A 144,179-nucleotide genomic window follows, 5' to 3' on the forward strand; every position below is an offset into this window, starting at 1 on the left:
CTGGTGGCCATCTTGGATAATGGATCGGCTACAAAGTAACAACACTTGGTCAGCATCTCACAAAGAACATTCATGCCATGTTTGGTTTCATTCCATTCAGTAGTTGTCTTAAAGAAGATATTTGTATGTATTTCCCATAGGATCCCATGTTAAACTCATTCCCGGCTGGTGGACATCTTGGATAATGGATCAGATACAAAGTAACAACACTTGGTCAGCATCCCATAAGGAACATTCATGCTATGTTTGGTTTCATTTCATTCAGGAGCCTGTAATTTAATTGTTGACTTTTGTTTTTGTATAACATTTTTGTTTTGTACATAAATCTTGCTTTTAGTTTCTCATTTGAATTGTTTTACATTTGTTATTTCAACTTTTATAGCTGACTATACAGTATGGGTTTTGTTGAAGGTGAAGAGTGACCTAAAGTTGTTACGTTCTCCATCATTTAGTAACTGATAGAGAGTTGTCTCATAGACAATCATAAGACATGTTCTATCTTTATAACAGCAGAGATGTGCAGATGGTATGAATCACTTTTTTGGAATGTCAAATACATGTATATCAACAGGGTGCAATTTCACGTAGGTAATATAACAAGGAAATTTTTACAGCTTGTATGTCTGAGATATATGTAAATGGGTTTTGAATGAGGAAGTTTTTTAAACCACAGTCAAGTTGGTCACATTCGTGTTTAATATTGCTAATTCTTCATGCACCTGCTAAAGCTAGGTTCCTGTTACACAATGGTTGTCAGTAGTTGCTGTGTATAATACACTGAACATTTGTTTTTGTTTATCTTTTTAAGCATCAGGCTGCTTGTTTTCTCTTTTCAATGGTTTCAGGTTTTCCTTTTGACCCTTTTATTGCTAAGCCTTACACTAGTTTATATATATACTGTACCATGTAGTTGAAGGTGGATAAGATATCTGCAAAAATATATTGGTTTACAGTATTTTGTTACATGGCTCTGAATTAAACATGTCAGACGAAAAGATAAAGAAATACATAATATTGATATATTTCAATAAATTTATAAATTATGTAGTTGTATGGCAATATCTTCAGGTCAATTAATTATGAAATGAAGGTCATAGTGTCAGATTTGGAATATACAAAACATACAGTTTAAAATATGGCTATTACACAACACATGTTACTGAAATACATGATCATAAAATTAAATAAAAGTCATTTAACAATAAATAAATGGTTAACAGCAGAATAGCAGAATTTTTAATATAAATCTGCTATTAGTTTTTAAACATAAATAAATATGTTTAAACTAATAGCAGAATTATATTAAATATTCTAATTCTGTTAACAAATCAGTGGTACATTGTTTACATATATAGTACCACTTTTGAACACTGAAAAATTTGCAGACAGAAAAACATTTCTTAACTTTGAACACTGTCATGGGTACAATTTATGTTCGTTATTTATCTTTGAACATTTTCACAGGTATAGTTTTGCTTCATATTTAATTTTTTAATATTGCCAGCTGCAGAAAGCCTATGGTGTAGTGGTTAGTGCATTGGACTACTAACACAAAGGTTTCTGGTTTGATTCACATTCCGGGATGAAAATTTCAGGGACTGAATTTTCGGCTATCCCTTGACACCATTTACAAGTGTGGTCTTGAGGAAAACGATGATAATTCGTAGGAAAAGGATGATAAATGGCTGACCCGTGTTAAGAGAGAGCCATATCTCTTGCATATTAGACACCATATCCATCAATTAAATTAAGAAGTTTTTATGGTCTTATGTCCCACTGGGGATGACGTTAGCAGCTTAAGTACATATTCTATCCTTGTATATTGCTGTATGTACCATTTGGAGGTCAGTAAAGTTTTGGTACACCTCTAATCATTGAACATTAGAATGTACCATTTGGAGGTCAGTAAAGTTTTGGTAAACATCTCTACATGTACCATTTGGAGTTATTTACAAGATTTGGTACATATTTTATCCTTGGACATGGCCGTATGTACCATTTGGAGGTCGGTAAAGTTTTGGTACATATCTTATCATTCAACAGTGCAGTATGTACCATTTTGAGATCGGTAAAGTTTTGGTACACATCTTATCCTTGAACATTGCCGTATATACCATTTGGAGGTCGGTAAAGTTTTGGTACACATCTTATCCTTGAACATTGCCGTATATACCATTTGGAGGTCGGTAAAGTTTTGGTACACATCTTATCCTTGAACATTGCTGTATATACCATTTGGAGGTAGGTAAAGTTTTGGTACACATGTTATCCTTGAACATTGCCGTATGTACCATTTGGTGGTCGGTAAAGTTTTGGTACATAAAGTAACTGGAAACTGTTAAAGGCATATTTTCTGCATCCAATGTTTTTTAATGTATTTTCTCTTCTGACTCCCTCGCTGAAAAAATAAATATCTCTCAAATTATATTATCTAATTTAAGTTTTCAATTTTCCAAATATTAAGTCTGATAGCTGTAGTCACTTTAATAATTTTAAAACTATGGAAACACATCTAAACAAAAATCTGTCAATATCAGAAGTAAATGCCATTTGTACAGAAACTTCTTAAAAAAAATCATATATTATTTTACAAATTCATTTTTTTACAGATTTTTTTTTATAAATTAATGACTTGGCCATAGTGGTAACTTTTAATTTATATAATATTCAGATCTAACTTCTGAAGCAATTAAAGACATGAGAAAAGACCTGGGATGTTAGCATACAAAACCAACTACTTAATCCACCATTTCCTGCATAAGAAAATGCCAGTACCAAATCAGGAACGAACATGGGATGTTAACTCATGTTCTTATCGTATATAAATCTACCTTCTAAAGCAATCTAAGGCCTGAGTGAATACATGGGATGTTAACTCATGTTCTTATATCATATAAATCTACCTTCTGAAGCAATCTAAGGCCTGTGTGAACACATGGGATGTTAACTCATGTTCTTATAGCATATAAACCTTCTGAAGCAATCTAAGGCCTGAGTGAACACATGGGATGTTAACTCATGTTCTTATAGCATACAAACCTTCTGAAGCAATCTAAGGCCTGAGTGAACACATGGGATGTTAACTCATGTTCTTATAGCATATAAACCTTCTGAAAAAATCTAAGGCCTTAGTGAAAACATATGGGATGTTAACTTATGTTCTTATAGTACACAAACCTTCTGAAACAATCTAAGGCCTTAGTGAAAACATAATACATGGATGATGGAACGCTAACTCATGTTCTTACAGCATACAAACCTCCTGAAGCATTCTAATGCCTGAGTAAACACATGGGATGTTAACTTATGTTCTTATAAACCTACCTTCTGAAGCAATCTAAGGCCTGAGTGAACACATGACACATGAGACACTAACTCATGTTCTTACAGCATATAAACCTACCTTCTGAAGCAATCTTAGACCTGAGACACATAACACACGTTAACTCATGTTCTTATAGCATATAAACCTACCTTCTGAAGCTATCTACAGCCTGAGTAAATACATAAAACATGGGACGCTAACTCATGTTCTTATAGCATATAAACATACCTTCTGAAGCAATCTTAGGCCTGAGTGAACACACGGGATGTTAACTCATGTTCTTATAGTATTTAAATCTACATTCTGAAGCAATATGAGGCCTGAGTAAACATATAAGATGATAACTCATGTTTTTATAGCATACAAACCTTCTGAAGCAATCTCAGGCCTGAGTGAACAAGATGATAACTCATGTTTTTATAAACCTACCTTCTGAAGCAATCTAAGGCCTAAGTGAACACATAAGATGATAACTCATGTTTTTATAAACCTACCTTCTGAAGCAATCTAAGGCCTGAGTGAACATATGGGATGATAACTCATGTTTTTATAAACCTACCTTCTGAAGCAATCTAAGGCCTGAGTGAACACGTGGGATGCTAAATCATGTTCCTGTTGTAGTATATACACCTGTTCTAGTGTGATGGACATAGCTGTTCTATCTTTAGCACTTTTACAACTTGTAAATCTTATACCCTGTAACTTTCTTGTCAACTGAAAATAAGAAGGGAAAAAAAATAAGCAATTACTAATAATATTCTAGGCTTAGATGTCCTGAGCAGTATAAGTTAGAACAGCTTGTTTACACAAAAAATGAACTGTAACTTCTCTTGAACTGAATTTTGATGTGCGTATTGCTATGCATTTACTTTTCTACATTGGCTAGAGGTATAGGGGAGGGTTGAGATCTCATAAACATGTTTACCCTGCTGCAATTTTGTGCCTGTCCCAAGTCAGGACCCACTGGCCTTTGTTAGTCTTGTATGATTTTTAATGTTAGTTTCTTGTGTATAATTTGGAGTTTAGTATGACGTCCATTGACACTGTACTAGTATACATATTTTTAAGGGGCCAGCTGAAGGACACCTGAGGGTGTGGGAGTTTCTTGCTACATTGAAGACCCATTAGTGGCCTTTGGCTGTTGTCTGCTCTATAGTCGGGTTGTTGTTGACACATTCCCCATTTCCTTTCTCAATTTTATTTTTATGTAATTTTACCTGGATTTCATCTTTTCGAATCTTTTGAGGGGATCGGGGTATGCCGTTAATTTTAAAGTCATTAAAGTCATATGAAACTTCAAACTTAAAAACATAAACTGTTATCACAGAGATATGTATCACCTTTTGGTAATTTTGATTATGCAAATGTTGAAATCAAAATAACAATGCTTTAACATATTACACAAGTTATGCAAATATTCAAAGTCAATGAACCATCACTGAGTTACATGGCGAAACAATCGCCATGTAAATGAGATGTTCCAAAGCTAATACAACTGCATAGCAAATACCATTGACTTATCATAATTCGCTTCCAAACCTAAATACAAATATTAACTTGTAAACTATGTAAAAGTATCAGAGTCAATGAACCATGAAGAGGGGATGGGGTAATATAATCTCCATGAAAACAAAACTTGCAAATGTTGTATAAGCATTGGCATATCTCATTTCCATGGACATTAATTTGGCTCTGCCCCCTTAGTCAAGGTCAATTGACTTTGATTTTTTTTTCTTCTATGTTATCATGTTTTAGTTTGTGATTAGGTCAGTTTAAGGGAAACCATTAGAGGTAGGTCAATGATATTTGGTATGCAGTTGTATAAGCATTGGAATTTCATAATCCATTGAGATAATTTGGCCTCGCCTTCTTAGTCATTGTCTATTGACTTTGAAAGTTATCAAGTATTAGTTTGTGATACGGTCATTTCAAGGGGAACCATTAGTGGTAGGCCAATGTTAATTGATATTCAGTTGTATAAGCATTGGAACATCTCATTTCCATGGAGAATATTTGGCTACGCCCCTCAGACACAGTCTAATGACTTTGAAATTTACCTTAGTTTATATGTATTAGTTTGTGATTAGATCATTTTAAGATGAACTGCTAATGTTAAGTCAATCAACTGCAAACTTAATATCATTGACCTACCACTTGTAGTTCCCCATAAACTGACCTAATCACAAACTAATACATGTAAAATAAGCAAAAGTTTGGAAGTCAATAGACCATGACTGAGGGGGCAGGGCCAAATAATCTCCAAGGAAATGACATGTACCAATGCTTATACAACTGCAAACCAAATATGATTGACCTACCACTTCACCATAAACTAGACCTAATCACAAACTAATACATTTCTGCCACCGCCGCCGCAGGAAACAGCATACTTATGTCTCGCTTTTTGACTCTGTCAAGGCGAGACAAAAAAGTTGCATATGCTATACTTGAATGACTTAGTATCTACTGTAAAACATGTGTACATAAATTTTCTTGTAAAGGAAATCATTTATATTATCAAAATCTTAATAAACGTACTGCTTTTGAATTATTGTTTCAAGTATACTAATTCACAGATATGTTTTGGTATGCAGTGACCTTAACTAGAATAAATATATAAAAAAAATGTGCATACAGACTTAGTACTGTATAGATTGCACTTTGTAAATACAGCTCTTTCTCAAAACACGCCTCTTTTGGGGAAATCTTGAATATTCATAAAAAATTAATTTTGTTTACATACTGGTTCCCAGTTATGCTCTCTGTGTTCCATCTCACAGAGACATAACTTGGGAATGTTACCAGTAAATATACATGTTCATATTGTTAACATTGAAATCTGTGGTAACCTTTCATTCGAGGTAGGGGTAGTAAAGAAAATTAGTGTTAGTGTAAACTCTGAGAAGTTCAGGGCATATAAACGTTGAAAATATGCCGCACAGCCCTATATTTTGACCTTTGAAAAAAATTGTGGTGCATATGAACTTTCAATTTTAGGATAAGATTTTTTTCAAAACTTAATATTAAAAGTGGTACAGTTTTAGCCGTAAAAGGAGTTCCTATGTGAAATTGCAGTCAATATTTACAGAAATGCAATTAACCTATACAGAATGAAAAAAGGGAACATTCAGAATTTAACCAAATTTGTTTTTTTTTTTTCACAGATTTAAAAGAAATTAACTCAAATATGAAGTTTTATAAATATTTAATGAAGATTGATAGAATCCTGGGCCTTAAATATGATGACTCAGCATAAATTCACAGTTTACAGTATGCATAGTTTACTTAAACTCCTGAATACAAAATTAATTCATAATATTTGCATAATTGTAAGTTTAATTAAGACCTGCTTATTTTTACTCTTCACAGTCATTGAAACTCATAGATCCTTCCTGAATATTATTTATGGGGTATTTGTGTCCTTTCGATAACCCAAAAAAGTAAGCCACAACACCTAAATTTGCTTTTTTGTCACCATGGCATAATAAATACAAGCTAGAAAAACAAAAATATCTCAAAAAAACTTACAATAGTGTGTTCTATCCTGAATATGTACTAAATATTCCAAATTGCTAGAAACAGCAGAATGATTTAGGAAATTTGCGGCCCCAGGGGCAAAAAACATAGAAAATTGCCTACCCCTGGGTCATAAAACAAATAATTTAACTTGTAAATGTTATGATTTTATGATTTTAAATTTCTTGATATAGAAAACAATATCTATGCTTGGAAGTTATGCAAAAATCAGATGTTAGCAGTCATCTCTACAACATTTTAAGTGAATTTATATCTCAGACTGGTATCTGCATGCATACATACAACTATTGCAAATATGGCTTTGTTTGAACACTTCTAGTATATATATTAGCTAAATTGTGTCAGATATATGGTTACAAATGATACTGATGTGACAAGAATTCTAAATTGACCATTTGAGACAGAAAATGTGTACTTTAATTGACAAATAGGCATACAGTAAGATGTGGACTGGAGACAGAGGCTGGATTGGATACCTATTTATAGTATTATGATATGCTTTCAATATGTTATCAAAACAGTTTTAAACAGGTTGTAGGCATTTTTTTATCAGAAAATATGCAAAAAGGGTAAGCTGGCAAAAATTAAAGTCTTGTTTTCAAATTCTTTAAAAAATTGAAACAGGGGAGGGGTATAAAATGTACAGTAAAGAAAAAATTAGAGTTTACACAATTCTGATAAATGAGTATTAATGTGAAAAAAACTTATTTTAGAGAGTTTTTCTATTAGAATAAATGTTTGTATATGTGCATGTATTGGTTCATTAATTTCAATAGCATTTGATTTACAAGAAACTCTTTTCATATGACTTTAAGTATAACATATCATTTCATAAGGTCTGGTGACTAACATATACAGACTTGTATAACAAGCACCTGTTGTATGTGTTAATACAAGTCAATATTTAAACTTAACTGACGCAAGGTTTTTAAACCCTTGATTTTACACTCAACCCATTTGTCATATTTGATAGCCTAGCGTCATGACGATCATATATGTCTATGTCTTCTTATTAGCACCTCAAATAATTTAAATACTAATTATGTGTCATGATATTAGCAGTTCATGTTATATCCATGTAGGGAACAACTTCAGGATAATAATATCATTTATCACTACTAAAGCCATATATGTACTTTTTGCAAGAAATCTTCAAGACAACTACAGTTCTTACTTCAGACCCATCATTATAAAGATTCCAAAAGCAAATCAAGACTTAAAAACAAAGTTTCACTACATCCGCATGTCTTGTTATTATTAACGAGCAAAAAGTCAGAATAAATACAATCTCTGAACATTTTCACATGTGTCTTGTTGGCATGATTTATCTTTAAAGTCACTATAAATCCATAAGGCAATGCCATTTGAATCACCCTCCTTAAATAAAGTCATTATTATTAATTATCATCAATATAAGGTCTTTCCACTTTTCTGTGTAAAGACCTTTAAATTTTGTTCAGTTTATTTTTTTTCTTTTTTATCTTGTGGCATACATAGGTTTTACAAGATTAGACAAATTAATGCAATGACCAATTTCTCCTGTTCACTCACAGGCTAAAGATCCCAAAGTTTATAGAACCTAATGTGATTTGAATGTTCACATGTTTCTGTGCAGTATTGCATTGAATGACATGCTCACATCAGTTAAAACCAGTTGCTCTGCAGGGTGCAGCTTTATACAACTGCAGAGTTGGAACCCTGAATAGTAAGGGCAAGTATGGACACAACATTCAAGCTTGATACAGATCTGAATTTGGATTGTGATTAAATAGTTGACACAACATAAGTTTCTGACACAGAATGAATGTGGTCTAAGAACTTAAACTTAAAAACTTAAAAATTCTAAATTGGACATTTACCTGTTATGGTCTTATATCCAAAATCTAAATACATGGTTAGATTCGGCATATCAAAGAACCCCAAGAATTAAATTTTTGATGAAATCAAATAAAGTTCAATTTGGACCCTTTAGACCTCAATGTGGACCAATTTGATAACCAGGCCCAAATATCAAAAATCTAAATACATGGTTAGATTCAGCATATATCAAAGAACCCCATATATTCAATTTTTGTTGAAATCAAACAAAGTTTAATTTTGGACCCCGATTTGACCAACTTGAAAATTGGGCCTATAATAAAAAATCTAAATACATGTTTAGATTCAGCATATCAAAGAACTCCAAGGATTCAATTTTTGTTGATATCAAACAATGTTTAATTTTGGACCACCATTTGGACCAACTTGAAAACTGGCCCATATGCAAAAATCTTCATACATGTTTAGGTTTAGCATATCAAAGAACCTCAAGGATTCAATTTTTGTTGAAATCAAACAAAGTTTAATTTTCGACCCTGATTTGGACCATCTTGAAAACTGGTCCCATAATCAAAAATCTAAGTACATGTTTAGATTCAGCATATCAAAGAACCCCAAGAATTCAATTTTTTTTTCTTGAGAATTCAATTTTTGTTAAAATCAAACTAAGTTTAATGTTGGACCCTTTGGACCTTAATGTAGACCAATTTGAAAACGGGACCAAAAATTAAGAATCTACAAGCACAGTTAGATTCGGCATATCAAAAAACCCCAATTATTCAATTTTTAATGAAAAATTTAATTTTGGACCCTTTGGGCCCCTAATTCCTAAACTGTTGGGACCAAAACTCCCAAAATCAATCCAAACCTTTCTTTTATGCTCACAAACCTTGTGTTTAAATTTCATAGATTTCTATTTCCTTATACGAAAGTCATGGTGCAAAAACCAAGAAAAATGCTTATTTGGACCCCTTTTTGGCCCTTTTCTTCTAAACTGTTGGGACCACAACTCCCAAACTCAATCCCAACCTTCCTTTTATGGTCACAAAACTTGTGTTTAAATTTCATAGATTTCTATTTACTTATACTTAAGTTATTGTGTGAAAACCAAGAAAAATTCTTATTTGGGCCCTTTTTTGGCCTTTAATTCCTAAACTGTAGAGACCAAAATTCCCAAAATCAATCCCAACCTTCTTTTTGTGTTCATAAACCTTTGTGTTTAAATTTCATAGATTTGTATTAACTTATACTAAAGTTATTGTGCAAAAACCCAGAAACATGCTCATTTGGGCCCTTTTTTGGCCACTGTTGAGACCAAAACTCACAAAATCAATCCCATCCTTCCTTTTGTGGTCATAAAGCTTGTGTTTAAAATTCATAGATTTCTATTTACTTAAACCAAAGTTATAGTGTGAAAACCAATGTGTCTTCGGACGTTGATGACGCCAACGCCATCGTCATACCAATATACGACCTCAAAATTTTTTTGCGGTCGTATAAAAATCAATTAACTTGTTTCAGAATAGTAATTCAAGTCTGCTGGAAGTTTTAGAAGAAATATCAATCATGAACCAACTTTTTACTTTCTAATCCTAGATCTGTGTTAGAAGATAACAACAACGGCATCAATAGGCAATTTGATGGTCGCAAATTAAGTTTACTGGAGACATGTTAGCGGAGACAGTAAAAAAGTATTTGCGACCATCAAATCACCAATTGATGCATTCGGAGCTTAAAATACAATATTGTTATCTCCATTCTGATGAAACTGACAGAAAACAACGTTAAATCCTATATTTAAAATCTGTCATACATTGTCTGCACTTGCGAGTAAATTTTCATAGCATCAATTGTGAATTGAAAATTTGTGAGGATATCCAATCAAAATGAATGTTACAAATGATGTTGCATTAGAATTAAGATTCATTAACAAATCTTCAATAGGTCTGTAAGAGTTTAAAAATAAAAATTATTCAATAATGAGTTCTTTTAAAGTTGAATAATAATGTTTGTTTAATAAATTTATAGATTCTGTTTATTCTATATAACATTTATTAAAATATGTATAATCTAGAACTATTTCTGGCATACATACATGACCCTAGCTATTAATTATTTGTTTATATGTCAATATTTTAACAGCTATAAACCATGCAGACACACCTTCCTTTCCAAATGGCATGTGTAATAAATTAGCATGTTCAATCCTATTAATTAGGCAAGGTGGTGACATGGTCTATAAGTTAAGATATGACATCCTTGCACGTAGCATATGTATAACATAATGGCAAATATATGTCAACTTAAAGTCTTTTATACTGTAATAAATCAATATAATAATAAAATATGCATCCGCACATCCTCCCCCTGAGAATATTGAGACATCAAAAGCAGTCTTAAAAATAAACAACCCAGCCAATGAAATCTCGATCTCAATTGTTACATGTAACATCATATTTATCAATTTTACTGTATACAGTTTTCTCTACCCATCAAATGTTTTCAAAATAATATCTTAAAGCTCTAAAAATAAAAGATTTGTATCCATGAGACACAGATGCTCCCGGTTGTATTCTACAATTTATCCATTTATAAACGGACATATCTCAAGAACATTGAAAGTGATATCACCAAAATTCCATCTTGATCTGTATTTGGTGGTAATAAGCATTGTGTTTAAGTTTCAAAACATATATATGGTTGTAGAAAATTAAAGTAAGTGTGTGGAATCTGTAATATCAGCAAATTTTTCATTTATAGAAAAACCTTATGCAACAACAGTAAAAGTGATGGCTCCCAAATTCAAACTTGAAATGTATATGGTGGTAATCAGACCTGTGCATAAGTTTCAAAACAACTGGTTGAGGCAAAGTAAAGTTGGAGTTTATAAACATATAAAGGGACAGCACTATGAAATTAAGGTCAGGGATATTCAACCTTGATTTGTGTTTGTTGGTAGTGAGCATTGTGTATAAGCTTCATAAAAGTTGACTGAGGCAAACTAGAAAACAAGAATGTGTCTAAAGTACACGGATGCCCCACTCGCACTATCCTTTTCCATGTTCCATGGACCGTGAATTAGGTAATTATCTAATTTGGCATTAAAATTAGAAAGATTATACTATAGGGAATATATGTACTAAGTTTCAAGTTGATTGGACTTCAATTTCATCAAAAACTACCTTGACCAAAAACTTTTAACCTTAAACTCCCACTTTCATTTTCTATGTTCAGTGGACCGTGAAATTGGGGTCAAAAGTCTAATTTGGCTTTTAAATTCAAAAGATCATATCATAAGCAACAAGTGTACTATGTTTCAAGTTGATTGGACTTCAGCTTCATCAAAAACTACCTTGACCAAAAACTTTAACCTGAATGGACGCACAGACGGACAACTGACAAATGGACGAATGAACGGAAGCACAGAAGCACAGACCAGAAAACATAATGCACCTCTACTATCGTAGGTGGGGCATAAAAAGCATCATTGTAGGGCGATTAATCCATATCCTTTTTTTTTGGATGTTCACAGGTTAAGATCTCAAGATTTGTTTGTAAATGTAAGATTTTTCTTCTCTGTTACAGTTTTTAATATATAAGACAAGAGTGCACACGCTGAAATGTCTCGCCTTCTATACTAATCATTGATATTATGTTGATAGTCCTAAGTATAAAGCTAAGCTTTAATACAACTGTCACATAAACTTAACATTAACCAAGATAACTAAACAAAGACCAAGGAACCTTGAAAATGAGGTCAAGGTCAGATGAACCATGCCCGGCAGACATGTACAGCTAACAATGCTTCTATACAACATATATAGTTGACTTATTACTTATAGTTTAAGAAAAATAGACCAAAACACAAAAACTTAACACTGTGCAATGAACCGTGAAAATGAGGTCACGGTCAAATAAAACTTGCGCGACTGACCTAAAGATCATAAAATATTTCCATACACCAAATATAGATGACCTATGGCATATAGTATTAGATAAAAAGACCAAAACTCAAAAACTTAACTTTGACCACTGAACCATGAAAATGAGGTCAAGGTCACATGACATCTGCCCGCTAGATAGGTACACCTTACAATCATTCCATACAACAAATATAGTAGACCTATTGCATATAGTATGAGAAAAACAGACCAAAACACAAAAATTTAACTATAACCACTGAACCATAAAAATGAGGTCAAGGTCAGATGACACCTGCCAGTTGGACATGTACACCTTACAGTCCTTCCATACACCGAATATACTAGCCCTATTGCTTGTAGTATCTGAGATATGGACTTGACCACCAAAACTTAACCTTGTTCACTGATCCATGAAATGAGGTCGAGGTCAAGTGAAAACTGTCTGACAGACATGAGGACCTTTCAAGGTACGCACATATCAAATATAGTTATCCTATTACTTATAATAAGAGAGAATTCAACATTACAAAAAATCTGAACTTCTTTTTCAAGTGGTCACTGAACCATGAAAATGAGGTCAAGGACATTGGACATGTGACTGACGGAAACTTCGTAACATGAGGCATCTATATACAAAGTATGAAGCATCCAGGTCTTCCACCTTCTAAAATATAAAGCTTTTAAGAAGTTAGCTAACACCGCCGCCGCCGCCGTAGCCGCCGCCGAATCACTATCCCTATGTCGAGCTTTCTGCAACAAAAGTTGCAGGCTCGACAAAAATTGTCTTGTTAAAATATTGTGTTAAAATGTTCAGTTGTGACAAATGCCATTTTGGTTATAGTTGACAAACTATATTTTGAACACACTTAGCATCATTCATGTAAATTTGGTTTAAATTGGTTCAATAGTTCCACAGGGTATCTTAGCAACAAAATGGCAATATGAGGTTTAATTTAGATGTAAGTTAAGGGCAATAACTCAAATAAACATCCAAAACATATCTTAATAACATTAATGCACAATTTTAATTGCTCTAATTTTTCTGTACCATATTGTCTTTTTGCTTAAGTTTTGAGATATGAGAAAAGATAAAAGTAGAAATTGGTAACAATTATTATTAGAATGCATAACTTCTTTTAGTCATGACATGGCTGCATTTCTGTTGGTTTATTCAAATCTCTTGTCCGACTGATCATATTTGCTGTATAGCTTTCTGCAGATCTATCGTAATAGTTTTCATGACAATAAATCATGGGCAAAAACTCTATAAGACGGGTGTATGTACCTTTTAATTTAAGTCACAATAAAAAAATCAATGAGAAACGGAAAATAAAAGTGATTCTGCAAGTTTCTGCTTACTAATGATACCCATGGCGCAACTGGATAATTTTAATAGTGTAAAATATGTAAGTGTTTGTTAAACAGGAAGTTGTTGAGTGATGAATCTGAAAATGAATCAAATTGTAAAGCTGACTTATATAAACCCTACAACCAAATTCCAGATATACTTATGATGGAAGTTGTTGAGTGATGAATCTGAAAATGAATCAATTGTAAAGCTGACTTATATAAACCCTACAACCAAATTCCAGATATACTTATGATGCATTTCCTAACAAAGATGGGAAGAAAAATATTCAATGGACAGATGGATAGACATACGGACAGAGGAAAACAGTATATCACAACTTTTTTTAGAGCAGGATATAATTATTTATAACAATACATGATAATAATATAACAAGAAACATGATGAAAAGATAAATCTGATTAACATGAACCCTGGAAGTGATCTATAAGGGTAAACACTTCTGACATTTGATCATTAAGGCGTTTCACCTGCTGTGTATTAAAATAATATAAATATTGTGACATATAGACTTTGAATTACGTCAATGGAATCATGAATTGGAGATAAAGTTTGTACTGATGCTGAAACCTTTAACATTTAATTCAGTTGTTATATAACTAACATTTTATTGTCAAGGTATTTCATGGTAATTAACACTTAATTTATTAAATTGTTTCATAACCAACATTTTTTTTGTAAATAAATACCACAAGAGCGAGAACCTGCCATGTGCCAAAATTAAAAATAAAACAAGAATGTGTACATAGTACACCGATGCCACACTCACACTATCATTTTACATGTTCAGTGGACCGTGAAATTTGGGTCAATACTTTAATTTGGCATTAAAATTAGAAAGATCATATAATAGGGAACATGTGTTCCAAGTTTCAAGTTGATTGGACTTCAACTTCATCAAAAACTACCTTGACCAAAAAACTTTAAACAAAACTTTATCCTGAGCTTCACACAATCTTTTTCTTTGTTCAGAGGACCGTGAAATTGGGATCAAAACTTTAATTTATCATCAAAATTAGAAAGATCATATCATGGGGAACATGTGTACTAAGTTTCAAGTTGATTGGACTTCAACTTCATCAAAAACTACCTTGACCAAAAACTTCAACCTGAAGCGGGATGAACAGACACACGAACGAACGAACGGACAGACGAATGAAGGCACAGACCAGAAAACATAATGCCCCTTTACTATCGTAGGTGGGGCATAATAACATGATTACATTTCGGGAAAGTAAACTATTTTCAGAGTATTGGTTTGAAAACACAATTGTCTACCAATTTAGTCCCCTTACTTAATATTTCATTCATAAAATATCAAGAAATAAATTAGGAAAGTATATGAAAAAAATTGGCAAGTTATACTCTGTTCACACTAGGGACAAAATTTGTAAAAATCTTTTTCAGATAGAGCAGGTGCGATTTTTCCGATGTAGTCGATATAGTTTCGCTTTGTGCCCTTTGAACTTAAGGACAATAAACTATGACAACAGAATACGCATGTTCGAAAATCCTTTCTGTGATTGGACAAAATGCTGTTATGGTGGGTGATTTGGTTGTGTTGGAAAAAACGTCTCGTTAATTATATCGTGATGGAAAGCAAGTGAAAAACTATAAGTATTTGAACTAGATCTTACAAAGATTTATATTTTTATTAAAATAATTGTTTCTCCAATAGCTCTTTCCATCCATGACAGTTGTTTATTCGGGACAATTATATAATTTTTAATGTAAACTTTGTTGTACGAACGTACATGACTTTTAGAACGCACCTACGCATGTGACAGGGGCGTAGCTGCCATTAGGCACTTTAGGCACGTGCCTACACATAATTTTTTCACAAATATTTTTTTTTGTAAAAAAAATAATAAACAACGTTATCTGTAGATAAATTCCAGTGAAGTTGTCAAAACTCTTTAATTATCGAATGTCAGGTGTACACTAGTCTCTCGTCCTTAGTGAATGGAATATTGGATAGAATTGAATGTTTTTTTATATGATTTTACCTTATATAGAAACTATAAACTAGAACTTTGGTACTGATCATTTCACTTCTATCAACAAAAACTTGAATGAACCAAAACTTAGACACATGAGTTTTTTAATTAGTTGTTGTTAGTTTTCAACTAGCTTTCCACTTTGTCTTCACCCGACCTACAATCAAACCTTTGCCAATGTTGGTCGTCCTGTTTTGCTCAGCACTTTGCAGGATGTATAAATACGCAGTCACGTCTGGTCAGAATGGGGACATTAAATCCGATGCCTAGTTGTAGAGAGAATGCCACTCTTTGAGGAGTTATTAGTTCGTCTACTGAAAGACAAAATTTCTGCTCCTATCCAAGTTATCAATCATTTTCCAATGCATGCCATTTTCAAATTTCCAGACCTTCGTTCTGTACGGCACCTATTACAGGACCTAGCTCCCTGTTGCATTTATTGTAAAAAAAATTGTCCTGAATTTGCATAAATATTTGACACTGGATGTTTAGAAATCAATCAATCAACTAGCTTGCAGTAATTTGAGTACTCTCAGATCTGCGTGTAATGACCAAAATTATTCAAATTTCTAAGCAGTTAGGGATTTTACAGTAGAGGATGTAAAGACATATAAATTTCTTGCATTTTGTTATGATAGACTGTATGCACAGAACAGAACTTTTGGAGTAGGCATCGACTATGTGTGTATGTGTTAGAGTGGCTTGGGTGAAGGTTTAAGAATTAAAAGATTGATGGTTTTTGTCTAGCCAAAAGTATAGTTTGATTATTTAGCAATATCAGTGTTTACGACGTGCCTATTTTTTTTAATGAAGGATCGTCAATATGTACTATAAATTAAGTTAAACGTATATATCAGTCAGAACGGAATAGATATGAAAATAACAAACAGGGTGTAAGCTTAATTAAAGGGATACGCTGATCTATGCTGGGCAATGCATATTGTGAAATATATTTTTTTTATATTTCAGATTGTACTGCATTATTTAATTCACCAGTCAGATGTTACAGTAAATTATTCATAATTCTTCGAACTTTTCATCATGTATATTATAATTTTCATGATTAAATAACCAGTAAATTTAATATTTTTGGACATAAAATTTTGCAGCTAAAACGCTAAAAACCGTTTTCCGTGAACCCTGCTACGATTCTTCTGCCGATTGGTGCCTACAGTTGACTGAATACCTAGCTACGCCCTTGTGTGAGATTTCCGCGGGGTTTTGGTGAATGTAAACAGAAAGATAAGAGGACCAAGAATACTGAACACAAACAGAGAAAATGTTATTTAAATGGTAAATCACTTATTTAAATATAATCGGAATATTCACAAAACAATTTGTAACGTTCTTTTGTTGGTAATTCATTGATTTTTAGATAGTTAGAGCATTGTTGTTCACAAGATGAAGGTAGTGAACGGGCGTTGCCACCAAGGACAAATTGTGTCAAACTATGCAGGTTTTCAGTGCATTGCAATCGCCTTCTTGTAGTAACATTCAGATGGAGATTTAATTAAAGAGGACCTGAATCATTAAGTCATTGTGCTTCTGAAGGTTATCGAAATGATAGTTTTAAACATATACTCAAATTTAAATACGTCGGATATCTTTTTTAAAGATAGTTCTTGTTTAAATTTGGATTTATTGTCTAACAGAAATGCACTTCTAAATTAAAGTGTTCTCTGTCCTACTCGTTTCTTCATCTTTTTGGAATAACAAACCGTACATTGGTGCTTGCTTTTACTAAAAGAAATAACCTTAAAATTGTAGTCAAATCAGTAATTGTATTAAGTCTGTTAAGTGCAAATGTTCATGCCTCTATGCAATGAATTCACACTGTGACATACCAGTATACAATTTTAATCAGTCATATATAATTCAAGAACAAGAATTTTGAACTTTGTGGAGTATATACCAATGGGTTTGTGGTAAAATTCCAACAAGAATTCTTAAGCTCATAAATTAAAGTAGCACATAAAAAACTCAATAATCACTTCTAATCACATCAAAACCTGCACACAATTTAGATGAAGAACAAGAATGTGTCCATAGGCATAGTACATGGATGCCCCACTCGCACTATCATTTTCAATGTTCAGTGGACCTTGAAATTGGGGGCAAAGCTCTTATTTGGCTTTAAAATTAGAAAGATCATATCATAGGGAACATGTATTCTAAGATTTTGATTATACTTCAACGTCATCAACAAGAGTGCACACACTGAAATGTCATGCCTTTTTTACTAATCATTGATATTATTATGTTGAAAGTCCTAAATATAAAGCTTCATAACAACTGTCACATAAACTTAACATTAACAAAGAAAACTAAACCAATGAACCATGAAAATGAGGTCAAGGTCAGATGAACCATGCCAGACAGGCATTAACAGCTAACAATTCTTCCATACAACAAATATAGTTGACCTATTGCTTATAGTTTAAGAAAAACAGACCAAAACACAAAAACTTAACACTGAGCAATGATCCATGAAAATGAGATCAGGGTTAAAAAAAAAAACCTGTGCCACTGACATATCGATCATAAAATATTTCCATATACCAAATAAAGGTGACCTATTGCATATAGTATTAGAAAAAAAGACCAAAACTCAACTTTGACCACTGAACCATGAAAATGAGGTCAATGTCAGTTGAAACCTGCCAACTAGACATGTACACCTTACAATCATTTCATACACCAAATATAGTAGACCTATTGCATACAGTATAAGAAAAACAGACCAAAACACAAAAACTAAACTATAACCACTGAACCATGAAAATGAGGTCACGGTCAGATGACACCTGCCAGTTGGACATGTATATCTTACAGTGCTTCCATACACCAAATATACTAGACCTATTGCTTATAGTATCTGAGATATAGACGTGACCACCAAAACTTAACCTTGTTCACTGATCCATGAAATGAGGTCGATGACAAGTGAAAACTGTCTGATGGGCATGAGGACCTTGAAAGGTACGCACATACCACGTATAGTTATCCTATTACTTATAATAAGAGAGAATTTAACGTTACAAAAAATCTCAACTTTTTTTCAAGTATTCCCTGAACCATGAAAATGAGGTCAAGGACATTGGACATGTGACTGAGGGAAACTTTGTATCCGGAGGCATCCATATACAAAGTATGAAGCATCCAGGTCTTCCACCTTCTAAGATCTAAAGCTTTTAGGAAGTTAGGTAACGCTGCCGCCGCCGGATAACTATCCCTATGTGGAGCTTTCTGTGACAAAAGCGGCAGGCTCGACAAAAACTACCGTGACCAAAATCTTGAAGCAGCACAGATGGAGGAACAATTGTATGGATGGATGAATTGGATGCAGACAAGAAAACATAATGCCCCTAGGTGAGCCATTAAAATATCAGTAAGACCCAGTAGGCCTAGTTGGCTGATTGTACTGTTTATATGAGCCATAATATAGAAATCCTTTATCAGTTAAGGAAATTGCTTGTCATGTTTGGGGATTTTTGTCAGATTTTCAGAATCCTCTGGTTTTATTCATTTGAATGCTTTAAAAACAATTTGCCCATTGACCCCCATTCTTCTTTTTATAAATCTTTTACATGTATAATGATAAAACCATCTGTAAAAGTCTTATAGAACTTAAACGTGTCAATGATAAGCTATGAAAAGTCAAAAGAGAATATTTTCCTGCCAAAATTTCAATGGCTAATATCTCAAAAACAAGCAAATTGACTAATAGATTTTTTTTTTGTTTAATTCCTTTATAAATCCCCTATTTGAGGGCCTCAGGGAAGATTAGTTATTCTAACTAACTGTGTTTACCCTCTTTAAATAAAGAATTTATTAATATCATTATTATTATTATTATTATCAATATAAACTACTGTTTTGAAAAGTTAATTATTTTGAAACTGAGAAGCAAACTCCCTTAAGTTTAGTTTTTTTTAAATACTTTAAAAATTCTTTGAATTCAAATGTTTAAGGATTACAAGTTCTCCATTAACACAGTAACAAGTCATAATAAAAAATGTCCCCATCTAAAACCTCAATTGTCTTTTTATCATTATTCTAGGACATATAATACATTGACTTCATGTTTAATACCACCAGTTAGCTAAATCAAATTTTCTTTTGTCAGGAAACCATTTGTTCCAAACATATTCCCATCTAAATTATTTTGTGAAAAAAACCAAATTAAAACTGGTATTAAAATAAGTCAATGGAAATACCTCCTTTTGACAAATAAATTGATTAGCTTAAAATTCTTATAAGCATTATTGATGCACAAGAATGCATACCTCTGAAGCCAGTTTTAAAACCTCGGTATTTTTACTTTTCTTTGCCATCACTTGATACTGTAATCTTTGCATTAAATCTCCAACTGTACCTAGGCCTGTTTTACCATTATCTGGAGAAAAAATAAAATTACTAGTGCATAATGCCATTAAGACTCTAAGAGAGTTTGACAGAAAATCAGTCACTTGTTTAGGTGAACATAAAGTCTTTTCTATATCTTATATTATGCTTTGGAAAAAACATATATCAATAGTTATCAAAGGTACCAGGATTATAATTTGGTACGCCAGATGCGCGTTAACTAGATGCTCCTAAGAGCCTGAACCCCTTACCTACCAAATCTTATTTCTGAAGAGGTTGTTTACTTAGTCCCCTCACGCAAGCCTCCTCTCAACATTTCACCTCACAGTTGAGAAAATTGTTGGGAAAACTGGTCAATCAGAATTAGAGATTGTATCTAAGGGCACTAAAAGTTTTTTGTTTGATCAGAAACCATTGTGATGACCATTTTTACACAATCTACAATTTTCATTCCTACAAAGTTTAGTTAAAATTAGCTAGGCATATTCTGACAGGATGATGTAAGAGAGGTTTGGAATAATTCCAATCTCAACCTCTGTAACCCAACTCATTGTGCTAGCAGAAACATAACCCACAAATAATTAGCTTGGTTTAAAATTTGAAAATTGAAAGGACTTGATTGGAGAAATATGATATCACACTTGATGCAGTGTTAGATTATATGAATATTTATATGTATATATATCTATTTGTCCTATATCACTAAACTTTGTTTAACAATATATACCTGGGTCTCCTATTTTAACCTGATATTTCTCTATATATCTGTACAATATCCCATAATTATCAAAGTTTATCTTCTCTTGTAATGATGTGTCACCAAATCTAAAAACATAAAAAATCATTCTGAAATAATGTACAAAAATCCTTCATTCAACTGCTTTGAACAATGTTAGGTAAACAGTAAGATAGTTCATGAAGAAAATGCAATGCAACAGTTTAAACAAGTTCGTTCATAGCAATGTGATACTCAGTACAGCAATTATTTACAGTCTTTTTTTTGAAAGAGGGCACCAACTTTTAAGTTCTCTCAAAATGACTGAAATAAGGTGAAAAAATTCCTGATACTTGGCAGCATCAGAGATAAGTCTATTGTTGGATAACTTTATCAGCTTTCTCTGAATATTAAATCAGCATCCTCAAGCAAGAAAAAAAAAGTGTGGAAAACTGATATGCCAGACTGACTGACCATTGGACAGACGGACCCAAATGCAAACTAAAGTCCCCTTCGACTTCATTGGTAAGAGACTGATTAAGCATCGACGATGAACGCAATAACTCTGCTAGGTTGATAAAACAAACCACAACTATTTCATTGTATAATTTGCCCATCTATTAACTGTTATATATCATACAAATTACTCTGTTTTCAGCTTATATAAGGTTGTCAATTGGGTTCTTTAAATTACGTGTGAAGGTAAATTTGAGAGATATATCAGTATTAGCACATAATTACTTCATAACAATGGATTGCATAACATCAATCTAAAAATAGCAGATATGTTATTCTAATCTACAATGAACTACTAGCTCACATTTCATTTGGTGTTTCATAACAATGGATTGCATAACATCAATCTAAAAATAGCAGATATGTTATTCTAATCTACAATGAACTACTAGCCCTCATTAATTTGGTGGTTATTGTCCATTTGACTTCCATGTATTTGCAGAAAAGAATTCTTAAAAGTTCATTTGTATTAATTTATATTTTATTCCTTGATGAATGTTAATATATGATACATACGAACTCTGACTATTAATTCCATAATTTTTGGTCAATAATTAAAAAAGTTTCCCATTAGGTCTAAATGTTAATTTTATTTTTTGGATTGTTGATTACCTGCTGGAGTAAGTATAAGTAGTGTAACAGCCTTCTAAACAAAACAAAAACAACATGCATGTGCTTTTAATGTTTGTTTATTTGTATCATGTGACTATACTGATTTGAATATTAAAAGGACATCAATGAAAATGGTCATCACTTTATAGTTTTGATTATTGATTTCATATTATTATATAAGTTAACTTACTATACACAAGCTTGTCATGCTTTTAGCATGGGGAGACTCCGAGTTATATAATAATACAAAGAGGTTCTGAAAAGTTTGTTAAAAAAAACCAGACTAAAGTTAAAGTCATAAGAAACCTCAAATCAAAAAAAATAATGCATAGGTTTTTTTATAACTCAATGGATAGTTTTCATTATAAAAGTTATGTACATATACTTTTTTCTGAAGAAAATTCTTTAATTTATTCATATTTAGAAGAAGTTTACTTTATTTTAATTGTTTTCTTCCAGGAAGCAATTCTCCCAACATATTTTCCGTATGCAAAGTGACCTCAGTGTGACCCATCCCGTAAAAATCCGGTGATCACAATACGCATGGATGTCCTTAAAATAAACTATTATCTAAATTTACATGTTAAACACGTGCTCAATTTCCATGTTTTGTGTTGATTTTTTGTCGATTGTTGAAAATAGTTCACCTATATCTATAGTCTACTGTTTACAGTATATTTTCTGTACCTCGCCATGCAATGCATTTTTAAGACATATAAGCTTTTTAATATAAATAGACTATTTTTAATTATTGATTATATACACATATTCAATGACTCCCATCCTATGAAAAATAGTTCACAAAGATTGACTAGTCTCCGTACTGTGTGTATTGCAAGAACATCAAGTAACATAATGGTAAATGTACATAGTAACATGTCAACTCTTTTGATGACCATGCTTTTTCTTCATACCTGCCAACTGTCACTATTTCACTCATGGAGGCTCCCAAACGGAAATTTTGTAAGAGCAATTTTGTCCACTATTCAAAGAAAACAATTAAGTTAACAATGGCTATGAGCTTGTTAAAGAAAGAAGAGACCAAAAAAACACATTAGAATATATTTGAAGGCCCCCTTGAAGGTTTTGTAGGACTATAAGAACTATCTTTCACGTAATGGGCATTTTGAAAAGTTGGCAGGTATGTTTTTAACTCCAAGCAAAACTATTTTTCAGTATAAACATGATAAAGTAATCTACCGGTATGAATGAAAAAGGAGTTTTTAATTAAGGAAACAATGACATCTGGTGGCCGGCATAATAGCTGTCTCATTAGCATTTTAACCACTTCCCATATTTGCAATTAAGAGAATAGAAGAAAATTATTCAACGCAAAAACAAAACTTACTCGTAAATATGAAATTCTCTTTACGGTATGAGTTTTTCTCATTGTTTGAGAATGTACAGTAGTACCTGTAACTGCTTATACCCATTTCTTATTCACTTTAGTTTGATAAACTCACTAAATATCATGTATATACATTGTACCACATCTCTTTATTTTTATATGCATTACAATAACACGAACAATTGTAAATCAAATCTATATATCAAAGCAAAATGAATTGCACCACTTTCATTTATGCATCCTTTGGCAAAATACAAGTTCTAAAATGACACAATATATATTTATTTTACTCTTAAAAGGTATAAAAAATGCACAGCTGTGTCATGATTTGCAAAATCTGTGCTGAAAACATAGGCATTAATGGTGTTTGAGTAATTCCATCTGTGAAGCTCAACATTAGCTCGACAGTTGGTGGTGGACAGTTATAAATCCTTTCTGCAGGATGAATGACTTTTCAGGAAAACCAATTTCGCAAATCAAAACTTTCCTCTAGATTTCTCCTACAATATTCATCCAGTTTAGTTCTTTTGGTTTAATGGGACACCGTCCTGATTTTTAATTTTGCAAACCATTCAGTCTCTTGCTTGCAAATGGTGCATGTAAATAGGCTGGGAATGGCAGTAGACAAGTCTCTTTAAGGTGGGTTTGTGCCCTGAAAAAAGTTTTATAACATTTAATAGCTTTTTTGAAACTTGTGAAAGACTTGTGCAACACACATACCTATATAAGAATCTGGGTCCGTTCACCCCATTCATGTTCCCCCTAGTACCTGTTCGCCCCGATGTCATTGAACAATTAACAATCCTAAACTAGAGGCTTTAAAGAGCCTGTGTCGCTCACCTTGGTCTATGTGAATATTAGGTCTATGTGAATATTAAACAAAGGACACAGATGAATTCATAACAAAATTGTGTTTTGGTGATGGTGATGTGTTTGTAGATCTAACTTTACTAAACATTCTTGCTGCTTACAATTATCTCAATCTATAATGAACTTGGACCAGTAGTTTCAGCGGAAATTGTTAGTGAAAATCTACAAATTTTATGAAAATTGTTAAAAATTGAGTATGAAGGGCAATAAATCCTTAGGGGGTCAATTGACCATTTTTGTCATGTTGACTTATTTTTTGGTCTTATTTTGCTGTACGTTATTGCTGTTTACAGTTTATCTCTATCTATAATAATATTCAAGATAATAACAAAATACAGCAAAATTTCCTAAAAATTACCAATTCAGGGGCAGCAACCTAACAACCGGTTATACGATTCATCTGAAAATTCCAGGGCAGATAGATGTTTACCTGATCAACAATTTCACTTCATGTCAGATTTGCTCTAAATACTTTGGTTTTTGATTTATAAGCCAAAAACTGTATTTTACCCCAATGTTCTATTTTTAGCCATGGGGGCCATCTTGGTTGGTTGGCCGACTTACCAGACATATTTTTTAAACAAGATACCCTAATGATGATTGTGGCAAAGTTTGGTTTAAATTGGCCCAGTAGTTTCAGAGGAGAAGATTTTTCTAAAAGATTACTAAGATTTACGAAAAATGGTTAAAAATTGACTATAAGGGGCAATAACTCCTAAAGGGGTCAACTGACCATTTTGGTCATGTTGACTTATTTGTAAATCTTACTTTTCTGAACATTATTGCTGTTTACAGTTTATCTCTATCTATAATAATAATATTCAAGATTATAACCAAAAACAGCAAAATTTCCTTAAAATTACCAATCTAGGGGCAGCAACCCAACAACGGGTTGTCTGATTCATCTGAAAATTTCAGGGCAGATAGATCTTGACCTAATAAACAGTTTTACCCCATGTCAGATTTGCTCTAAATGCTTTGGTTTTTGAGTTATAAGCCAAAAACTGCATTTTAACCCTACATTCTATTTTTAGCCAAGGCGGCCATCTTGGTTGGTTGGCCGGGTCACTAGACACAATTTTTAAACTAGATACCCCAATGATGATTGTGGCCAAGTTTGGTTAAATTTGGCCAAGTAGTTTCAGAGGAAAAGATTTTTGTAAAAGTTAACGACGACGACGAAGGGCGACGGACGCAAAGTGATGAGAAAAGCTCACTTGGCCCTTCGGCCAGGTGAGCTAAAAAGCCATAAACTTTTAAAAAATTCCATACGTTTTCCTAAATTTCAAAAATATATACGGTACCATATCAATATCTAAATAAGTTTATCCAACTTTAATGACCTGAATATTATTTTAGTAGGGCGAACGGACTCTACGGGCGAACGGACCTAGGGCGAACATGTTATTAGGGTGAATGGACCCGATATCCCTATATAACTATAACATAGAAGAGAGCATCATTCATGTCAATGTTTTGTTTCTGTTTATATTGTCATTGATATTTTTCAAGAAAGCCTGAGGCATATAGCTCATGAAATCCTGTCATTACATCCTAAATTAACATAATTAATGCTAAAATAATTATCAGTATGATATACCTCTTGTAGGAAAACCTTATTATTGTAGCATTCACCAAAAAATGTCAAACAGATGACATTGAATCGTAATCCCAAAAATTATGACGTCTTGAATTAACCCCCCTTTTTTTATTCTAAAACAATAACTGCGGTTGCAAACAGACTTTGGTTTAATTGCATGGCGATTATATAAATAACAGTATATATTTCTTAAAGAAAATAAAGTTTTACCATGAATAGGTTCCTGAACGTAGTCGTTTTTCGGTAAAATGTGCCTTGCAAACAACAGCTCATTGAGATGGACTCTACGATTTCATCCTGACAATCTACGTATGAGCCATGGCCTTGATTCAACTTTTCCTTCTTATTAAGTCATTTGGAAATGCATGTCCTCCTCTTAAATGACACTCAGGTACACAACAACAAGGGCTAGGCATCGTTAATTGTGTGGTTGTTTTTCAGTGCAGAAAGTTAAGGACAGAACTGACCGGTCTCACTAATAAGAGACAAGAAGAATTTTAGCGACAAACAGCGACAAGAAGAATAATTTAGTGACGAACCGACAATAACTAACAAGGGACAAGTGAATCGCTATTCTCTCACGAGGCTATTCTTATTTGGTGTGATAGTGTGAAGCCACACCTATTAAATATGTCCCCATGAAGAACGACGAATTTCACTGTTTAATAGAAAGGAAATGATATTGCATGGTTTTGATTCAAAAAATTCTTTAAAAGGAAGTTGGAAAATCTTTGTTTTGATTTCCAATTTTGAGCGTTTGCATAAACCATATTCTTTATATCTAATAAAAACTAGACAATCCCTTTCTTGTTTATAAATATTTTTTTTTATCTGTCAAAGTAATATATAACAAACTGTTTTATAACCCCCCCTTTAATAAAAATAATGCATTTTTTTTTAAATATCTATTGGGAATAAGTTGTTGCAATGAAATTTCTTTTATTTATGTATCGTCGCTAAATAGTCTTCTTGACGCTTCTTATCGCTAAATTAATTTTATTGTCGCTTCTTATCACTTTTTGATGCTTCTTGTCTCTAATTAGTGAGACCCAGATTCAGGAACGATAATTTCATACGTTATATAACTGAGACCGAAATAACTATAATGTCATACGGCTAGAAATGCTTTAAATTGTATAATATGCAATATAATTCATGTTCAGTCGACTTTTAATTGTAATATCAACGACTGAAATGATTTTAAAATATCTTTAGATCGCAGATAGTACTCGAAATTGACCCGACCTCTTTCCACACGGAATTCAATCCCTTTCAAATAATGATAGTTTGTAATCAGGTTGACTGCTTATAATGCAAAATACACATTAGTAAACAGTTTCATACCTGCCAACTTTTGAAAATGGCCATGGGGGTTTTTGAGCGCGGCACCATTTTTGAGGGTAGAATTTTTCGCGGCATTTTTTCGTGTGATGATTTGGCTCCTAAAAGTGTCTGACATACTTCTTTTTGGGGGGGGTGATAGTTGAAGATGCTATTATAACCTATCTTTTTTTAAATTGTTTGATTGTTGTAGTCTTTTTGTTGAGATAAACACCAGTAAGATGACTTTATGTCTGATACATTGTCAAGAAATAAAAAAAAAAAGTAATAATTTTAATAATTTAATAACAAAAAAAAAACAACAACAATATATGAGGGTCTGGATGGGGGGGGGGGGGTCTGTTGTTCTGTAAACATTTAATTTTCATCCCTTTTTTCTCTAATCTTCGAAAAAATAACCTCTTTTTTCTCTAATCTTCAAAAAATTTGACCACGCATTTCTCCAATTTTCATTTTTTTTGCCCGTTATTCTCTTATCTTCATTTTTTAAGGGCATTATTCTTTAATCATTTAACCCCATCCAAACCCTCATATATTATATAGATCAATATCACAAGCAGTACTAGAATGTTTGGAGACATCATTAAGGCCACCGTGGTCAACTTTAAAGTCTCTGTTGCAAACTTTACAAAAGGCATGTGACAATCCTAACGTTGTCGTTAATTTAGACAACAAGCCCCTGTACTTGACATCATTCTCCCATTTCTCTAAGTATTTGCACGAAGCAACACGCTTTTTTTTCTTAGGCGGTGACAGAACTATTTTGAAAGTGATAACTCGCCCATCATGATTCCAATTTTTATAAATTTAACACCCAAGCTTAAAAAAAAAACAACTCAAAATTTCGATTCTTTGATTGTTTACTATGCCGACATTAATCAACTGGTGAATGCGTGATCACTAAATTTTGATTGGATGAAATTTGTCAGACACGATTTGTCTCCCTTGGGAAAACTTTCAAAAGTTCAAAATCGGAAACAAAAATATTTTTCGTGTAAATTTTACTAAAATTGTGTTTTTTGGCTATTTTCACAATCACGATCGTGTAATCGGGACAGAGGGTCAAAATCGTGTAGTACACGCCTAAATCGTGAAAGTTGGCAGGTATGCAGTTTTTAAAACGAACAATACACACTGATCGTTTCTTTATTTCCCAATGTAAATGAAAGAAACAAAAACCATTTCATACCACAAAAAAAAGAGGAGAAAATTAAACATTTCCGGATCTATTTCTGTCCAAATGACCCCCCAGCATATTTTTGATGGATGTCGCGTAAGGAAAGATGAACCTCATGACTTGAAAGTCAGGCCTTAAAGCACTGCCTTTAAAAATTATAATTTAAAAATTATAATGACAGCATAACACCATATATGTGTAAGATATATCTCTTACAAAGTGTTACATTTATTATTATATAAATTATATATGTAATATTTACATAGAAGCAATTGAAACAATGAAACAGCAGAGTGAAAAATACAGATAAATGTCATATAAGAAGTATTTTAAAAGTTTTGCTTAATGTATTAAGATCGTAATTTGTTCTAGGTAAATACATGTAACAGATACTGTAGTTTTAGAAATGTCAGTGTCCATTTTCTTATTCAAATTGTTATACAACAGTTTTAGAAAAAGTGTTTAAATGCTGCATGAAAATATTGCTATCAAGATTTAACACATGACTTTTTCTCATTTTTTTGGTCACAGTTTTTGAAATAACAAAAATAAAGCAGTAAATTTCTGAATATTAGCAGAAAATATTAAGTACATTGGTCTTACATAACTTGTTAAATTTGACCAGTCTGTTTTCATATCTTCGAGGGATACCATGAAGCCAGCTAGTTCTAGCCTACTACTGAAGGAGATCAAATTCAAAATAAAGGTGCAATATTCATGTTGTTATCATACAAAGTATAAACATAAGCTCCTTTATTAACAAACTGTCAAAAAAAATCCTCAAATTTTTTTTATATATAATGAACCATCTAAATTTTAAAAGAGATGACTGTTTCATTGAGTTCAGTGAGTATAATTACCTCTCAGCTACAGTAGCTTGCTCATTTATACCAATATTGAAGAATACAGGTGTAATGTTTATGTCTTTTCCTCTCCGCAGGGGGTCAGGTAATCTTTCAAATAATTCCTGCTTCACTGGCACAGTAACAACTAAACAATGTCTGAAAAAACATAAAAATATAATATTAACAAAATTACATAACCAACATAAAATTTAAATTTAATCATATATTTCTTACTAAAACATGGGTTTTGCATATATGCAGAATTGCCCTAGTCAAAATAACTGATTTTTTACACTTTTCTCAATGATGTCATCAGTTTCTAACAACAATGGGAGACAAAAGAGATGCTTATTTGTCGTCATCTAGCAATACAAAACAGCAGATTTTATTAAACAAATAAAGAATTTTAATGCTGAGAGAAAAACTGATATTGCCAATGTAATATTCAACAACTTAAGTTTGGAATTGTTGGGGAGGTTTGTCAAAGTGAATATACTTCTGTGAAAGAAAGACATGTTTTTCTTGTCATAAACATATTCAAACATACCATTTCAAATTTGCATTTCTATCTATCCTGTTCATTTGTTTATATTTATCCTGCAATTGGGTGTTCTACTATACAGATACAGCCCTACAGATATCGCTATGCTGTATCTGTATACTATACAGATATTGATTAAAAGCTCCGCCCACTGCCGGACTGAGTATTGTATGAACCTGCATGACCTCAGAATGTGTATTGCAGTCACATTCCACTGATGTATCCATTGCGAATTAACGATTACTTTTATATGTTCTGTTTGTTTGCAAACATTTCTTTAGAGCAATAAGAATCACACCAAAGAACATACACACATGAACAGCAGTCTTTTCTACGATGACAACTATCGATTTCAAAACTTGAATGTGTATGATTGTGTAACAAAAACAACCACATCAATTTCAACATGCATGTTTAGTGAATGTCGAGTCTGAAGCGTAGGACAACTCGTACACTCCTGTTTCAAATTGGACAATGTTTTGTTATTTCTTTTACTTCTGAAATTAGTTGTTATGTTAAAATAGATAATTATTCACTTTGAGTGATGTATTATTGTTGACCATTCAAGATTCTTTTTTTGCGAATCCGTCTTCAGCTGAATGTGTGATTACTGTATCGTATTACTGCACAGGCCTCAAGGGATTTCAAATAGAAAATAAATGCAAAACATGTGTTTTTGTGTCTTTCAAAACACAAAACATATACAGAATTAATTGCAGGATAAAGACAATAACTGTTTAGCGTCTTTAAATATCAGCTGTATTTATACTCGGCTCGAAACAGGTGTAATAGCTCGCTAAAAGCTCGCATACACCTTTCTTCCTAGCCTCGTACAAATACAGCTGATATTTAAAGACACTAAACAGTTATTGTCTATATAACTTTTCACATACCTTTGAAAATCTGGATTGGAACCATACTTTAATTTCCTGGAATTAAAGAGTTCAATTATTATTCTGAAGGATATCAGAACATAATATTTTTAATAGTATTCTAATGTTGTTATAATATCAAATCTTATTTCACTGGAGAGAGTATTTATAGAAACCAAAACATTAAACATGTTTAAACTAGTCATACACAGGCCAACCAATTTTGAAATTAATGATGAAACGTTTTATCTGGATATTATATGTTTTTTTTTAAGGAATTTCAAACTATAAAATTACCTTTTTTCCAGAGTTTATTGATGGATACAAACTCTGTCTTTCACTGACAAACTTATATACTTTGTCAGCTTGTCAGTGAATCTAGTAAGCAGATCAATAAACTGCTTAAAATTTAACTTTATAAAAAAAAAAAATCTGCACTAAAACCATTTGTCTTCTAAAGCTTTTAAAGATGTACTAGTTGTAAGTTAACTACATTTTCACTTCCCCTGGATATTCTTTCTGACAAAGCAAATACAAAAGGTTGATGCAGTTTGTATTGTTTTAGATATTTCTTTTTTTTTTTTTTTTTTCAACTTTAAATATTTTATTCCACTACTGTTTGTGAACAATGTCCCTTAGCGCTACAACAATGACGCTAAGGTTCCTCCCTGTATTGTTATTGCTAATGAAACCAGAGGATTTGATTAGCAAAATATATCTTATATTTATATCTTGTGTTAGTTGCATTTTACAAAGTATTCATACGAGCAATACACAATACATATATATTATTCAGTGATCCTATATATAAACAATCATATAAGAAAGTAACAGAAAAAAGAACATCAAATAACCGGAGTTTTGCCTGTCATTTGTTTTGATTATATAAAACTAGTTTAACCGAAAGTAGAATGATCAAGAATGATCAAGCATGGTTGACCTCATGGCTTGACAATTACTTTCATGAAATGGTAAGTAATTTATTACCATCATCAAGTCACTTATCAAATGTGTAAACTTTTAAACTTATAATAATTAAATATTTCAGGTAAGTCAGAATGAAGTATATTGAAGAGATCAAAGAAGGAGCTATTGACCCCTGATCTTGATTGATTTGTAAATTATTACTTGATAGATTCTTTGTTATTTAATTACTGTAGTATTTATATAAGGTCTAGTTCCCATAAAAAATAAATATAATCAAAGTTTTGATATTTTCCTCTGAAATTTTCTCAAAAATACACTATCTGGATGATCTAACATTTGTGTTTCAATTTCATTTTTTAGAACTGACAACAGGTTCACAAATTTAGTTCTCTTTGCTGATAAATTAAAACATTTATAAATCACAAAAACAAATCATTTTTATGACATGATTAAGTGGATTATATTCAATATCTTCAATTTTATATTCAAGGACAAGATTTTTAAGACAGAAGACATGTTGATCTATATTAAAATACATAAATATGTCATAAATTATTGACCAATAATTTTTTACCCATTTACATTCAAAGAAAAAGTGATTATTGTTATCACATTTGGAACAAATCACACAATTTGGATTATCAGATATTTTCCAACGATGCAAATTATGATTAATTGCTGTAATATTATGCAGTAATTTCCATCTAAACATTTTCATTCAATTGTCTTTTAAAAAATAGAATGTAAAAGTAAGGTTCTTCTTTATAAAATAAGTAACGTTATCAAAAGTGAAATGATTTTTCCATACATAGAATCCTACTGGGAGCTCTTTATTAGATTTAATTAAAATATTATATATTTCTTTGAATGAAATTTTGTCCAGATTGTAATACAATCCATGACTATTCATCTTTATATCTTGTTGAAAATGAATTTTAGTATTTGTAGATGTTTTACTCTTTAATTTTTCTTTCCAAGATTTGGGTATAGCTTTACGTAAAATACATATTTCTGCTATCCAATTTTGTTTCCTTTAAAGTTTGTCTAAAATTTTTTGAGAAATTTCTCCTTTATCGTCGATTATGTCGTTAATAAAAATTATATCTTCTTCTATCCAATGTTTAAAATACAAACTTTTGCCTTGATTCTTAATATATTGATTTCCCCATATAACTTGTTTCCTTATATCTAAAAAGTTTTCAGTTTTTTTTGTCTCCCCGCCACCATTTTTAATCCAGCATTTTAAGATTTCTAAGTAAAAAGTAGGCAGGTTTTTTATGTTCTCTAATGATTTATGAGAATCCAGATTCATTTTAAATATGAGGTTTTTACCCCCAAACTCACTGAAATAGTAGGTTGGAATAATTTTCAAGTTTGCCCAAGTTTCATCTGTAAGTCTTTTAACCCAATTTATTTTCATTGCTTCAATGTAAGAATCTAGATCTGTCATTTTTAACCCCCCTTCTAAATAATTTTTTCTTAGCACTGAGCATTTAACTTTCTCACTACCACCCTCTCATAAAAATGATATATCATCTTCTTAAACTTAGATATAGTTTCTTTGCACAGATTTATTAGTGATGCAATATATGTTATATTAGGTATACCAAGTGTTTTGAAGATAGTGATTTTACCAATCATGCTAATTTTCATTTTTTTCCAATCATTAATTATTTTTTCTGATTTTTCCAACTGTTTTTCTGCATTAAGTTTTTGACATTCTTTCTTGTCAGAGCCAAAGTAAATCCCAAGACTTTTTACGTTATGTTTCCAATTAATGTTTTCGAATTTGTCCTTGCAGTGTCTAAGTTTACCTAGCCATATACCTTTTGTTTAGTTTCTATTGAGTTTGAGTCCAGAGAGCGATCCAAAGGTTTCTATTATATTAAGTGCATGCTTTATTTCATTTTTAGATTTTAAAAAAAGAGTTGTGTCATCTGCTAATTGTGAAATTTTTAGACTATGAGTTTTTTTTATCAATTTTGATTTGTATTCCTTTTATTTTAGGTTTTTTGGTTTAGCTAGCTATAAAACCAGGTTCAATCCACCATTTTCTACATTTGAAAATGCCTGTACCAAGTCAGGAATATGACAGTTCTTGTCCATTCGTTTTTGATGCGTTTTGTTATTTGATTTTGCCATGTGATTATGGACTTTCCGAATTGATTTTCCTCTGAGTTCAGTATTTTTGTGATTTTACTTTTTATATCATTAGAGTCTCTTATTCTGCAAGCAAGTAATTCAACTGATAAAACAAACAATAAAGCGCTTAAAGGACATCCTTGTCAAATTCCGCGCTCAATGTTAAGGGTTTCTGAAATCCACCCGTTATTTAAAATACATCCTTTTATGTCATAATATAGGGTTTTAACCCACTTCTGAAATGATTCATTAAACCCAAATTTCTTTAATGATTCTAACATAAAATCCCATTCCAGTGAATCAAATGCTTTAGAAAAGTCAATAAATAATATAGCTCCTTCAATATTAAAATTTTCAGAATAATCTATAATGTCTTGAATTTGATGCACATTGAATCCTATATAGCGATTTTTTTATGTATCCATTTTGGTCTCTATGGATTATTAATGGTAAGATTTTTTTAAGTCTTTGTGCTAAAGTATATGTTATTAATTTCACATCTATATTTAATAAAGTTATTGGACGGTAGTTATCCAGGGACAAAGGGTCATTTTTCTTGTAAATTAATGATATAATCCCAATCTTTTGGGTATTAGATAAAGATTCTTTATCATAACAAGTATTAGAGACTTTCAAAACTATGTTCTTCAATTTTGGCCAAAATTGTCTGTAAAACTCTACAGTTAAACTTTTCTAGTGTTAATTTACCATCTACCTGTTTACTTTCAGAAGATGTCAAAGAATGATTTATGTGTGTACCCTCAATATATGATTTTAAGATTTCAGTATCAGAGTTAGAGCTTTTGTATAGGACTTTGTAATACTCTTTACTCATATTAAGAATTTCACTTTGATCTACAGTTACCTCACCATTTTGGGACAATAACTTATTAATAGATTTTTTTGATTGCCTGTGTTTTTCTAAAGATAAAAAGAATTTTGTATTTTTTTCACCTTCCTCAACCCATTTTATTCTTGACCTAATTTGGGCCCCTTTTGCCTTTAATGAGTATATATGGTCTAGTTCATATTCTAATTGTTTAATTTCATTAGAAATATTTTTATTTGTGTTCGTAGGTAATGTATCTAACCTTTCGTTTAAAGTTTTAATTTTGCTTTCCAAAACCTTGATTTTATTTTTTCTTTCTTTGGCTTTCGATTTACAATATTTAATTGTAGTGTCTCGTGTATCAATTTTGAACAAGTCCCACTGAGTAAGAAGATTTTCATTATTAAATTTATTCTCATACTTATCAATCAATTTATTTATTATTTCTTGATATATTGAAAGTCAGCTAATATACTATTATTCATTTTAAAGTAATCCTTTCCTCGATTACTTGAATAACTATCTAATTTTATAGAAACAGCTTGGTGGTCTGTACTTGAAATTTGAGCTGATACAGTCAGCATGCGTACTTGTGAACTAATTATAAAAAAGTCAATCCTACTTGCCTCATTTGTAGAATTTTTTCTTTTCCAAGTGTATTATTTTTTGTTTTATTATATTGGACATATCAACAAAATCTTTTAAAGTGATGCTGATGCTTTTACGGTTTATGAATGTGGTACCAGTTTCAAGCGACTTATAAACAGTGATTGTTTCTGATAGATTTTTTGTCTCTTTATTCAAAACATTGTTTTCACATTCTAAACAGACTTCATATAGACTTTTATCTGTATTTGAAAAATTTACCTTATTTTTAAATAACTCTTTACATATACTTGTATTTAAATTTTTCTTCTTTGAATGTATTCTATCTGTTATATAGACATCACACTCACAAATTATGTTTATGTTAACATTATAGACACAGTCTATAGTTATAAGAAAAAGTAAACAAAAATATATATACAATTTGAATAAAATTAAAAACATATTTTATAGAAAATGTTTTGTTTTTTTTTATATTTTTTTTAGAGGAATTTAAGATTTTTTTTTTTTCACAGGTTCCTCTCTTGCATGCAGCTCATCAGTAGGGGTGGTTGCATTTTGTTTGTTGCGTGTTCTTGTCTCATTGTTGGGTTTTTGAAAAGGTGTTCGAAAAGCTTCCTTTAAGAATTGATCCATGCTGATCACTAGAAGAGCGGTGCTGTTTGTCTTTTTTTTTTTTTGTCGTTTAGCTTTTCTAACCTGCCTCTTTTCGTCTGTAGAATTAATATCAGATGCTTTTGGATTTTCTTTTGATTGATTGTTTTGATTGTTACTGTCTTGTTTCTCTACTGTTTCACGTATTTGTTTGTTGAATGGAAATCTGTTTTTTGAATTCGACAAATCTGGTGATTGGGGTTTATTATAGTTTCCATTTTCCTGATGACTAGATTTGTTGTCGGAATCAGAATCGGATTCTGATTGGCTGTCTTCACTGGAGGAGACGGTATCAGCATTACAGTATTGGTTTTAGGTATTTCACAAGAAATCAACTTATACCTATTACTTAAAATTATATAAGCCATTTAATGTTTCATAAACATGATGATACATTTGGACTCAAATTTCTATATCAATTAGTAGTTTTGAGAATATGACTTCTTAATTTGGTATATAAACACATACTGACATTAATGGTTAACAAAGTTTTCATAAATACCCTTAAATAACTATTAGAAGTGAGAGGATAAAAAGTAATCAACTCAAATTACTGAATTATAATAGTGTAATTCTATGCCATTATCAGTTCATGATTAAACAGTTCTAGAATAAAGCTTCTCAGTTCCTCTAAATGACAATTACAACACAACATTAACTTCATATATATATATATATATATTCATGGTAATTCAAATGATTATCACTGACTTATTCTGAATTACTTATAAGAGTATCATTAGCCTGATCAATTAATTAAGGCAATCATTGAAATAACCTGACAATAATATAACAAGAAAGATAACTCTTGTTATCCTTTCAAGAAAATGTGAGTTTCAATAAATATCATTTATGACACAACAAAACAACTACTTGCTCTTCGATATAATTTTAAATTTCTAAGGTATGGCATATGTTTTAACTTCTTAATTCACCTTATAGTACTATACTAACATATATCATAGCAAATGAACTTGTCATTTCTAAATCTGGTGACTTTTCAAGTTTGTGGTAACTATTTAATGATAAAAACTATATCCCTACAAAAAAATAATATATATCCAAATTATGCTTATACTTAATTTCACAAGAACATTAAGTGGTTGAAATTTTGAATTAGCAAGGCATATCCCATCAGCAAAATAAAGTTTTACATGTAACGTAAAAGTACCCAAATTGCACCTATTTAGCAAAAATTGCAGCAGAAATCTTACAAGATCTCCTAGAGACTAAACAATTTGTATTTTTATGATTTGAAACTATGCATGTCTTTCAAAATAGGTAAATATATTAAAATATACACAAAGCGTTCACAGTATTTATCACCAGATAAAGTGTTTACTGAAAAAGCAAAATGTACCGAAACGTCATCAAAACGTCAACCTTTTAAAATTAGCAAATACAATATATTTCAAGTATCCATTTCTTAAAAGAAGAAGAGTAAGCATGGAAAAATATTCAATTGTTCAAAATATTTGAAAAAAATAAACAAAAGCTCTGTTATTTTTGACGATACGAATTTAAGCATGGATGCAATTTTGGTACTCCTCATTTCAGAATCATTGATGGTTTGGAGGTTAGTTCAGACCAATTTTTCTATGATTCCATATGAATTGAAAATCAAATTGGTGTACCTATATAATAAAGAAGGATACGGCTACAAAATAAACACAAAATGGAAATTTTTGTCTTGATCATAAAAAATGTAGTTGAAAAAACTGTCAAAATAGGTGCAATTTGGGTACTGAAATTTTGGAGTACTATCCTTTCAGAAAATAACAACCTTACATGTACTTACCCATGCAGTGATAAAACAGGGCCTTCATCAACCTGTTCTTCAACTTTGACTCTGAATACAACCTGACTGAGATCGTCAACGGCGACCATCATATCTTCTATCATACCATTCTCGTCGCTATGACAACTAAGTAAACCTTCAAACTGGACCAGCATACCAACCTGACAGAGCTGGTTTAGGAAGTGTGTATCTGTGGTATGAGTTGTTAACTTGGTCATAAAACCTGTTACCAAGGCAGTTACCTAACAACATAGAAAATAAATAAGTTAGGAAGTGTGTTGTGGTATGAGTTGTTAAAGTGGTCATAAAACCTGTTACCAAGGCAGTTACCTAACAACATAGAAAATAAATAAGTTAGGAAGTGTGTTGTGGTATGAGTTGTTAAAGTGGTCATAAAACCTGTTACCAAGGCAGTTACCTAACAACATAGAAAATAAATAAGTTAGGAAGTGTGTTGTGGTATGAGTTGTTAAAGTGGTCATAAAACCTGTTACCAAGGCAGTTACCTAACAACATAGAAAATAAATTAGTTAGGAAGTGTGTATCTGTGGTATGAGTAGTTAACTTGGTCATAAAACCTGTTACCAAGGCAGTTACCTAACAACATAGAAAATAAATAAGTTAGGAAGTGTGTTGTGGTATCAGTTGTTAACTTGGTCATAAAACCTGTTACCAAGGCAGTTACCTATCAACATAGAAAATAAATTAGTTAGGAAGTGTGTATCTGTGGTATGAGTAGTTAACTTGGTCATAAAACCTGTTACCAAGGCAGTTACCTATCAACATAGAAAATAAATAAGTTAGGAAGTGTGTATCATGAATGGCTCATTTTCATTGTACCATTTGTTCAATGATGGTTTGAATTTTAAAAAACAGTTTGGCCTTGCAACATGCCTTTCAGCAAATCTCATGTCAGAAAACTTATATTGCTTTGTTTGTATTTTAAATTGTATGGAATTCAGGTGTTAATGTCATTTCCTTAAAATTGAATTTTCTATTCAAGAAAAAGAGTGACATTTGACAGTGTAACTTCAAATAGTTAACCATTTTAAAATGGCTAGACTGGAGATTAATAGTTAACCATTTTAAAATGGCTAGACTGGAGACTTTTTTTTGTATCACAAATATGTTATCATTATGTTAAAACAATGTTATTACAGTGGAAATGACTTACCGCATGAGAAAAACAAACATCTCGTCTGTACTTTATTGTATAGTTCAACTTAGAATGACCTTTATTTTCCTGATAGAAAAAAAAAGATATATATGTATTTAACAATTACAAAACTAGTAACCTAAAAGTAACTGTTTAACCTAAAAGTAACTGTGAAGTCTGAAGAAAAAAAATCTTAATATAATCTGATAAAAACAATGGTAGAAAACAAGAAAAAGCAAAAGCAATTAATCCGGTAATACCCATTTTTCCATCAAAACATTGCAAAACGTACAATAAATATTCTAAAATTTCATTGATGTCACAACTGGATAGTAAGCTTAGTCTGTTAATTCTTAACTTACATAAAATAAATGGAGAATGTGTCTATGGGCCACAGATTCCCCTAATAAACCTTTTCAACAATTGTCTACACCTACAGTTGAGCACGAATACGACAGGTAAGATGTGAGGGGTCGTCTCAAAAATAAAAATTGAAAGTAATACTATTGATCACTATTGAACTTATTGCTTGAAATTTATTTGATTGGCAATGATACAACTTCCTACCAATGTTCAAATGACATGGATTTTTTTTAAAATTCAGAATAAGGAAGAGGATTAACTTAACAGAGAAAAAAAGAAGAGACCCCCCCCCCCCCAAAAAAAAAAAACCCAGAAAAAAATGTGATCTATGCATGCTATGATCGACTAAAAGGGAATCATACATGAAGATGAAGCATAATGTTAAAATATCACATCATTAACTAAAATTTCTACTGTGTGAAGGCCGTAAAAATTACCAAAATTTTCAGGACTTTGTTCAGACACATAAAACATGCGACAGGGTTTTACTAGTATAGAAAATATATAAAACCAGCAAAGCTTTGTCAAAGAAAAGATAAAAAACAGAAAAACAATTTCTGACCCGTTGACAACAAAATAAAATATAGCAATGACAGTGTAACATATAAAACCAACAAGACTTGATCAACACGGACCCCCTTAAACTTCAGAATGCATTGGTATGTGATATCTGCTTCTTGTAAGAAACCCTGAGATCATTTTCGAAAACTGTAAAATTGCTCTATGTTAAACACGATAAAGGGAACACAGGCAATAATATGGGCCAATCAGTTCGTGAGGACGGCCATATAATTAAATGAGGGATAACTTAAAGTCCCAACCCCTGCTTATCACTGTCCAAAAAGAATTTGCAATGACAAAGCTCTATAGCAACTAGCGTGTTGAATTATAAATTCAATAGGCAGGTATGCGTATGTACTGCTTAAATGTTGATACATTGGAACGAGAAGTCAATTAAATTCCCCCTATTCATGAAAGAAATACCTCAACTTTAACTAGGTATCTTGAAGCGACGTAGTCTTCGTTGATAAAAATGGTGATGTGATATTTTCTTTCCACTTTTGAAATCAATATGTTTTCACCCCTCCCAAAATTGAATATGTACATCGGGTAAGGATAAGCTCGTTTGTAAAACAAAAACTCGATCGTGTTTACAAGTGAGTAACAGACGGACAGACAGTCCATTAATTATGCTTCATAAATTCTCATAAATTTTACAGAATTTTACAGATACACATTTATCGTTATTTGCATGCGGCATAACCATAAAATGAAGAGAAAGCTGATCATGCAGGATACGGAATGATTGCAGTAATTTTTAAATCTATTCTACGTGAAATGTCGTGTAAATACATGTAATATCAATATTATGTGATAGAAAATTAAATTTATTTACTTTTTTTTTATATATCTTCTGTAGTTATATATAACCGATCAATCGAATTTATATACGTAATGATAATCAGACGTTTTTGTATTTGAGACGACCCCTTCATTTTACCTGTCAATTGTAGGTGTCATTAGTCGGTGTCGATAGTTGTTGAAAAGGTCTATTAGTAAATGTGCAGGAGTTAACTTCCACATACAGATAAAGGATTAAGACAGTTTTGTGATAATAAGCATTATGTTTAAGTTTCATAACATTTGGTTGAGGCAAACTTAAGTTTGAGAACAATAACGACAGATTAAGAATTTTCATGTTTATAAAGCGGCATATCTAATATCGAAGTGATGCAATCAAATTTTGAACTTGATTTGTGTTGTGTGGTAATATGCATTGTGTACTATAAGTTTTAAATATCTGGCTGAGGCAAACTAAAGATAGATAGCAGAAACAACAGATTTAGCAATTTTCATGTTTATAAATGGGCATAACTCATGAGAGGTAAAGGTGAAGCCACCCAATTTCAAACATGATCTGTATATTGTAGTAATAAGCACTGTGTATAAGTTTTATAACATTCGGTTGAGGCAAACTTAAGTAAGAAAATGGAAACGACAGATATAGCATTTTTTGTGTTTATAAAGGATCATAACTCATGAATGTTAGCAAAGACCCCACCCAATTTCGAACTTGATCTGTGATTTGTGGTAATATGAATTTTGTATAAGTTTTATAATATTTGGTTGAGGCAAACTTAAGTTTGAGAATGGAAACCAATTTTTGTGGACATTGGGGACAGACAGATAGGAAGGAGAGACATAGGTAAGGGAATTCCTCAACACCTAGCGCAGGGATATTGTGGACAAACAGATAGGAAGGAGAGACATAGGTAAGGGAATTCCTCAACACCTAGCACAGGGTCATTGTGGACAGACAGATAGGAAGGAGAGACATAGGTAAGGGAATTCCTCAACACCTAGCGCAGGGACATTATGGACAGACAGATAGGAAGGAGAGACATAGGTAAGGGAATTCCTCAACACCTAGCACAGGGTCATTGTGGACAGACAGATAGGAAGGAGAGACATAGGTAAGGGAATTCCTCAACACCTAGCACAGGGTCATTGGGGACAGACAGATAGGAAGGAGAGACATAGGTAAGGGAATTCCTCAACACCTAGCACAGGGTCATTGGGGACAGACAGATAGGAAGGAGAGACATAGGTAAGGGAATTCCTCAACACCTAGCGCAGGGACATTCTCTATCTTACTTCTTAGCTTGAAACATTTAGAAATGATTTACATTTGACATTGCAAGTTTCATTTGTTTAATTGAGAACTGAAAAAAGAGCATCATATAAGAATGACAGATGAAAGAAGAGCATCATATAAGAATGACAGATTTTATCACACATATGTCAGTCTTTACTTTTATCCCCACCTTTATGTTGCTGCCCAAGTCAGGAGCCTGAAGTTCAGTGGATTTTGATGGTTCATGTCTGTCATATTTATTTTTCCTTAATTTTTTCGTTATAAATTAGGGCATTAGTTTTCTTCGTCAAAACTGTTTTCATATTTTTCATGTTCGGGCCTTTTAAAGCTGACTCAATGTTTTTTTTATCGTTGTAGGCATGTGTACGGTTGCCTATAATTGCTTAAATTCACTTAATTTGAACTAGTATAGAAGTCTGATTGGAAATTATACCACATCTCCTTATTTCTATATACAGGCTTCTTGTGATACTATTTATAGACCAATTATGACAGTCCTACTTACCATAATATTAAGAAATGTCATAAAAGACACAGCCTTGTTCTGTAACACAGCCACAAAATTCTTCAGTTTAGCTACATCCTGTGATATAGACTCCAACCATTTTGTTTTATCGACAGACTCCAGACTTTCTATCAATGATGTTAAACACACACAAGCTGCTTCAGTATTCACACGGCTTAATTCCTGTAAACATAAAACATTTAATTCCTGTATTAAACATAAAACATTTTATTCCTTTAAACATAAAACATTTAATTCCTGTAAACATAAAACATTTAATTCCTGTAAACACTTCCTGTAAACATAAATCATTTAATTCCTTTAAACTTTAAACATTTACCCGGTAATAATAGGCCCTGCAGATGCTTTATAATTCATGGGGTACTAGTTTTGTTGGTACAGCTATGTAGACTTATTTGACACTTTTGCTAAAGGAAGCAGGTATATTTCATTACAAGTGAAATATTTGGCAAGAAACCTCTGTTGATAAAAAAAAGGGGAGAAATAATACAGTGCTTTTATTAAAAGATATTTTTTTTCTGGTCTTGCCCAAGATATCATTTTAGGCTAAGATAATTTTCTTCCAAAGACATACTTTTTATCCTAGAAAGTCAGTGCTTCTTATCTTTGATTATTTATCCATACATAGGTAATTCAAGAAATAGAAAATAATCTGATAACCTTACCCAAGGTTCCATAGATGGATTCTTTTTAAAGTTAGTGCCACTGAGATTTTCTGTAGAAGATTCCATGTCAAGATCTGTAAAACTTTCTGTCAATTCATTTTTAGACATTTCTAAAGTTTTTTGGTATAGAACTTCCTCTCTGACTGCATTATACAGTTCCTCAGAACCTTGTAGTAACTTATTATCACATACATTCACTAACTCTTTCACATGTTCTGTAATTTGTTCCGCTATAGACTTCATTTCACTAAATGATCCATTAGAAGCACTACCATATAGTCTCTGACAATCATGTTCTACTTTCACATTCAGTTTGTGTATACTGTTAATCAATTGACATGCTTTGTCTAGTTTTGTGTTTTTACTAAGTGTCCCGTCAGCACTGTAGAATTCCTTTTGATGTTGTAATAATTTCATCAAACCACCATGTTTATATTTTTGTGCATAGGCTGTGAAAGCTCCTACTGTTACTATATCATACCAAGAGGCTGAAAATAAAAAAACAATTATAGGACAGAAAGTGCATCTGAAATCTTAAAGGACATATTCATATACTACTTTACCTATCTTGTGAAAAAAAAGTGTTCTATACATTACTTTATCATTTAGAGGCATACAATACAGAAAAGATATTTTGACACAAATTTCCCACTTTCAAATCAACTAAACCAATTTGATGTGATTTTTTCATGAGTTATGGACACTTATGATGAGTAACATTGTGCAAACACTACATTAAACTTTGATGTTATTATGTATTGTTATCTGCTCTTAAGCTTGCTACTGTAATGTATGCCCTTAGTATACAACATATCTCAAAATAATTGTGAGTGATTTGTATATCATACAAGCAAGCTTGTGAAAGGGAGCTCTTAATATTATTAAATATTGTGATGTATATATGTAATGAAAATCATGGATGGATGGGCAAAGTGAAATGATGGTCAAGTGAAATGATGGTCAAGTGAATGGTCATAAAATCTTTACTCCTTTATACTATTTTATAGAACTTATGTGCTTTGGAGGTGGTATGATACATGTATGTATGTTCTGTAACTTCGTTCCAATGCCTGCTTATGCTGGGAAAATTGTTAAACAATTCTTTGATTTTAATTTCAAACTATTTTGATTAATTATATTTAATGGCTACCATATTTTGACTTAGATTATTTAGAGACATTATGATTCTTTCTCCAAATATGACATTTTTGAGGATATAAGAATAAAATTATACTCATTAAGACTGTGTGTCCCAATCATGTTGGAAAGTAATGTGTATATATTTATAAAAGTTACAACGCATGTGGTAATAGATTAGTTTTATTGCATATATAATTCACTATGAGTCAAGTATATTTTAATTTTAAACAATGGGTGAAATTGTAACATATATTATGTAGCATTATGACTCTTAATTTTTAATGTGTCTAAATATAAGTAGTACATCTGCTGTTGTCTCAAGCCCCACCAAATTATGAGTTCAAACCCCAATCATGCAAAGGTATGTTTAACGTCAATCATAATTGACAAGGATTTCAAGTTTCCTGCCAAAGATTGATGGGTCTTAACTGTTTCTTCCACAAATATTAAATGGCCACCAAGTGACAGTAATTGGCATTTAAGAACAACAAACAAACAAATACCTAAGATTGATATATTGAGCAAAAAAATAATAAATTTATGCACATTGTAATTTGTTACTGCTGTTTTTTTGTTAGTCATTTTTATAAAATGTAACTTCCAAGATATATTGGAACACACAGTATTAAAGATACAACCTGCTTTATTGCTTCATTGCTGTATTTGAGATGTCAAAATATTTTAAACATTCAAAATATATCTTTAAAGTGAAGATTTATGTGCAGTTTCAATTTAGATGTCCATTTCAAGCTAAAAAAAATACAGACCTTGCATGAGAATTTATACCATACACGTTTTTACAGATAAGAGTGTTAAAATGATCAATGGTTGAAAAAAAGAATCAAAATTTCAATAAAAAAAACATTGAAACATTGAAAAAACATCATTTCTGGAGAGTTTTGAATTCAGTTAATCAAAAAAAATCATTTCCTCACTTTTGTTAAATTAACTGAAATGGACAAAAATTATATGTTCAAACTATTTTTGGTCTTTCTATGATATTTCTATAAACAGGATGTTTGGACTCATTTGATGTTGGAATGGATGTGAATCTGATTATTATTATGGCAGATGTTATATACTCACTCCTCTCTGTGTGAAAGAAATGTGGATGTCCTAAATAGAATATACCTGGCTGATTATATCATAATTTACATCCTAAAGCTTCTAGTACTTTTATTAAATTACACAATATCAAAATTTTTGAATGGCCTTTGACACTGTAAGTGTATACATAAATTACTTTTACCAGAGTCTAAACTCATATCTTTTTTGATAATTTTCAAAAATCTGTAATAAAACAAGAATGTGTCCCCAGCACAAGGATGCCCCATCGCACTTCATTTCTATGTTCAGTGAACTGTGAAAATGAGGTAAAAACTCTAATTTGGCATTAAAATGAGAAAGATCATATCTCAGGGAATATGTGTACTAAGTTTAATGTTGATTGGACTTCAACTTCATGAAAAACTACCTCGACCAAAATATTTAACCTGAAGAGGAACAGAAGGACGAACGAACAAATGGAAGGACGACCAAACCAACGCACAGACCAGAAAACATAATGCCAATAAATGGGGCATAAAAATGGCTGTTATCATTATTTATGTTTTTAAAACTGATTGACATCATTCTATTACTCCTATTTTACCCTATATTTTAGGATATACAAGTTCATTCTTTCATGTTTTTTTTTTTATAGTTCTTACTTGTATCATTGAGTTCATTAATGACTGTCATTCTCTGTAGGTGTAGATTAAGGGGAGCAAACTCTAGGTCTTTGTCACCTTTCTTGATACTAGGCTTGAAGCTAGGACCTGTAACAGTATTGTGAAGAGAATAAAGCTTAGAAATTTAATCACTATATCTTATACAATATTTCTGTAAGATCAATTTGTGGAAATTAAACATGAATTTGACTCATATTTCAAAATATATATTCATACAATAAATAACAAAGAACTTACATATTTTACTTGAATTGACTTCTGAATCTGAACACAAACATTCCTTTAAAAGACTATATTCAACATGTCTATTAGATTTTTTTTTACATAAAAATCATTAAATAAAAGAAATCATTTTAATTTTCAGACAAATCACTTTTTTTATAAAGTTTCAACTATTTTTTCACATCAAAACAATTTGAGACATGATAAAATCATATTTTAATTCAAATACCTCAAATATATATATATATATTGAATTAATCTGAATAGTATGTGTAAAATCCACAACATCAGTGCAATATATGTAGGAATAAGTTTCTTAATATGTTTCATCATTTTAAAAAAGAACATTTTATAAATTATTTTTGCACGTTAATGGAACAAATGCCTAAAAATGTACTGCAATCCTTTTTTTAAGTTAATTTTTGTTTTTATAAAATATCCATTACAACAGTTTTGATATTTGTACCTTTAAACAATAACCAATTAATTTTAAGTAACCACTTTTTGGCAGCTTTGAAAAAATTTATTGCTGCAATCAAACTTCAAGCTATAGCATGCCAGCTGACTTGTCCCTTTCCACTTTTTTTTTATTAACATGCACTTTCAATGGTGCGGTGCAACACTATAAAAGGGAGAGGTATCTTATTATTTTTCAGTTAATTTCCACACATGATTACTGAAACAACAACAACATTATATCTATCACCATAAAAAATTATTTCTATAACATTTTTTGACGATATACATGTTATAAATGTATCATAACTTGCCTATGAACAAAATAACAAACATGTTACCTTTAAATGATGAAATAAGATGATAATGTTGCTCATATAACATGACAATACTCGTGCAATGTTCTGTAGCCTCTTGACATGCATGCTGACACCTAGTGGACATCTGTTAGGGGGAGATAATTATGTTAGCAGTGACAGTACTAGCTCTATATTATGTTAATTCTGTAAATTCCATTTTTTCCTAAATTTTAGTATGATATATATTATAAATTTCTACCCATTGATATACCTCCTTGCCATTCTGATCCAGTATTTTTTAATGGAGGTTTGAGGCCCTAACTAACAATTGTTCAGGTTTTTACACCGCTTTAGAAAACAAAATCTATATGAAGTTTTGTCTTTGGGATGATTGGAATTTACAGAGTACATGTATATCGACATAGATTAATCTGATTATATATTATATACAGTTAGTTCTGGTTGAAACATTTGCTACCAGACCAATAGTTTCTTTCATATATTTTTAATAAGAAAGTTATCATAAAACATGATATTTCTTTAAAATGATGAAATTTCTGTCCCTTTCCATAAATATTTAAACAAAATTGGAGATAACATTTCTACGCCTCAAAGCTTGCTTCAAGCATGCCCCAAAGACTTCTATTAACAATTGGGCATAGTGCATCAATGAAAAGGCTTCATGCTGTAAAGATTCTTCCAAAATAAATATGCCCTTTAATGAAACATTTTTTGTTTTATATTTGAAAGAAACTCAAGATACAAATTAAGATTGGGTTGAATTACCAATATCATGGCCAGAATCTAGGTAATTGGTCAAATAATTATATGCCTGTGTATATTCTGTTACTAATGTAGCACAGAGGTCAATGGCTGTAACTTGTTCTTTCTCATACCATGACCAAAGCTATAAATATACTACATGTATCAGGTTATATACTAACAATGGCTGTAGCCAAGTTCGTTTTTGTGTTTAATCTCACAATACAATACAACATTATTCATTCCTCAAAGGATGTCTATTATGAAAATACAGTTGGCAACAGTAGACAGAATGTCAAGCTCTAGATGTGTTGCCAGGTAAAATTGTGAATAAATTCAACAAGCTGCTCATAGAAGACCCATTGATAGCATTGTTCTGTTTTCTGTTCTTTGGGCAGGCTGTTGGCTCTTTGACACATTTCCTATTTCATCAATGATGGCCATTCAAAATCAAATATGTTAACAGGAGTTATTAACAAGGTATTTTTGTCTGTGACTTGGCCAATCTTAGTACACACTGCCTTATAAACCAAGTAAAAATAAAGTATACTATAAATAAAATGTTATAGACAGACTGTTCATACCTGTCCAAGATTCTTCATTTGATCGATCATTGACTTTTCCTCATCTATCCATAGTTTTCTGAAGAAAAAAAAAGAATTTCCTGTTAGAAAAGTATAAAACATACAGAATTTTAACTTTATAATTATTCTAATCCTATAATTTTACTATCTTTCTCCTTTTCAAATATTTATAAAACATGTATGTCTGTTCCAATTCAGGAATCATTAAAACCAATGATTGTTGTTTAGTTACTGTCTTATTTATTGCGAATCCTATCATAGTTTCCACAGATTCACCTGCAAGTTACCTGTCCATTTAAAAACTTTTGTAAGTCCTATTGTCCTATCTAACAAATACAACAGCTATTGTTCTCTGTTTAGTTTATTCAATGGGACCTTTAAATTTCTTGCAAGAGAAATCTATCACTCACTGATCAATTTACCTGAACAAAAAATTGAACTGTCAATGATGGAAATACATGTACAAATAAGTAATTATGAAACTGCATGTGATGTTGTATTTATTCAACCAAAACACATTTTCAATTTGTTTGATATAAACACTGATTTAACCAGATGCTCTGCAGGGCGCAGCTTTATACGACCGCAGATGTTGAACCCTGAATTGTTGGGGCAAGTATGGACACAACATTCAAGCTGGATTTAGCTCTAAATTTGGATTGTGATTAAAAAGTTGACACAGCATAGGTTTCTGACACAGAATGAATGTGGTCTAATGAACTTAAAATATTTTTTTTTGCTTTTGAGCAATTCACTATGCTGTTGAATATTAATCCTCTCATTTTCTTTCTATTTATGAAATCTGAAATGAGAAAAATTTAACACCCACTATTGCTGAATACTGTGCAATTGAAAATTTCTTGCTATTGCACAATACTTAATATAATAATTTTGGATCCTGATTTGAACCAACTTGAAAACTGGGCCCATAATCAAAAATCTGAGTACATGTTTAGATTCAGCATATCAAAAAAGCCCAAGAATTCAATTTTTGTTAAAATCAAACTTAGGTTTAATTTTGGACCCTTTGGACTTTAATGTAGACCAATTTGAAAATGGGACCAAAAATTAAGAATCTACATACACTGTTAGATTTGGCATATCAAAGAACCCCAATTATTCAGTTTTTGATGAAATCAAACAAAGTTTAATTTTGGACCCCGATTTGGACCAACTTGAAAACTGGGCCAATAATAAAAAATCTAAGTACATTTTTAGATTCAGCATATCAAAGAACCCCAAGGATTCATTTTTTGTTAAAATTAAACTAAGTTTCATTTTGGACCCTCTGGACCTTAATGTAGACGAATTTGAAAACGGGACCAAAAATTAAGAATCTACATACACAGTTGGATTCGGCATATCAAAGAACCCCAATTATTCAATTTTTGATGAAATATCAAACAAAGTTCAATTTTGGACCCTTTGGGCCTCTTATTCCTAAACTGTTGGGACCAAAACTCCCAAAATCAAACCCAACCTTCCTTTTATGGTCATAAACCTTGTGTTTAAATTTCATAGATTTCTATTTACTTATACTTAAGTTATGGTGCGAAAACCAAGAATAATGCTTATTTGGGCCCTTTTTTGGCCCCTAATTCCTAAACTGTTGGGACCTTAACTCCCATAATCAATCCCAACCTTCCTTTTGTGGTCATAAACTTTGTGTTTAAATTTCATTGATTTCTATTTATTTATACTAAAGTTATTGTGCGAAAACCAAGAATAATGCTTATTTGGGCCCTTTTTTTGGCCCCTAATTCCTAAACTGTTGGAACCAAAACTCCCAAAATCAATCCCAACCTTCCTTTTGTGGTCATCAACCTTGTGTCAAAATTTCATAGATTTTTATTAACTTAAACTAAAGTTATAGTGCGAAAACCAAGAAAATGCTTATTTGGGCCCTTTTTGGCCCCCAATTCCTAAAATGTTGGGACCAAAACTCCCAAAATCAATCCCAACCTTCCTTTTGTGGTCATAAACCTTGTGTTTCATAGATTTCTATTTACTTTTACTAAAGTTAGAGTGCGAAAACTAAAAGTATTCGGAAGATGACGACGCAGACGACAACGCCAACGTGATACCAATATAGGACCAAAAAATTTTCAATTTTTGCGGTCGTATAAAAATTAAAAGTTGATTTCTGATCAAATTTCAACATTTTACCTATTAAAATTTGCTTTTTTTAGTCTGTTCATAAGTAAAAACTTGAAATGATAATGTTTAAATAAAGGTCTTCATAAATGTATTCTTTATAACTGAACAACCACAAAAAACATGCAAATTCTTTAAAACATAAATGCATGCAGTAGTTAAAAAAAATCAGAAATAAACTTTTTATAATTAAATCAATGCTTATATTGAACAGATTGAAAATATATTATTGATATTGAATAAATACTGTATCACATGCAGTTTATGTGAGTTTATACATGTATTTCAGTGAACAAAGAAGATATTTTTTTGGTCAGGCAAATTAATCAATGAGTGATAGATTTCTCTTGGAAGAAATTTAAAGGTCTCATCAAATAAACTATACAGAGAACAATACCTGTCGTATGTGTTCAATAGGACAATAGAACTTACAAAAGTTTAAATGGACATGTAACTTGCAGGTGAATCTATGGAAAACTATGATAGGGTTTGCAATAATTGTAATATTATAAATAAGACTGTTGTTTTATAGTCTACTATAGAATAATGGTTTTACTCATTGTTGAAGTTTATATCATGACCTGTAATTGTTTAGGTCTGTATCAGCTGGTCTTTTTTAATGGATAGTTGTCTGACTTTTTTATTTGATTTGTACATATTTATCATCAAATGATCATGCCAGAGCTTAATACGGGATATGGGTTTTGCTCATTGTTGAAGCTGCATGATTACCCATAGTTGTTACAATCCTTTCGTCTGTTGTAATATCATTGGCAATCATACCTTATCTCCTCAAATTTAATCTTTTACTATAAATGCCATTTTTTTTTTTTATTAAGAATATTTTTTTATCATTAAAATACATACATCAACTGTAATGGAATATCAAAAGCCAGTTTGGCCTCCGCCATATACTCGTGAACAAGTAATTTGACCCCGCCATCTGACGTATCAAATCTAAATGTTCGTGTGATGATACCACGATATAAGGGACGTAATGTGTCAACTCTCTTAGAACGTCTTCTGCCTGCTGACCTTTTTAACTTGTCATTTTTACAATCATCAGCCTGTGTCAATATAAACATAGGATTATTAAGCATAATATAGCTAATCTGATTGGCTAAATTTCTACTTTTAACCTTTTTTTCAGCTGTTTTCTTCTCACAAACCTAAAATTTGTTGTACACAATTTTCTTATTGTTTTTCTTTTTTTTTTTTGCTTACCATACTTTTGGATATTTAATTATCCATATAGAAGAATCAAACTAAATATATGACAGCATAGAGAGTTAAAGTAGCTAACTATTGTTTATATATCGACTGAAAAGAAAGGGTAGAAGCAACAGACGTGGGCCTAACTATACAGCGCCTACTGGCGTAGTAACACAAGTATAGGATTATCACTGTGACTTCCTAATATGGATATATTTGTTTTAAATAAAAGATTGTAAATCTTTGTGAAAGTAAGATTCATGCATTAGAAGGGATATAAATACATTCTTACAATAACTGAAAATAGTGAAGGACAGAAATATAAAGGAATTGACTAGTGTTTTGAATAATAATCATACAAGACTATTCATGAAGACAGTTCTATTTATGTGATTAACAATGCAAGCTTAAGCATTAATATACATACAGGCCCATTAGGTACAGATATATTTGTGTCATTTACCCAGGCCATAACTTTAACAGTCCCACAGTCCACAGGATCTGGTCCTCTGTAAATAGAAATAGTCTAAAATAAGTATATATTTAGGCCACAACTTTAACAGTCCCACAGTCCACAGGATCTGGTCCTCTGTAAATAGAAATAGTATAATATAAGTATATATTTAGGCCATAACTTTAACAGTCCCACAGTCCACAGGATCTGGTCCTCTGTAAATAGAAATAGTCTAATATAAGTATATATTTAGGCCATAACTTTAACAGTCCCACAGTCCACAGAATCTGGTCTTCTGTAAATAGAAATAGTATAATATAAGTATATATTTAGGCCATAACTTTAACAGTCCCACAGTCCACAGGATCTGGTCCTCTGTAAATAGAAATAGTCTAATATAAGTATATATTTAGGCCATAACTTTAACAGTCCCACAGTCCACAGGATCTGGTCCTCTGTAAATAGAAATAGTATAATATAAGTATATACTTAAGCCATAACTTTAACAGTACATCTGATACTCTGTAAATAAAAAATAGTCTAGTACAAAAAAGTATATATTCAAACATAATTACCCAGGAAATAAATTTAAGTAGTCCCAGTAGTCTTTAAGATTAGATTTTTAAAAACTGACAGTCTAAAATCATAAATTTATTATCTACCTTTGCTGTAAAGTTGAAAGAAGGGAAACATTAATTTTTGTTAAGATCCTCTTTTAAATAAATACATTACCAATACCATAAGCTTCATATCAGATAGGCTCTCCTTAATAATGAACTTGTCATTGTGAAAAACAAAATTTGAGTTATGTAATCCTGATTTATCTAACATACACAAGTTTATATGTCATCATATCTGTTTTTCTGGGAACAAGGACAAAAAATAAACCTCATGCAAAAAGTGATGCAATTGTAACGATAGCACAAAGTTCTTGGTTCATATATTATTCTAGTTTTAAAATATCTATATATGTATTCTTAACCAAACTTAAATGTGCAGTTACAAGACCTAAACCATATAGCCTATGATAATATATTGAGCATGACTCAACTAGCTTCTAAGGCTACAAGTTATATCTATATAATTGGAAACAGCCATTATAATGAATTTCTTGGAATTGAACTTTTCCGTGAAAACTAAAACAACAATGCTTTTTAAACTATAATGATTGCACTAGACATGTATGTAATATTTGCACCTGGATGCTAAGCAGATAACAATTGACCAACCTTACGTTACAGTACAAAAATTGCAAGGTGTACGCAATTTGCCAAAAAAGCAGGTTTTCATCAATCCAATTTAGTTATTGTAATAATTTGCCACAATGCACTTCTTTCAGCATAGATGAATATATTTATCAGACTCAACTTTTTGTAAGTTTTACTATGTGTGTTGATGTGTGTTTGTTTATTGTTATCCAAAAGTGTATCCAAATCCTATGGCAACATATTCATAAATCAAGTCTCAATTTAGTCTCAAATACAGGTGCCCTTACTAAATTTCAGTCAATCCTGATTTACATTTTCTGTATATAATTTTCTCTCCATCCCATAACATCTACTTAATTCTAATTCATCCAAGTCCATAGAACTAAATCTAATTATTAGGGAAACAATCAGTAGTAACTGTGTAAAATGATAATTTCAAGATAGTATGTACATCATAGAAAACTTTGTCTTGGTGATGTGAAGCAATAAATTTTGTGATATTTTTTTTTCACCCTCTAAGCAAAATAGTTTTTTGTGATGAATGTGATCAGAAAAACTTATATTGGATAATAGAAACACCCACATAAACTAAATATTGATATTTTGCTTCCTTCCTTTATCATAATTGCATGCCGATTTAACTGAAATAATGCATTTCCTTATTTCACCCATATGTCAAAAAACTAGTACAATGTGAACAACCTGATTAAATTAATTACCATACACTTATACTTATTTTGTATAATTCTCATTAATTTTTGTGTTAAAAATAACAACTGAGCCTTTTCTTTAAATGTAAAAAAAATCTCGTGGATAAACAATATTTTTTTTCACATCTAATTATATATTTGAAATCTTTCAATGAAAACAAACTTGATAACTTACTTGATCATGTTTCAGTATAAAAACAACAACAATCAATATGTTGTTTGTCGAGTGGTATAAAAACGTGATATGTGTGGATTAAACATAAGAAGGTCATTTTGTACGGCTATAAAGTTAATTATAACTTTAGTCTGAGGAATGCAGGAGGAAGTCATTCAGCAATAAAACAATGATTATCTCGAAATGAAAAATTGTAACCTTCTTTTAAAAATTATTAAATTTCTGAAGGAAATTATTGTTAATATCTATTGTTAAAATTGAGAAAGGAAATGGGGAATGTGTCAAAGCGACAACAACCCGACCATAGAGCAGACAACAGCCGAAGGCCACCAGTGGGTCTTCAATGTAGCGAGAATTCCCGCACCCGTAGGTGTCCTTCAGCTGGCCCCTAAAAATATGTATACTAGTACAGTGATAATGGATGTCATACTAAACTCTGAATTATACACAAGAAACTAAAATTAAAAATCATACAAGACTAACAAAGGCCAGAGGCTCCTGACTTGGGACAGGCGCAAAATTGCGGCGGGGTTAAACATGTTTATGAGATCTCAACCCTTGTTGTTTATAATTATTGTGTAAAACTATGTGAAGTGTTGTTTGAATTATAGATAAGGGCCTTATGACCAAGTGAGTAGATCATCTACAGTGATTGCTGAACTTTCAACACTTGGGTGTGAACCCCTCTCATAGCAAGGCGTGTTTGACTACAATCTTAATTGACAAGGATTGTCAGTGTTATCTGGCCAGACATACTGTAGATTACTATTTGTTAGATACCAATGTTTGTGGATTTTGAGGGAACAGAATAATACTGAATTGAAAGGTTAAATAAAGGTCACATTTTCACAAACATTTTAAAGTTTTATGCAGACTTTGGCAAAACCACAGAGTCAAATATCCCTGAAATTGCAAATTTTCCTCTATCCACAAAAAATTATGTATTCAAAGGTGGTTCTGATTGGCCTCCTCCATCAATTAAAAAAGGTCCCCCTTTTAAAGCCAGGGTAGCAAAAAGTTGGGTTAAAGACCAACACACAACCAAGTTATATATACTGTTAATCTTAGTTAAGTCTTTATATTAATAAAATTTCCAGTTAAACTGTTTTTATTAATCAATTATACTGTAAATCTGCTCAGACATTAATCAAATAAGTATTTTGTTAACCTATATATAAATGTTAAGTCACATATCTAATGATAAGCCATGTTCTCTAGACTATAGGCAGATTTCTCACAATGGTCTTAATGTCAAGTTACCTTGTAAAAAATTATTATAAAAGCCAACTTAAATCCCTAAGTCCAACAAATGTGTTTACCTTAAGAGATATCTATAGTTAAACAGGATAGTTTTAAGATTTTTTTTATCTCATGTATATATAGGCTCAAACATCTTCAAAATATCTCGAGTATAATCTCAGACAGCGATATCTCAAATATAGTGAGAGAAATATTAGTATAGGCTAAGAAGACATCTTTTAAATATCTCAGCTATAGTCTGTCAGAGTATACAAAATCTCAGGCAGATTTATGTCCCAAGTCAGGTGCCTGTAATTCAGTGGCTGTCGTTTGTTGATTAGTTACATATTTGTTTTTTCAATCATGTTTTGTATATAAATTACGCCGTTGGTTTTCTTGTTTTCTTGTTTTACATTTGTCATTTCGGGGCCTTTTATAGCTGACTATGCAGTATGGGCTTTGATCATTGTTGAAGGCTGTACATTGACCTATAGTTGTTAATTTCTGTGTCATTTGGTCTCTACTGTAGAGTTGTCTGATACCACATCTTCTTTTTTTTATATTATGTCAAATAGTCACGGGCAGATAAATCTCAAATATTGTCACAAAAAAAGATATCTCAAGTATAGACTAAGACATCTAAAAAATCTCAAGTATAGTCTCATTCAGATATATCTCAAATATTTTAACAGACAAATATATCTAAAGTAAGGTCTCAGACAGAGATATCTCAATAAGTTTCAATCTTTAATTTACCAATAGATATAACTCAAGTTAAGTATTACAAAATTTTGAATAATAAAATAAAATGAATTGAAAAAAAAAAAACCAAGAAAATTCAAATGCAACTTTGCTACTAGACATCTTGAAAAGGGGATACAACTTTCTAAACAACTGTGTTATAATCATAACAACATACAAATATGTATACTATGTGCCAATAGATTTTCATTATTTCCCACTGGACTTTGGACCTTTAGTACCCAGCATGCTATCCAGGAAAGCAGGATTTCATGGGTTCAATCCTTGATTTTGTTAAACCAAAGTATTATAATTAGATATTCACTGCTTCTGATCAAACCACCAAGCATTTAGGACTAAGAGTAAGAACTGGTAGGCTTTTAGCTAAAACAATGAGTCTTGAAAAAGAGGCATATTTTCTTATGCACAGTTACCTTATTGTGAACTAGCATGTTGAAAATCCAGATCTGTACGTCAGTCTAGAACAAACCATGTTAGATTTGCCACTGGACAATCCGTCATCAACATTGGATTGGCCATTCATAAAGGTTTTTTTTTTTCAAATGATTTTTCTTTACTTCTTACTGACTTTGATGCTCTTCAAATTTGTAATTTGGCTTTCCAACTGTTTTGAGTCGAGTATCACTTGTGAGTCATACGTAGACAAAATGTACCTCTAATGGCATCTCTCTGTCATAAAACTAACATAACTAAATATGTACTTGGAGTAAAACATTTGTGCTCGAAACACCAAATCCTGTACCTTGATTGGTTGAAATCTGATTCTGAGTGGGATAATCAAACAAATAATTTATATGACCAAAAAGAAAGATATCTGATATATTTTTTTCATCTTTTCATTGTAATCTAAATTATGTTATATTTATTTAATTAATACCTCTTCATCCGACATCATACATGTAAAACAGACAGGGATAGAAAAGTAGTGCATTTTAACTAAAGGTGTGTATAGATAAATAACAAAGAAAATAATCTTAGAACTAATACAGGATATCATAAAATAAAAGGTAGTTAATAGAAATCTCTGAAACACCACACTATTAGAGACAAACTAATAGGTTCACTTACAAAAATCTCACAGCACCACTGAAATAATATACAAAATCTTATTATTTTACAAACTTATACGCCAGGAAAGAAAAACTTTGGCAAATTGGTCAAGATATATATAGTTCATTATGAACTAATTTCCTGTTATATGTATAAATCACTAAGATGACAACAAAAACATCAATATTGATTAATCAGTAATTTATCTCATACATAAAAAGAAAATTGAGAAGAGGACATGAACATTAGAAATTAATCTTTCAATTCTAAGCAGTATTAATCAATATTTAATATACTTTACTTTTAGAATGATGGAATACATTTTCTACAAATGACTTAAGGTTACCATAACAACCCTTTGTTCACATTGTATAACTAATATCAAACTAATCAATGATATTTACTAATTAGATAAAGTTCACCAGATATAGAAATACAATCAGTAATTAATATACATGTATATGGTTCAAGTATATCAATGATTAATGAAGATTCAAAGGCACTGTTTTGTTTGTTAGTATATTTAAAAATCATGATTAATAAAATGTCTTAAAGTGGTTCCATTTTTATTGATTGCATGTTGGTTTTTAATGCCTCTCTCAGCACTGTTGGAAGCCTGAGTGTACAGAAAAAAACATTAGATCAGGAAAACTGGCAACCCGATTCTTAAGATTGAAGTTGAACACAACTGCCACGTGCCGGGTTCAAACTCACAATGACAGTTGTGATAGGATAGTGATATTGTAGATGAACACAATTGCCACGTGCCAGGTTCAAACTGACAATCACAGTAGTGACATGATAGTGATATTGTAGATGAACACAACTGCCACGTGCCAGGTTCAAACTGATAATCACAGTCGTGACAGGATAGTGATATTGTAGATGAACACAACTGCCACGTACCGGGTTCAAGCTGACAATCACAGTCGTGACAGGATAGTGATATTGTAGATGAACACAACTGCCACGTGCCAGGTTCAAACTGATAATCACAGTCGTGACAGGATAGTGATATTGTAGATGAACACAACTGCCACGTGCCGGGTTCAAACTGACAATCACAGTCGTGACAGGATAGTGATATTGCAGTTGAACTACCTCTAACACTTAAATTTGCCATTGAGGTCTTATTTACATTTTTAATCATTATAACAGCAATCAATATGAAAACTTTGAAATCAGACTGTATTAAGAATAAAAAATAAAAAAAAAAAATCTTCATTCATGGTTCAAAAATAAAAATTACGTTTACTGTACGAATAAATAACATTGAAAACTAAAACATGAAATAATGTTATGTACAAATTTAACTTTTGTATCAAGTATAATACAATATCTACCTTTTTGTACATTTTGTGTGACAGAAGTTCATGATAAATAATTTATATCCTGAATCACCAACAAAATCAGCAGGAAATGATCACTTTGTTTAATATCCTTGATTTATCTATACTCATGACATAGTCATAAGGTAAATAACAGTGAGTATGGTTTAACAGTAATATTATTCTATCTTAATAATCAGTACCAAAAGTTTTATACACTGTTTTAATGTCTTAGCAGTACCTGTACATGTTTTATTATATATATCATTGCCAGGAAATAAATTGATAAAAACTCCAGGGTTCACCATAGACAAAAATTCAAGGGTTGAACTTACAAAATAATTTGAATTTTTTTTTTTATACCTTTTGCAACTTTTATTACCTGTATGTACAAAGAATGTGTAGACACTCAGACTAAAACTTAACTGTATTCTTTAAAGGTTATACTTATTATCAACCAAGTTCAAGAGTGGTCCAAGTAATTCTGATGATGAAAAGAAGCTTTAAACACCCTGTCAGTCCCTGTGAAGTCCCAAAGAAGATTAAAAACATTTTGCAGAAACTCATTAAAAGAGATTTAACGCTGAAATAATGACTAATATTGAATAAGTATATTTTGCATTAGAATAGAGATAACTGTTTTTGAAGCTTTGAAGATGTCCATCCTTAGTTTTATCGTTGCAAATTAAGTTTACCAGGCGATGCAGAATCTCTTGCAGAACATAGAAAATCTTACGTATTTACTGCACAATGCAAATTATTTTTTCCATTTAGATTAAATCTTATTACACATCAATTTCACTGAATAGATTAATTTAGCCAAAAAAAAAACGTTTATAAATTTGGATGATAGGGTGAAGAAAGTTTCAGATTTCCAATTCTAAATAAACCTTCATGTACAGGTTCTTACTTATAAACAGTTGGTTGTAAGAGCTTTCTTAAGCTCATGTTTATCCTTGATTGTACATATGTGCAGTCTCCAAATAAAATTTACTTACTAATTGCAGATCTTATAATGGCAAAGTAGTGTTTTTTAAAGAAATAAAAAAGTTTATTTGACAAGATCTTAATAGGCATCAATAATATTTGCCCTGTCCCATTATGACCAATCATTTAGCCTCTGAGATTAATCAAAACATTTGAAAATTTATTTTCATATTATTAGGTACCCTAGATAAATTAAAGAACCTTAGTGAGCACGCTCACATACCCCACGTCCCCACATTGTCATTGGAGAAATTAAATAAGTATAAGAAAAAAAAATTGTATAAGAAAAAATATTGAATAATAATTTCCTGTCAATATACATAGTATGTCCTTATTATCTACAAAATTTCATGAAATTCTGTTGAGTGTTTTCAGAGGAGTTGAGATGACAAACTGTTGCAGAAGTACATTGAAGCAAATAAGTTCAAAGGGGCATAACTCCTAGAAAAAAAATTGAACCGTAATTTCCTGTTGATATGCACATCTACATAGTATGTCCTTATTATCTACAAAGTTTCATGAAATTCTGTTGTGTGGTTTGAGAGGAGTTGCGATGACAAACTGTTGCAGTAGTACATTAAAGTAAATAAGTTCAAAGGGGCGTAACTCCTAGAAAAAAAATTGAATCGCAATTTCCCGTCGATATGCACAACTACATAGTATGTCCTTATTATCTGAAAAGGTTTCGTGAAATTCTGTTGTGTTGTTTGAGGGGAGTTGCGATGACAAACTGTTGCAGTAGTACATTAAAGTAAATAAGTTCAAAGGGGCGTAACTCCTAGAAAAAAAATTGAATCGCAATTTCCGGTCGATATGCACAACTACATCGTATGTCCTTATTATCTGAAAAGGTTTTGTGAAATTCTGTTGTGTGGTTTGAGGGGAGTTGCGATGACAAACTGTTGCAGTAGTACATTAAAGTAAATAAGTTCAAAGGGGCGTAACTCCTAGAAAAAAAATTGAATCGCAATTTCCGGTCGATATGCACAACTACATAGTATGTCCTTATTATCTGAAAAGGTTTCGTGAAATTCTGTTGTGTGGGTTGAGAGGAGTTGCGATGACAAGAAACAGGACTGACGGACGGACTGACTGATGGACGGACGGACGGACAGGTCAAAAACATTATACCCTCCGCAACTTCGTTCATGGGGTATAATAAAGTGCTGCATCTTAAGATATAAGTGTTATCAAACCAAGGAGTCAGTCTGTGTTATCACAAAATGGAAATAATTGAATGAGTCATATAAAAGTAACTTTTTAAATCTATAATAAATGTTTTGGTGCATTTAAATTTTTTTTCAATATTTTTCATTTCAAAATTTAAATATTTTTTATATTTATTTATAAGTTCAAATGCCTATATAATTTATACATAGAGTACATCCTTCAAACAATATTAAAGATGAAATATTCCACAAGATCACAAGAGTAAGCCTTTACTTGTGAGAGTAAATTGTATGAAAATTAGTGAAAAAGTATATTTATCATGTTTATCATAGTTTATCAAAAAGAAAATATACTGTGAAAGTACTTTTATTCGTGGGGTACCAATTTTCGTGGTTTTCGTGGATGACTTTATCCACGAATTTAAGTGTCCAACGAAATAAAACAACCATTGTCCAAATCAAGACATGGAAAGATCCCCATCGGTAGGTTTGACAACTGATATGATCTAGAGAAAATATTGAGTACGCCAAATCTAAGAATACTTTAATGGCAGTCACAGAACTACAACCGCATGCAGGATTATACCCATTTCATCTTTAATAATCTAAACTGTACAACTTTTGATCCTTTAATTCTCATAAAAAATATTTTTTATCGATGAAAGTCAGATTTCCGGTATTGATATGCTAGTATGATAAAGTGTTCATTTTATATCCTCATAGTTCTCGTACTTATGGAAAATAATAATTTCATGCTGGGCTTGATTTTGATAAGAATTATTTGACAATTCAAGATACGTTTATAGCGTTTGTTTATGTTACTATTTTCAATAGGTGACATGTTTATGGCCTAATTAACACCTTTGATGGTCTTTAATCTGTTGATCACTTTATCATGGGTTAATAAGTGTTATCACTACGATTTACACGGGTCAATGTTTACTTTGCAATTTCCTTCAATCCAGACTATATGTAACCTTTGTTTCTAAAGGCTTTAATTTTTCAATTTTTTTTTTAGAATACTAAAATCCACGAATTTAAAAACCCACGAACATGTAAATATTGCTCAATCCACGAAAATTGATACCCACGAATTAAAGTACTTTCACAGTATAACTTTTGTAGGACCCTTTCAAATAAGTGAGTCATAAGAGCTATGTAATATTCATCAGACAAAAGAGTTCCTTTATTAAAGTAATGAAGAATGAGTACTCTGATTGAAGTCATATTTATATTATTAATGAATTAAATGTGCTATGAGGATCTTTTGTAACCACTGCTGGTGGTGGTCTCCTCCATGAGGATAGCATCAGCCAACTACTCGGTACTTCTGTGTTGACATGAGTTATCATATGGTCATAATTACAAATTAACTGTTTACAAAGACTTAAATTTTAGAAATACTAGGAATAGATTACCTTACCCGTATTTCGCTAAACCTTAACAATTTTTGGGTCCTCAATGCTCTTTTACTTTGTCCTTTTAAGCTTTTATTCTATTTGAGTGTAACTGATGAAACTTTCATAGATGTAATACTCATCAAGGGTAACACATTTCAATCTTGTGATCTATGATGAGTTTATTGTACCATTATCTTTTGGAAGCTGAGTCAAGCTCATTTTAAGTATGAGTAAAAGGACTTTGGTTTCAATAATGTTGAAGTAATATTTTAAACTTCTTCTATGACACATTATTATGTTACTGTAATATTTTGAACTGACAATGTCCTTTTGTTCCTATTTAATGAATATTACAGATTAAAATACTATAAAACACTTCTTCCTTTTCCCTATGACTTCCTTTGGCATATATTTGGTAGTTAATATAGCCAGACAATAACTTATAACCCTATTAGATAAGCTGAAGACTTGTTTAACATCTTCTGTATACCTGTCAGCTAGTTACCTGATGATCATTATTGAAGGAATCAGTTTATTCAAGCTTTAAAGGGGCATTAGCTACGAGATGCATAAAAAATTAACCTATGATTTGTTTTTTTCAATCAATAATAAAAGTGAAATAGTGAAATAATAATTCGCTTTGAGGAGTCAAAATGGTTCAATTTTGTCAAATTAAGCTAAATAATATTGGTAAATCTTTTGATGACTGATTGGATCCACTAAAAATCTTTCTTCTACATGTAAAAACGACGAGAAACATATATATTTTAATCTATAAAATTAAATTAAACAGACCTATAAAAATTCAAATGCACGTGTGGCTTAATCTATTTATATCTAATCATTAGTATATTTATGTTAACATCGCTTATATGGTCATCTGAGGTCAACTCGATATTTAATTAGATGGAGCCTAGACTAAAATACACACGAAACGAAACTACATATTGTTGACCCTATGCTCTGTAAACTGTTTATTTTAGACTTTTGATAGTTTGGATAAATGTTTTACATTGTTATAGATAAAATATGAAAATTTGAGTCAAATCGGTGACAATAAATTTGACAGCTAGTGCCCCTTTAAGTTTACATCAATGTTAATTAACTAAACACAGGTCATATGATGCCTTTGGTTTATCAACCACAACCAATACCTAATGCCACAATATTCTATGGTCATCAATACCTATTCAATTTCAATGTCTAAACTTGCCTAGTAAATCTTAAAAAAATACGACTGAATGTAAAATGGCAGGATAAAAAATATACCAGTCATATAAAAAAAAGATTATTTGTACCGGAGAGAACCTGTACAAGTGTTCACCTCATAAAAGCAATCAAAGCGCTGTAAGCGCTGAAGGCAGTTAACCAAAAACCAAGGCAACCGTAATTATGAAAACTGTGGCAATGTTGCCTCAACATTAAACATTCATATATAGTACATTCATGTTTATCTAATGATTTATTTATTAAGGCAAATAATTTATATGTAATAAAGGTTTCAAAAGCAATGCATATATCAATGTATATTTTTTATGGTGAGTCTGCAGTGTACAAGTTCCCAATGATTGCAGTTGTACTACTTGGTAGTTAACCTTGGTTTTATTTGACTGCTAGAAGTTCAATTTGACTTAAGTATGAAAATGTAATAGTATGAATGGACTGGTTTCCCTGGAAAGAAAACTGAGTTTGTGTTCTATAGTACAAAAGTTATGAGACACAAATCAGACAAATGTTCACTACAACAGGGATCAAAGGTGAGGTCTGACTGACTTGCCCATAGTAAATGTAAATGATTTGTTATTTTGTCCCATACATATTAATATATATAATTTAGGGGTGGGGATCAGAACGGTTTTCAAGTTCTCAAACAGGTAGGGGTAGGCAGAGGATTTAGGGGGCAGGGGGCCCGGCCCCCTTTTTGGGGGAAAACATTTGGTTGCTTATATAGGGAATCACTGAAGCGTGACTGGAGTGGGCCCCTCTTAGGTCAGTCAGTGGGCCCCACTTATGAAAATTTCTGGATCCGCCACTGGGGGTAGGGTGACCTTAGGGACTTCCCCTACATTTCATTTTATTTGTTATATTGTCCCATACATGAATATATATGGTTTAGGCAGCAACCATTTGATTTTCTGGGGGGGGCTATGGTTTTTTTTGGAAAAAAAAGTTTGTTTCCAGTTTTTGGAGAAAAAAATAATTTGTTTTTGATTCTGAGAAAAAAAAATTGTTTGTTTCACCCTCAGCTGCCACTATATGTAATGCTAAAATTGAAAGAAAAAAATTGTTTTCGACTTGTCGCGAAAAAAATAGATTGTTTTTCGCCGCAGGCGAAAAAAAAAGTTTGCACAGAAAAAAAAACCATAGCCCCCCCCAGAAAATCAAATGGTTGCTGCCTTAGGGGTGGGGATCTCATTGGTTTCCAAGTTCTCAAACAGGAAGGGTATAGGGTGACCCAAGAGACTCCTCCTATATTTCATTTAATTAGTCATATTGATCCATACATGAATATATATTGTTTTGGTGTGGGGATCTCGACCGTTTCCAAGTTCTCAAACAGGAGGGTTGGGATCGATGACCACAGGGACTTCCCTTATATTTCATTTGATTTGTTATATTGTCCCATACATGAGTATATATGGTTTAGGGGTAAGGATCTTGACCATTTCCAAGTTCTCAAACAGGAGGGTGAACAGTGACCTCAGGGACTCCCCCTATCTTTCATCTGATTTGTTATATTGTCCCATACATGAATATATATGGTTTAGGGATGGGGATCTTGACCATTTTTAAATTCTAAAACAGGAGGGGTGGGGTGACCCCTTGCGACTCTTCCTATATTTCATTTGATTTTTCATATTGTCACAAACATGAATATATATGGTTAAGGGGTGTGGATCTGGACCGTTTCCAAGTTTTCAAACAGGAGGGGGTGGGGTAACTCCAGGGACTCCCCCTATATTTCATTTTTTATTCATTATATTGTCCTATACTTGAATATATGCAGGGGCGGATTCAGACGGGGGAGGGTTGCGGGCTTGCACCCCTCTTAAATTTGCAAAGCATGGGTTGTTCTCAGCTTAATAAAGAATATTCCGATAATTTTACCTCAATTTTTTTTTAGCCTCGCTCTGCTCGGCGTAAATTTAAGTTTGCGCCCCTCCTAACCTAAAATCCTTGATCTGCCCCTCATATGGTTTAGGGGTGGGGAGCTCGACCGTTTCCAAGTTATCAAACAGGAGGGGGTAGAGTGGCCCAAAGAATGCCACCTATATATCATATGATTTACTTACATTAAGGTATATATAATATAGTTGCATAATTTGTGAAAATAAAGAATGAAACTTTCAGTTACTTTAATTGACCCTTCAAAATTGAGAAGAAAAAAAAATAAACCCTGGAAATTGCAGTAATATGTTAACACTTTAAAAACATCTCACATGCATTATCATCATTTATCATTTGTAAAGAAAATTTAGACTGTGACCATGAACATGTATATTGTTAGATATACTGTTCCCAGCTGTCACGTTGTATTGGATTTTTAAATTAAAATTTGTCAAAAAGTAATTTTGAGTTTCTGAATAAAATATTTTTCTGCTTTTTCTTTCTTTTACATATATCTTTTGGTTTACAATACTACTGTTTATATTCATTTACCATGCATAGATGTATTTTTTCACCTGCTTGGATTTATTTTGTAATTGATCGCCAAACCCGGAATTGCCCTTATCCGCTTCCGGAATCGTATCCGATTTTATAAAATTTTGTCTTCACTGCCGCCATTGTTATGTGTTTACAATGTTGTTTTTGTCAATCAGATACGATTTTACTCAATTTATACAATATTTGTCGGCGATTTTCTGTATAAAGCTAGCGGTTGAACAAAATGAACATCGCCGTCAAGAATAATAATGATAAAAATAAGTTTTTAGCTCGTTTAATTGGAGACTTTGGTGAACATTGTGAAAAGGTTTGCAAAGTAATTTCTTATTTTCTTTCAAATGTAAGGTGACTACGTCGGGCGTAGCTAGAAACCAACTATCCTAGTCGAAATTCCGCTTGCAAAAGTGGAAGGTCGCGGACCTCGGACCACCGCTAATTTGCACACCTGCCTTCAAATTGAAAAGCTACGAAAAATTCTTTTTTTCTAATTTGAAATTGCCGCCAACAGCATGAACGGTTGAACTTATTATATAATAGACTACTGACGTAGTTGTACTACGTATTGATGACAAGCAATATTCCTGCGACTTTTGTCATTTGGGAAATCTAAACTACTTGTCTTAAGAGATTTTCGGCGATTAAATATTTCATACAATTGTTCTTTGACATCTTAGCTAAAAGCACAAGTCATAATGAACTACATAAGGATTCTTAATAAGCACTACTTCCTATGTGTAACTTTAAAACTTTTGGATAAATCGACGATCATTTAAGGTTTTTCTGGTCATTTTTTTTGTAATCCAGAATAAAAAGTATTAAAAAAGTGTTCAATTAGTTATATATAACATAGTAGCAAGCTAGATAATAGCAATGGCAAGTATTTCAGGATTTATTGGGTAGAACACAAATCTAGGGTGCTCGCATAATGCAGCTTAACTGCATAAAAAATCTGTCCCTAAGCAAACTGGATTTTGTTTTCTTTTTAAACTACCAATCTCTAAAATTATCAAATCAAAATTGATTTTATTTTAAACTGAGATGTGTAAACAATGAATTAAACTTTAAACCAGTATGGTCAACATCACTGGTCAAAGGGAAGTAACTGTAGTAACTCTATGTTAAACACCTTAACATTTAGTTTAATATTATAATAACCTTTTTAAAATGTTTAATCAACAAAATTAAAACCACAGAATTTAGTTTGTTTTTAAAATATGACTTACTGTAAGGGTAATGCTAGCTCCATCTGATGAGATGTAAGGACGTCTTGTACAGTAAATATCACCTGACCCATTTGGGACATCTGTCAAAATAAAGTCAAACAATAATTCTCACTGGAAGATTTTTCCCATACTATGAGAAAAGGTGGTCGTTTATTTTCATAGTATATAAGATTACTAAATATTTGATAAAAAACTACTTACAAAATAAAATAAAAATAGATAATTAATCTAATCCTTGCTAGCGATGTGGGTCATATGAATACTTTAAAAAAGCTATATGGTAACTACTATTTCAGCAAGTTCTCAAAGTTGTCAAATTGTCCTTAACATTATATTCTCCACACATTTCCCAATGAATGTAGCCTATAAACTACATATTCTAATGCAGTTTTGATGTGATTTTAGCCAATTTTGAATTTTAGATATAACCTTCAGTTTGTAAGTTTCCATTTGTATGACGTTATGTTTGGCCATGATGTCTTTGCGCAAAAATCATTTTTTTTTAAATGCATTAAAATCGGAATAACAGTACTGTAGTTGAAGACTTTTCGCTGTCAATTTTGATTTGATGGTCACAAATTTACGTTTTACTGACTCTGCTACATGTTTGCAACCATGAAATCGCCAATTGAAGGTTAATAAGCACCTCATCAACTACAGTTCTAATATTCTTTAATCCCAGTCAATTAGAAAGTTTGGTATAATAATTGTCTAAGTACTAACTGTTCCAGTCAATCTTTCCTTTACATGGTAGACTGTTAACTTTATCCTTGTGTTTGTGTCAATTCCATTCGAATCACCAAAACCTATTGTCTTCAAAAACTGAGGACAATTGGTTTTCTGAAATCAAAATATCCAAAAGTTTTAAAAATATGTTAAATAAAGAAATCCATGAATTTCAAAGTATAAGGTTTAATTTCATATATTTCTAAATGTTTCTTTTTAATGGAAAAAGCTAATATTGTTTACTGCATTGCTTAATTGTAAAACCATTAAACACTTGCCAAAGTAGCAAGGTATTCATGGAGATTTAAACACAATATGACCTTCAGCAGCTCTTATACATGTTATAACCCTTACCATGCTGTGACCTTCATATGACATGCTTACCCAAACCACTTTTATTTGGCTCCAATGGCTCTCCATACTTTTAGAAGTCAACTTTATGATACTTATTGCGAAAAATTTATGCATGTTCCATCAACCTGAGGCTATTTATTGTCAGGTTTCTCATGTTTAAGTAGCTTTTTGAGCTCAATTACAAACTTGCAAAATTGAAATCGGATAAAATGGTTTTCTCTGGAGTGGTGGGCTTCCCTACAGTGTCTTACACAGGAAGTTCAGAGGCCTAAAACTAAAAAAAACAGCTGCGCCATGAGCGCATGATAAGCCTGTTGTCTTATAAAAAACAATACATGTTTTGGGAATAACATGCAGGGTTGTACAGGAAGTCATGCTAAGTATATCCTGACTCATTCCTTATTTCTGCTCAATAGGAAGTTCATATAAGAGACAGAATTTCAAGAAGACTATCTTTTTTTACCAAAAAGCTCAATAAAAATTCATTAACTCAAAAATGAAAATAAAGAATCATCTCAAAAAGGTATACAGATCTTCAGATTAATATGACTAACAAGTGTGTGAAGTTTAATGCAATAACATACCTGTCAACCTGTGACGATGAAAATGCAGGTCATGACCTGCATTGAAGAATGAAATCTCAGGTCATAACGCATACAAACTTTTTTGAGCTGAATTTCAGTATTTAGGGGACATTTTTCTTATAATTCAAATCAATGTTTCCAAAACATTACATGTTCACTTGGTTAAGTAATTTAAAATTTTATTATTTATTTTTTCATTGCACTTTTATATTATAAGAAACAATTTTGAATGGTGACAAAAAAGGGGAAGTAACTCAAGTTGAAAAATGTTTGTAAACAACAGTGAAATTTATTTACGACCTAAAGCTAAGGTAATTGTTGTTAATAAACAATGTGTTTGGCACTAAAGCTGTCAGGTTAAGCCATGCATTTAATGGGTCATTTAATTTGACAGTTTACACAGCTATCTGAACTTCCTGTTCATGGAAGAATTACGAATTTGCCGGTATTTTCAAAGTTAAAATCACTTAGAAATTAATCTCAAGGCTAAGAAATCCAGGTGAAAACAGGTCATTTTCGGAATTCCCGGGTTATTTAATGACCCGGCGGGTGTCCCGGGTGAACCATCAGAATTGTGAAATTCTCGTGTAACATTTGCAGAATACGGGTCAGTTGACAGGTATGGCAATAATCATAAATAGTTTTTGAAATACGGCTTGACATGTGAATAAAACACACCCCTGTTTTAGATACAAAGTCCTGTAACACAAAAAGGTTTAATCTTATTTTCACCAAAAATTATACAGATTGTATGACGATCATAAGAAACAACTATCTTAGGTTTCATGAAAGGATAAGTTGTTCTCAAGTTAAGGTGCAATATGTTTACCCCGGACAGACAGACGTTGGACATTTGTATACCATAATACATCCAGTCAAAATATTGACGGGTGTATAAAAAATAGATCAAACCCACAGGGTTATAACTACTGATCATAATTTTAATGAAATACACATAGGAAACAACTAGTCTGGTTTCAGGTCCAGTTGAAGGCCAAAATCGGAAAAAATCGTGAAATTCAGTATTTTTTGTCCAAATGACCTTCTGAGACGGCTGGTCTCAGATTAGTTTCACACCAACATTAGAACTGTTGGGGTTTATGTGTTAACTGGGATCCACTGTACATGCAGACTACTGGTGAGTACGTATATCAGCATCCCTCTGTCTTTGGGGTCAAGAAATAGGACGGAAAATCTTTTTTTGCTTTTTGCACCAGGTAAACCAACCTTGGGGCTCGTGTGATTTACAGTATAGACTTACCTCAACTACTTCAGTATGACTGTGTTGGACCCATGTTTGTTGCTGTGGTGGGTTGATGGTATAGATTACAATAAATGGATTAGGAGGGTTAGCTGAACTGTCATTAGGCAGATCTTCACAAGCTATCAAAGTAGAAGAGTATATAATGTTAGTGACTAGATAAATAAATTATTTTATATCCTGTTCTAAACATTATATTGAAATCTGTGACATTACATTACTAGTAGGATGTGTTTTATTATTCGTGGATCAATTAATTTTACCCTCAAAATGTAGTTAAATCATATTACACAGCACAGCACTGCAAAAACACTAAACCAGTGCTAAATGTAATGTTGGCCAAGTTTTATAGCTGTCTTTCATAGCTATTTTCCAAGAATGAAGGGTCAGTTTACAGGTATTGAACTTTTGACCTGGTATTATGTAATATAGTGAAAATTTATAAGTGATAAGAGGTGTTAATGACAATATTCAATTCAAATCAAGAAACTTATATTAGAACAGAAACGTAGGAAAAGGGCCACAAGAAATGTCCTAAAATACAATTTACAAATAACATCTGCTTTAAAAATACATTTCTTCAGTCTTTTTTTCATTGTTTTCTTAATTCTGTTATAAATAAATTTTAATATTAGTAAAAAGTTTTGCTACTTACATAGGCATATTTCCATAGCTGGCTCGTCATTAGTGTTTGCATTTCCTAGGAAACAAGAACAAAAATGTTTTAACTGGTCCATTATATTACATGCATCTTATTATGACTTACATTAGCTCTTAAATAAAGAAGGTGGCATAAGCACAAGCAGGTGATAAAACTTCTAGGCAATTTTAATCATAATCGTATAATTCAATTTCATCAACGATGGAACATATTGATTTTTTAAAGGTGCAAATTTACACTTTATTTACAGTTAGTATTTAAGGTGAAACTGTTAAATTGAAATTAAAAAAAAAAAATGCAAAATAAAAGCTGATAAAAAGAGCGATATAGAAAGATATTAAAACAGAGAAATAATACCTAGAAAAAGCCTAAATGTTCAGAGAACTGCAGTATTAAACCATTAGAATAACATTTTCTATAATGGTTATCCATTTATCATTGTACATTTATTATTATTGTTTTTCAGTAATTTTATCTAATGAAAATCGTAAATATTTTTTGGGGAAAAACCGGGGAACATACTTGGTAATTTAAACAAAATGGCCCAGTTTTAAATGACCATAGAGGTCAAACCCTGAACGGTTGGGGGCAAGTATGGACACAACAATCAAGCTGGATACAGCTCTGAATTTGGATTGTGATGAAATAGTTGACACAGAATGAATGTGCTCTAATGAACTGAAATTTATTTTTTTTGGCTTTTGAGCAATTCACTATGCAGTTGAATATTAATCCTCTTCAAAAAAAGAAATTTTCCTTTTAATTTCTGAAGTCTGAAAAGTGAAAAATTACACATCTCAATTCAAATTTCTTATATTAATGGAGTTTGCAACAATAACTACTCATTTAAATACATAATAAAATATTAAAATATAAAATGTCATAGTCATGGCTAAAATTAATATTAATTAATAGTAACTTCTAAAAAAATAAATGGGGAATGTGTCCAAAGGGACACAGATGATGCCCCCAGTGCAGATAACGTTATAAAGGGACATAACTCAAGAACTGTAAAAGTGAAGCTGCAAAAAATTGAACTAAAACTGAGTTTATAGGTAATAAGCATTATATACACATTTTTTACAGAAACTAAAAAAATCTTCAATTTTTCCACTTGTAAAGGGGCATAACCCTAGAATGGTAATCAAAGTGTTTGTAATCACTAAGATTGCTTCAATTTATCAGTAAGTAGTAAAGTGAATATTGCAGTGTATATTGTATATAACATTGATTTAAGTTAATTCAACTACTATTCTTGATAAAGAAAGATAACTCCCAATTTCAAAGAAGATTTCTAAAGCATTGTTTTTTTTTTGTTGATTCAACAACCATTCTGGACAAAGAAAGATAACTCCAATCTATTGTCTTGAAACTACAAAAATGCTTGTTTTTGGCCCCTTTTTGGCCCTTTATTCCTAGACTGTTAGCCCCATTCCCAACAAAATAATCCCAACCTTCTACTTATGGTATTAAACATTGTGGTACAATTTCAGAACAATTGAAATACTTATACACAACTTTTTGTCCTGACACTAGATAAATGATTTTTGTGTGCCCCTTTGGGCCCCTCATTCCTAACCTTAGGGACCATAACCCCTAAAATCAATCCCAAGCTTTCTTTTGTGGTTATAAACATTGTGTTAAAATTTTATTGCTTTCTATTTACTTATACAAAAGTTATTATCCAGAAACCATCCGTCTTCGTAGACGACAACGTGATACCAATATACGACCGCAATTTTTTTACGGTCGTATAAAAATAGCTCCTGGAAACCATAGATTTTGCAACTAAAACTCAGTTTATCAATAGCTGTCTTGAACCTTGAACCTTGACCTATTAGCCCTACTGTGCATTATCCAATCAATTTCAATTTAATAATCATTTAAAAGATTTTGTCTGAAAAAAATGTGATAAAGATACTAAGACAGCATTCATCATATTTTTACTTTGACTTCATCACAACAGAGCTAAACCAACAAAATCATGAAATTACGTAATCTTCAGCCCAAAATAAAGCAAGCATAAACAATATAGATGATTAAATGAATGACCTTTGACCACAATCCTACACCTAACATGACAAAAGTTTACCAATAGAATCAGTATTAATTAGTGACAATAGGATTCTGTATATTCGCACCAGACTGTGTTTCGAATGCCATCCCTGTTTCTGTAGGAGGAGGTTGTGATACTGGGTCCCGTCCTGTCTTGGCCTGGATCTGTTCCCGTAAACTCTGTAGCTGCATCTTAAGACATTCGTAACTAGAGAGGTGAAGGGCCTGAATCCATTCATCTCTTTCTGTTTCTGTTCTTGTGGCAAAATGGTAGGTAGGTTCATCTCCTTCAAAAACTGAAAGTTTGATTCTCTCATTAATACAGAAACTAAACAAATTCAGAGAAAATGAACTGAAACTTGCATGTGCATAAATATACTATATATCTTATTAAACTATTTACCTATAATAAATGCATTATCTATTTCATCATCTAGTTCTATTGTACATCTCTCTAATACTAACACTCCTAGTGGTTCTGTTCTCTGCAAAATATAATATATATTTTCATAATCATTTAAGAAAAACTTATTAGATAAAACATTAATAGATCAAATATCGTAACAGGCTTTACGTATATATTTGGGGTGTTGTTCATTTCAGTAGAATAGTCCTTGTCAGAATTTGTTTAAAAATGAAAATAAAAGAATGATAAGTCAATCTTGTATATTACTCTTCAGTATAAATATACATATATAATTTTTTATATCAAAGATTACCCTAACACACATGTTTTGTAAAATTATAATGCATGTAGCTCATAAATAATAAGCTGTTTTATGAAGGCAAAACAAGAGACATTTGGTTAATATCACATTTACATGTAATCTAATCTGAACGTTTTTGGGTGTAAAACAGTTGTTAAATATAGAAATGTCTTGCCTGTTTTATTTGTGATTTTATTCATTTTGAGAGTCTGCAATATGAAGGTTTTACTGCATGTATAACATAATTTTAACATTATCAATTATCCTTGAAAATGAAGTCATGGTCAGATGAACCCTGCCAGACAGACATGTACATCTTAAAATTATTCCATACATCAAATTTACTTGTCTGATTGCTTATAAATCTAGAGAAACAAACTACATTACAAAAACTAAACAGTGTTTAATGAATCATGAAAATGAGTTCAAGGTCAGATGAAACCTGCCAGTCAGAATATGTACTGACAATCATTCAATACCACAAATTATTGTTGAACTACTCATCTGAAATACAAACTTAACAAAATAACTTTAACCTTGAATATTGATCCATGAAATGAGGTCAAGGTTAGGTGAACATACCATGACAGACACATAGGCCTTGCAAGTAATCTATACTAAATATAGTTATCTTATTACTCATAATAACAGAACATTTCATTTTCAACAAAACAGTATTCTTTTTGCAAGCATTCACTGAACCATGAAAATGAGGTAAATAACAATGGACATATGACAGACCGAAACTTTATAACATGAGTTCTCTTATAGTTGGGGCCTGTTATCTAACTCCCACGTGAATAGATATTTTTCGTATCACACCGTACGGAGTGTGATATGAAAAAGTGATATCAAAATTACGTTAATTTGATTGGCTTATCTCGTAAATTTCCAATATTTTCATTGGCCGTTGATCAGGTCATTATTCACTGGAAAAGGTCATGCCGGGACTACTTTTTTTCTTGACAACTGATTGTTTACTTCCGGTTTTTGCGATTTTCGTCTGCTTTATCGTCTGCATTATCTAATATAAATCTTATCATGGACGAAGAAATAAAGAAAGGAACCCGTGCACTCGTTATGAAACCTATAAAACTATAAAAAAAAAAAAAAAATATATCTGGGAGTCAATGGAACAGTATTCTGTTCACACAAGAACATACAACACAATGAAATAAAACCATATTAGTTCAAAAAGTATACAGATCAGTACGTGTTGCAAAGAAAAACGGCCGTAGCAACACAACTGGCAACAAATAGGCCACGCACATACAACTCGAGTTGATATCAATCGATATCTAATTCTCACTCGTAATGAAACCTATAAGTATCTGTATGGCAGACCTGTATACAAGGTATGAACATCCACGTCTTCTACCTACTAATTGCAATATAAAGCTTTATACACAAATGGTTTACTGTAATACAGTGTCACAGCTGGATTGTGATCCCTATGAAATATTCATCATTTTCACAAACAGTGCAAAGAAATATAGAATGTAGGACAGAAAGTCACAGGACAAAAAGTCACAGACAAAAAGTCACAGGACAAAAAGTCACAATTAATTTTTTCTGATTATTTTCTTTGAATAAAAGAATGCTTATTTCTTTAAAAATATTTTGTATTTTTCTTGAACTATTGTATATAAACCAACTTTGTTAACACAATTTATCAAAAAAATATCAAAGATGATCAAATAATGTGAAAAAAAACAAAATGTCATAGTGGCTTGGCACTTAAATGGCTTCATGGTGCCAAGAAATCTTTCTTTTGCATGATTAAAATTGAATAAATCTTCATTTTTCAAGTATAATGACACATTTCCTAAACTATAGTATTAAAATATACGTATTAAAAAGTAAATATTTCAAGATATTTCTCTTATATATTCAAACAATTGTCCACAGATTATTTGTGACTTTTTGTCCTGTGACTTTTTGTCCTACCAAATTTGTGACTTTATGTCCTGTGACTTTTTGTCCTGTGACTTTCTGTCCGTTTACCGAAATATATAGCTGTACATTAAGTCCATGTGTAGTCTGGTGGACATTTGTCTCATTGACAATCATACCACGCTTACTTATTTTTATATTTAGGTTATGCTTTTTACTTTATAACAGAATGCTTTGTTTTAAAGGTTAGTGCTAAAATATAATTGCTGTGAAAAACTAACTCAAATGTAAACCTAACAACATTATTAAATAGATCAAGAATGGTTATAAGAAACTTCACACCAGATTATTGCAATTAACCAAAGAAATAAAATATTACAAGGAGGCAGATGCAGAAGAAAAGTATCTTAAAAACAGACAATTTGTTTATTTAGAATTTGTCATGTATGCTGACCATGTTTGTTTTTAGTGAACAGTTTTCCAAATAGTTTTCTGTATAATCTTCTGTTTTCTATTCTTGATGTTTTAATTTTAAGTCCTTGTTTTGGTCAATGTAATAAACACTGTCAATCAATCAAGCTTTTGGCCAATGTATTATGTTTCTTGAATTTATGATATTTATTTTAAGTTTATTCATTCATTGGTAAAAACATTGACACTTGTAGGGAAAAAGAGATTAAAATAAAATTAAGCAGCAAGCAATATGTAAAGAATTAGGACATCATCTGTCTAATCATTTGTGTCTAATTTACCATCAATAAAATATGTGTTTAAGAATATTCCCCACTTTTGCAATATTTTATTCAAAACAATTCCCAAATTTTAAAGTGATCATCAATTTTGTTTCTATTACAGAGACAGAGATAAGAAAAGAAGTTGTACAAGAAATCTGTAAATTAAAAGGTAAATATTTGAAATAAGATATTACAGCTAAGGAGAAACTAGGCTCAGATAGCTTTTGTTCTTCAGTAATGTATGAGTTGCTTTAATATGATAATCATGATTCTCGGCTTGAAATTTAATAATATTTATACATAGTTTGGGGGAGAAAATCTCCTTAATTTTCTGGTCCAATAAAACTTTAAGTGTTAAAATAACTAAACTAAATCTATTAAGCAATTATAAGCATCAAACAACAAAATTACCAAAGATGGCGCTGGGTTCAACTTTCGGTTATTTTTCTGAAATTGTTGAAATGAAATGAAAACAAATTTTCAGTATCATAGCTATATATATATATAGTTTAGCGGTAAATTTTACATCTGTTATGAAGAGTAAAATATACTTGTGTTCATGTCTGTAGAATCACGGACAAGAAAGTAAAACTTTGTAGCACTTCTTGTACCTATCAGTATCCCAGTAAATCAAAATAGAATTTCAATTAAGAAAAACATTGACATATGGTTCTGTTTAAAAAGCTTTTTCTTGCCAGATTTTTTGACAATAAAAATTGTGGTTGAAAATACATTAAAACTATTGATAAAAGAAATTGAAATTTCACAATTATTTTGGCATATATTTTGTCCTTACATGAGGTGTCATGTTGATTGATTGATGGACTGCTTAAAACCAAATGGTAAATATTAAACACATTTCCTAGATAATGATATGTATTGATATAAAATCTGTTTATACTAGATTATAACATGCTGAACTAGATTCTTAATGCTGAAACAGGCAGCATGCCAACATTACAATGAAGTGTGAGCTTTTACTCAACTTTGAGATGAAAAAACAGCAAGTAAAGAGCTGTTCCTTTTATCTTTAATCTCAGAATGCTTAGCAGAGAATGAGAAGACTCAAATACCAATTGATAAGTTTTTAATGTGACCTGGACAGGGGTCAATCCTGTAACCCTTTTCATATATTTCTAATAACAAAATTATACATGTACACCAAAACCTTTTTTTTTTTTATTTGGACAACAAAATCTATATATATCATACCATGGTTAAGGTGAGATTCAATCACCAACCTTTATACATATTATATTATTTCTAGACTGTATCATAAACCAATACAGCATATACCTTTTCCAGCAGTTCTTCAATCATGTTACATATTCTAGAAACTAATACAATTTGATATGCTATTTTATTGCATAACAATATAGTATTTCCCACAGAAAGTAACCAAAAGTTAGCGTGCAATAAATTCTAATATTGCACTAGTGCAATAAATCTCCAAAATTCATGACGTCATCCACGACAAAATCTTAATTTAAATCAATTTTTACTTTCAAATATTATATTGCTATACAATAAAAGGATTATTGCACAAATATTTGGGAATATTGTCCTGAGTAGAACATATATTATACTCCCAAGATCATGCAATATAAAATTCTACTTGGGACAATATTCCCAAATATTCATGCAATAACCCTATAATACTACATGAACGTATTATGCTAATGCGACAATAACATACTATAAATCTAAAATTTATTTCTTCTGATCATGTGACATTAAACAAATGTAGGATACTCTATTCAGAGAAAAGGTGAAAGAAATGGAAGGAAATTTAATTGTGTTCAAAGGTTGCAGCTCATTTATGATTTTACATGAATAAGATGTTGGGTATACATACTTTGACCTATAATTGTTAACTTTTCATACATTGTGACTGGGATGGAGAGTTGTCTTATTGGCACTCATACCACATCTTCTTATCTATATTGACAGAGCACAGGTGATCACAAGTCCAGTTTATTTACACATACAGTACTATGGATTTCTTTATTGGCACATTAATCAAACCAATATTCCTAAAATAAAAAGTATGTTCCTTGTGGTGAGGATTGAAATGAAAATACCTTCCTACTTATATATTTAAGGAATGACTGTAATATTTTTTCTGTCTGTGAAGAAATAACATTAAAATTTGGTGCACACTGAATAACGTGCGTAGCGAGTTATTTAACAGTGTGCACCACATTTTTTATGTTATTTCGAATAGACAGAAAAAATATTACAGTCATTTCTTATAATTTAATTCTAAATTCCATTTTAAACCGTAGAAAACCATGAAAAAACGTTGATGACGTCACGGTCACATGACTAAATTATGTCTTTGGGCTCATAACAAAATAACCTCAGCCAATCAGGAGACGTGTTACATCCAAAATTAAGTTATTTAATTTAGTTTTTTAAGGTATACGCTGACTTACATCCCACTACAGATATATACACTAATGTATTGTAATGTACAAACAAAGTTACTACAAACATAATAACTTACAGATTCTTTGTTCTTGTAATAAAACAACAGATTTCCTTTAAGTTTACAATGTCTAGTAATGTATGCTGTCAATAGAAAATAACTTTAATATGATACATATTCAGAATAGTAACTTGTGTGTGCAAGTAAGTAACTTGTGCGCACAGCTTGTAATTTCATTTTTGCATGGCACTCAAGGGCTTTCGTACTTATACTTCCATAAAATGAGTATTGCTCAAAACAATTTAAGAATAACATCTACTATCTAAATATTAATATTACTTTTATGGAGTATGTATGCATGAGTAGAGAAGTACCAATCTTACCAAATCAGAAGTTTCAATCTTTTTTTATATTCATATTTGAAGTACTGTTTGTTAAAAAAGAATCCTCTCAGGCTCTCTCAATTTTAGATATCTAAATTCTGTTTAATGTTTTGAAAATATGACATGTTCTATAAACTTAAATAAACTGTGCATGATATTACATTAAAACCTGCAATTACTTTAAGTATGAGTATCATTTTGTCTTAATTGTACTGATCATTTTATGTAGTTGATTCAACAGATCTTCAGAGCTTTTGTTATTTGTAAAATATGCACATCAACTTTAATTAAAACGTTTGACTTGTATTTCAGAAAACAAGTTTCATGTACTTTGAGTAAAGTAGATAAAAAATTCCTATTTCCTCTGGATTATTGTCAAATTTGTAAAGAGATAGATCATATTGAAGTAAAAAAGTTGTCCTAACATTGCTATTGGAGACTATCAATGAACCATGGTGTATGCACATATTACCATATATGATGTTGTTTTAAACAGAATCAGCCTGAAGATACATTTTGTCTTTCTTGATCAGCAAAAAAATAAATACATATCTGATTCAGGTAGACGATTTGGTATTCTTAACTCTAAATTCTCCTTTGAAATGTTTTACATGGGTCATTTTGCATTTTTTGGGGTCTTATTAGGCCAATTAAAATTAATTGCTAGATTTTCATCCCCGCCCGCCCCGATTTTTTTTATTTTGAAAAATTTACGATTTCCGGATTTTGTTCATTTCCGTTACCGGTAACCGTCAATAATTTCGTTTCATTCGAACTTCCTATTTCAAATTTCGGTTTTCATATTTCTTGTTTCGAGTACTTTAAAACCATTGTTATGTTGACAAATTCTGCTGCTCAATGATGACAATATCATCTACAGAGAATAGAGATAGATTACCAGAAGGGCATGAAATATTCGGGTTACGAGTAATATGCTGTGTCCAAGAACGCAAATCGCGGTATGTCACAAATTGGAAATTTCTGTCATTAGAAAACCGTGGATTTTTTTCAATAAAACATTGACTTTGTGTCAGCAAATTTGGGCTCTGAAAATTTCAAAAGCGCAAGAATCGTGGAACACATTGGTAGAAAAAAACATAAATGGATTAAAAAAACTGACAAAAGCACGAACTTGTTAAATCTATGACCGTATATTGAGTTCAAAAAGTCGGCAAACATACACATTGTGTTATAGAAAGCCCTTAGATTTACCCATGGCTATTGTTTTTGTTTAAAACACCAAATACCTTAAAAGAGTCATTAAACAACTTCATGTTTTACATTGTAATTATATTTGCTTCAGTCTTGCATAACTTGAGAGTCTTAAAAGCACAACCCTACTATTATTAAGTATATTGGGCGCGAATGGACCTGATACCACTATTACCAACACTGTTTGATTTCTCATTTCTTTCATAATACTTGTGTTGCATACCATTGCATTTGCATAATTTTACGGGGACTACAAACCATCACTTAAAAAGTAGTCCAATTTCTCCATGATTTTACTGTTTACTTGAAATAGGTTTCTAAAGTAGCAATTGCATGTAGAACAGTCGTTGCCAATCAGAGATATTTATTTAAGAATTTGAAAAATTATGTACGATTCTTTATACATGTTTACACATGTACATGGTATAAGCTAATTATAACACTTGCATATATATATATATGAAGTTTACGTCACAAGAAGGTTTCATATCAAATAAAATTTAAAAAATAAAATCCTCCCACCCGCCCCATTTTTTTCAAAACTTTGGATGAAAATCTACTAATTAATTTTAGTTGGCCTTATACATGTAGCTGATTATGCAGTATGAGTTTAACTTATTGTTGAAGGCCCTACCATAACCTGTAGTTGTTAATTTCTGTGTTATTTGGTCTCTTGTGAAGAGTTGGCGCATTGGCACATATACCACATCTTATTTTTATATCTTATCTAACATATTTATTCTATTTAATCTAAATTAATCATTCTTACTTTCTTCTTTCTTGAATATTCTTCCCTCTGGTTTATATTTCATGGATAGTATTCCTTCTTTATCTACGACACCCTGCTCTACTATATGGGTTAATTCTTTACTGTTGAACCTCATGGTGATCTAGGGGACATAATCTTATGGGAAAACACTGTTGTCTGAAATATTCATGATATCAATTGATGGTGCCTGAAAAGGTACTATTTGAAGCTCATTCAGTGATTCTTCTGTGGTATTGTGTATGGAAAGTATGTATGGATGAGAATTATAGGTGAATACATAGCACTTAGTTGTAAAATGTTTGTTTATAGCATGTTTTTAGTCATTTTTTAAGTACATGTATATATTATAAAATCAGTACTGATAAGGGGAGATAATTTGATTTATAAGGGAGATAATATATTTAAGAATTGGAAATACTAGAACCATTTCATTTTAAAAAGTTTAATGGGAATTCTTCATTTTAAGTTCAACAAATGTAAGAGCCACGCATATTTGTTATGTGATGTCCCGGTGAAAAACTTCTATCTCATGAAGCAACAAAGTCAAGGAGAAATCATCTGTTTCTGCTTTACAGAAGATAAAATTTGAGTCCTCTACAAGGTCTCTCAGAACGTTTCTTTCAAAGAATAGCTGAAAATTCATTTTTAATAAAATCCATCTCCCTTAACCAATGCATTGCAGCATAGGGAGATGCCTCCCCTACCGGCCTCTTTGACATTACTTTTGGCAGACTTTTTCTATTCCATGTCATTTAAATGTTTGCTCCCAATACAGTGTAAGACAAGATCTTTTAAGATCTTGATTTGAAATAAGTAAAGCCAGGAACAAACTCGGCAGATACGATCAAATTCCGGCACAATTTTGATTTTTTTTACATAAAAAAAAAATAAATTTCTGAAACGCAAATAAAATTATTTGGGCGGCAAGTTTTTCAGTGGGTCAGGTGGCAATGCCAAACAAATGAAATTTTATTTTAGGCCTTATGTATTATCGTCAAATACAACTTACATTTCAATATTTAGAATGAACACGAATGCGGCCACTTTCATTTAAGACGGAAACAGTCTAAAATTGAACTAAAATGCTAAAATTGTTAAGATTTCAGTTAATAAGCATGACTTAATGATGCTAGTCATGCTAGTGCCTGATATATGTGCATTGTATTGTCCATATTTATGTAGCAGAATCATTCTACTTTCCAATAACTAACTAAAAATTTACATTTTAACAATTCTGTAAAACTGCTATATATTGGGGCCAAAAAGAGGTCTTACTGGACCTACTCCTTTTATCTGATGATGTATTTAATGGAAATTGGATAAATATGGTTAAATCACGGGATTGGCTTTTACAGTTATAAATTAACTCTTGAACTTATCAATTTTATTCTTTCCTATTCCTTCGGAAGGCTAATATAATTATAAGAACAATTTTGTTTGTATTACTGCGTGAATATGACGAAATCAGCTAATGGGTGACATCACCGGTCGCGCACACACTTGGGACTCCACTGTATTCAGACTCGCCAACTGTGGAAACTAAACTGAGCATGTAGCTAAAAAAAGGGGGGCATTTATGCTTCTAAGGAAAGTACTGCTAGAGACAAAATGTTGCCATTTTACATAAATGTGTGCATCATAACAACAAATTATGATACAAATACAAATACAAATACAAATATTTTATTGGCACAAACTCAATTACAATAATTGGCAACGGCCCATACAACTAGTATACTAATAGTAATGATGTAGCAATTAAACAATACTACATAGCATATCATTGTGCACATTTCGAACAATGAAATGTGCAGTTATAAATATCAATATATATAGGTTAATTTGTAAGAATAGACTACTGACATAAGTATAGTGTATGTTATAGCTTCAAATTGTTCATATTACTCATTTATAAGTACATTTTTCCTTAATTCAAATGATTGATTAATAAAAGATGATATTAATCTAAGTGTTTTTCTATACTTGTTATTTAGTAATAGTTTGATATATTCATCCTCAGTTTTAGATTGTTTGTCATAATTTTTAAAATTGGACAATTTTGATATAAGAACATTTCTTTGTGATTCATATTTTGTGCAATGCAAGATAAAATGTTTTTCGTCTTCTATATTTTTATTATGACATAATTTGCACAACCTTTCTTCTTTGTTAACTTGCATCAGAGCTCCAGATAAGTATTCACAAATTGGGGTTTTTACCCACTAATTTCTTATGTAATTGGGTGATAACGTTTTTTAATTGCATTATCAATTCCAATTCACCCCTCAAGTTAATATCAAATTGGGTTTTTCACCACCAAGCTCCTTAATATATTGGGTTTTTTCATCCACACAATATTGAATATTTAGGCAATATCAACCCCAGATGTTTTTCCATCTTATATATGTTGCTTTCTTTGTATATGTGCTAGCTGTTTTATTTGGTTTATTCACTGACCAGCAATTGTAGGTTTAATTTGTGTCCTGTTTCAAACGTCTGCCAGTTTTGGATTTTCTCACAACTTATATAAACTGAAAAAAAACGGATATGTGTATTCACAGGCACTCTTCTCAGATTTTTTTCTTTCCTATATACCTTTATATATTCTGAGAAGAGTGCCTCTGTGTGTATTTACACATTAACCGTAAAATGAAGAAAAAAATATGATATCAACTCTTAGTCTAATTATTCTTGATTTTTTTGTTTTATTCAATTTACATAAATCTGGGTTAAGCTGTCCTTTATTGGAACTTTTGGTTTCTGATGCTTTCCAACTACATATCATGTCATAATTGATTTGGCCTTTCACTTTTTCCAACTTTTTTCGTTTTTGACGACAAAACCAAGTGTTTATTAGCAATGTTCTCGATAAGGTACACAAACACGCCTGTGCGTTCAAAGGACGCTTCCTAAAATCACTGGCTGAGTCTTGTTATCATCATAACTTTCCCTCAGCTATTCAAAAGACGCTGAGAACATGCTTCTATTCAATATTTTTACCGGATATTCACTTTCGTTTTAATTCAATGTATGTTATGATAAATCCCAAGCAATTCGAAAAACTATGACATCATGACATACCCTAATTGGATAAACCCCGAGAAAATCGAAATGTTTTCAAAAACACGTGTACCTTTTGAGCAACGAAAAATTCCAACAGGGACCCATTTCTGCTCCTTGACGCAGAGATCTATTTTTAGAACGAAAGGACATTTCCAATTATAAATATTATTAAATAGATTAACGCGACGACTGTAAACAGATAAGGGTAAATAACGCAAATGGTAGCCAATAAAAGGGTTGAGAACTCATGGTTTTGGCTTATAATTGGGTTTTCCTTTGAATTAATTGGGTTATTGAACCCTGCAATGGGCAATTGCATTGGGTTTTTTATTATTTGTATTGCGTGATCACGCAAATACGCAGCTTATCTGGAGCTCTGCTTGCATGTATCTACCTCTTTCAATTTCAAGATTGTGTGCACTTAGCCTTAATTTTGCCAAAGGTGCCCTATCTTTCAACATATTCAATTGGTCAACATAGTGTGCACGTTTATTTGAAAAACAAAAATTTCGAAAAAATGATAGTTTTGATGATTCTGTAATATATGAATTAGACTGTTCTTGTAAAATTTGGTCATGAATTCGTTGTTTTATTTGAGCAAGCATAGGTGTAATAGGTACATTAAAAGATGTTAAATATGAGAAACCCAGATTATGGATACATTTCTTCATATTACTTGTCCATAGGTTGTTTTCTCTTGTTTGAATAAATATGTCATGAGCTAAGATTTTGTTAGATGAGATTAAATGATCTAAAAATTTCATGGAAGAAAACAAAACTTTAGCTTTTACGGGGAGTCTACCAAGCTCACTGCGACATGCATGGTTGGAAGTTTTACAGTGAACCCCAAGAATTTCTTTCATAAATTTTATATGAAACTTTTCAATATGATTAAACACAACATTTAATTTTGTGACAGGTGTGATGACTGATGTGTATGACCTGGGAATAGACAGTGGCTGATAACTTTGGATAGTCAACTTGTCTTTAAAGTTTAATATACTAATTAACCTGTTTTTGATTAAATCAATTAGCTTAAATCAGGAAACGCACTATTACCTTCCTTACTTCGTCTGAATCAGCTGGCAGTTTTTTTCAAAGTTATCGGAAGAATAATACCGACATGAATCTTTAAAGATATTACTAATACTTCAAAACAACAACGCACCACAAAGGACCAAAACACAAATCGAATCTAGTATTTTTGGTAATAAATATATCGGTTTTCGGAGAAGATACCCACACACTATAAGAATCCATTAACAGTCATCGCACTTTATTATAAGTTAGTCAGTTTATAATCACTTTAACCACTTTAATAAAATTTAATTATTTGTTGACAACAAATTTTATTTTGATTATTTATTGAAACAACTCTTAACAAAAAAAAAAAATATGTGTTGCAACTAATTTTGACACCTGTCCTAATCACCAATCAAGCCAATATTCATGTCATTTAAGTTTTCACACTTGAGACATCAAATACATTTAATTGAATTAACTTATATAATCTGTTGGCAATTAGAATCCAATCAAAGATTACAGTGAATTGCATGCACTTTTTATTAAACAATACAAAATCTCAGATAAAACTAGATAGCTGACATGGATTAAATTAAAGTGAGATCACCAATCTCCCGGTATCAAATCATTTGAAGAAATAACAACAATGTATTGCAATATGACCTATAACATTGAAGGAGTAAACTTGTATTAACTTGTTTTATGACCCTTTATTATAGAAAATAAAGGAACATGGATTAACCTTGCACGGGCATCGAACACAAAGTTACTTTAGTACAATACTGCACTGTCACTAACTAGTCTGTAATATATTTAAAAGTTCAGTTATAAAAAAATCACCTTATAGTTTTTCAGTTTCTCTTCGAAAGCATTCGAAGTTTGATTACTATAGAATTCGTTTCTACTGTATCCAGGGGCTTAACTAGATTCTTTTAAAAGTGAGGCAAAGTATATTCGCCATTCGGTGAGGGATCTGGCGGCCGTTTAAGACCCCGGCCCAGAAGCTATGAAAAAATATTACGCAAAATCGTGAATCCTGACAGTTTCGCGGACTCTTAGGAGGCACAATTATTTGAGTGTCCCTACCCTTGGAACATCAGGCTCCAAAAACACCAGTCAAGTAAAAGGCATCAGCCAAGTTAAAAACACCTTCAAAACAGAAGCTGTATCAACACCAAAATGTATTAAGATTGAGGTATGCTGCTAATGGCATTCAAGATCATCAGATACTTCTTACTCAGTAGTGACAGTCCACCTTCCGCGAAGACAAGATTTCTTGGTTTAATGGAAAAAAAAGAGTTATTAACACTAGTGTCGATCCTGTTAATATATTTAAAACCAGACACATAAATTACAACTATAGACTCTATTAGATTTGCGAACCTGTTGTATCATATGTCTCTGTCAAATAACATCAGCGAATGTGAATTCAGTCCGGTCAACTTTATTTTGAAGAAAAACATTTTTTTTTCAAGAAAGTTTATATTTTCATATCATATATTTATTGATGTCGCAAATTTTAAATCTTTAATTTTTTTTTATTAATATCAGAGACTACTATAACTAGTTATAGAAGTCTCAGTTAACATACATGTATAATCAACGTGTACATCGTCGAATGTGAACACCGTCCGGCTAATTTTTTTGCCAGAAAAACATTTTTGTTTATCATGGAGTTTATATTTTCGTATAATATATTTATTAATCTCATAGATTCCTGAATTTCATGGACGAATATTGTAAAACAAAAGAGATATTAACACTTGTGTTGATCATTTCAATATATTTAAAGCATATATTGGCAAATGTGAATACAATCCGGTCAATTTTTTTTTAGCAGAAAAACTTTTTTTTTTTACTATAAATTTATATTTTCGTATAATTTATTTATAAGTCTCACAGATTCCTGAATTTCGTGGACAAATATTGTAAAACAAAAGAGATATTAACACTTGTTGCCGACCAGTTGAATATATGTATAGCGTTTAACGGCGAGTGTGAATACCGTCCGGTCAACTTTATTTGCTCAAAAATATTTTTTTCACTTATTTTGTTTGATTTTCATAAAATATTTTTTAATATCTTTAAGGTCTACAAATATTAAACAAATCTACCGAATAACAAAAAAGTTATGACTATTTATATGTCGTCCGGTCAACCGTCCTGTTACTATCCGGGCAGTTGTCCTGTCATTAGTGCAACCCATGTTTCCCTCGGTTTTAGTTTGTAACCCGGTCATTGTTAATTCTAAATCGATTTTTGATATTTTTGAACAGCGGTATACAACTGTTTCCTTTATTTATGACCCGTAAACTCATCTTAACATATTCTGGGATCATTGGCAACCACACTATAATTATTTTTTTCTCTAATTCTGTGGCAATTTAGCCGCAGCCCTTTTCATACCATTTGAATAAAAAAAAATGACCGTTTGGTTTTAAAACGGAAAGTCCCTTATCAAATGGCAAAATCAAAAGCTCAAATATATCGAACGAATGAGAAACAACTGTCATATTCCTGACTTACTTCAGACATTTCCTAATGTAGTAAATGGTGGATAAAACCTGGTTTTATAGCTTGCTAAACCTTTCACTTTTATGAAAGTCGCATAACATTCCTCATTTTTTGACAACAATGTGAACAAACATACATAATGAGTAAACATGTCAAATAGTTATCAAAGGTACCAGGATTAAAATTTAGTACACCAGACGCACGTTTTGTCTACATAAGACTCATCTTAATTCAAAAATAGGGGTACATCAGTCAACATTGTGACTGAATTATGATCTAAATCTTAATCACTTTAAAAACCAAACAAACAATCAACAACGAAAAACAAAATGGCATATACTAGTGGACAAAGCATATAAACAAAAATGAAAGACAAAATAACAAAAATTCGTAAGGGTTTTGCAGAACCTAGTGTCTCGCCTACTTTTGCTGTTGGCCGTTGGCTAAAAAACATTGGGGAATAAATACTTTAAAAAAATTCCTCTAGATACTATATTTTGATTGTAAGAAGCTTCTGTCCAAGTTTCGTAAAAATCCAGGATGGTTTATGAATATAATAAATCCGTAAAAACTTAAAACACAGACTGCATGCAATGTAAACTTGAAGAAAAAGTAAGTCAATTTATAAGTAATATATGGAAAAACAGGAAATAATTTTTTACCAAATGTCCTTTTAGATACTAGCTTTTGATCATAAACAAGCTTCTGTCCTTGTTTGCTACAAATTAAGGATAGTTTAAGAAAGTTATTTAAACTTTAAAGACTTTAATCACAGAGTGAATGTAATGTTATCTGGCAGAAAAACTAAGTCCATTTATTAGAAAAAAAACGGATAAACATTTGTTTTTTACAAATTTTACTTCTGGATACTATCTTATGATCATAAACAAGCTTCTGTCCAAGTTTTGTAGAAATCCAGGATTGTTTTTAGAAAGTTATTAAAACTTAATAAATTTAACCCCAGAGTGAATATTTGTGGACGCAGCAAACGGCCAACGACGATGACAACGACGGAATAAATCGCTCTATCTCGCTTTTGCGACAAAGGTCGACCAAACCAACACTTTGGCGGATGGACTAAAAGGATATCACAAAAAATGGAATTGAACAGTAAAGGTAATAATTAACAAAGACAAATAAAAGAACACTACAACACATGATTAAAAGGATAAAAAAAAAGTTAGTACCTACAATCTATACTTAAAAAAAACCCACCATGTATCATTTGTGAGTTGATACGGAATACTTATCAACGAGGTCTTGATATCTTCATATAAAACTTTTTTCTATAGAAACTATAGACGTATAAACGCAGAATAAACATATAAAGAAAGAATCTTTCTTTAATAAAAACCAGTATCTTGATAGGTTAATTCAACTAAAAATAGTCATGAAGCTCTTTCAGACTACAATTTGTGTGCAAGATTAAAAAGAAATATATTGTAAAAAAAAAAAACGCATCTGCGATGACGGATGAGACAGCTTCTACTAGAGACAAATCAGGAACATTTAGTTCTGTATTACACATTTCTTTCAGATATTTTATGAATTCATTTTTTGATTCGCACCAACCTTGTAACGTTGTTCTTTCATTGTAGCAGTTCATTGTAAAATCGATTGGTTTTGATGACACAAAAGTGAGTGTTTTATGAAACAAACTGAAATATGAAAAAGGAAACGAATATTACAGAAAAGCATTTTGTTTAAATGGAACAAAGGATGGAATAATAAAAGCAAGTCACATTCATCATACTTTACATATGGGAAATAAATTAAACAAGTTTCGGAAAAGTTGTTACAAAATGATTACTCTGTGTGATGTGAAGCAAATTAATTTCACCAACATTTTCCCTCTCAATATTTGTTGTATAAACTGTAGTAATATCTTAGATCACGCTATCATGGTTCTTGGCGTCAATCAGCTCCTATTGAAATGGAGAACACTGATTACTCATATGTTCTCTTATGTTGTATTGGCTTTCTACATGGCACTCTTATTTTGTACTAATTGCGGAAATTCATCATCTGTTATTAGCGTCGATAAATGAATGTTCCGTTCAATAAGTATTCGAACGACTTGTTCCAATAATTAGGTTGCATAATACTGGACGTTACCCGGATATTGGTTTGCTTGCATTAGAGGTCATCATGTCCTATAAAAGTACTCTATTTAATTATTCAACTTGTACTTTATCATTTGACAAACTTTTATAGGAAATTGGTAGAAAATAAATGAAAAGAAGTTAATTATACACACAGAAATCATAGAAAGAAGTCCGCGATAAAATAATATCCAATTACAATACATTCAAGTGCGCCTTTAGGTAATATGTAGGCAATTTTGTAATAACTATTTGAAACTCTGATATTCTTCACCACTTTCTTCCAATATAAAAGATTTTTTTTTATAAGGTTTTTGGTTCCATTTTTATAAACCTTGATGCTCCGAATTTTCCCTGATTAACCAGAAATACTACGATAGAGACACTACTTTATTTTTATCAGAATTTCTGTTTTTTCTGTTCGATTATAATTTGATTGGCTTTAATCGATTGAGTTTAATGATAATCAGTTTTACCGTTGGAACAAAGTCATATTTGCCAAAATGCATTAACATGGATTTATAAAAGATGCATAAGCATTCCGCATGCAATATTTCTAAGACTCAGAATAATTTTGTCTTGCTGTAAATTTGATAGAGTTGTATCTCTTATGTAAAAACCGTCAATAGTTGTAATGGAATGTTCACAATTGGGAAACTGAGAATCTCTAACATTTGATTTTAAACGAAAAGACTGATTTAATATATCTTATATCATTTATAATTCTAATAATGTATATTACGACTTATATATAATTTTCTATTCAAGGAATAGATTACCGTAGCAGTATTATAATATACCATTATGAATTTTAGGTTCTATATCTTTATTTCTCAACAAACCAAATTACAATGGTATAGAGATACACTCAATAACTACATAGTGTACATGTTTATGTACAGACATACAAAAATTATACGAAAGCAAGAGGGAGGTACATATCATATATTACGGTATACATATTAAACTAAATGATTTCAAGTACATGAATTACCCAGGAGAGCCTAAATGAATATTTACAAGTCTTATAAATTTGCACAAGTTATTAAGATCAGAAAGATTTTTACTATTCATGATGGTTCTTCAGTTTCGTACTTTGTTTGGTCCTTTTATCTTTTTTAAGTGAGCGTCAGTGATTTAGACGAAACTAGCGCCTGGCTTACCATTGTAATCCTGGTATCTTTTATGAGTTATACCATTTAGAAATGGGTGATGAGGGTGGGTTGAGTACAAACAATAACAACAAAGAGATGATTTGAGATTACAATTGTGAAAGAGAGGCGAAAGATAATAAAGGGATATTCAAACTCATAAGTTGAACTTACAATGCCATGGCATAAAACAAGAGAACGAAAAGACAAATCGTACACAAAAATAATAATAATAGAATAAAGACTTAGTAATTTTCACACACCAACAACTGGGTGACCTTAGGTGCTCTTGAAGGGTAATCATATCCTGCTGCACATGTGACACCCATCGTGTTGCTCGTGTTAGTATAAATTAGGTGATATTTAAATTTCGGTAGGTCACATTCGAGGAAATAGGTCGGGTTTGTAATAACAACAATTGGAACATACTCGTCGCCATTTGAGAAACAACCATCAACCAACTCGTGATGGCGTCTATAAAAAAATTAGAAGGGATGATTTCAAATTCACCACTTGGAACTCTTGGTTCAGAAGCAACCCCTATCAAGGAAATCATGATTTAAAATGCTCTTGAACATCGTACAAATCAGGAGATATATACTCAATATGTAGGTTCCTCGGGAATGACGCTACACACAAAGGGAAGCTAAAATTACCCCTTTTTCGTAAAGTTTTGTTCTCAACTAACCTTCATTGTCAACTTCTAGATGTAAGCCAAGTTATATGTATCTGTTGACATATACTAGTAACAAAAATATAGAACTCGAGGTAAATTCAAACGGACAGTCCTGTACGTTTCACATAGTCACCATACTTAGACTATCTAGTGAAATGACAGACATCATCTGTATCTATATATCGGAATGTGAAGTAAAATAACATAGCTACATTTTATTTATTCTTCATTGGATATTCATATACTGAGTCTGAATCAGAGAGTTAAAAAAAAGTCAAGAAGCTGTTCATTTAAAAAAATTATGAAGCTTCATTCCAGCAGCTCGTGTATATATCCGAGTTGATACGATATGTTAGAGCTTACGTTTCCTATCTTAACTTTCTCGATAGAAGGTTGCCTAGTACACATGGGTCAACATAGAAAACTAAAGACTAATATAGTTCCAAGTGAAAATTTATATAAATGCCATTACGAGTTGATTTACCGATAAAAAAATATCTTTTTACACAGAAAATGAGGAATATATTGTAAAAGAGAGTAAAAAAATAGCAGAGGGACAGTCAAACTCATAGATCGAAAATAAACTGACAACGCCATGGCTAAACAAGAAAAGGACAGACAAATAATAGTACACAATACACAACATAGAAAACTAAAGACTAAGCAACACGAACCCCACCAACAACTGGGTGTTATTATCGTCAACTTTTCTTGAATTGAGACATCAATGAACAACAATAAACAACGGATTTGTACTTATATGATTAGGAGCAAAAATGTCCAACATGTAGAGCCGTACATGCTTATCATTCAAACGCACATTAGATCACCCCCTGGTTGGTGGGGTTCGGGTTGCTCTCTCTTTCGAATTCTGTGTTGTTTGTGGACAGTCTCAGTCTCTGAGGATATAACTGTGGAGAAGTAATAACCTAATGGGGTTAGTTTGGCTACATTATTATCTACAATGTTTTAATCATATACAACGAGAGGCTCATCTCATCTTATTTCATATGGTACACAAAATACATGTGAACTACAAAAGCATGGTTGATCATGTAATTGACCTTATCTCAATAGAGTTATCTCTCTTTGAATTCTAGTCTTTTTGTTTTATATACTAGAACACACCCGTATATCGCGGGTCCGTGACTGAATTAAAGTATATAACTATGCGCAAGCCTTATTTTAGTATTAGTATTGTCATCTGATAAAGTCATGCTGATTATAAGATACACAGTTTTCTCTGCTTTCAAATCTTTCTGTTTGAACCCGTCGAATTGGAACTTATCAATTATTGATAATATTAATTATTTGGAAAACAAAAGGTCCTGGAATGGAGTATTTTTTAATCAACAGCATTGTCCTATATTAGTTATAAATATTGAATTCTTTGATTCGCTGTTTTACGTCATGCCCGCTAACAAATTGAAAACTGTACCTATACGCCTTATTTTAGTCCAGATTTTTAGTATTCGTATTGTTATCTTAGAAAGTCTAACTGATTAAAATACTACAATAGGTAACAATTTGACAATTAAGTAGTGTCAACCCTGTGATTATGACCCGTGTAATACTATATAGCATATTAATCCCGAATACACCGTTTGGTGGTGCGCATGTCAGATGCGGAACGTACAGATAAGGTAATGGGAAAACGGTACTATTTATTCTGCCATAGGCGACAATACTAACATTTTCTAAGTTTACCACTTTTTATAATAAAAACCTGGATAAAACAGTTATGTGTGGTTTTAGTACTTTATTACTCTATTTTAAAAATTGAAGCCAAATAGTATTATGACCAATTTCCAACGGAGCTTGTTTATGTTATCCATGCCCACCGTCATTTTGCAGCAAATTTATAAAATTTTGAAAGCCTTTTAGAATAATTCTCTAGAAAATATTTCAATAGGTTTTAAAATTTATATTGTAAATATAAACACTGTAGTTATTCATAGAGAAATAAAAAAAATATATTGTACCCTTACATCCAATCACGGCGCTCCTAAGTTGACTTCCTTCACCTGTCTTGGGTACACAAAAGGCCAACCTAATGCTGGGAAAATTAAATACTACCGTTTTCCCTATACGGGAACAGGTGAATATACTATTGGTATCGGTATCGGACTCGACCCGGAACTTCTTAATTATTGGCAATATTAATTACGTGGAAAACAAAGGGGCCTGGAGTGGTGTAATTTTTAATCTACACCTTTGTACTATATTAGTTATATATAAAGTTGAATTTTTTGATTCGTCGTTTTTACGTGATGACGGCTGACAAATTGGACCTCGTAATTTTAGTATTATAGATTCGTATTGTTATCTTAGAAAGTTTTACTGATTAAAATACTACAATAGGTAACAATTTGACAATTAAGTAGTGTCAACCCTGTGATTATGACCCGTGTAATACTATATAGCATATTAATCCTGAATACACCGTTTGGTGGTGCGCCTGTCAGATGCGGAAAGTACAGATAAGGTAATCGGTAACAAGTGAATATACTATTGGTATCGGTATCGGTATCGGACTCGACCCGGAACTTCTTACTTATTGGCAATATTAATTACGTGGCAAACAAAAGGGCCTGGAGTGGTGTAATTTTTAATCTACACCTTTGTACAATATTAGTTATATATAAAGTTGAATTCTTTGATTCGTCGTTTTTACGTGATGACGGCTGACAAATTGGACCTCGTAATTTTAGTATTATAGATACTAGGCAAAAAAGAAACTTTACATGCTTATAAGATCATTTAATTTTTTTTTATAACAAAAATTGATAACATAGTTAGCTAACATAATTTCGAAGAGAACAATAGCAAGTTTTCTTTATTGAATATTGCACATTTTCGGACAATTTTAACAGGACGAGTACAGAATTCAGGTTAACATGTCAATACCTTGTATGACCACCTCTTGCATTTATGACAGCCTGCTACCTCCGTCGCATGGAATCAATAAGACGTCGAATAAAGTCTTGAGGGATGTTGTTCCATTCCCTGAAAAGTGCTGTTCGGAGCTGGGCGAGAGTTTCCTGTGGATTTTGGCTATTTCTGATACGTCGTCCAAGTTTGTACCAAAGATGTTCAATTGGTGATAAATCTGAAGACATTGCTGGTCAAGGTAACACACGAATATAGTTATTCTCCAAAAAAGTCATCGAAATGTGTGCCACGTGACAACGGGCGTTGTCCTGCTGAAAAACGTGGTTAAAAGATGTCTTCGGAGAAACGGGAGAACAACTGGAGCCAGAACTTCGTCTCTATACCTTGTTGCATTTAGGTTACCAACGATGATTTTTAGCTCGGTGCGATCCTGTTAGGTAATTCCGCACCATACCATGATTCCGCTACCACCAAACCGATCTGTTTCCTGCACGCACGCATCAGAAAATCGTTCATTGAGTCTCCGGTAGACCCTGGCTCTGCCGTCGCTAAATTTCAAGTTGAATTTAGATTCATCGGTAAAAAGAACCTGTCTCCATGTTTGCCTATTCCATCGAATCCGTACCCTTGTCCATTGAAGTCGCGCCATCCTGTGACGCTGCGTAAGGATAGGTCCCTTCAATGAACGACGAGCTCTTAGACCAACTTGACGCAATCGGTTACAAAGTGTTTGAGCAGATATTCAGTTGTTATGTCTTCCATGGGTTTGTCGTACAGTTTGTGACGCGTTTACAAATCGATTCCTGAGATGAATGATGCGGATGCGTCTGTCTTGACGTAACGTCGTTTCACGTGGCCTGCCATACCACTACGGGGGCGATCATTTGTTGTGCCAGTATCTCTGTCACGGAATAGAAGTTCCTTCATAATATAAGTTCCAAATGGAAAAGGTATTCTGGAATATTATTTCCACTGGAATAGATATTACAGTAAATGTTCCTAACGGAATAAATGATATAGAATATTTGTTCCAACAGGAACAGATATTATGACATTGTTTATAACAAAGTTTCCAGTGGAACTTCTGTTAGGCGGAACAAATATACGTTGACATCTCTAAGGTAGCAATACACAGTTAGGAGTTTAGTTTCGCATATTGGCGCCGGTGGATTTTTCAAATAGGAAAGTTATTGTGTAATAAAATTCATTTTTAGACAGCTGAGTGCTAATTTAGCCTTCAAAGATGGTTTATAAGAGCATCGAGATTATTTTTTACATGTTTTATGGACTATTTTCTGTTTGACAATCCGTATTTTCATAGCTAAACCGGCTATCGGTCCAGAAATTAATGTCATGTTTACAAACATTTTTTTCTACACGAAGTTTTTGACGCAATTTTACCAAAAAATGAGACGAAAGACATATGATTTTCATTGAATTTGCTGAATGATATATGTACACAGTTTCAAAAAAGGTATGACTTCAAGCGATTGAAATTCTACTTTTACAGTAAGCGTAATATTGCAAGAAAGCAATGAAAAGGGGATGGTTAAATCGGTTTGTTTTTATAATTTAAAAACCAGTAATTACTTGGCTGAAATTCGCCTGTAATTTAACTGGATAGCCTTAAGGTAAAATTTAAATAAATTTGTAAGTGAGTGATACCTGCTCACTCTGTTATTTCTTTATTATTTGATTTAGATTGTTCGAGTTAGACGTAAAATTTTCACAGTAAGCTTAATATTGCAAGAAAGCAATGAAAAGGGGATGGTTAAATCTATAAGGGCAAATTTTACTATTTTTTCCTATTTTTTTTATTGCTACCTTAGACGAGTCTTAAGCCTTGCAATAGTCATTCTAGAGACAGTAAAATGATTTGAAACCTGCACCTGAGTCAGTCCTGCTTCCATCATCCCAATAGCCCGTTCTCTCTCATTTTGGCGTAGACGGGGCATTGTTTTACGTGTAACTTTTTCAATTTTTTCATGTGACATTTTGTTAACAATCGTGTTCGACATAATTCATGAAAAAAGGGCAACTCGATTCCAACTCTATACAGGTAAATTTTTGAAAAAAATGGTTATTTGTTTGAAATCAGAAAATGACGTCACGTCATTTCAGACATTTTTATAAATGAGTAAATTTGATAGATAAATCATTCATGTTACTAGTTTTAATCATGAAAATATTTGAAATTAATATATGTAATATTTTCAAATTAAAAACCAATGTAACGTTTCTTTTTTTGCCTTGTATAGAATTGTTTCCATTAATAAGCATATAATCTTTTTGTGCTATATACTTGTATGCTTCCTAATTTGTGTCTGTATGAGATGAATGATATAATCATATCTGAGAGCCAGTTGGTAAACAAAAGTTACAAAACAAACTATCAACGAATATTATATATCTTCCCAGAAGAGGCATGGTTTGTGGATCAGCTGTGTTATGACTAGGTTTTAAGGTTTGAAGGAAATTTGTTGTTTTCTCCTGATATCATTAATTCATGTATATGATAACGTACATATTTTAGTCTTATTTACTTAGAAAAAAATCATAAATTCCAGGTCGTCATCGATAGTTGGTGAATGCATTACTTGCATTATGATACAATTCAAGCTTCAGAAATGAAAGTGTCTTTTTTAAGGAATTAAACGCCATTAATGATATTTTTAATACACGTTCCATGAGAGGGTTTTTACGTATATGTGACGTATCTATCTCATTTGAAATTCCTATTATAAGCATTCCTTGATTCTTATCGCAATTGATTTAAAATCAGTAATTATGATAGTTATTACTACTGACTTAAATTTGAAGATTAAAATCACCCTGTTCTTTCTTAGGCTAGGCCCTTTACCCTTTCATAACTACTATACATATTCATATTTTATACCAGGCATGTTAGGAAATAAATCTATTTTAAATATTTTGCCCTTTTTATTTACTATTTTAGGTAAATATTCCATATCAGTCAATGTCAGCTATATAATCACGTCGAGGCTGCTTATTCCTCGTTCTGAAGGATTAATTTTCTTTATACTTAAAGTTTGATTTTAACTCTATTTCATTATATCAGCATTTATTGAATAAACCCATAGAATTTTTCCTGTACCATTTTAAGTCAGGGAAGGAAGTCCTTTGATAAAATACAACGCAGTAATAAGATTCGATAGTTAATTACAAAAACAATTAATATACCATAAGTGTAATGAACGTAAAGACCAAAATAAATGATTTATATACAACTGACATGAATCTAAATTGGTTTGGTGAATTAACTTTGTGATTTATTAAAAAAATATTAAACATAGCATACGTCACTGGCCCAAAAGAACTATATGCAACATTTATATGTTATTTTGACATTTATTGACATATTCTTTTGTTTTTAAAAGAATAATAATTTCAAACGGATTAGATGGTAATGACAAGGGACAAAGAGACAAACCAATGAACAATACATTAGGGACGATCAGGGCTTAACCTATAACTTGAATATAATTGTTTACATATGATGTCCGTATGTTTATCTCTAAATAACTTTCAATTTCTATTATATTTGTGGGGTTGCTTGTTCGTTCATGTATATACAGCAATTGTATCAGTTTCTAGAAAGCTATGTGATATACTATACTACAAAGTATCAGCATTACTGGCGTTTAAAAAACTAAGGATTGTCTTATCCTAGGCACAGATTACCTAAGCCATATTTGGCACAACTTTTCGGAATTTTGGGACCTGAATGCTCTTCAACTTTGTACTTGTTTGTCTTTATAACTATTTTGATCTGAGTGTCACTGATGAGTCTTATGTAGACGAAACGCGCGTCTGGCGTTCTAAATTATTATACTGATACCTTTGAAAACTGGTATAACTTTTCCAGAGCAACTTAGTCACTGCCGACTTTGGTTTTGTATGTTTTGTTATGTAATGTATCTTTTGTTTTCTTTTCTTGCCATGGCAATAATTGGTGTTTTTCGGCTTATGACTTTGATTGTCCCTTTGGTATCTGGTATCTTTCCTTTTGTAAAGTGTACAGAAGTTCTGAACGGAAGTCCCTAATCAAATGGCAAAATCAAAAGCTCAAATACATCAAATGAATGGACAACAACTGTCATAATCCTGACTTGGTACAGGCATTTATTTATGTAGAATATGGTTGATTAAACCTAGTTTTATAGCTATCTAAACCTCAATTGAATGACAGTCGCATAAAATTTCATTACATTGACAACGATGTCTGAACAAAACGAAAAGACATAATAGGTAAAAATGGCAAAAATACGAGCACCACTGTCAACATTGTTTTTTTAATCTCAATCACTACAAAAACCACCAAACGTGTAACAAAGAAGAACAAAAAGGCGTATTGATAAAGCATATTAACAACAAAAAATCAATAGCACAAAAACACAATGATGTATAAGTACAAAACCACATCATATGTATCAAAGAAACACAAACAAGTATATAGATAATAAAAGCACATAAGCAAAACTGAAATACAAAAATAAAACAAAAATTATCATACTACAATAACACAATGACGGGATGAATAAGTACAGAGCAACGTCATATGCATTAAAGAAACACTAAAAGACATACAGACAAAGCACATTAGCAAAAATGCATACCGAAAAAGTTGGGAAAATGTATATCCCATATGCGTTTCTGGTGTTTCTTTAATTCTAGTTCTGACGGATATATTAATGGAACCAAATCAGAGTTCGGATTGGTAATGGAAAAAACATCAACAATATATGTGAATATGAAATTAGATAACCTGGCCTCTTATATCTTCTTGTTTTGACAATTGTCTGGAGGAACTCCCATTCATATGGAAATTAGAAGAGGTCGTCAAGGAGAGGCGTACAGTTTGTCTCCATAGGAATACCGACATTTAAAAAAAAAAGATAACCTCCAAGTGCAACACATATGTTGTCAATAAGAAACTCAAGCATACTTGTTCCTCTGTGTAGTATGTTTAACATTTTTGTTCACTATTTACAAAATATGCCGTATGGTATCCAAATGTTATAAATTTATAGCGTATGCTACCAGTTTTGTGTTAAAAAGCCTTGTGGATTATTTCTTTTAGACGATTTTTCAATTTTTCACGGGAAATGGTGAATAATTGTCTTATATACTGGACCATACCTATATTTTTACTGTTCTTTACAGCAATATTTATGTTTTTGGATAAAATCAGCCTTTAATATATCATATAACACTAACGCGTTTAGGTTCTGTACATTTAGTCAACAACAGTTTTCTAACCAGGTTGTATCCACCATAAACCCGCTCATAAACTAGACTCGAGTAAAATTCAAAACAGAAAAATCAGTAATCTAAAGGCAAAACTCAAAACCTCAAACACATCAAACGAATGGATAGCAACTGTCATATACCTGACTTGGTACAGGCATTTCTGTCATTTTTTTCTTTAATGTTTTATACCTAGTCAGTAATATTGCAGTTTTTATCAAATAGTCCATTTCTATGTATGTTGGATTTTTCTTGCACTTTGGTGTTTCTGTTGTTCCGTTGTTTTCATCTTTTAGTGAAAGAGGTTACCTCGGAGTTAGTTGGTAACCTGTATTTGTTTTCTCTCAACCGGTTTATGAGCATTTTCAACAGTCTTTTATTAGCGTACATATTCAAATAAAGAATTAAATAATCGCGGCTATTTATTATCCAGTTATTTTTATACTCGCGAAAGTTTAAAACATAAGTCAATCGGGCCTCGGGTAAATTAGTTGGCTAACAGTATTGTTTTGTATGCTTAAAGCCCCAGTCCCACTAGACCACGATCTCACCACGCTCACCGCGATCTAAAATAAATTTAGATCGTGGTGAGGTCGCGGTATGAGCGGCATGAAAATGTAAATTTTCGTTGCTTTCACGATGCTACTACGTCCTCTCTACGCTTCTAAAAGATCCCGCTACGATTATACCACGATCTGTCTACGCTCTTTACGTTCTCACTACGACCATACCACGAGTTTTCCGATTGCAACACGATCTTACTGCGATTATAACACGTTCTTACCACGATTATACTACGTTCATAGCGCGATCTTACTACGTTCTCAGCAATAACGTCAACATCGTGTTCCATATCAATACAGTTCAATTCCTTCTGTTTCTTATTAAATCGTAGATTTCTCGGAAACAATACAGTTATGCCACCAAAATCTACCAGAACACGTGGGCGTGGTGGTAGGAGTTGATGTAGAGGAAGAGGGAGCAAAGTAACGAATTCTGATCAAGCAGAGATGTCGGACCGACCAATCCAACCTAAATTACAACCTATTGCTGGTCCATAAAGCTCAATGACGATATTTTCGTGAACGATAGCAGAGATCACATAGATGTATCAATATATATATATAGGAAGATGTGGTATGAGTGCCAATGAGACAGCTCTCCATCCAAGTAACAATTTATAAAAGTAAACCATTACAGGCCAAGGTACGGCCTTCAACACGGAGCCTTGGCTCACATCAATCAACATGTTATAAAGGACCCAAAATATTACTAGTGTTAAACCATTTAAACGGGAAAACCAACGGTCTAATCTATATAAAAACGAGAAGCTGGTTTAGCCGTTAGAGCAAGTGGATAATTACATTCAAACAAACAAAATATAGGGAGCTTTTTATATATTTTATGTGAAAATGACAATGAGAATGATGGTCGTAGTGTGAACGTAGTCAGGTCGTAAGAAGAGCGTGATGAGGACAGCAAGGGCGTACTAGAATCGTACTATGGTCGTGAACAGCGTGGTATAGTCGTTGTTGAAGCGTAGTTGGGTCGCAGTGAGAACGTGATGGTCGTAGTGAGGTCGTGATAACGTCGCTGTGCGATCGTAGCGCAGTCTCTCCGAATAGAATCACGCTTTCGCTACGCTCTCGCTACGATTGTACAGCGACCTTTGCGATCTTATTACGATCTAAGTGCGCTCTCTCTACGCTTCTACTACGACCTGATTTCGCCACGACCGCACCACGATTGTTTTGAACATGTACAAAGTTGGCCACGCTCTTCACGATCTTGAAGACCTCACCACGACCGTGATACGACCTTACTGCGATCTACATGATCGCACTACGATCATCAAAATTTGCATTTTTTTCACAGATCGTAGTGCGATCGTGGCCTAGTGGGACTGGGGTATTACGTCGAATGTTTGTATGTTCGTCTTTTGTAGTTTTTATCTTCATATTACTTTTATCTTTCGTTGGCTGATTAGTTAAAATAGCCCAATTTTTCTTCTTTCTCTTTTTGGCGTTGTTTTTAAATTTGAAAAAAGTAAAATAATAAAAGTACTGCAAATTAACAACGGAAATTCCTTTATAAAATTCGCAAAATCATAAGCTGAAACACATCTAACGAATGGAAAAAAACTCACATTTCTTACTTGGTACACGCATTTCCGTATGTACACAGTGGTAGATTAAACTGGTTTTATATCTATAATGCATTTTTGGAGAACATGAAAGAAAATCTACTGAGCGATTTTAATATGTTTAATGTTTCTTCATCAATCACTTGTCAATTACAATAAATATAGATGGCTTTATTCCACCAGTTTAATGGATTTAAAGTATTAAAATTCCTATGAAACATTGATTTTAAATAAATTCCGGAAACAAATTTATTTTCTCCAACTGTAATGGTAAAATCAATAGGTAAAATTCCAACATTAAAATGTCTTCCATCTCTTTAACGAGCTTTAAATAGGAAAAGAGCACAATACATCATTCTAAAATTCTACACTGGTTAAAGTCATTTGTCTGATTTAACATCCATTTTAAGAAGATTTAGAAAGTGCTGACGTAATATTTAAAGACTTTTAACTTTTATACACTGAAGATCTGTCATGTCGTGATGTGTGAAGTTGGTCAATATACCTTCATTCACACTTCGATGTTGACATGCATATCAATAATGTCGCTTTTTTTTTTTTTTTTTTTTTTTTTTTTTTTTTTTTTTTTTTTTTTTTTTTTATATAAATTTTCTGTTTACAAAACTTTGAATTTTTCGAAAAAAGTAAGGATTTTCTTATTCCAGGCATGGCTTTCCTTAGCCGTATTTGGCACAACTTTTTAGAATTTTGGATCCTCAATGCTCTTGAACTTTGTACTTGTTTGGCTTTATAAATATTTTGATATAATAGTCTTATGTAGACGAAACGCGCGTCTGGCGTTCTAAATGATAATCCTGGTACCTTTGATAACTATTTATATAATGGAAAAGAATGGGCATGGGGTACTCAATCCAATGCAGAAATCCGAACATGATTCTTTAAAAGCAATCCAAGAAACAGCGCTTTTCTGCTGAATCATTTCAACATTGAGTTAAACAAAGAAAGGCACACATGTACACGTTTTGGTTCTTTTTTGTTCATAAGCTCTTCATTATTTTAACACGCTTTGAATTCAAATATTAAAATATATATCGAGCATAAATGAAAAGACATTTATTACCGGAATGCGCATCTCGTGATACAGCATCCCAAATAATTCGCTAATATAACATTCGGAAAATTTCCTGGTGATCAAACATTCTGAAAAGCGATTTGGACGAAATTTATTTATAATACCATGAGGTAAAGATATAAAGGCAAAACTGATAGAAATCAAAATATGTAAATATGATTCAACAGTAGACATTGTCAAAGAGGGGAGAATGAAACCAGAGCGACATTAAAACTCATTTATCGAACATAAACTGACAACGTCATGGCTAAAAAAGAAAAAGACAAACAAACAAACAACAGTACACAAGACACAAGATAGAAAATTTAAGATTAAGTAACACGAACCTCCACCTAAACCTGGGGGTTATCGCAGGTGCTCCGGACGGGTATGAAGATCCTGCCCCACATGTGGCGCCCGTCGTGTTGTTCATGATATTTCAAACCTGGTAAATAGTCTAATTCGGAAGGTCTCATTCGTGGAAAGAGAACGGAATTGTAGTTACGACATAAGGAGATAAACTCGTCATAAATACCAGGACTAAATTTTATATATACGCCAGACGCGCGTTTCGTCTACAAAAGACTCATCAGTGACGTTCGAATCCAAAAAAGTTTAAAAAAGCCAAATAAAGTACGAAGTTGAAGGGCATTGAGATCCAAATTTCTTAAAAGTGTTGCCAAATACAGCTAAGGTAATCTATGCCTGAGGTAGAAAAGCATAGTATTTCAAAAAATTCAAAATTTTGTAAACAGCTAATTTATAAATATAATAATATCAATGATAATTCATGTCAACACAAAAAGTGCTGACTACTGGGTTTGTGATACCCTCGGGGAAATAAATCTCCACCAGCAGTGGCATCGACCCAGTGGTTGTAAATAAACTCATCATAGATACCAGGACTAAATTTTATATATACGCCAGACGCGCGTTTCGTCTACAAAAGACTCATCAGTGACGCTCGAATCCAAAAAAGTTAAAAAAAAAAAAAAAATAAAAAAATATCCGATATCATATGTGAAATTTAATAATGGTTTACATATACAGAAAAATATTACTATGCATTAGGTATACGTTGTTTAAGCCGTATTTCGATAACTCGTTTTCTCATAACCAATTCTTTATCATATTTGTGATTTTCGGATGTCGTTTTCTATTTATTTGTATAATAAGTATTCAAAAGCTCAGTTGTCTACTTTAAATGAAACTTCGACGAAAATTCTTATGATACAGAACCTGGCCAAAAGTGTTCGTCAGCTGCATTTTTTTTTCTATATATTGCGTATAAAAACACATTTTTTTCAAAAATATATTTTGAGGGCATTTATGCTTTTATCAACAAGGTCTTAAAGACGTAGAATTGCCTAAATTATGTTTGTTTATTTGGTAATAGTTTTGTCTTCAGGTGTTTTTGTTTTTGGGAATAGTTTTGTCTTTTGTCTTCAGGTGTTTTTTGTTTTCTCTTGATGTGAACACATACAATAAATTTTTATAATCTAATTGCGTACAATGGGAGGCAACTCTCATTGTACATAATTGATAACACCTTGTAAGAATTGCTTCCCTTTGATACTTCATCCGGGTTTATATTACCATGTGGTTTTAAGCAAAAGAGCATGTTCCAGGCCACTTTTATTATGTAATTGATATAAAACATTTTTTTTTTCTTTTTCTTTTTATTGTTAATTTTTTCTAATTACTTTTATTATTACCCACATTGGGGTTCAGGTGCTTCATATTCACATTTTGTTCATTGTAGCTTATTGATACCATGCTTGGTATAACTATATATGCATTACTATAATAAAGCACCTTTCGCCAAACACTATTAGTTGTCAATTTGGTTGAATATATAGCAAATTTTCGAACAAAAAATAATATTTGTGTTTATCTTGTGAAAAAAAAAAATGAAAATGATCCACAAAAAAAATATAACCAAATAAACCTGTGACAATTTTGCTTCTATTGATACCAAGTTGCTTAAAATCAAACCAAGAATGACCCCAAAATAACATTTTTTTTGGAAAAAATGTAGTTTTATATACAATATATAGCGACAAATCTCCACTGACGAATACGTCTGGTCACACTCTGTAGGTTCTACAATGCAACGTAAACAGTTTCTTCTTACCAATTGTATTCGGTAATCTTTACAGGGGTCCGTACGTACGTATAACTATACTAAACAATGTGGGATAAACTCACCGGACGTACATATACATATACTGAACAATGTGAGATAAACATCATGGTTCTTGATTTACTAGATTTAACTGATTCGTTAAAGGTCATACAATCTATTTTTTAAATATTTGACTTACGTCTGCAGCCAACATAACACAGGTTTCATAATGGTTAGTTTTCTGAAAATTAATGGAAAACATTATTTGATAATTGTTCTGTTTCCTATATTTAGTCGGACATTACACGTTTCAAATTGCCTTTTCAAACGTTGAATGTTCCTAGAAGTACGTTATCTTACAATTACAAACCCCATTTCTATTAAATGCATGTTTCCAGACGTTATAATTAGATGAAACGTAATTTACTGGTTTGTAAAAAAACTAAAATTACCAAATCAAGTTATAGTTCGAACATTTTACTTCAGCAAAAAAGTAAATAGTTGCCTGGAAACTTGAAAAGACTCCAGTCGTACTTTTTTGTCGAGCCTTCGACTTTAGTCGAAAAAGCGAGACATAGCGATCCTACATTCCGTCGGCGTCGGCGTCGTCGGCGGCGTCAACAAATATTCACTCTGTGGTTAAAGTTTTTGAAATTTTAATAACTTTCTTAAAGTAAACTGGATTTCTACCAAACTTGGACAGTAGCTTGTTTATGTTCATAAGATAGTATGCAGAAGTAAATTTTGTAAAAATAAAATTCTATTTTTTCCGTATTTTACTTATAAATGGACTTAGTTTTTCTGCCATAACATTACATTCACTCTGTGGTTAATGTTTTTGAAATTTTAATAACTTTCTTAAACTATACTGTATTTGTACCAAACTTATACAGAAACTTGTTTATGATCATAAGATAGTATTCAGAAGGAAATTTTGGAAAAATAAAATTCCATTTTTTCCATATTTTACTTAAAAATGGACTTAGTTTTTCTGCCAGGAAACATTACATTCACTCTGTGGTTAAAGTTTTTGAAATTTTAATAACTTTCTTAAACTATCCTGGGTTTGTACCAAACTTGGACAGAAGCTTGTTTATGATCATAACATAGTATCCAGAAGTAAGTTTTGTTAACAAATAAATCCATTTTTTGTGCATTTTACTTTTAAATGGACTTAGATTTTCTGCCAGGAAACAACGCATTCACTCTGTGGTTAAAATTTTTAAAATTTTAATAACTTTCTTATACTATTTTGGACCTGTTCCAAACTTGGACAGAAGCTTGTTTATGATCAAAAGCTAGTATCTGTATTTTACTTATAAATGGACTTTTTAAAAAAGTTTTAAAAACATACTGTATTTTTACCAAACTTGGACAGAAGCTTCTTAGAATCATAAGACAGTATCAAGAGGAATATTTTTATTGATTTTATTCCTCTTTTGTTGAGCCTGCAATTAACAGCATAAGTAGGCGAGACACTGGGTTCCGCGGAACCCTTAAGAATTTTTTTATGTTTGTGACACATCAAACCAAAACGGAATTAAAATGTTTGAAGTCGGTAAAGTGATTAGCTTAAAAAAAATATTTTTTAATATGTGAAGGAACGTTTTTTTGTGGGACGGAACTTATTCAATGTATTAGGGTTTGTTTATTTTGAATTTTCATGGGTGCTAATCAGAAACCCAGATCTTGACATATGTATTGCATATTGTAAGTTGTGTTTGGGGGAACTTTACCTGCTGAATTTGTGTTGTAAAAGGTGTTTGCAGAAAACTTGACCTGCGAAATTTGTATTGTAAATAGTGTTTGAAGGACTCTTCACCTGCGGAGTTATTATTTTAAAAGGTGTAGGAAACTTATACATTGTACTGGGGTTTTGTAGTGAAATGTTTGTTTGTACTGCTCTCAAAATTGCATTACACGTTTGGAGTCGATATCATCAAAACATTCAAATAGCAGTGGATTTTTTTTATTGTGGGGTATGCAGTGTATATCTATAAAAGATAAGGAATAAAGAAAACTTGACGTAACACGATATATGGGTGCACGAAACAAAAATCTTGACTTGTATATTTCGTATGATCAAGTGTGTTTTGATCTTGAACTGTGATTTAGGGATTTTGGTTCTCAATGCTCTTCAATTTCGTACTTTATTTGGCCTTTTTAACTTTTTTGGATTCGCACGTCAGTGATGAGTCTTTTGTAGACGAAACGCGCGTCTGGCGTATATAATAAATTTAGTCCTGGTATCTATGATGAGTTTATTCATATTGAAATGCCTATATGTGCTGCTCTCAGAATTGCACTAATTATTTGGAGTCTAAATAACCAATGCCCTCTAAAAGCCGTCAAGATGAATCTTGATTATAGGGTTTGTTGTGTTTGTTAATGAAAATGGGGATTAAGAGGAATACAGTAAGCAAAAAGTTAAATTAAAATATAATATAATGTATTAGTATTCTGCTAAAAAAAGACAGTTATATCGTAAATCTGATGCAAGGAATTACTGTTATACATTTTATTGCATACTTCTAGATACAATCATTATAATTATATTTATGGACGATTTCACTAAAGTTATATTTGCATTTTATCCTCAGTGAGGCGTCTGTTATCCAGTTGTGAGACATAAGGTCATAGTTAAGGATCCAATGAAGAATTCTTTTGTGTAATTATGTTATATTTGTGATTTTAATTTACTCCATCTGATTATACATCTTATACGAGAGGTATTCTCAGTTCTATCTGTGAATAAAACATTCAGAATGCTCGATCTTTAATGATGATTGTTTTAATCGCCCATTAAAAAGCCCGATTCAGAGACTCTATCTTATTTGGACATTGTGTCTTTCCTGTTAAATTTGATATTTTAATGGGAATAATTTACAGAGGTGTTTATGCATTACTGCTTTTTTGATGATGATATTTATATAATCGCAGAAGCCCTTTCTACGTTTGTTAATGTTTCTATAAACAATGCATACAATCACGACCCTCTTTATTAGTAATTTTACAGAAACAAAACGCAGCACTGGTACTTGTTATAAAGGAGTCAATCTCAAACCGACAGCAATTGAACGACACAAATGAAAAAAATCCATATAAACGGTATTATAAAGATTTAAAAAGACGAGAACATTTCAAGTAGAGACCGTCAAAGTCAAACCAAATAAAAAAAAAAGGAAGAAAGCAAAAAAAAAAAAAAAAAAAAAAAATCCAAAAGAACAGGATATTACGATGTCCAACACAACACCATTACTGAAGAAAATGTTGATTTTTTATATTAAATACCTCTTGATATTTTCATTTATATATCACATCAATATTGCGGGCAATGTTATATCACTCTTGAATTGGATTCAGGATGTACATTTTTTCTAACTATAGTTATCCCTTTTCTTTATTCCTGTTGTTATTTACTGGTACTCATCGATACCATACTTCGCTGCCTTGAAAGCCATTGAACAAAGCGAAAGTCACTGCCTTGTCTGTACATTAGTGCATCCGAAAATTTACAGAAAAAACTGACGTATATAAACTCATTACCCATACTTATTGTATCAATGCAAATGCCGTTTTACAGTCCAGCATATTAGAACCAGTAATATTTGGGCACGTAAAACAGTTGTCCTTATAACTGGTCTGTGACCTTTGAAGTTTCTGTCTTATTTCCATACAGTTATGTCCTGTCAGACTGAGTTTACTTCTTCATTTATCATGAGACTTGTTATTCAATTAAATTGTCAGTTGATTCCGTACCATTAATTATTGTGTAGATAATACTATAATTATATATACAACAAAGAAACCTAATATCAATCTTTAATGTTCTTATTGGCTACACGAGTTCATTCAATCGGTAACTTTGTGATTTAGTTTTCCTCGGTGAAGTAATTACTTTGTTCTCGATTGCGAGTTTTAACAACATTTCTGAGTAAGTAAAACTGCATATATATATGTCTATATACAGTTTATTAGTCTGTTACCATAACCAACTCCCGCACGTTCTATATACAACAAAAAGGACTGTTTGATTATCAATTAAATACATACAACCATAGACAAAATCTAATGTTAAACAATTTCGAAAATTTACCGTAACAAATATTGACGAATTTAACTGAGTACATACCAATACTAAACAAATCTAAAAGTTTCATACATTATTGATGAATCAAGCAGATGTACGTCTAAACAATTTTGAAAGTTAATGTAACGTTATTGCCGAAACAATTGCTTCAAAGTGGTATTACATCAGCTAGCTTTATTAACAATCTTAGGTTTTACCTTCTTTCTGATATTAATTGAAAACAAAGAATGTGTGATTAACATAGGTGTTTAAAAGTTTTTTATATACATGTTTTGATTGCTTTGTAGTATATTTTATGACAGTGTTTAGATTGAGTCTATAACAAACGCGATAAATTGAACTTGTCAATCACATAGCAAAGCATATCCTCTGTTTTATACACATCGGCAGTAATACGCTACAACCGTGGATGTGTATATATGTCTTCATTTGCAAATGGTTGCATCTTACAACAAAAACTATCCCATATGAAACGGAAGATACCAGGGGAACAGTTAAAATCTAATCAAAAACTGACAATGACATGGCAAAAACTGAAAAACCATCAAAAGACAATCATAAGTCTACAGAACACAACAGAGAAAAACTAAAGACTAAGCATCACGAACCCAACCACCCCAAACCAGGGATGGTTCGAGGTGCTCTGGAAAGGTGAGCACATCCTTTTGTACATGTGTTTACCGTCAAATGCTACTGAACAATGGATGTAATTTGGAAGATACAGAAATGTTGCCGCGAAAAAGGTATCTGTTATATCAAAATACATTACATTTATAATATACGTGTACATAACAGTAACACAATGCACATGTTTATAGTTTACTTGATTATTCAGTTGTGATGTATGTTTACACATTTTTGGGAGCTGGAATCAGCTATGGTAGCATGTTATTCTGTATTGGTTTCTCTTCCAATATTGCTTATATTAAGGAAAACTTTCATATAAAGTAGAGGTTTAGCTAGCTATCATACCAGTTTTTTTGTTCGGGTTATGGTCTCTTTGAGTTTTTCCTTATTTCCATTCTCAATTTTATATCCACCATTTTTCTCAAAATTAAGAAAATGACAGTTGCTTTTCTGGTGTGCCTTTGGCTGATAACAAGTTGTTTTTCTGTCGTGTGTTGTCATGTTATATAGACTTTCCCTTTTTGGAGATACCTTGAAGTTCGGTATTTTTGTTATACTTTTTTAACCTGCAGATAATGTTTTACACAATTTAAAAGAGGCATTAAAATTAACGTCACATTCTGACGTGTTGCATATTTATACAATTTTTTAAAAATAATCTGTAACAATTTAAACAAACCTTTCTTTCCTCGATACTAATCGATTTGGTTCATATTTTGTTTTAAAGAGTTGGCGTGTTTGAAGTAGCCTACTTGATAACATTTATATTACAATAATGATGTAACATGCACATCATGTAACAACTGAAAACAGATTAAAACAATTCATCATCACCATAGGAGCTGCAACACTTTCTAATAACTGTATAACTAATAGATCCTATTACTTATTTAATAGATACAAATTATGTAATCAATCACTATCTGCAAAAAGTGAACAAAACAACAACACTTTTATTAGGTTCAATGCCATTTTAAAGAGCATAGGACATGAAGGCTTTAGTATCAATAGAAAAATATAAATGCAGGTTTGAATCAGACATGTTCAGATATAAGAGGATGTGGTATGAGTCCCAATAAGACAACTCTCCATCCCAGTTAGAAATGTAATACCTTGGCTCCATATAAGCTAGAAATGTGATACCTGGGCTCCATACAAGCTAGAAATGTGATACCTGGGATCCATACAAGCTAGAAATGTAATATCTGGGCTGAGTACATATATAATATTAGGTCAATGTCAGATAAATATTAGGGATGGCAACGAGTACTCGAGTACTCGGGTACTCGCTCGGAATGTCGAGTACTCGAGTACAGTTTTAGTACTCGGATACTCGATTGCCTGTTATACATCTCCACATTTCCGCTCACTTTAGTTCCGTTGAAATATCCCCTTTGTAATACTAAATAGAATCAATTAACAACATAAATATGTTTATCCTTAGTATATTATTTGTTATAGTAGTACCAGCAACGTTCTTTCCTCCTGAAGGAATGTTTTCATGTGCACAACTTGTAACAAAAAATAAAAAGTCCAACGGTCTTTCGTCTGATATTGTTAACCAGATCATATTCCTAAACGGTTCATTCCCTCTATTCCCACTTTTTATAAATCTGGTAAGAAAAGGTAAAATTTCATGTGGGAGTAGGAGGAAAACTTATTCAAACAAAGGATTATACTGTACAAACATTTTTTTAATCAACTGTTAATTGACCAGTGTTTTTTTTTATTATGATTAGAACAGGTAATAAGTTATTTTTGCATCTGTATGAATTCTGTTTTTTTTTAAGCAAAATAAATATGAAAGAAATTAATTTAACAAATATAAGTAAATTATTTTATTACTTTTATAACACAAATTCAACTGCAGATTCAAGCAAGCATGATATAAAACAAATTAAACAACATCACTAAATCAAATCACACATTGTAGCAGAAGCATAAGACAATCACTGTATACTAATCTATTGAAGTTAATCAATCTATTCCACTTAAAGAAGGTGGAAGGCTGCATCACCAAACTCTACTGTTGTGACTTCCTGGTTGCGGTGTCTAACCTTAAGTTCGTCTAATCTGTTGTTGATTTCTACATACTTCTTTTTGGGGGCCACTCTTTTCCCACTGGCTGTATACTGCATCATGGTCAGGGTGTTTCAGAAGTTTAATTAGTTGAAAGATGTTCAGATGTGGATGCTTGACATGCTTCTTCAGGTTGCTGTGTCATCCCTCTAGATGATTTATTGTCCTTGCTCCTTGTGTTAAGTAGTGGTTCAAACGGTGACTGTTCTGTTCAACCTAGTATGTTGTTACATAGTCTGTACATTGTGTTCTTGAAAGATGGAAAAGTTGGAATGTTCTCTACAAGTTCTTGTGTATTGTCGTTCCAGTCGTCGGTCTTGAGTTTATACATTTTTCACCCATGCCATTATTTTAAATCTTTGATTATTGCTCCAAGTATTTATATTTTTGGAGTATACTTTTATTCCATATCTTAAGATTATACTTGGTTATAATATTATTTATATTATGATTTATTAGTACAGCAGACATTTTAGGTTACAAATTCAAATAATTAAAAATAAATCTAACCCCAATCTATTTATCATATTTTTTCTTTATTTTTAGGTTACAAATTCAAAAAATTAAAAATAAATCTAACCCCAATCTATTTATCATATATATTTTTTTTTTAATTTTAAGTGTTTCTTTGATGATTTTTTTTTTTTACAAATAAACAAGGTGTTATACATAAACAGTGTACCAAATATGTTCTGCTTTAAAAAAATACATGCAAATCTTAGTTGAAATTCTAATTAACCTTGATTGTTATAAAAACAAATTATTTATCAAAACATCCATTGTTATTTGCAAGTGGGAATAGAAGGAATAGTATTTTTAAAAAGTGGGAATAGGAGGAAGACACCTCCTAAACAAGAACAGAATCAAAGTGAACTGCGGTGAACCCTACGCAACTGATTAGAGACATTTTTAACGGTGTTTGCACACGGATCAACACTTCATGGATTAATAATTAACTGATCACAAGCCGTAAAAACTTACCTTTGTTTGTTAATCAAAACTTCTATGTAAACGTGATTGGTATGAGAAGATGTACATTTTAATTTTATTACTCTGTATTTGAAACTTAACTATAATTGTTTAATTTACAATTTAAAGATAGGCAAAAATACGAAAGCGATATTCCAACCCAAAAGTCGAAAGCAAACAGGCAACGTCATGGATAAAACAAAATCAGACAAAAATAGTGCAAAAAAAACAAAACACAGAAAAGGTAAGACTGAACAACACGAAAAAAAAAACACAAGTAAATTAATCAAGTCGTATTCTGAAAAATACCAACTCCTCATGAACAGACGATACATATATTATCTACTTTGTCGGACTAAATATGCAAATATTAAGGACTTTATTGGAAAATGGTTCATGAACACGTATACAAATAATAATTTCTATTTTGATTTGTAGAAACGGCGGTCGGTAATTCATTGTTTAATTGACAAAAAAAAAAAAAAAACAGAGGATCAAGCTATTTTTGTAGTACGTTTGTCTTTCGTTAATATGTTTATGTAAGGTTATAACAAACACACTGCTTCCAACCTAAAATCAAAACTTTTTGATAGACGTTTAAGATTCATCCGAGTACTCGCGAGTACTCGAGTATCATGACCGAGTATCCGAGTATTAAAGTTCAGATCTTTTGACATCCCTAATAAATATACACCTTTTTTGTATGAGGCTGAGAAACTGGGAAAGGGCGAGGTTCTACCAAGCTCTTTCCCAGTTTTGTGCCGAGTAAAAAAAAAGTTTATATTTTTCTGACATTGACCTAATGTTGTTTTTATACTGCAACTTAAATTAATACATTGATAGCTATTTGAATTGTAAATTTAATTTCAAACTTATTATCATCCTTTAATGAACCTCGGATTGTAGGAAAAGTGTTCCATGATGAAATTAACATTGCGAAAAATGTAGCTGTGTTACTATATTTAGGAAATAAACACAACTGGTTGCAGTATTAAAAGGTTTAAGTAATAATACTCAGTTACAAATAAATGTTATAGTGTACAGATCCTTTCAGGAATATGCTCACTAGGAACGCTCAGACTAAACATTTGAAAGCAAAGTGGTCTTTTTACAAACAAATTTACGACATAAAATAATCGCAAGTTACTAGTACACTTACAATTTCATGACATAATAGTTTTTTTCTCTCGTTAGATTGTTTTGTGAAATAAGTCTTATTGGGGTATATGTTGGCATGTTTGGAGTTGTACTATATATGAACCACACAAATAACATTGTGTTTTGACAAATTATGTCACTAAAACATAAAAGAACGTCATATCAACAGGAATACTGATGGCGTAAAAAACGATTGAAAATATAGCAAAGCCTTCACGTTTTCAAAACATCTTATAATTGAGGAAATATTTTGATAGTTTTTACCTTTGACCATCTCTGGAATTCTAAAAGTATTTTTAGTAAATGCTGAATGGAATAGTCCATGTAAAGCAAAAATGAGTGTCGTAGATAAATCATGTATAACACATTTTGTAATTATAATGTTTTCATGGCCTTACTGATAGCATATATGCATGCTGTCATCTGATGACCTCCTGTTTTGGTCATTCAAGAATTTGAACATCTAATCTTGCTTGGAATCCTAGCATTTCAATTTCAAAACCTACAAATTTGAATCTTGATTGACCCCTCTGTATTTCTCAGATATTTACACTGAAAATATACGTTTCAAAGTGCCTTTGTTGTCATATTTGTCTTAAACGAATATGTTTTCTTTACATTCATTGTTGGCTATATGAGAACGTCATCTCATGTGTCAATCCTAACAAAGAATTCATCAATAGGGAATACAAGTTACATTGGATTTAAAATGTGTTTAAGGTTTCATCTTCCTAAGACACAATTGACCTAATGAAGTTTTAAATTTATATGTTTTAGTTTGTTTTAAGTATAAATTTACTGAGCAGCTTTCGGATGTTTTGGCTTGAGTACCTTTAATGGATCTAGACTCAGATAAATACATCTATCTGTTAACAGACTGAAAGATCCTGTAGATATACCATTCACTATTAAACTGTAAATGAAATATTTCTCCCGGCATTCTAATCTGGGCGCAAGTAAATTTTTTTTGTCAATTAAAAAAAATCATGAAATGAAATACTTACCATTTCAAACGACAATAAAACATTTCATATGTTTGGCAATCAACTTTAGTACGGTACGCCGATTATATCTGACAATAATTTTATCAAAAGTTTATGTAATAGAAATGTCAGCCTCGAAACTATATATTACAACAATAATTAAAATGAATGACTCAGTTTATATTAAGCATGTTTGTTAATGTTTCATTGCATACTCTATAAAATCTAAAGCATGCTATTTCTGTTGTTAATAACAAAATAATCACAAGCAGATAATGATGTTATTAAAGATTTTTTATCGCATGAAAGATCTCTTATCTGTACAATTATGTCACGCTTATGTAATACGACATTTATACCAGAATAATAGGAGGAGTAAAAACTAATTTGGGATTCTAAAATAAAAACATTTTGCAATTAAAGTTATTTGTATTTTTTGTTTCTATTTTATTTGACATGTAACATTTCTGGTGATTTCACATATGGTATTTGGTAACATTATTGTTTCCGTTTAGCTCGACATGTAAGGCCAACTCATCAAGGTTGCCATGCTTATAGATTTGTCTGTTAGAAACGATGTATTTCATCTACAAAAGACCGATTAGTGATGCTAGAGTAGAATAAACTTACAAGCCAACTTATGTAACAAGCTGCAGAGCATTGACGTTATTGAGGACCAAGAAAATTGGAAAGGCTTTTACCGAATACAGCCATGGTAAAATAATAAAAAAAAACCATAGAATTTTGATCAATTAAAAATTAAGTTAGTCTATGAGGATTTTCATATCGATGATCATGCATGTCAACACAAAGATGGTGAATATGCCCATTAAGTGAACAGTGGTAAAGTTTTTGTTGGAGTTCAGTTGTCACGTATGTAATATCTTATTGTTCTGACTAAAATTGATGTACGAGAATAGTGCAATGAATGATGGCATCCAAAATATAAACACGTTTTTTAGTGACACAATAATCGCATGTCATTTTACGATCATGATTTTATTATGTATTTAACCTGAAAGACAAATTTCATTTATCATTCATTTTAATGAAGTCCGTAAAAAATGGAAATACAATATTTTCAATGTAAACTTTTACAACGACTGAACATTCCGTAATATTATACATTTAAACTTTAAACTCTTAACATGTTTAGTTTAGCAGTTCAATCCATCATTTTCAACCTATGAAAATACATGTACCAAGTCAGGAATATGACAGTTGATATCCAATCGTTTGATGTAGTCGAACTTTTGATTTTGCTATTTGGCTACGGACTTTCCACTTTGATTGTTACTCAGAATTCGTTATTTTTGTCATTTTACTTTTGACTTATTGTTATGCTGAATCGTTAAATGCCATAGCAATCACGAACCATTGTCATCTAGTTACAACAACTATATGTGTAACTGACATGTATACATTTATAATACCCGAATTCTTACTTTTATGCAAATGAAACATATAGTACTTTGAACACCTATTGTAATTGAGTTTTCAGTTAATTGTTTTGAATAAAAACCTACCTAGATCTGGGAACATGAATATAGTGATTTACATCTTTGCACATATAATGTATTTAAAGCATTCCAAGTGATGGCTCAGACCGAGACTCTAAAACAAAATTAATTATGAATGTTTTACATTTCTTTCTTAACGCAAATATTTTAATGTATAGAAATAATAAAAAATGGAAATAGTGATAATACCTAAATAAAAAGAAAATTCAAATCGGAGACTGCCTTATCAAACGGCAAAATCAAAAGCTCAAACACTTCAATTCGTTTGAAAAGAGGGACGAAAGATACCAAAGGGATAGTCAAACTCATAAATCTAAAACAAACTGACAACGCCATGGCTAAAAATGAAAAAGACAAACAAACAACAGCACACACGACACAACATAGAAAACTAAAGAATAAACAACACGAACCCCAACAAAAAACTAGGGGTGATCTCAGGTGCTCCGGAAGGGTAAGCAGATCCTGCTCCACATGCGGCACCCGTCGTGTTGCTTATGTGATAACAAATCCGGTAAATAGTCTAATTCGGTAGGTCACATTCATGAAAGGTAAGGAGATTGTAGTTACGACGTAAGGAACATATCCGTATCATTTGTGAAACGGTTATTCCATAACGGTCAACCAACTCGTGATGGCGTCCGTAAAATTTACGAAGGGATGATTTCAACTTCACCATTTGGAACTCTTGGTTTAATAGCTTCCTTGTGAGTAGCAACCCTCTATCAAGAAAATCATAATAGGAAAAGCAAGCACGGGAATATCGTATCAATTGGGAGATATATACCCCGTATGCAGGTGCTGCTGGAATGTTGCTACTTAGAAATGGAAAGTTCACAATTGGAAAGCTGAAATCATCTCTTTTGTCGTAAAGTTTTGTTTTCAACCGACCCTCATTGTCAATTTCAAGATGTAAGTCAAGATATGAGGCCGACTTATCTGTATCTGTAGTATCCTTTATCTCTAGCTCGATTGGATGGATGCGTTCCACATAGTCACCAAATTTTGAATTATTTAGTGAAAGAACATCATCTATATAGCGAAAAGTAGAGTTAAAGAATATTGCTAACTTCTTATCTTTCTTCCTTAGAAGTTCCTGCATGAAGTCAGCCTCATAATAATAAAGAAACAAGTCGGCAAGTAGAGGGGCACAGTTTGTTCCCATTGGAATGCCGACAGTCTGTTGAAAAACACGTCCTCCGAACGTAACAAATATGTTGTCATTCAAGAAATCAAGCATCTTGATAATATCAGTTTCAGAGAACTTTTTGTTCAAATCAGAGTGATCCTTTACAAAGTAGGATTTATCCCTCCCTAAGACAAGATACTTGTATCTACGTTGGTCATTCTTTTTTACGAAGCAAAGCAATACCAACTCTTTCAATTTGTCTTTTAGTTTGAAATGTGGAATACTAGTGTACAGAGTAGAAAAGTCAAATGTTTTAATACTGTTACAAGATGAAAGAGAGTTAGATTGTATGTACTCTAAAAGATCTTTGGAATTTTTAAGTATCCACATCTGATTCACGCCCCCTCTAGAATAGGCAGTTTCACAATAACTTTAAAGCCCGTCTTTGATTGCTGATAAAATAGATGTTATTAATTTAGAAAGAGGTTTCGTGGAGCACTTGGAAGACCCAGCAATATACCGTTGTTTGTAAGGACACTTATGTAGTTTAGGTAACCAATACAGTGATGGCAGATCCAGTTCTTCATCTTTGGTTGAAATTCCAAAGGAACACAGAACAGACCTATGATTATCCAGGATTTCCTCTTTGGTAAGTGTCGTGAGGGTATATGTTGAGTTTCCAAGTGAATTGTCAATACCTAATTCGTTTATCAAGCAGTTAATGTAATGAGTTTTACATACAAAAACGATGTTGTTTGGGGCTTTATCGCGAGGACAACAACATATTTGTCATGGAGGTAGGATAGGTGTTTTGCAACATTTGGGTCTTTAAAGATTGACGTAGCATGGGCATTGATAGACCCATTCAGTTTCTTAATTCTGATTTGTATCAACGATTTCACTGCCTTAATCCATTCGGAAAGAGTGTCTACATCTTCCTTCTCGCGCTTAGCCCATTGCCTGGCATAATCCTCAACTGAATCCATCAGAATTTTAAAGTTGTATTTCCAATTGATGGATTTAGGCTCACGATATTTCGGACCTTTCGATAACACATTTCGTAGAGAAGTAAAGAATGTTGAAGTCACCGGTAATAACTTGGCCAGCAGGATTATATGTGAATTGGGAACTAGCACAAGTGTTTGAGCTTTTGATTTTGCCATTTGATAAAGGACTTCCCCTTTTGACTGTTCCTCGGAGTTCAGTATTTTTGATTTTACTTTTTTCAAACGAATTGAAAGCAACTATCATATTCCTGACATAGTACAGGTATTTCATTATGTATAAAGTGGTGGATTGATTAAGGCAATAGTCGAATATCGCTGTTCAATAGTCATAAATCACTAGCAAGACAGTCGACTAATAGTAAATCAAATTATGTAAGACCCATTGCTAATCTCTAAGTAATAATTAACGCGAAACGAAAACGGATATGACCTCGACCTATCTTATGATTTTTATGAAATACAAATTACTGACAAGAAATTTTGAATCTTTATAAGAAAGACTAAAAATACTCCCCTTTGTTCAATGGTTTTCTTTGGGATAATATCGATTCTTGTAACAGTACTTTTGAGACATCAACTATCCTTTTTCGACAACTGTAGTATTGTATACCTTATCTTCTTATTCTATATACAAAATTATGCTGATTTTACTGTTTCCTGATCAGACGTATAGAACAATTCGTGTGTTATCGCAAACAAACGGATATAATAATATAGCAACTTTATTATAAAAGATGAGAATCTTGTCTGTGTATGGAATTATATGATTGAATAGAATGTATAATTGTCTAGGTCACATGATTCCTAGGTGCTAATGTCCATTACGTTTTAATGTACCAGATATCATTTTTAACAGTTTTGTTTTAATTGGTCTTTTTCATCATTTCCTGTGATGTAAGTTACACGCTATAGAAAAGACATAATAGTCTCAGTCTTGAAACTCTTTCAACATATTTATTGTCTTGGGTTTCCATGTGATCAATATTGTCAAGGTCTTTTGGGATCATTTATGTAAATGAAAATTTGATATGACCGTGACAAGCAGTATTATCAAAGTTTACCATTCCAAAAGAAACAAATATTTTTAAAGTCAGTACAAAATCGATTTGAATTGTTTAAGCGAAAAGAAAAAAAGTCAGTTCTTGAATATGTACCAAATAAGAAATATGTTTTAAACCGACAAAATATATTTGTGTGGAATTGCCATGGTGCTGTTCATTGTTGTTTTAAAATAAAATGTATGAAAGTTTTTGTTGATACACATCTTTTGAAACACCACTCTCTTCAAATGAGATTTAAGTCAGCGTCACGATTAAAGATCCTCATTTGTTGTTAATTTAGGGGGTTCTTGTTTGTTTGTTAATTAATGTAAAGGTATTCTCAAAAAGAAAATATTAATGTAGTAAATATATTCGTTAAGTTATAAGGTCTATATTGAGTTGGAAAACCTTTTTTCAAAATTTAAAATAAAAATAGAGATGTGGTGAGATTAAGACTACTATCCACGGAAATTTAAATGAAGTGGATGAAAGCAATAACAGGCAACCGTAACTTTTTACAACTTTTATTTCAAATATTATTAATAAAATCATTTTACAGAATAAATTACTTAAATGTAAGAAAAAAAAAGAAAAAAAAAGAAATATGTTTTTCCTTTTTATCAAAGCCTCGGTCACACCTTACCGGATAGCACGAACGGACGCCTAACGGATGGAAATAAAAGTTGTCCGTTGACAAAATTGTTATCCGTTGGGAGTACGTTGATGTACTGACCAAATAAAACGAACGCGTAACGAATGCATAACGGACACACAACGGATATGCAACGTACGAGAAACGGAAACGTACCGGACAGAACGGATGTCGAACGTACATCCAATGGACGAGTACCGCATAAAACGGACAACCAACGGAAACGTACCGGATAAAACGATGAACAAGATATACGGAAAAATTAAAGGCGACAATAATAATACACATAGATCACATAATTATTCAAAATGTTTCTGTGTAACTAGTTTTGGTCTGTTCTTCAAAATGCCGCCAAAGGACAGTGAATAAGAGCTGCTTGATCGTGAAGACTTGCCCTTATTATAAGATCGATTATGAATAATAAGAATTCATGAACCTTAAGAAATCTAATTAGCATTTCTGACGCGAAATTTTCAATTGGCATTTATCCGTTTCAGATCCGTTCATTATCCGTTTTATCCGTTAAACGTCCGGTAGAAGTCCGTTTCACATTCGTTCAACATCCGTTTTATCCGTTAGACGTCCGTTAAAAGTCCCTTGGTGAATTTATCTGCCAGACCTCCAACGGATGTATAACGGACACGTAACGGATACAAATGGAAACGAAACGGACGAGTACTGTACAAAACGGACGTCTACCGGACGTTCAATGGACATTTCATCCGTTGGACATCCGTTCAAAGTTTTGAACATGCTCAAAATTTTCCACAAGACGAAACGGACGTCGACGGATAAAACGTACACTGAACGGACATGCAACGGATATGGACGGATGCCTAGCAGATAAGAACGGACGTCTAATGGACATGAACGGACTGAAAAAAACTTATCCGTGAGGCGTCCGTTCGAGCTATCCGTTAAGTTGTGACGAGGCTTAAAGGTTCATTATTATTCTGGAAATTATAACAGTGACATACCTTTTTTGTTTGATTGTACAATTCGAATCCATTGGAAATCAATTATTTGCAGCATCTGACGAATCTTTATGGTCAGGTTACACAATGAAGTAATAAACGACTAATCTAACAATTGGTTTATAATTATAATGAATATTTATCATTGATTGAAAACAGTTAATTAATAATGAAGTAAAATGACATGTTGTCGATTCGTTATCAATCCTTATGATATCTATTCAACAGAGTGTTGTAAATAGATATAACATACAAAATAACAGCTATAACTCAAATTAGTTACCATTTAAATTACACCATAAATCATATTTGTTTAAAACATATGGTAAATTAAAATGTTAATTTTCAATTAAAATTGCGTAATAAATGACTGATAGAAAATTAAAAAATTGCAAAATAATTTTGTCAGTGAAAAATTACTGGAATAATTTTAAAACTTGAATTAAACTAGGAAATAAACCGCAGAAATCTTATGGATACAAACAATAAACATTAAGCATATATTCTTCTTTTTGTGTTTTAAAGTTCTTTTAAAGAAAGTAGATGCTGAACAAATATAATATACAGATATAAACAATACCAAATTTTCACATTATTTTTTCAAAATGGTCACAAAGCCACAAATTTGCAATTTCTTTAAAGAAAAACTGCCAAAAAAGGACTCATTTTGACGGAGTTATCTCCCCTTCCAATGTTAATTTCCATAGGAAATTAAAAATGCTGATTTTGAGTTTTCCTCAAGTTAAATTTTATGTTACTTTTCTCTGTTTATATATAGGGCTTAATGCTATAGATAAGAACTAAAACATTTTCTGTTGCAATTAGTTTGAAGTTAAAATTTAGTTCGACTGGACTACTGCAACTCATACTAAATAAGACTTCAACAGTGTCTGAGGAGAAAATTGATGAACAAGGGTTATATCAAAGAAAGTATAGTCCCATGTGCTATGTTTATATGCCATTTTGTGTTGCTTTGGTGACATAATTGTTAGTTTTGATAGTGATTAAAATTATAACATAATGTTGACTACTTTACCCCTTTTTGACATTTTTACCTATCAAGTCTGTTTGTTTTGTTAACAAATTAGTGTCAATATAAAGAAATTTTAAAAGACTGGTAAACAGGTTAGGCGGTTTAGCTAGCCATAAACCCAGGTTAAATTCACCATTTTCTCCATAAAAAACAAATAAGGGAAATGATAGTTATTTTTGATGCGTTTGATGAGCTTTTGATAAGAGTTTCCATTTTTAATTTTCCTTGTCGTTCGAAATTTTTATAATTTTATTTTTTGTGACTCAGCTATTCCATCTATATCAACAACATAAGCATTTATTCGTAAGGTTCTTAATTCAATAGCTTCTTTGAATATCAAACCTGTATCAAATGAGAAGAAAACTTAATGATAATACTATTATTTACATTATCGATATATGAAGTGTAGCTCGGGGTGTCAGATTTTGCATTTCAAGGGGTAGAGGCTTTCAATATAAATAGAATTGATTTGCATATAAATCGGTCTTTATCTGATACCTTTTAGTTCAAACACATCTATATTATGAAAAGACATTACAAACTGAAAGTACTTCATTTTGCCTTTTTTTGTTGTCTTTTAAGACATGTGCTTTTGATTTCGTAAAAAGTAAAAAAAAACGACTCAAAATACTTTGTTTTAAAGCTGGAAAATGTGCAATACATTATATGCTACTAAGAATTATAAAAAAAGAAATTTTGATACTTGAACTTACTTTGATAGTTTTTCTCCGCTTCGAAATTGCCACCTCGTGTCAAACATAGCCGACACCACGCATGTGGCGTTCTACAAGGTGAACTACAGTGTAATGGATAGATGACAAAAAGAAGGACAGCTGTGACGTAGAAAAATACATTTTTGTGCTTTCCAACTGTTTGTGAGTCTTATATATCTCAACTGTATCAAACACGCGTATGGCGGTCCAAATTAAATGTATTTCTGATGAGTTTTTATAAATTTCTTTTTATATGAGCAAAATGTCTTCCTCTCTTTTTATATGAAAAGTTAAAATAGATGCTTATAATTCTGCATGCGTTTTGACTAAATAGTCAGTTATGTTCGAATTAAAACAATAAAGACAAAACAAAAATACGAACTTATAAAACATTTTTTTTTAAATGTGCCAAAAACTTCAAAGCCATTCAGTTATTATTCCAGAATATAGCTTCATAAAAATCGTTTAGTAACTCCATGTCTATGTTGTCCGATAGTTTTGTCTGAAAAACGTATGTATTATTACATTGAAATGCTTTTAAGGGTCCTTTACTTGATCAAATTCAATTATTGTCTCTTTGAATAAAAATCAAGGACTTGCAAAACTAAAAAGGATGAAATTAATGACAAATGTGACATTGGATTAAGCTTTCAGACAGAAGTGATTAACTTATATATATATATATATATATATATAATATATCATTTGATATACTAAGCTGTAAACAGCATTTAAAATATTGTTGTGACTTAAGCATGATAAATGACTGTATGTCTTTTTCAAATTGTCATGATTTACCTAAATATGGTCATATAAGGAATGTTTATACCACAAATATTCGATTTAAAATGATTCTAGAGTAAAGTTTTTGTACAAATCGTTTGCTTTTAGTGCATCAAGATATCTCTGTTTATACAGACTAGGGTGACGCATATATGTAACATAGAACGATGGTGATAAGAAAGGAACTTCCAAACGTGATTGTGGTGATTATTAAAAAATCGTAAAACAGACTTTTAAAATATAATACTCTTAAATTGCTATCTAAGAAATAGAATGCACGCTCTACAAACATATGGGGATATTACTCCAACTAAGTTTCCCAATGTGTCAGACGTTGAAGCCAAATGTACCAATGGAAACGGGCTTGACACACGGAGTCGTTCCAATAAATACGCGTAGTGCATGGAGTTTCTTAGTATAATAGAGTTTGTGGTGGTCAGTTTCAAAATGATATAGTCGTTACCAGTTTTTATATGGAAAAGTTATTAAACAAAAAGGCAAACGCGTTATATTAGGTTATGATAAGTAATGAAATAAAATATTCGTCACACATTAAGATAGTTTTTGAGGAAAAAAAAGAAACAGATAACGCGTTGAATATATAGCCAACAATAATTTGATTGGGTGGGCGAAGTGAGGAGAGGGTATCTACACAAATGATCAAAATAATATAGACGAACACACAATAACATTAAACAATTTGAAGATTTAAGAATTGGATGCAAAAACAAAACAAAAAAACAAAACAAGATTTAACGAACGTACTACTGAAGAATATACATATCTATCTCTATAGCTTGTTGCTCATAGAAATTAAATGGAGATATGTAACATTCTTTGGTGATAATATCAAAGGACAAAACATGGTTGTGGTAAAACATATAGATAATAACTGTTGTGATCCTTGCGTAGCAGTTACCCTTTTTTGATTAAAGTAATATGGAACTGGGGTCCTAAAATAATATATTAACTGTAAGATATATATTCCGTTTGCAGGTGCTGCAGGAATCATATTGCAACCGTACTTTTATTTATACGGTCCTTATCAAATGATAAACGTCTTTCTTTATCGGTGTAGATAATTTTAGATAGTTTCATTTAAATGTTTTAATGCCTATTTCGTCAAATAATTAGTCTGAAAAACGTACGTACTCCTACAATGAAATCATTTTATAAGATTTATGTACTGCCAAAATTCTAATCACCAAACAAAATCTCGGATCATTTGAATAGAAATAAACAAATCCTGAGAAAAAGACGAGACTACTAAAATTTGATCTTAAATCAATTTATCAGATACAGTTGATTTATACTAGATATAAATTATTTATATTATAGTCTGTAAACAACATTTATAAATTTGTCGTTACGTTAGTCTGATAAATGTGTCTTCTCCCTCAAATTATCAGCAGTTAATCAAATATGGTCAGAAAGGATAGTTTTGTACCAGAAAAAAAAAAAACTTGATTGTAAAAGATTCCAGAGATAAGCAAAAGTACAAAGCTTTTACATTCGTCCAATTAACAAATATCAGTTTGACCAGACTGGCCGGTAAAATGAGATCAAAAGGGCGCTTTTATATGAGATTTTGAGAATTATTTACGTTTCATAAGCACACTGATTCCAACGCTGTTAAAGGGATGTTATAGTTTTTATACATTACTTGTCCTTTAATGTATTTAACCTTTGCGCTGATTAAAAAAAAAGACAATCAAACTACTAAAACAAATACATGAGAGTGTTTGACAACATAATATACTAAATACTGACTTTGAATCTTTGACATTTGCTATTGTGTAAAAATATAATCAAAAGATGAACACATGGAAAAAGGGTAAATGAAAACTTATCTATAACAGAACAAAACAAAAAAAATATTATAACACATATCTTTCAACTTTTTTTTTTTTGATACTACAACATTCAATTTATTATCATTCCCGTGAAATGTGAATCTAGTATATAAAAATAAGGACATGTAGAATGATTACAAACGAGACACTTGTTTACAAAACTATTCATCAAAATCCATAAATATTTGAAAATCAGAATGCTAAGATGTTTGAAAAAGGTGGAATAAAAGGTTTGTTTTAGTGAAGTGTATGTAATTCGATGGTGTTTACAATCTTACAAAGCATGTTTATAGAACGTAATAAAACTAGAATAACAAAATTTTAACATTTGGATTGAGTATGAATTTCTATGGCTAATAATTCATGCAAAGCAGTAGAAGATTAACCTTCCAACACCCCAATCGCGCTCGATTTGAAGTTCAAAAATCGAACTTGCTTACTCAATAATATTAAGCAACGTTTTAAAAGTTTCAAGTTCTTTTTTTCGAATTTTTCTCAAAATCAATGAACCAATGCATAAATAATGTTTCCAAGTAATTATCTGATTTATCGAACTTGATAATTAAAAGGTTGAACATACTTAATATGGAGAACAATCCTATAATGCCGCTACTGCACTGTAAAGTAGATTAACTTATTAACTTATCCCAGGAGATCACTTGACCTATTGCTAGCGATAACTGACTTACTACAGTACTTCAAAAACCGGGTCAACCCCCTTTAATAGAGTTTTGTATCTTAACTGAACAAAAACATTGAACAGCATAAACGCTTAAGTAACTATCTACTACTGTAAACTGATATCCATATGTCGAAACATACAAATGATACAACAGTGCAGAAAATCCCACATTTTTTTCTGGTCTCCGAGTGTGTTGGATAACACAGGGTACACTGTATCATTTCTGAACAAAACCAACAAAATGATATGGCGTATATTATAATGTAAAGCCAAATGAAGGAAGAGTTCAATAAAACAATAAAACCGAGTTTAAATATACTTAACTTTGTGCCTTATGCAAATTTTCATTAGTGAGTATGCTATGTCTTTAAAGTCCACTTTTTGGACCGTTCGAATCTTAAAATCATAGAAAAGAGCTATGAATATAAAAATAGAAGATATGATATGATTGCCAAAGTGAAAACTCTCCACAAGAGACCAAAATGACACAGAAATTAACATCTATATGTCACCGTACGGCATTCAACAATGAGCAAAACCCATACCGCATAGTCAGCTATGAAAGACCCCGAAATGACAATGTAAAACAATTGAAACAACGAGAAAACGAGAAAACAAACGGCCTAATTTCTGTAAAAAAAACATGAACGAAAAAAACTAATATGTAACACATAAACAAACGACAACCATTGATTACAGACTACTGATCACTTGGGACAGGCACATACACAGAGAATGTGGCGGGGTTAAACATGTTAGCGGGATCCCCTCCCCTTACCTGGGACAGTGGTATAACAGTACAACATACGAACGAACTATAAAAATCAGTTGAAAAAGACTTATCTCATCAGATGGGTAAAAATACAAGTGGACGTGGGCGGGTACTTGTACATCCAAACAACAAAAAGACACTAGGTACAGATTTGAGAGTACTCGCAGTGAACTGACAGCTAGTTCAAAGCATCTAACAACTAATAAGAAAATCATGCATCTAAGACTAAACTATCAATCCGTACACATCCAACATCCAATGGATTACGTATAAAGACGCCATAAACAGTTCAATGTCAAGATACAGGTATCGACAGATTGTAGATCCAATTTATTTCACAAGAGGTAGTAAAAAGTCTCCAAAAAAATATCTGAATTGTTACTAAACAAGAAATCCATAATGAATAAATTGTGACACTTTATTTTCAACTTAATTTGAAAAAAATGAAACCACCAAAAGCACATTTTAAAGGGTATCTAGACTAGCAACAAAATAGAATCTCAATTCATTTTTTTTTACATCGCATGTACTTCTAAAGATATATTTCTGAATTTCACGGCATTTATAAAAAGAATCGAAGTCAATTTGGGTTTGGCTTTGATGTATATTAATTGCCAGTCACAAATATTTCACAAGGCAATTAAATCAAATGAGTTTAATGAAGGACTAAAGTTTCAGCCTGTATTCTAGCTCTATGAACTTTTTAGGTTTTATGTGCCTTTGCCTTTCGAAAACCTGACAGCAGTCATCGCTTTCATCGTCTTATTCCAATATTACTCGGTGAGTTAAATAATTTCTACAACCATCAGACCCTTCACATGAACACATATTGGTATACGCGGATTTCTGTTGGTTGCAGACATAGTTGTTATTGCAAGCTGTTTTCTCTTGTCTGTATACGTACAAACAAGGTCTTGATGGAAATCTACTGACATAGGTCCCTCAAAGAAAACCGAGAGCAAACCGGTTTTACCCTCTTACGAACCAGAGTCTTTGGAAAGTATGATCACTGGTTTAGCAATATGAGTGTTTATCCAAACTTGCGTTTGAAGCATTGCACGTGGGATGTGCTGTAAAAACGTGTTTTCACATGGGGGACTTTTCACAAGTCTGGCATCCTTGGTGGTGGCAAACTCCACCCTTAGTTTGTTAATATCATCATGAAGATACATGAACTTTCCCTTCGGATCATCCAATGAGGCGATAAATGCACTTCCAATGTTAACGGCGATTCCTAATCTCCCTTCTTAAAACGTATCGGATTTAGCATAACTTTTTGGAATTTTGGTCCTCAATGCTCTTCAACTTTATACTTGTTTGACTTTCTAACTATTTTGATCTGAGCGTCACTGATGAGTCTTATGTAGACGAAATTTCCTCATCAAGGAGATAAATTTTATCATATTTACAACATTTCCACATGGTACCATCACCATGGAACAGAGCTGAAGGTATGGATATGCCAATATCCTGACTACAGACTCAGTCTCACGAAAATGATCAAGAACTAAAGCACGACGAACTATTTTACTGGGTTTATATGTGCCTTAACAAAGTCACCTGATTTACACTTGAGTTTTGTGTTCTTGGTCGTATCATCGAAAGTATTGAGAGGAGACCTCGACATAGGACTGTAGAAGACATGGGTTTCAGACTCATTAGAGCAGCCTTCCACAAAAGATTTAACCCTCTGGTTGCCACTTTCAAGAGATTTGAGAAGAGAATCATGAACATTTATTCAGCCTTTCATTTCTGTAGAAATACTAGAATTTATCAATGGCTTATGATCATCGACCCCATTAAATGGATCATTCATATTTGAATGCATATACCCTATCAAATCATATACATTTTAATTGTCTCGTGTCATTGCTGTTGGCTTGTTTTCTTCGTGTTCAATTTCTGTATCTGTGGCTAATCCCGATCTTGATCTCATTTCAGAACTGAAGTGCGCAAGGATGTGCCTCGTAAGCATCCATCGAAGTACAGCGGGATTTTCCTTGTCAGTCCTATATGATGCCTTTATAACCCTTAGGATCTTTAGTAACAGTTTTCTCTGTAGCCATATCACTCCAGAAACTATTTAAGGCTCCATGTTTATGTCTGATTAAAAACTCACCTGACATAAAGACAGATTGTACCGTTCCAGACAGATTCAACATATCCAATATGTATAGGCTGGTGTCCACCTAGCATAGTTCGTCCGATTGGTAATGAAAAATCATCGCAACATTGCAGTTACCATTTTCAAATGTAAAAGCCACTACCCATTCCGTTCAGCCCTAATGATCTGCAACAAGATCTCAACTGTACTAAGAAACATATCCCAAAATGCGAAGGTTGGTGATAGTTTTCAAGAATGTATTTTGAATTATTCAAACAATGGCAACACATGTTTTTTAAAATTAAAAAAAACTGTGCAAAATCTTCAGCGCTTTTGGGTGTTTCAGCAAATGAACTGTGACATACATTTGGCTCAATATTAATTGACGATTTTCGTCTTAACACCAATTGAAGAATTATTTTAAATTAAACAAAAGAGCTAGCCTCATATATCAAAGTTCATCCTCGAACACGTCTGGAATAGACCATTTTACATTCGGTCAACAGCATACAATTAATTGTCAAAAATTTGCACAGCAAACATATCTAAACATTGTTTCATAGTTGTAAATACTATTGCCATGTCCAGGCGTGGCATCTATAACCGGAGCATAGGCTACAGACGATATTTCAGATTTAGCCTTTTGTAAGAACCGGTCCAAAATGGAATAATGTGTTCAGTGCTTTCTGAAGAAAATGGAATGGAATGTCTCGAAAGAAGTCGCAGAAAAACAAAAGACAGGACAGATATATCTCGGTTTTCGATGAAACAAGACACATTCTTCCCATAAATATTAAAATAACGATCTGTTCTGTCAAAAGGTAAACATGCCATAAGATTGGTATTCAAATCATTCAACGTCAAAGATCTTTATAGTCCCCGTTTAACCTTTATGGAACTCATATGAGCCTTTGATGATTCGTTTTGATACTGAAATACAACTCTATCCATGGAGTGAAATGTATTTTTACCAACGATTGTTTTAACATTTAAGTCAATATTTTATGTTCCCTCCTGTATAATACGACTACCTTTTCTAAATACAGCAATACCAATAGGTACATAGGACATGTCTTGGATTCTGTCTATTTCCAAATTTGCTAATAGTTATCAAAGGTACCAGAATGCTAACTAGTCTGATATCTACGTACTTCAGAAAAGGATGCACAAAAACCATGAGAGTTTGGTTTTTCAATAAAATATTTAGAGCCAAACTCATGGTGTAACTGTAATGCCAAAGCAAGATGAAATGAGCTTAGCAGGTTTATGTTTAAAGCAAGTATGCATTCTGTTATTGCCAGGAATTTTCGCAGTTTGTCGACAGGAAGTTTAGAAACATTACTACTATCTTTCAATGAGCATTAGAATAACGAGGAGGTCCATATCATATTCATTGAACTATAATGCAAAGTAAAAAATCCTCATTAAAGTGAATTCATAAGAAATACTGACTTGGAATGTCTTCGAAACTTTACAATAGGAAGTTTAAAACATTTTAATTCGGAAAATCATGAAATTATCAATGTATTCGAAATTTACAAATGTTGTAACCACTTCTTTAAAATAATACAGAGTGTACTTTCGCTAAACTGAGTGAAAATGAACAAAATTTAGAACAAAAATACGGAATTCTAGTTTTGCATTATGAATAAACAATTAAACCCTGTATGAAATGCAATATCATATGTCAAAAGATCAAAAATAAGTAACAAAATTCAGTTTTTTCACCCATCTTGAAATTTAAAAAAAAATCCAAATGTGTTTTTATTTCCATTCTATAAAAAACTGCATCGCATGAAATGTTTACGACCGGGCAAAAACGTTAGCTTAAGGTATTGGATTTAGCCTGCAGGTTTGCCGGTTCATTAAAGTCGTAAAATAAGCACCTTTTTCTTGATCTGTCACTCCACTATGTATACAACATACAAGTGATATTTAGTTTGCTTTTAATTAACTGATAAAACAATCAATATTTATACGAATAAAAACTTACTTAATATTAAAATACTTAATGGTCTTATTACATTGTTGATTTGGTAACCTTTCAGAATAAGTTTATTTAAAGGATCGACAAGTTTACCAGGATCTTTTCTAATTTTTAGGGCACGGTTTACAACATTTCATTAAAAATGAGTATGTGCTATCTCGTTAGAAATAAGTTTTCTACAGGTACGAATGAACTTCAAAACCAACTCTTAATATCTATTGGAAAAAATTAGTAAAGGTTTAAGTAATTTATGGTAACAAAATCCCTGGTTTAATAATTGACCAGTAATACATAGATTACGTTCGTTAAAATCAAAAACGTCACAAAAGACACGGGAAATGCGACCGAACTGTGAAATATAAACACCGTAAGATGGTGCCAAAGTAACATCACCACCTAAAAATGGAAATTTAACAATAGGGAACGACAAATCGTCCCTTTTGTCGTAAATTTTAGTGTGGAGTTTCCCGTTTAAGACCGAATTATCTAAATCTAGGAAACGACAGTTATTACCGTTTAAATTTGATTTATTTAAAGTAAGTTCCTTTAATTTTTGGGTAAATTTCAGCAGTATATTGAGAAACATCTTGATTGTTTCACGAAAAATTGTCATCACAATTACTGAGCTTGGTCATAAACTGTGGTTTATAACAGTATAAAAACAAGTCTGCTATTAAAGGGGCGCAATTAATGCCCCTACAACATGTCGATAAACTTTGTTGCCGGAACGTACATAAATATTATCAATGAAAAAATTAACAGCTTCAATCATCTCATCACACATCCAGTAAGTACATCTAAAAAAAGAAGATGTGGTACGATTGCTGAGACAGCTGTCCACAAGAGACCGAAATGACACAAACATTTACAACTATAAGTCACCGTACGGCCTTTAACAATGAGCAAAGCCCATACCGTATAGTCAGCTATAAGAGGCCCCGATATAACAATGTAAAACAATTCAAAGCACATTTACCTTTTGAATTAAAGAAGAAGGCTAAAGCATATTTACCTTTCGAATTAAAGAAGAAGGCTTTGAATGAGTTGCAGCAAATAAAGTTGCACTCAGATTTACAACAAGACCATTTAATTACTTAGGAAATCTTTTGTTTGACAAGATAGTGTGGAAGTGTAGTGTAAAGAGTAGAAAAATCAAAACTGTCAACAGAATCAAAAGGACCATAAAAACCACGTAATTTATCTAAAACATCCAAGAATCTTTTACACTTCAAAAATATTTAATTTTACTATGTTCATATTATTAAAATAGTTTATGATAAGCTCTTTGATAGTAGTTAAGGATCTTGTTAAAAGCACTGAAAGATTAGTAGAACACTATGCATTATTCAATCAGACTAGTCACTACCATAAAATTTAGGATGGGAGTTGGGAATGTGTCAAAGGGACAACAACCCGACCAAAGAGTATTAAACAGTTTAAAGCCACCAATGAGGAGTCTTCAAGATAGCGAGAGAATCCCGAACCCGAAGGTGGGCTTCGTCTGGCCCCTTTACACAAAAATGTGAACAGCTGAGCACAAATGGATGTCACAACCATAAACTCCGGAACATATAAAATCCAAATTAAAATCAAATGGATTGATGTCTATAACATAAACAGACTCGTATGTCATTTCTCTGCAAACTATTTATACTTGTTATTAAATTCAATGATCAGTAGAAATAAATGCACAAAAAACATTATAACAACACTAGATAAAGTAGACATATTCCGTCAGAACCATCTGAATATTTGATAAAATTTATGTTGACAGTCTATGTTTTATTCCATGTTTCGACGACTGTTTGATTTGTCATAGGCTTGTTCTACAACCGCCAGTTTAATTGCTTACTTTGTATATTTTTATTTATTGTTTGGTTATATGTAAAATGTCACCTGGTACATCCTAACAATGAGATGTTTGCACTAAGTCTGTTTTGATAGTTCTTGTCAAATATTTATGAATGGGTTTCAATTATTCTATCAAATATCAGAAAGCTTTCAACAAAAGAACAAAAACTACGTTGACAATTTAACAGAGGAATATAAACATGTGTAAATTAATCATTGATCAGTAACCTTATACAACTCTTTCAACAAATCCGAAGAAAATAACAGAAACAAATGCTAAATAAGGATTTTTTTTAACAAAGAAAAGAACAACGATAGTCCTAAACAGTGATATTGGAAAAGGCAAGAAACAGGTCAACTATAACATGTATAATGTGAATGTGAATACTTAACCTGGTTATATAGAACTCATTGTCTGATATCTAGAGCCTAATAATTATCTTACTATTGGTAAGGACATAAAAGTGCATATCTTTCTGAATTAGCATCAGATTAACATGGTAAAACGTGACTTAGTGTTATTTATTAGCATTTCGAAGTCCTTATTACTTAATTTTTGATGCAATGATGTACAGAATATATAAAGATAGGAAAAACCGGAAATGACAAATCAGGAGGATTAAAAAATAACACCCCTCTCCCCTTGACGATGGAAGGATCAATAATTCAGTTGGAAAGACATAATCTTTCAATCAGTTTATTTGAGGTCTGGAGCTGGCATGTCAGTTAACTGCTAGTAGTCTGTTGTTATATATGTATTATTGTCATTTTATTTATTTCTTTTGTTACATCTTCTGACATCGGACTCGGACTTCTCTTGAACTTAATTTTGATGTGCGTATTGTTATGCGTTTACTTTTCTACATTGGCTAGATGTATAGGGGGAGGGGTGAGATCTCATAAACATGTTCAACCCCGCCGCAATTTTGCACCTGTCCCAAGTCAGGAGCCTCTGGCCTTTGTTAGTCTTGTATGATTTTTAATTTTAGTTTCTTGTGTATAAAAATTGGAGTTTAGAATGACGTACATCATCATTGTACTAGTATACATGTTTTTTAAGGAGCCAGCTGAAGGACACCTACGGGTGCGGGAGTTTCTCGCTACATTGAAGACCCATTGGTGGCCTTCGGATGTTGTCTTTTCTATGGTCGGGTTGTTGTCGCTTGACAACATTCCCCATTTCCTTTCTCAATTTTAAGAAATATTTCATTCCACGAATTTTACTTTTGATTATTACTGAAATGTTTCGTAAGAGTGGATAGGAAGATAATTGATAATAGCGGATTAAAAAAGGGCATAAGGGGAATAAGGGTGGTATATCCTTTTCAAAATCTAAAAGATCGAGAGAGCCAAGGATTGAACACCTAAAAATCTTGCTTGGACAGAAATCCTTCCAAAAGATTTATTTATCGGTTTGTCTTTTTCGTATTATCAATGGCGTTGTCAATATATTTTTGATTGAGTTTGACTGTCTCTCTGGATTCTTTCGCCCTTCTTTTATAATATCTTGCATATCTACATGTACATTGTATGCAATTCAATTGTGGTAATGTATCTCCGTAAACCAAAACGTGTGCAGATTTGCATTTATTTTTTACAACTGATAGTGACTACCAAGACGTCCAAGAGTTACATAACTAGGTGACACTAAACATTGTGATGTTCAGACTTTAACAAATATGTATCCGCTACTGACAGTTGCCTGAATTTATAGAATATGAAATACAATTCTATCAAAAAACGAGCAAATGTATTCGAACGAACTCAATTGCGTCCTGATAAAATGAAGACTATCCCGTAAAAAAAATTAAATGGAAGAAAGTAGTAAATTGTATAAAAGTTGTGTATGTGTGAAGTGCTCGTATGATCATGATCAAACTGCTCTTTATTTTATGTCCTTATTTCAAGTTGATGTACTTTCGATGTTTTTTTACCTTTAAGTAATACGAACTCTAGATAACCTTTACTTACCATTAGTATTCTCATATTTATATATTTAACAGTATTTGAATCTACTGTTCTCTTTTAACATTTAATTTTAATTCATTCTTTTTTTTTGGATTTCATATTACAGATATTTTTTTTACACGATTTCGTCATTTTCTAAATAGATTTTAAAAATATTAAAACCTGTTAGGTTCATGTTGTTCCCATCATTCTGTACCTTCGATCTGGAAATTTTGTTTTTTAAATATAGTTGTTTCTATCTATAAGATCTATACAGTTAAGTGATTTTAATTAACGAGTGAATGTATCGATACTTTGTTTTGGGAAGTACAAAATAAGATGGAAAGTCAATGAATGAGAACAAAACTGTTAAAAGAAAAATATTCAGAAAAAAGTCATGATTAGTGTTTATACAGTAAAAATATACCTGTTTGCCATATATAAAATTTTATCATAGAAAATGTTGGAATGAAATAACTGAATAGAAAATTTACTGTTATCTTACACCATAAATAAATGGAATGTCGATCAGTTTCACATTAATTTATTTTCCAGTTATACGTTTGTGAAATGGTACTATGCATTTTATACTAAACAGGATTATGTAATTAAGTTTTCATTCTTGCGTAATAATGTTATTAGATTTAACTAGATTTCCTGTATTGATATCAATGCTTTACAATCAAATCGTTAAAACATAATTTGAAATTATTGAAATCTACCTGATTTGAATTCACAATTATATCTTGCTCTAAATTAGATGATTCGAATAGCGTGTACGCTCTCATGAGTGTACCATATACATAACCATTGTTTGTCGAAATCTTTGTGATATATAAACATTTACTTTCTTGAAATCAGTAAAAAAGATGTTCCGTTTCACGGACAATAAAACAAATACAAACATGCATTCAATCTTGATACACGTCATGACATGATCATAAGCATTACAAATATGAAATGAAGATTTCATTTTTAGCCATGGCGTTGTCAGTTTGTTTTAGATTTATGAGTTTGACTGTCCCTTTGGAATCTTTCGTCCCTCTTTTATACCAGAAAGTGTCCATACACCAGGGTATAAATGATCGATGTCGAATCAAGTAAAAAAACATTTTAATTTACATGTAACTCTTAAAGTAATCGATTAATATTTGACTCCAAATGAAGCCACGTGACTTGTTGACCCCTTGCGTTAATCTGTCAAATGATTAAGTGTGAATACAATTTCACTTGACTTATGGATCATACCAAATTAGTAAAGAGGACTGCAGTTTTACTTGGTCGATTTGTTTTCAATTTTAGTACACACCACACGATGTAAACGTTAAGCGCGACGTAATCAATTCAACATTCAAATTCCAAACTTACCTTAGACGATGGAGAAATGAATCAACTTTAAATTCAATTCATTATTTCATGTGTAATGTGTATTTTGAAATGAAAAACTAAAAAATAACCGAGTGTTGCGTTTCTAAAGTCCGTCAGTATATCATATATCTAACTACCGTGTCGGAAGATTGTTTGTCGTGAACAGTATAGAAATAGATAATAGAACCTCTGATCAAGTTTTAAAATTTATTCGAAAGTGCCTTTCAGAGTAGACATTTCCCTGAGCTAATTATAGATGTTGCATAACAATTTAATGCAAAATCAACAAAAGTGCTGCATGATGATCATGTTGTTTGATTGCACTGTTTTACCGAGGAAAATGTTATTTTTAAGCTATGCCAATAATTTAACAATATTCTGAAATATGCTTTTTGACAAAGAGGATGACTTAGATATTTTAATTCCAATCATTCTTTAATATTTTCTTAATCAGTATTTCAGCATTTCAGCAATTCCTGAACTTCCTTCAGAAGTTCGGTAAGTCTCTCCGTGTAATCAGGCTTTATCTAACAATAAAGACGGACCACCACAAAACAGTGTACTAGTGCTGAAAGTTAGGGTTCGTGTTGCTTATTCTTTAGTATTCTATGTTGTGTCGTGTATATATTTGTTTGTCTGTTTGTATTTTTCATTTTTAGCCATGGCGTTGTCAGTTTATTTTCGATTTATGAGTTTGACTGTCCCTCTAGTATCTTTCGTCCCTCTTTTTGCATTCAACACCAACAAGTAACAAGAACGTTTGTCTTTGTCAGTTTTTCTTGGTAGCTATGTTTCTAATAGTACATATAAATATAGCTGTGTATCTTGTCAATCTTATTCAACTGCTGGTAGGGTTTTCTCCCAAAGGTATTAAAAGCCCAGTATTCAGCACTTCTGTGTGGACATTAACTATCATTGATATGGGCATACTTATAAATTAACTGTTTAAATAACTTGATATGTTTCAAAATACTAAGAATTTGCTACAAGAGCTGTAGGTTAAATTGAAATAAATTGTCCAACTCTCAGAATTTTGGGTCCTCAATACTTTTCAACTTATTTTGGTATATTTTTTAATTCAAGCGTCATTTAGGAGTCATTTGTAAACGAAACGCGCTGTCAGTGTACTTAATTTTAATTCTGGTATTTGTTTGATGATAGCAAATCTGTATAGAAATTTATCTATCACGGGACAATATATCATCCATATCTAGCGTGTTGGTATTATACTTTGTAATTAAGCAACACCATTGTAAGTCTACCTTATTTGAATTTATTAGAACAATTGTCTGGGAAGGTGTACAAATTTCATTAATTACATGCCTAGAACTACAGTCCTGTAAAGTGAGATGCCTTCAGAACGAAAAAGTGGTAATTGTACGGTTTGTATTACGACATTTGGAATGAAAATTAACACAAATGTGGAAAAATATTTCCCTATCAATTATATTAGATATACACTTGTTTTGAGATGCAATTAAGAACAGGCATACGTGTTACGTTTATGATAGATTGGAAAATTTAAATGAAACCAAGATGATTTATAAAATATTTTGGGAACCACAAAAGGGAGATTCAAAAAATGGTTTAATCGTACATTTGTAAATGCATTAAAGAAAAGGTAATTGAAATGGGGTTTTCATCGCATGTGTGAAATGAAAACAACACTTTACAAATTGAATGCGGTATGGACGCCCAAGGCCAAATATTTGAAAGCCGTTGGTGTATTAGAACCGCCGAAACAGTTGAATATATATGGGTAAAGAAAAAAGTACTAGATAATAATTAGCAAAAAAAAAGGTAAACTTTGACCGATATAGTTGAAATTTTCTAAATAATTTCTAAATTTCTAAATAGATAATCTATGGAAGTTTTGTTCTTAATCATGTCAAAGGTTAACACACTATTTAACACAATTCGAAATCCGTGTTCAAGACGAACTAATTCTTACATTATTAAGTTTTGTCACAGATAATGTCGTGTGAATATCATTATTTATATCTTTGAAATGGATATCATTGTTTCTTACATGTATCTATTCAACGATGTGTTTCCTTCGATTTTAGTTTGTAACCTGATTTATGAAAAGCACATTTCTTTTCAAAAGGAACAATAAGCAGTACTTATTATGTGGGTAAACGATTAATCAGGCTTGATTAATAGATAACCATACGCATCTGTCAACAGAACACTTCACCAATTATTATATAGGAAAGTGTTTTTTATGTCCTTAAGGGGTTTGTTGTTGATGACATTTTTTTCTGTGAGTACAGACATTAGTTGATCATATTTACTTGTATTCTACATCTCTTTAATGAATGCAGAAATGGATATTGGCAAACATAAATCTAACTATGTGTATGCACAAAGCTAGACAGATTATGTATCAATAACGAACACCTTTCAGTCTGTCCTATACCCTTCGACAGAACGTTGTTTTTCATACACTGTCATCTACTCTCTTTTAATAACTCCACGGTGCACTCTGTTTTATATTTTGTAGATGGAATCATTACTTGAGTTTACAATTATCCTCGACTTATGCATATACTGCAGCACTCTTATGAAACATTCACAATTCATTAGGATTTTACCCACACTGCCCAATGTTTAACGTCAATCTCTTCGAGAAGTTTCTTCTAAATGATTCGTGTTCTAATTTGTTTTTTTTTCTGTATCAAAAATACACAAGCAACTTAGTCACGTCTACCCTCTAATGATGAATTCCATGATCACCTTGTCAACTATACTATTCTTGGACAATGACCACTCACTTTGTCATTTTGCCTCTTCTAAAGATTGATCATTCACTTAGAGTTTTCAATACGTTTTTCTTTTTACTATGTAGGTTAACTAGATGACACACAAGGAGTAACTTGACATAATTAATGACATACAAGGAGTAACCTGACCCAATTATGTAGAAAATGACAATTTGATATGATAAGAATTTTTGCTGGATAGAACGGTTTAAATTAATCATCAATTTGTTATAAGTTTTATTCCTTGAATAATATTGAAAAGGATTGGAATCTATTATACCTTTATGAACACATTTTTCATTGAGATTCAGTCAGTTGCAGTTAACAATATATTTTCAATCTTATGATTAAAGTATTTTCGAAAGGAATGCCGTTCAATTTTGAGGATTATGAAAACAAAGCATGAAATAAGACTATTTAAAATGTATATCATTTTGTAAACTTGAACGAATAATTAAGAAGACAGGGTGAACTTTCCCTATATTTTGTTATTTACTTTTGAAAGAAATGATGACTCTAATACTAAAATAAAATATATAATGCTGATTCTAATTTAAAGCTTTTGAAAGATGGCATTTTTTTTTTATATGACTAATAGAGGATATGGGACGAACATTAGTAACTACTGATAGGAAGAAAGTTTTACCTGTGGTAAAGGAAAACTGGATACATTACATAGCATAGTATATTTCAGATGACAGAATGGTGACCTCCGTTGTCGTTTTTTGTAAATGGGTTGCTGAATCCTTTACCGTCTACAATGAATATATTTTTATATATACAAAAAAAGTTTTTTGTTAGATAATTCATCCGACAATAATCAAACAATGAAAAAACAAATTGTACTGGCTAAATCTTAAAAACCGAATGATATGCATGAACTAGAACTACTGAATGATATGCATGAACTAGAACTAAAGTGGTCTTTATATGATTCAAGTCGATTTGTTTTTATAAAATCACAAGTTAAAACATATTTTCCTAAAAGTATTCTGATATTCTGGATTGTACATCTTCCTGTATTTGAATATCTCTGTGTTTATTTTCTTGTATTAAGAGAACTGTTTATGAAAGAATTGCACGAGATACACACCGTTTCACTACTGTAATTCTTATAGTTTTTACCCCTTGTTTGCTTGTTTAGACATGGATAATTGAAAATCACCTCTAGTTTTTGATAGGGTTTTTTTTTTGTTTTTTTTTTTGTTTTTTATGTTGTGTTTTGCGTACTTTTATTTGTTTGTTTATCTTTTTCCTTTTTTACTATGGCCTTGTCAGTTTATTTTCGACTTATTAATTTGAATGTCCCTTTGTAATTTGCCTCTCCTTAGCTGAACATTGACCAGAGCAGCCTGACTTGTATAACTAGTGGAACAGGAACTGTTGTTAATCACAGTGCATTCAGATTCATTCCAGTGTTAGTTGTGTTCATGTTACTCGGCCTTTGGGTTCCTGTTTTAGTTGTTTGATGTCCTCGTTTATCATGATGTCAGTTTCCCTTGAACTTATGTGTTTTAATTAACCTTTAGTATCTTATCCTGCTTGCTTTTAAGACATGATTTATATATTTAAAATTGTAAGTGAACTGCATTTACCTCTTGATGTACGATCGTATATTTTCTTTAGGCTTACAAAAGTTCTATTTACCTTTTTGTGTCATAATATTAAGGTCTGCTAGTGTCTTTAAGTAACTTTGAAAACAAAATCATAAGTGTTCTTTGAATGCCTGAATACGGTGTACCTTAGTCTTCAGTTTTATATGTTGTGTTTTATATACTGTGATTTGTCGTTTTGTCGCTTTGTTTTTTTTTTGTCGAGGTGTTGTTAGCTATTTTTTTCTACTTGCGTTTATATGTCCCCTTGATATATCGCCTCACATGTAGAAATATAAAGATATAATTTATAATCGTCTTAATTATCAAATACCTGGCAGTTACATTTCTTATACATTCAACAATTTGGACTTCATTGACGCATACACACACATTCTATTATTCAACCTACTGGACGTTAAGCAGCCAACAACCAACCAATCAATCAATCAATCAATCAATCAATCAATCAATATATTATTCAAGATATGATGTACAACATGTAGTTTAAATATAAAATGATTCGGTTGTGAAATGTTTTATAACTGACCTTCAATTGAGAAATTATCGTCAAACCAACAACCCAACTCAAAAACGGACTTTAAATGAATTGGATATTATTTCTATATCTCTTTTGGTCAGTTCTCAACATTTTTTGATTCTGAAACATCCAAGTCATTCAATTGATTTTGCTTTGAGCGATACTGATGAAGGTAACTCCAAAGAAAAAGCATTACACGTAAAGTGTTATTTTCAGTTAACAAAAATTTAATTATAAACTCCAATTTTAAGTGTCAGAGTCAGTCAGATCCTTATTCAATGTTGGTCAGTTATCAAAAAAGCAGACACTCTAATACTATGGTGTCATAGATATTTATATCCACTCATACAATGTGACTAACAATTTCAAAATATTCAGAACAAAAGGTACCATACACAAGTTCATTGACCTATACCTAATCAATAGTTAATGGAAAAACAAGAGTTAAAACAAAACACTTATTTGGTTTATTTTGTCCGATCTTTAATAATCATCAAAGGATTTTTTTTATATAATTCTATACGATATTTCAATTATGGAGTTGTACACTTCTTGGATTAATATTAGATGTGAAGTACACTTTTTATAATACACGACAACATGTTTTAAAGTTTTTGTTTTATTATTGAATGGTTATGTTTCTAAAAAGAATTTCACATCCTGAATTATTTCGTCATATATGTTATTTGAAAAATAGCACGAATCTGATATAGCTACCTGCGATTACCTTTTTTTCTTATTTTATAATATACGTTCAACCATAATTTAAATGTTATCGTCACGGTTCTTGATGACTTACATGTATAATTGATATTTTGGAAATTATTATTCGTACCAGTTTACTTAAACATTGCCAATATATAGGACAATGTATAAGACATAGTCCACAATTTGAATCAGAACTGCTGGTGCAACATGTCTTTAACTAAAGCTACTTATTTTCAGAAATTCCTATCAATCTTTTATGTATAAATAGTCCTAGAGGTATGAACTTTTACTGAATGATATGTCCTTTGATTTTACATAAATTGTTTGAAATTCTTACTCACCAATACAACTGTTTTATTTGTTTTTGATTGGTCTGTCATCTCTTTTGCGTTCAGCACAACTTATGATTGGGATGTTAAATGAACGCGCGGCAGTTCACTAATGATTAGGATGTTGACTAAACGCATGTCTGGCGTACAACGATGTAAGCCTATCATCTTAAATTATGTGTTTAGATTTTCTAAATAACCGTAGAAATAGGTTAATAATTTTCGGTTATTATCCTGAGCATACAAATATGATAGATCCTGATAAAATAAAGAACCAAAACGAAGTAAAAGCTCTGAACATATCAATTAACTGCATTTCTCTATAATCTTTAGAAACCTTAAGAAGCTAAAATGTTTAGGAAATTATTTCTTGGAAAACTGATCAATAATAACAAATATTATTTTTTATAAAAATAAGATGTGGTATGATTGCCAATGAGACAACTACTCATCCTAGATAAAATACCATAGTAATCAACTATCATCGTTATACCCTCAACAGTGAACAAAACCCATAATCTACAGTGAACTGTGAAAATTATACTTACTACGTATTTTCTTCGCATGAATATGGTGTTGTTTGCTAGTATAATCTCTTGTACTATCCAATATGTTCCATTATTCATGCTATAATTTTAGAGTTCCATTTGGCAATACTATTTGACATAAGAATATAATTTAATTGGCGATTTATTATATAGTAAATGGAAGTAAAAGGGTTAACTGACGAATGACACCATGGATTATACATGAATAAGACTTTATAATAAATATTCATTTATACTTAAACATTATTATATTTGCATCTTTTTGTAAATTTGAATATCTATGAAATATGGCATAAAATATAGATAGTATTTTTTGATTGAGTTAAGTCATTCCAATTGCTATTCTATAGTGTGTTTTTCTATGTTAGAATGTCATACTACTGTTTCAGAAAAGGGAGAAGGTATTTGTACTGCATTGTTTTCCATTATTTGCACAAAATTTGCCATAGGTTTGGAGACAACAAAAAATCCGGCATAGATTAGGAAATTACAAGACTTGCCATAGATTAAGCAATATAAGTTATTGTATTTACATAAACACTGGATAAAAGCTGAATTTAAAGTGTAATAACGTCAGAAATGACAGGTACAGCACCGAATAAATAGACCATTGTTGCATTTGTTTGCATGAAATAAGACCTGTTGGTGACCTTCTGCTGTTGTCTGCTCTATGGTCGGGTTGTTGTCTCTTTGGCACATTCCCCATTTCCATTCTCAATTATATGTATTTGTTTGGGAATGCGTCCTATTTAATTCTAAATAAAAACCTAAAATAGCAATGTCGTTTCATATTTGCCTACTATATTTGTGATAGGAATGAAAAGGATGTTCGGTATACCGCATTGCCATAACCTTGCGACAAAGAAACATTAAAGTAAACAAACACAAAAATAGGCAACATACGGTCCACAACAACACATAATTATAGTATTGATTTGATCAACTATGAAATTTGATATGAAAGTTGTTAAAAATGTTTCCATATAATGTTGTGATACCTTCTTACTAAATAAAGGCAACAGTAGAATACCGCTGTTAGAAATTCATCAATCGATTGAGATAAAAAAAAATCCGGGTTACAAACTAAAACTGAGGGAAACGCATCAAATATAAGAGGAGACGACACAACAGGAAAACAGCATTTAAATGTAAAACACACACAGAAACAAACTATAATATAATAATGGCCATTATCCTGACTTGGTACAGGACTAAGCATGTTACTATGAATATTTTTGTATGATTAACTTTATATTTAAAACTATACAAGATGCACTTTTCAACAATCTATTGACGAAACCTCGATAGACCCATTTGAAAGAGATGTAATGTACTTTAAAAAGAATTAAATGTCAAGTCGTAAAACTACCAGACATGAAAAAACCAAAAGGAAATTTATTGCATAAACACTAGATAAAAGCTAAAATTAAAATGTTGGGTATAGAATTATCTAACAAATTCAGCCTTTCGTAAGACGAGCTGGAGGTTTTTAGCTCCAAATAGCTATTATACTATATAATTAATCCTAATTGTCTGATGTTTGCGTCAAACAAACTGAA

At 31.8% G+C, this 144,179-nt stretch overlaps 1 protein-coding gene across 13 annotated transcripts; it reads right to left on the bottom strand.

Moving 5' to 3' along the window:
• Window positions 1–1,005: 1,005 nt before the first annotated feature.
• On the bottom strand, window positions 1,006–84,984 carry LOC143084924 (inositol polyphosphate-4-phosphatase type I A-like). 13 transcript variants are annotated; one of them, XM_076260993.1, is made up of 27 exons: window positions 84,913–84,984; window positions 80,791–80,946; window positions 78,505–78,569; window positions 76,410–76,445; window positions 73,068–73,149; window positions 72,751–72,960; window positions 70,604–70,648; window positions 69,949–70,070; window positions 67,747–67,863; window positions 67,024–67,103; window positions 57,269–57,286; window positions 52,080–52,161; window positions 51,308–51,507; window positions 48,287–48,344; window positions 47,727–47,847; window positions 45,943–46,050; window positions 45,320–45,349; window positions 43,094–43,581; window positions 42,408–42,590; window positions 38,902–38,970; window positions 37,728–37,969; window positions 30,793–30,828; window positions 29,374–29,514; window positions 21,062–21,159; window positions 20,256–20,365; window positions 3,885–4,039; window positions 1,006–2,398 (listed from the first exon to the last, which is right to left on the bottom strand). In XM_076260993.1, exons 2-27 carry the CDS (start codon window positions 80,903–80,905, stop codon window positions 2,266–2,268), a joined length of 3,144 nt encoding a protein of 1,047 aa, XP_076117108.1. In that variant the 5' UTR covers window positions 80,906–80,946; window positions 84,913–84,984; the 3' UTR covers window positions 1,006–2,265. The 13 variants fall into 13 exon arrangements, with proteins under 13 accessions (XP_076117108.1, XP_076117115.1, XP_076117110.1 ...); XM_076261000.1 differs by having other exon boundaries at window positions 52,116–52,161; window positions 84,865–84,936; XM_076260995.1 differs by lacking the exon at window positions 47,727–47,847 and adding an exon at window positions 46,983–47,085 and having other exon boundaries at window positions 84,865–84,936.
• Window positions 84,985–144,179: the final 59,195 nt, after the last annotated feature.

This window comes from Mytilus galloprovincialis, chromosome 8, assembly GCF_965363235.1.
Source record: "Mytilus galloprovincialis chromosome 8, xbMytGall1.hap1.1, whole genome shotgun sequence".
Lineage (NCBI taxonomy): Eukaryota > Metazoa > Mollusca > Bivalvia > Mytilida > Mytilidae > Mytilus > Mytilus galloprovincialis.

What these genes read in the sequence shown, in the direction of transcription:
- LOC143084924 (XM_076260993.1), bottom strand. Translation starts at nt 80,905, where the DNA reads ATGAGGTTCAACAGTAAAGAATTAACCCATATAGTAGAGCAGGGTGTC. An exon ending in AGGAAAGATTGACTGGAACA is followed by an intron (nt 67,104 to 67,746) that starts GTTAGTACTTAG and finishes TTATTTTGACAG; the next exon opens with ATGTCCCAAATGGGTCAGGT. An exon ending in CCTGTTTTATCACTGCATGG is followed by an intron (nt 30,829 to 37,727) that starts GTAAGTACATGT and finishes CTTTAATTCCAG; the next exon opens with GAAATTAAAGTATGGTTCCA.